Source organism: Cupressus sempervirens, chromosome 9 (genome assembly GCF_028749045.1).
Source record: "Cupressus sempervirens isolate cs-2001-9-10 chromosome 9, ASM2874904v1, whole genome shotgun sequence".
Lineage (NCBI taxonomy): Eukaryota > Viridiplantae > Streptophyta > Pinopsida > Cupressales > Cupressaceae > Cupressus > Cupressus sempervirens.
Window position 1 is genome coordinate 279,789,243 of NC_143126.1, and position 144,179 is coordinate 279,933,421.

General features: G+C 34.1%; 2 protein-coding genes across 2 annotated transcripts; one reads left to right on the forward strand and one right to left on the reverse strand.

Annotated features, from left to right (window-relative positions):
- Positions 1–18,636: 18,636 nt before the first annotated feature.
- Positions 18,637–99,104, reverse strand: LOC149538527 (uncharacterized). The gene is made up of 3 exons (XM_089799849.1): positions 98,027–99,104; positions 95,600–96,322; positions 18,637–20,111 (listed from the first exon to the last, which is right to left on the reverse strand). Exons 1-3 carry the CDS (start codon positions 99,031–99,033, stop codon positions 19,055–19,057), a joined length of 2,787 nt encoding a protein of 928 aa, XP_089655975.1. The 5' UTR covers positions 99,034–99,104; the 3' UTR covers positions 18,637–19,054.
- Positions 35,523–38,320, forward strand: LOC149538528 (uncharacterized). The gene is made up of 4 exons (XM_089799847.1): positions 35,523–36,727; positions 36,866–37,162; positions 37,285–37,683; positions 37,810–38,320. Exons 1-4 carry the CDS (start codon positions 35,594–35,596, stop codon positions 38,194–38,196), a joined length of 2,217 nt encoding a protein of 738 aa, XP_089655973.1. The 5' UTR covers positions 35,523–35,593; the 3' UTR covers positions 38,197–38,320.
- Positions 99,105–144,179: the final 45,075 nt, after the last annotated feature.

The window sequence follows — 144,179 nt, forward strand, 5'->3', positions numbered from 1 at the left end:
ATCTTCTCTGTGGTAGTGAACTCCTTGCTAAGAAATTATACTTTCTTCTATTTAGCCAAAATACATTCTTTACACACAACATTAGTAGGCTTTGTAATCTAGGCAAGTCTCTGACTACAAAAGTGCTACTAACCTTCACAATATTATCAAATTTTATGTGAAAGAATCTTCTATGCCACAACCATCATTCACTTTTGCTACCAAGCATGTCATTTAAGTAGGATTCAACTGAAATACATTACCTTTGGATCTAGTGCCAATTCCAATTAGTTTACCATCTTTGTCTTTGATAATGCAGGTCTTCTTAGTGAATTGCAACTAATAATCCTTGTCCACCAACTATCCAACACTCAACAAGTTATGCTTCAATCCATCAACAAAATAAACATCATCAGTGTTAGTTTTACCATCAAGAGAAATGGATCCAATTCATGTTATATGACAGGCTACATTGTTACCAACTCTAACAATACCTCCATCATTATTCTTGAACTTCACAAACTTATTCATATCAACGGTCATGTGATGTGAACAACCATTGTCTATTATCCAATCAAATATCTTTTCCACCTGGGAAATTAGAGCTCTTTCTTCTCTAATTTCTCTATCAAGATCATCTTCCTTGATAGCCACAAATCCCAATTCATCATCACTTTCACTTTGACCTTTCTCATCAGATTCTTCATCGTAATGTGCATACAAACAATTTCTCTCTCTCTCTTCTAAGCTTAAACTATCCCTTATACTTTTTCTCTCTCTTAGGACATTTAGATGCATAATGACCAAATTCATCACAAGTCCAACATTTAAATATTTTCTTACCATCTTTGTCTCTTCTCACAAGAAAGGTTATTCCTTCCTCAATCTTCTTGTCTTCATCAAGTCTTCTGCTGCCAGCAAAATCTCCACATGTACTTGCACTCCTTGTTAGATTAGGTCAAATGTTCAGGGCAATGAAAGTTGTTTCAACTCTTGCTAGATCTCCAAACTATCTTAGATCTATTTCTGCAGATTATAATCTTCCAAGCAACGTTTCCTTTGTGAAATCTTTAGTGCAAGTCATTACTAGTTGAATCATCTGAGCTACTTGCTTGAATAGTGGTGTCAAACTTTTCAAGATCTTCCATATTACTTCATCTTCTTCCTTGGTTCCACCGTGAGACTAAATTCCTGCAACAATTTCAGGTATGCTACCAATATAACTTCTTAAACATTCATCTTCCATCATCTTAGCATCTTGAAGTGCACATGTCCAATTCTACAATCTCATTCTCTTTGCATGTATCACCTTCAAAAGTAGATTCTAATGCTTTCTAAATTTCATAAGATGTTTCAAGTGACTTTACCTAACTATATTCATTCTTTAGAGGAGCTGATACTAGAGATTCTCTAGCTCTCATGTTACACATGAATAAATTCTCTCATCTTTACTGCATCCTTCAAACTTTTCTTCTTCAACAATTTTCTTCTTACTCTTTGTCAAGATCCAATATCCCAGACCCATGCACAACATATGATTCTTCATCTTCTCCTTCCAACTATCATAGTTGACCCCATCAAATCTAGGACTATCCTTTATAAAAAGATTCACCATCAATCTCCCAAAGCTATTAAGCTTATCGTTTAAGGACCTGATGATTTGGTACCAATTGTTAGAATATATAGTCCATTGATATAGCTGGGGGGGGTGGTGGGGGGTGAATTAGTTATCCAACTATTATCACAATTATCAACCTTAAACAAACTTAACCATATGAGAAATATAAACTGAAACCACAACAAGATACTTATACACAATAACAAAAGATATGTTAACTAGGGAAACCCTTGATCAGAGGTAAAACCTCGATGGGGATGGTACCCACAAGATGATGTACTAATAGAAATGTTCCTTGTTAGAGGATGGACCTTGTTAGGAGTCTATGAATAGATTCAATATATATGAGTCCTTGTTAGGAGACTTTGAATCCCTGCTAGGAGATTCCAACCATGTTAGGAATTGTGTCAACCCTATTAGGAGTTGTGGAAGACAATTTGACCCACTGCGCAAATAGCTTCAAGGCCAAGACCAATGAACCCACTATCCAAATGATCTTTGTATTATTCCTTGCAAAATAATAGAATTGTATTGTATTGATCCTTCCTCTTCCTCTATCATGTCAACCAGACTTCTACTCCTTATGATCTTGTAACCAGTTCACAAATATTGCATCCAATAATCCCTTGGATCACTTACACGCATTCCTCAAGCACTCTACTCCTTTTCGCACTTTACACTTCATACAATGATCACCATACATTACAAACATGGAAAACACATTTCCTTTATATCATATCTTCAAAATAATTCCATGAGTCGTCCTTGAGGCTTTCCCAATTAATTATAATAAGATAATTAATTAATTACAATTACAATAGCAATGTCGGCTCACAATCTATACAAAGCTTTACACGTGAGATAATAAGGCTTGCACACTCAATGACATCACTAACTGACTGTCTTATTCCACTGTCTAGCTACACATCTTCTCAGTGTATCTCAAATGTAAGATAGTGAACAAACATTAGAAATTGCTTTCCCAATACTTTGTCTTTGAACTGCTCTTTTTAAATCAGGTACAACTTTCGTACATCTTTGACTTAGACTCTACACACTCAACCACATCATTAGGTCATAGTTTAGAAGATTTCCATGACTGTGCATCACCAAACAATCAAACCATTGTTCGTCCCACTAAGATCTTTGTGTGTTACTAAGCCAGTGTTTACAGAAACAATGCTATGTTGACATCAATGACAAACATAGTAATGAATGCAACATGTCCATACTCTCAAATGCTCATGATACTCCCCCAAAGTAGTACCATCAGCATTCATGCTAACATTTCCTTGAGGAGATAGTCCCATCTATAGGTTTTGACCTAATTTTCAAAAGTGCTTTGATTAGCAAAAAAATCACCCCATACTTAAGTTGATGGTCTTGAGTCCTTTTTGGGGATTGAGATCAAAATATGATATCATCTTACCGCTCAAAATCATGATTTTAAATTTATGGGACAAACTAATTTGACTACTTGTGTAATCAATCTATAAAATGTGCAATCAAACCAGGAATATCACAAAAGTATCTCAAAATTAATTTTTGAAAATTGTAATGTCAAGTTAATATTGATCAGCCAAGGTCAAACTTCGTCAAAAGGGCCTCAAATCAATGCAAAATGCATTCAAAAACCTATGGAAATCTTCTAGAATTAGATTAATCAATCTTACAACATTTCTAATCATCATTGAATGATTTGCATATGTTACAGTCCTTTAAATCATCCTCATATCTTCTCATATTTTGATTTCGCTCCCAAATGGGCAAGATAATTGCATCATATTTCATATCATCTATCATCAAATCAATCAATCTACTGACCTCATCAAAATTTGAAGATCTTGTGTTAGGTGCATTTCATCACTAGGGGTATCTTGGTTTTATTAAAACCCATATCAAGTAGAGACTCTATGATCTTTTTGTGCTTGTCTCAACTTTACTAAAATACGTATCAAGTTGAGGTTAGTCGATCTCTTTGAATGAGTGGTTTCATCAGGATCCATATCAAATCACTCTGACAGACATCTAAATTTATGGCATCTCAATCAAATCTCTAAGGGCATATCAAGTTCATCGGGACCTATATCAATATAATATTGTCTTATCAATCAAATGATTGGATTCATTAAAATACATATCAAGTCAATTATCCTGATTAGTAACTTGAAGGTAATCAAGCTCATCAGGAACCATATCAATCTTATTAGTCATTCAAATCAAGGTGATGGCATTGATCAATTTCATCAAACCCATATCAAAATGGTTACTTCTTCATCATAGGTGAAGAGATGTTTAGTTTCATTGTAATCCTTATCAAATTGATTTTATTTTGTTTGTTATCAATTGATCTTCACTCAATCAAATTTGGGGTCAATTTCCTTTTCTCAATCAATCTTTGTTTGATCAAATTCGAAGTCACTTTCTTCCTCTCATACATTGGTCTTCATCCAATCAATTTTGTAGTTGATATTCAATTTCATCATAATCCATATCAAACTAAATATTCTACTTATTTACCAATCGATCTTCGTTCAATCATATTTGAGGTTAGTTTTCTCTTCTCAATCAATCTTTGTTCAATCAAGTTTTAAGTCAATTTCTTCCTCTCATCAATTAGTCTTTGTCTAATAAAATTTGGAGTTAGTTTCTTGTTCTCATTCTTTTTAAGGATAGCTTCATTGATCCATAATAAGTTTTCATGTTTTTCAAAATCGAATATTCTTTGAATCAATGCATTGCTCATCAATTCAAAGAGGGGCAAACATAATTACCTAAAATTGGTAATCTAAACCAAGTGCCCCTAATCTGAAATATCGATCAAAAAATCATAAAAATCCTAATCCAAAAGGCACTTCAATTTCTATTGATTCATATAATATAAATATCGAATTGCATAAATCATCAGCCCAAGTTACCCATATTCCAGTTGTGGGCAAGAAGTTTTATAGGGATAGAAATTCTGAGACTCGATTGTGTGTATTTTCTCCACAAGTGATGAGAAGAGAGAGGTTTTAGTGGACATGAATAAAACCTACTACACCCCTAGTTTGACTAAGAAAATTTGGAAAATTTCCTTAGGGCCATAATGTAATATGTTACTCTTGACGGTCATTTCTCCAGGGTGTGTACTTACTACTTTGTTTTGTTGAATCAATTTCATCATAACAAGGTCTCCATTCCCTACTACCTTTTCACCTCTCTAAATGCTAGCATCAACGAAATTCAGATGTAGGAGGTAATTGATCTCCTTGTCCATGATGGTCCAATGATTCTAATCTATGATTACCTAAAAGCCAACATGGTTGAGCCTTCTATATAGCTTCATTCCACTTCAGGATAGGAAATGTAATCTTTTGAGACCTTTCATGACAAAAAAAATTTGGACACTAAGGTGAGTGGTTACTCTGGCTTGGAAGAGGAGGAGGAAGGAAAAAAATATTAAGGAAAAAGGAACCAATAAGGAGGTTGCACCTAAGAAGAAAATTGGGCCTAAAAGAAATAAGAAATCAACGAAGGAGAGAAATAAATTGATGTGTCATTTGATGAAGACTACAATGAAGAGGAGATTGACTTGGACACTAAAAAAGAAGACATAGGGAAGTAGAGTAAGAAGAAGAAGCCTTGAATCCATGATAAGGCCAAGAGCGTAGAGGATATTTCGAGGGACATTTCTCCTCCCTCTCGAAATGTGGTTGATGTTGGGGGTATTGACCCTAAACATGCAGGTAGATATCCTTAATGAGAATACTTGCACAATTAAATTAATGAGGAATTGATGGTTGTAGATACAGACAAACTAAAGATTAGAGTTCCTAAGAAGAAGATGAACTTTGCCACCAATGCCAAGGACAAGGGTAATATTAACTTGGAACATCTTGTTGATCCTTCAACTATGATCATGAGTGATATCAGCAGGGAACGAGACCTAAATGTTTTGTTGGCTACTAGAAATGGTGTACTTGACTTCTACAAGGAAATCAAGTGGTCTTTCCATGAGTTTAAAGATATCAATTTGAAGATTAGGACCATGGAAAGAACACAGGATATCCTTGAGGTAGCAACTGTAGGTAGAGAGTTTGCTGAAGGGATTAATTTGAATGTTGGTGACAATGTGGATCTTATTGGGAAAGGCATGGAGGTTGTTGATCTTTAGGGTATGAATGACAAGATTAGCCAACAAGAAAATGAGTATCCTAGCATGGAGAATGCATTGAAGAATATTGTTGATCAAAGCTACAAGATTCTCAAGGCCTCCAATGATCATTTCAGGCTCCTCTTAGGGAAGTGGAAAGTACTGATAATGATAAGGTCATTATCCAAGTTACTAATGATAAGGACTCTCCAAGGAATACCCAATATGGCCCAAGTAAAAGGACCAAAGCCAATACCAGGAAGGACCTCACTATTGCTAAGGAGCTCCAAGATACCAAGAGGGTGGCAAATGAGATGGAAAGGTTGGAGTTTGAAGTTGTTGAAATTCTAAATTGCCTTAGGTAACTGGTCTTTGTCATTTCCTTGTCTAGTCTGTTATATTTTCTTTTGTTGGACTTGGCCCTTACTATATTTTTGTTTGGTTGGATTATGTATGTTCCCAGTCTGTCTCTTTTAGTTATTCTTTTGGTGTGTACTTCTATAATTTCTAAATCTTTTTTGTGATCTAATGTAAAGGGTTTTAGGATCCCTTCATTACCTGTTGTCAATTAATCAAAAGCATTTGCAATAATCATCAAAAAATAATTAATTTTGAAACATCAACATGAATTGACAATTAAATCATCATAAATCAATTAATTTAATTTAATGTCCTAAAACATTAATTAAAATAAACCCTTTTCCATTTACACATGAAAAAGAATTAATTAAATTAAATTGAGTTAAATCTCTTAAAATATCAATTATTGAATTACATATTTAAAATTTTAAGAAAATCTTATTAAAAGAAATTTAAATTTTCAATCAATCTCCAAAATTGATAAAAATAAGGATAAATACAAGTTTGAATGAAAAGTTGAGTTTGCATAAATAAAAAAATTAAAAGGGAAATAAATCAACTGGCTCAACTATGAATAAATCAAAAAAGAAAGTTAACCAGATGCACAATTCTAAAAAGGGATAAAGTTGTTAACAAAAAATTTATAAATTAGATCTATCGCTTAAATCCCTTATCTTCTAAAAACACTCAAAATCAAATTGGTTAGATGTGCTCTCGCCTCTTAAAGCAATCACTGAACAAGAGGTGCATGATTGATAACTCAACTTGAACTCTTTTTGGAAGAATCTTGACCGTTTATCTCAATCAATCTCAACCGTTGGTTTTCTTGGGATTTTTTTAATAATAATAGGGCTCATTCCCTCATTTCTCATGTGTAATTGAAGAGTAAAATAATTATGTTGACTTTGCTTTAGATATACTGTGCATCACTTTTGAGAATTTGCTTATTGAGATCATTTAGTTTTGAATATCATATAGATTATTCATTGTGTTTTCATTGTTAGATCATCGTTGAAATTCATCTAGATCAATTTATATCATTGCATAGAAAAATATAATAAATAGCTTAGATTGCATACATATTAAATCCTTCATTTCAGTATTGTCTGGTCATTAATAGCTTGGCAATCTGAGAGAAATCACACTCGTATTAAATACGAGGAAATAGTTTGTCTTGTTTAGTTAATCATATTTATCTATTCAAATTATCTGATTGCTTTAACCTTTCATATAATGACTTATTTAGTGTTGTGTCACCACTATAGGTACAATTTTCATACACAAAAGTTCTTCCTGGAAAACTAAACATGTGACAACATATCCTCATGTTTTTCCTATTCACATAGCCAACAATACATAATGAATTAGTTTAGTACCGAGTATAAGGATGTCACTACAAACTTTTGTTGGCATGAAGCACAATGAAGATCAAAGAGTTACAATTGATTAGCCCTTGTCATGGAACTTTCATGTATACATCTTTGGAGTCAAAAGCCTAGCCTTGGAATCATTTGGGTGATGATCCATATTTAGGTCTGGTTCAAACTCAAAAGCATCAAGTGCTTCAATAGACATATTTTCTTCTCACACCTTGTTGTGTAATTCCTTCCAAGGCTTTCCATTGAAACTTCTATTCCTGCATCCATCATTGTCAAGATTGCATCAATCGACTTGTTTTCCTCTTCCCTAACAATGTCTCTCTTCTCTACTAATGGATCCTCTATCATGAGACTTTCTAATAGTAACGAGATCTTCCTTCACTTGCCTCTTGTTGACCTCACTATAATGCCTCAAAAATAGTCTTCATAATAACTTGCATAAAATATTCTAAAAAATAGTTGTAACTTACTCTAGTGTGGATTTCATTTTTTAAAGAAAAAAAATCCAAGAAATTTGTTGATTTGCAACTTGGAGGGGTGAATTTGGTGAAACTACAATTTAATAATTTCTCCCTCAAATACTACATAGTATAATCTCAATACTATTTAGACTTTGATTATGTGAGATTTTCTATAAGGAAGGTAAAAGTGGAGGATGATTCAATGCTCTTTGTTTATGCCATAAGGAAGGACACTTTAAATTGTAACAAATAGAATTTGAGTCAGTTTTTTCTATCTTAGATCATTTGCAATATAGAATGAAACTTTCTATAGAGAGAATAATACTCTTTAAAATTGGCAAATTTTTTGACTGTTATTGAAATACAAGTGTTTAGCTAGCAGAAAAAATTAGATCCAAATTATTTTAATGATGACATCACTCAATAAGGGGAACAAGCTTTTCAAGATAGCAATAAGATAGGTGGTTGCACATGTGAATTGAAGTCAATTTTTCTTTTGGTTGTGTTAGTTGTATCGCTAGTACTTGCATTTTTACATAAAGATGTGATAAGTGGTTTTAAGGAAATGTTGTAGTTTCACATTTACAACCATCTCACATTTGCAATTCTCAAAAGATGGATACTAGAGTAAGGCTAATTGCAAATAAGGGGTAACATTTGTTTCTAGTGGAAATCTCTAATATTCATTTAAGAAATATTTAAAAGATTGTTATGCAAATTATGATTCATTTGACATAGATGAAGTTGGGAGATCCCTTCCTTAGCATAGTGCATAAGATATAGATTCAAAACGAGCATTTCTTCAATATTTCTAGTTGTGTTCTTGAAAGATAAGGAATCAAAATAGGTAATCAAAGTGGTTAGTCATTGATCAAACTTGAATAGGGTTGAGGCCTTAGGTCTATTTTAGCTAATTATGTTATATGTGGTGGGTTTCATCCAACAAAAGGGTTTTAGTAAATTTAAAACTGTATCTGAATTCCTCTTAAGATCCCCTTCATTATCTCGACAATTAAAAGAAATGATGGAATAGAAAAGCATTGATTTATTAGAGTTTTGTGTTCTTCGAGTATCAATTGGACATTTAATGTTAATTATGTCATCAAGAAATGATGAGGATGTTGCCCATCGAGATTAAAAATGGTTTGACAAACTTTGAAATTATGTATATATCTAGTCTACTTATACCTTGAAATGTGGATAAGAAGTTGAAGGATAACAATACACTCACATTTGATCCTTGAAAGGGGATTTTGTCTTAATGACACCCCTATGAATTTATTTTTTTAATATGGCCCTATCAAAGAGAGCAACCAAAAAGTAATATTTTCCTTTGTAGCCAATGAATGGGTATAGCCCCCTAGACCAATTTCACCATGCCAAAAAAAGCCACTTTGAGGGACAAATCTCCAAATGTTACTGATAAGAACACAATTCAAAATATAATTATGATAAACTAACTGCTAGCTTTTATATGTTCCCTACTTATGCCTTAGATGTCAACTACACTCATTTATATATCTAAATCCAAATAAGAATATAAATGTTGTTTATCGAAAAAAAAAATATAATAATAATCATAAAGCTTGATAAAGAGATAATTTAGCCATAAGTTGACCACTCATAACCCTAAGCACACTATAGGGTTAAGGACAATAATTTGTCTCCATGTCATAGAAAATCCCAATGATAGAAATGATGCAGGAGCATCTGAGGTCTTTTCTATTTACCTTGGTAGTCTGATGCAAGGGCATCCTTGGTTTCTTAACTTTCCTACTCTTTTCAAACAATGGTTGTCGAGTAGCAATGCTTACCGAATTACATTACTTACTAAGTGGCTATGTTGGTTGAGTGAAAGACTTGACCGAGTCATAATTCTAGTATTGACCGAGTTTCTGTTCATGTTGAGTTCCTTTGTTGACCAAGTTGTAGTTCTGACCAAGTTCTATGTTAATCGAGTTTCTTTGATGACCGAGCTCTTTCATATATAGTGAGTAGGCCGGTGATTCTTCTAATGGCTTGTCAGGGCTTGGTTTCTTCATTGACCAAGTTGTCTGTGCTCAATTTCTAGTTTGAGATGATCTTTGCATTTAATTTTGTGATAGGTATTTAATATTTGTTGTGAGACAACTTATGGCTTGGATATGCATTTAATGTAAGGGTTTATTTAGTTGGAAATTTGTAACAGGTCGACTTGAGGTCGTGCAAGTATTTAAAGGGGTCTTGGGTAGAGTCTTAGGCATTCTTAGGAAGAGGATGGAGGCATAGTCTTAGCGTGGAGTAGATTGGAGTTGGACTACGCATTTGAGTCTAGAGATTTGTTCTTTTTTGAATGATGTACTCTTCTTTGTAATGATTGTAACTCAGAAGGCCTTACAATCAGGCATGTTGGATGTAAACTTCTTGATTGGAATATATGGAATATTGTCTCTTTGGATCTAAATCTCGTTCCTCCTGTTCATTTTTCATTGTGTGTTTGTTTGTTGAAACCTATATTTGGATTTCACTACATCAAGGAGGATTAAAATTTGTCTCAGGCATGTTTGGAATAAAAATTCAAAAAGATATTTAAGTCAAAAGGTGTGCTAAAAGGTTGTAATAGTGATTTTGAGCAAACAACTTACACACCATAAGGGCAATAAGGACCAGTGAGTGCATTTAAATTTTCTTCTTGCCCAAGCTAAAAGGTGATTAGCATTGTGCAAAGGTCAAGGAGAGTATAGGAGAGATGTTTATTTTTCTTGGATGTGTTGGTCAAGCTCAATGAGATTGGAGGTGCAACAAAATGTTGTTCATTGGTTGAAATGGAATTAATATACATCTCATGAATTTAAGTGTATTGATTGTAATGGAACATGTTTGATAGTTGGAAACCTTTTGTAAAGATATCAATTAAGGCATCTCTATAGTCAAATAATAGAGGGACACTAGACAACACTAGACATTGACAATGGTTTCATATTAGCAATGAGAATGGTAAACAATGAGGGATCTATGAATAGCAAGAGTTTACAAAAGCATCAAGTTTGTAGGGCTGGAGAAGTGGTATGATCTCAAATTCTACCAATTTGGCTAGTGAATATATTATGCACTAGAGTTCCCTCAATGACTAATAATCAGTGTCAATATTTTCCTCACAATGCATTAATGGAGAGCTAAAGAGTGCCAAAATTAGAATATATATGTCCATCTTGTTTTTGGTACCAATTTTGGTGTTGTTTATAGTTTTGTCGATAAAGGGATTTATGGCTTAGTCCATAATTTGAAATAGAACAATGTTATGGTCTATTTAGTTTGTGTTTTGTATTTGGCCTTGTTGGTATGTTAAGGTATGTTGTTAGTAGTGATCGCATGTTTGGTTTCTGTTCTTGTTTACCTTAAAATGGTTGGTAGGAGTCAGGACTATTACTCTTCTTTATGAATTTGTAGCTGCATTATCAGCATGTTTATTGTAGCTCTCTTGATATGGCTATATCTGGGGTAAGGACCCAATAGAACCCTTTCAATCTTAATCTGAAAAAATCCTAATAGATGGGCAGTTTCTGCAATAACATATTTAACCATACTTTTCTTTATCTAAAGAATACTCCCATCTTATTTGCAATCGCACCTAAAAATATTGTGTCAAGTAGTTTCCTTCTCAAATTATCCTACCATGGTTTTCCTAATTGGTTAATTGGGATTATTTAATGCGTTCATGACATTCCTATACTACTTTCCAAGAAGAGGTTACTCTCTTGTTCTATTGTCTTTACTACCTATTAAAACTGTAGCTTCAATCGGATTGATTCGATCTCATATACATTATTGTTATTGGTAATCATAATTTCCTATATATACTTATCCATGTTAATAATATATATTATTGTATATAATACATATATTATATTAAATATATTGTTATACATATTATTATTCATGTTAATATAATATTAAATGATGATTACACCATAGAAACATGTCTCTTCATGAGACATGTCTCCTCTCATAGTTATATGAGATCCAAATCTACATTTGGATATCATCAATAACAATGACTATGATTCTACATTTGCAAAAACAATCCTAAAATTAGCATGGTATTATAGCACTAGGCTGCAAATGTAATGATAGATGAATAGAGGCACAAAATGGAAGGAAGACATCGACACATCATGGCATAGTTTATATCAGAATGCTTAATATCCAATGTCTTGTTGGAGGCTGGTAGAAATTTGCGGCACTGGAAATGTACACCCAATAATATTGAGTATGTCCAAAAATATTAATATGTGCACCTGTATTCATCAAACATGTGCACACCCCTCACACATGCTTGGCAATAACAATAATAGACCAGACGATTGCATATCCTTAGTGCAATAAGTATGGACTGGCTGCCCTGATGAGAATATTCACACAATTGGCTTCCTCAACTCCCCACAGCAATACTTGTAATGGTTTGGTCAATCATATTATAGTCTCTGAAAGATTTGATCAATCATATCTGTTGTAAATGATACGTTTGAATCACTTAGTTTCCACAGCAGGGACCCAAGAAATTTAAAAAAAAATCTGGTGTACTGCTCAGTGTTGCAGGAATTCAATTTTTTGTATATGATAAGTGAATGCATAAGAGTGAATAAGATATGCAATCGTCTAGTCCATCAAAAGAGAAGGTGCTGACAAGGGACAACGTACACATGTCAACAAGAAGTGACTGTGCAAAGTTAGTGGATAAGATTATAAAGATATGAGGGTATATAGTGAATGTTGCCAGCAAGGAAGTGACAAGGGAGGCGAGTAAAGATAAGTGTGCACATCGAGAGCACCCAATCCATGTCACACACGTATTAAGGAAGAGTATTTATGTGGATTTAAAAAAGCATTTCCCAGGTGAAGAAGGCATATTTGACTTGGCACAGGCAATATAATCTGTCAACAAACAGCGGCAAAGACAAGTGAATATCTTTCTGCATCATCGAGGGAAGGAGATTATGTATCAGAGAGTGCACTTAACCCTTGAAGCGACAGATATATACACTTATCGCTGACAGTCTATTAAATAGAAGATAGAGAATGACAAAGTGTAAGAAGATTGGGTAATCGATAAGAAACATATATCTAGCAGAGGCATATATCATCTCAGCAAAAGTTATATTTGGCATTCATGAACAACGTGGAATATCAAGTCATTATTCAATATTGACAGTAGAGCATAAAGAGAATGATTACCACATAAGTATTAAGCGCAGATGCAAAAGTCACACACCAAAGATAATAACGATGACAATGATCAATGACAAGTTTTTGACAAAGGTATGAACCCCCAGAATAGGAAAGAAGGTAAGTGGTGTTACTAAATGAAATATTATCACCACCATATTTGTTGTGATTGTGTTTTATTCTAAATATGGATATTGTACTATTAGTAAGAGCAATATACTTTCGAATCACGACAAATATTTAATATTCATGTTTATAGTATATGTCATCTAGGGAATATGGTAATTCCTAACTTAATATGATCATTTTATTATTGTTATTGTCATTGTTATGAATGACTATCAGAAGACTAATATAATCAATTCAATTAATGGTTTGCGGATAAGTCCATATCGTATTAGCTACATAATGGATAGAGAGAGTATACAAGGGGTGAAGTAAATTGTTCATGTTGGGGAAAGAGAACTCCACATAAAGCATGTTCAAACTCGAGTAGCTATAAATCTACCATTCATTACGTGATCTGATATATAGGGAATATAGATGTGATCTAGTTTTAGTATAGAGTTTAGTGAATGATACTTACAAGATTGATTAAAGTTCATACCATGAACTAACCCCCACGTTAGTGGAGATGAAAGAAATATATGTAAGATCATTTAAACTTATTTGGAGACTATATTAAAGAGATCCTGGACACATACAAACCTACCATCAAACGCTAATAATGAGGATAGGCATAGAAGACGTTGCCCAATTGAAATTAAGATAACAAGATGAATGAAGTGAAGTTTATGAATGAACATGATTTGCAAAGAATGAGATATTGATTTCTATCTTCAAAGCTAAGTTTGGCTCTTGGTCCCGGTCAAAGTGAGAAGTGAGCCCCCACCACCATTTAGACATTGGTGATGGAGCCACCTTTTAAGGAGTGATTAGAATATTGAGAAATGAGATTGGTAAGGTAATCAAGGTATGATATATATTTAAATTTCTTGTTTCTATTTGAAGATATTGTAGTGTAGTATAGTGTGTATATATACACACACACACACTTCAGATAGGGATTAATTTAAAGTCATCAATGATTAATAATTAATAAGATTATGGGACTAATTTAAAGTCATCAATAATTAATAATTAATAAGATTATTTCTCATTATGGTTACACATTTTTTTTAGGATAATTAGTGTAATCAAAGGAAAATTTAGAATGATTATAAAAAAGATGATTTTAATAATCTATTTGAATGGAATATATGTATATATGTTCAAAGTATAGATTTTATCTATATTTTATTGGAAAGAGCTTATTTTGAGAATTATATTAATCTCTCTCTTACTTGCATTTCAATATATAGTATAAGAGTTATATGCCTTGATCTTTTTCCTTTGAGAATGCTATTGCAAGAAAATGAAGATTGAGATTTAGAGGGAGCCTGACATGTTATTAGAGGCAACCTTGAAAGAAAGGAAGAAGACTAGGGATGTTATTCAATTAACCTTTCGTGATCTCGGTCTTATTGATTTAGAGGGAGTATCCATCTCCTTTCGTGATCTCGGTCTTATTGATTTAGAGGGAGTATCCATTTTGAGATGGATACTCCAGTAAATTCAAGCAATCAAGAGGATTGTAATTCAAGAATATATCTTATGACTATGTGATTTAATGGGCCTACCCACTGTGTGAATCATGAGGAAGTGACAACTTCTAAATGATGTCACTTGTATTTGCAGAAGTTACTATAAGGAAATTTGAGGTTTTTTTTTTTTTTTTTTTTTTAATATAAGACTATAGGAATCGGGTGCAGCACGGCCCCCACTATAAACTACAGTGTGTCGGGTAAACTTTTTAACGTGACCGGTAGCGCTGGCGTGACATGCCCACCAGTACCACAGGAGACTAGAACCCGTGACAAACCCCCTGCAACATGGAAGATTTAGCCAACCGAGCTAGGGCCCCCGCCCCAGTAAGGAAATTTGAGTTGTTGGGAGATGTTAATGAAGTTTTTTGAGAATTCATTTGAACCATCTACGAGTCTCTCCTTGATGAATGAAACTTGATGTATGAGTTGTAGAGTCATTCATGTGGCACAATCATACTTAATCAAGATATTGGCATATTGTGGACGAGTTTGATAAAATGGAAGGACATGTTCACTTCTACTGTTAAACTAAATGAATGTTTGGACCTTCAATGGACGAAAAGAGAAAGTTGGAATTTAGAAAGAAGTTGTCATATTTGATACAAAATAGTTCAACAATATAAGAATGAGTGGAAATTCTACATTGTGGAGGGAATAATAGTCAATGTTCCATTCCCACTTGAACCTTATTTAGAGGGGAGGTGTTCTATTCTCAAATAATCTAAAAAGACAATTTATGAATCTTCATATGCAGACAAGTATTGTTATCCTGTACAGTTATCTACTCTTTATAGTCTCTCTCTTATTTGTAATTATATACAAACTATAAGGGTTATTTGTCTTGATCTTTTCCTTTATGTTTGAGGATATTCTTACAAGAAAAGAAGGTTGGTACTAATTTACATATGTGACCAAATAATGGGCAGACTCAATTGAATGATAATAGCTCCAAAGACCCTGATGGTCAAGATGGATAAAGTGAGGCTCTTGAAGCAAACATCTTTGATGATTGAGATTATGAGATTCTTTTACATTAAGAGGGAGTATGACATTTCTTCTAAGGTAGCATAGAAGCTTAGAAGATTGATACTCCAGGAGAGTCTAGAAATACATGTATGTAATTGCATGATTTTAATAGTCCCACTCATGAGGAAGTGATGCCTTATCACCAAAAAATTATATATCAGATTTAGAGTGAGTCTAACAAGAATCCTTGGGGAAGAGAGTCTCTAAGGGAGTAACTACTAGACCTGACTTCCCAAGATCATTGTTCAAGGCAAGAATTTTTGAGGTGCAATCCTTTGTGGATGATATATTGTCTATGAGGAGAAAATCTATGTGAAACTCCTTGTAATGCATTCTTCTCTCTGAGAGAAAATTAAGGTGAAAGCCTTTGTAACACCTTCTGACTGGGTTCATGGTGGTCACTATTTCACATATGATATGTAATGAAAGGTGAAGATATTTCATTGACATATATAAATAGAAGGTAATCATTGTAAGATGACAATCTTATAAATGGTAGACCTATTATCATAACAGACTTCATTAAATTGTTGTCCTAGAGTGCTAGAAGTCATGATAACGAACAATCAGAAGGTAACCATTGTAAGGTGGCAATCTTATAAATGGTAGACCTGTTATCATGGATTTCGCCAGACACTATGATAACCAACTCATCATGGTTCTTTGAGCCAGATTTTTCCAGACACCATGATAACAAACTTGTTATGGTTCTTTGGGCCGGATCTTGTCAGACACCATGACATAGTTAGTATTATAGACCACACTTAAGGTGGTGTTTAAGCTTATATTAAAATTATGGAATTTAGTTAAATTGTGTGTTCTATATCAGTCCTCCCTAACTAAGAGGGTGCGTTAAAGTTGCAGCTTCAGTCGGATTGATTCGATCTGATATACATTATTGTTATTGGTAATCATCATTTCCTATATATACTTATCTATATAAATTTTATATATATATATATATATATATATATTATTGTTATTCATGTTAATATAATATTAAATGATGATTACACCATTGAGATCCAAATCTGCATTTAGACATCAGCAATAACAATTATAATTAATAAACTGAACCTCTATTATCACTACTTACTCCCATCTTCAAATTGCAGTGCATTTCTGGCACGAAACAACCATCAAAAGGCCACACCTCCCTTATACTACCTTAACTTTTATCGGTTCAAAGGGGTCAGTGACATATTTTTTTATATACACTTGATCTATTGCTATTGCCCATTAACTTTGTCACTTCCAAAGTTGTATGCAAGAAAATATCATATTAACAAGATGTAAGTTGCCTTAAAGGAGACATAATGCAGCTATTCTGATTTAATTATTCCAATCACACTGTTTGTTGGGATAGGCACCAAAAATATTGGTCCTTGGACTGTAATAGAATGTTACAAAAGTCAAGACACCATGTTTTCCATTCCTTTCAACCGATAACAAGTTTGAATATCACAGGTTTTTACCTCAGTGTTATACATCAAAAACATTCTAAGAAAAAACTTTTAACCCTTAGCATCCCTTTTTAACAATCCAGATCATTGTACGTATCCCCCTTGCCAAACTTTCCCTTCATATTGTCCATATATTAAGTTTCCAAATAATGAGGATTTCCTGCTGTGGTTCTTGTTAAAAATTGTTCTAGCTAACACGGGTACAATAATTTTTTGCTTATTTATTTTAGCTTATTCATCATCATGTTTTTATAGGCAGCAGAAATTTCATACAAGGAGGAAACACAGTAGCTGTTTGTTAGATAATGGATAATTTGACTACTCAGTTTGACCAAAGGGATATTACCTGGCCTTTATCTACCGCAGAACTGGATTGCTTCACCTCTGAGTGTGTTCCAAGCTGCTTTGCTCATAATTTTTTGGCCTCCCTTAGAATCAGCTCCACCATTCTTGTAGATCTCTAACTTTTAAATCCTGGGGACTTCCTTTATTTTGTTTGTACTGCAAACAGTAGTGAACAGTCAAGAGCATTAGGTTTGAGTGCAATTGAAAAAACAATTTCCAAAGGAGTCAAAAAGACAGTCCACATTGGCCACTTTCAGAGTGGGAAAAAGAAAGAGACCAACCTTCTCAGGATAGCTTAAAAACACCTTGGACTTCAGCTTTTTATTATTAGCTTTGGAATTCGATCAGAATCCTTTGAGGCAGTCTGAACATGATATAGACTCAACATGTACCAATATCAATGCATAGAACAGGAAACACTGAATAAATCATATATGAAGAAAGGAAATCATGCAAAGGAACAATGAAGGAAGATATGGTGTTATGGTCAAAGATTAGCTTGCAATTGAAGCATACGAATGTCAATCATAGCTACAAGCAAATGCACAGTTTATCCTAGATCTTAAACTGAATATAACGGTAGTCTACTGCCTTTAGCCAGTAGAAAGAAACCAATAGTGTTTGTTCAAACCTCAATTCCATCACCTTATAAAACAAGGGCTAGCGAACTGTGACAACATTGAAAAGGAATCAATTCTTAAAATGTTCGGCATTTTTTAATGTGTGAGATCACAGAATTGGTGCACTGTTGCATGGGAAAACAGAAGAGTGACATAAATGGAAAGCACAAAGAAAAAGAATCGATCATAGAGGAGCTCATTGTAGAAACAACTGCAGAGTGGATGAATGCAAAAAGATACAAGTCATTAATACAAAGCAGAATTCACATTCACCTTCAAAATGAAGAGACATATTGGTTAAAGGCCACAATAGTTTAAATTCACATTAACAGGTAACATACAGTCAGAAAAGGTAAGTGTGTCGTGAATCCATGCCAAAAAAAAAAAACAGCTCTGACCTTTCAAAAAGACTCATAAGACATTATACTTCTTTGGGGGTTGAAGAAACTGACATAAATTAATCCAGGAATACAAGGGATTTTACCATCCGTTTCCAGTCTTATATCTGCTCCAATCCTAATACAAAGAGCATATATATATTTTCAAACTTTCCCCATGATCAGCCTATCCATAACAATTTACCCCTTGTCCATTAATACTTTGGGTTAAGCATCTAAGAGGACTAGTTGGTGAAGATTATATACACATAACAGTAAATGCCCTGAGATAAGTCCATGTAGGTTCAAAGAGGAACCCAACTCTGCCATCGAAATTCGGGAACAGAAATATATACATGTCAAGAAAAGTTTAGTCTGGCCATATTCAACATAAAATTTGTTTCTGATGCACATATAAAGCCATGTTAAGGTCCTTATAACTATATCCATCCATGATCAAGAGCTACACGATCAAAAGCTTCATGGGCTTCTGTTTCATCATATTCCTTGTCAGATACAAGAGCATTTCTGTCCAACCTCCCTCCACCCTCTATAATTGCATTCTGTACTTGCACAAGAAGACTTTCAATCGAACAAGCAGGGCTCCAGCCACTTCTAGTCAGCAGCTCCATGCAGATAGAACCACCAACTGTAATGTGTCCAGTATAGCGGCTAAACCTTGGTCGAATGATCCGGACAAATGGAGGAGCAAAAGGATAATCAGCAGGGAAGGTAATCTCTAACAAAATGCATGATTGGCTTACATTCTTTTGCCTTGCATACTCAACAAGGTCCTTGTATATAGGATGGTCCTTGAACAAATTCTGACTCAATGAAACATGCCACCTGCAAATATCATTTTCATCTGGAAGTTTCAGTACTACTCCAACCAAACCAGTATTGTTAGTTTGTCCATGCTCTAATACCTTTGCTAGATTATGGTATTCTTTCATTATAGTCTTCATGGATGAATTAGTCTTTAAATTGTTGTCCCTTTCTAGGTCAGGAACAAAAGGCCTAGGATTTGTTGAAGTGCTGCCACTAACAGCTTCATTGCAACTACCACAATTTGTGTTTACTACTCTCCTGTCAAAAACAGCTTTGCGGTGCTGTTTATAAATTAAACTTTGACTTGACACCTTACTTTTGTAATCCTCTCTCACATGCTTATAATGTAAATGCAAGTCAACCTTTCCTGACAGAATGTGTCCCTCTACAAGATTTGTGTTGTTGTGTCCATTGGGGTCCTTGAAAATAATTATGTAACGCAATGAAACATCTTTGTCCTCCAGAGAAACCATCTTTCTTGTGCTATCTATAAAGCTTTCAGCTCTGGAGAACACTTCACAGATAGAAGCAAGACAAAATCCATTTGCCAGTGCTCCACTCTCCCAATCAATGTCTGCTTTGGTCGAATAGCCAAGTGCATCAGACAACTGACAAGATAAATTCATAGATGACATATGTGCTGTTCTGCCCAAATATCTCCCATCATTCCTGACACAAATTTAAAACTTCTTTAGTAATTTGCATATTTGAATCTGGCTGTGCAATCTACATCATTATCACACAAATAAAAGAAAGCAATGGAAACTAGACTCATCTGTGTTGTAGTTCAGACAGACAGTACTCAGTAAGTAAAGAAATCACCTAAGTTCCTAACAATGATCCAAGATGCAAAAGAGGGTCATTTTCAAGAGATTGAAATTAGGCAACGACATGACCATAAGACATACTCAGCCTTTCATCTACAAATTTAACAGAGGGTGGAGAGGAGATGTGTATAGGAACCATCAAAAATATCTTGGCACTAAGAGCTTTCAGTAAGACTACTGTTTATTTTACATTAAGATATTTGGTAAGCCCACACATAACCAACAGGGTGTTCCAAGTAGTACACAAGAACTTTGATTTTAGAAAATAAGACATGGTATGTATAGGAAAAAGTATAATATTCCATATTATTGATTCTTTGATTTATTGTTTTTGACCCATTCCAATGTAGATTGGAAATGGAGGTTTCACTTGTTCGACAATTATTATTTATGTGATCAATAATGTATAGATTCAATGATTATATGCTTTATTTGTTATGTATGTTTGATGTCTGATGAATATTTGATAGATTATTTTTATTTCATTGAGCATGATTCTATTATGTGACACAGATACTATTGAAAATATGGTTCTTGTTTGATGATGTTTCAAGGAAATATATTGGAGGCAGTTAGAAGCAAATTTGGTTTAAGAAGTGGCAAATGCTTGGTCCTGATTCATGAAGTAATATTTCTAAAACACCCAATTTAATTAACTCAAATTGTCTTTGAATATTCCAAACATTAAATCAAATAAGCGAAAAAAATCTCATCTATACCCATTTTTATGGCAAATCCTTCCTGCAGATGATTTTCCCCCAAAAAACCCTGTATTTTTTAAAACTTTGTTGACTACAAATCACATAAAAATCACATTTAAATTGCATCTTAAACCTTAATCAATCTCTTGCCAACTTGTGAAACCGTCAAAACCTTCAACATTGTAAAATATTTTATTAATATTGCAAATGTACAATATTTTTATGGCATTAAAACAAACGTGAGCAGGTCGGGACATACATAGAAGGCACAACTAGTTGCAATTTGCAAGGAGTTGCGAAAAGGTGCATTTGAGTCAAAGGCTGTAATGTCCCCGTCTTTTTAGCAACTCAGTGGAGTTCCTAGCCTTTACATTCTCCGAAGGCTAAGTGAAGAAATAAGGAGAAATTGATTAAATTAATTTCTTATAAAGTCATTAAAAAAAATTAATTAAAATTAAAAGGTGACTTTATATTTAATTAATTTAATTTTCTAGAAGCATAATTAACTATTGTATTGCAAGGGAGAAGCTTCTAGAGAGTGAATTTTCTAAAAATACAATTAAATATTGTATTGAAAAGGTGGAAGCTTCAAGAAAATGCAATTAAATAATATTTTATCTCCTTCTAGAAGGGTGAAGGAAAAGAATAAATGGAGGTGAGAGCTTCATTGTTAATCATCCGATTATTGTGAATTGCATTTGATATAAACTTGGGGGAAAAAACTAAGGAATCTGATTTTAGTCAGCCATTGGAGAACGTCGACTCTTCAGTGTTGCAACCATTTGAGGTAGTGAAATATCCACTAAATTTGGTATTCATGAGAGCTTCAATTCAGGAGTTATGTTTGTGCTTAAATTGGAGAATACAATTATCGTTGGCTACTGCAGTACACAAGAACGATATCGCGCTACAGTACTTATGCTTGATTCATCTCCATCCTTGGGCATCACTATTATCAGGGTCCTCTTCCAACTATGAGTAGTTAGCATTGTAATTTTTAGGCATATGATTTTGCTGTGATTATTTAGAATCAGATTTTGGAATTACTGTAGTCATTATTGTAAGCCCATTTGTATTGGCAAACTCATAGCAACATTGTACATGAGACTGAATTCAATAGAGGAGATACATGTTGCATACCATTTGTTTGACAAAATGTCCATCTAATAGCATATATGATCAGCATAATAGTTGTTTGTCAATTGTTTGTCAAAATGTCAGTTGGCTATAGGTATGCATTCCATATCTAGTTTCCATGTATATGAATTGAAAGTACCAAAAGAATTGCACTTGCATATTAGTTCATTGTAAGATGCATTGTAATATCATTTGCAAATTTCTTAGCATTAAAAGGCAGCATACAAGTGTTTGACAATATTCCTTGAGCTAAAATCAGTCAATTTGGGCAAGGGATATTACAAAGGCAGACAATTCTTTGTCGTAACAGTGCTGCAAATGTATTATATAACTTCATGCCATATAATTAATATTTACATTCAACCAGCACATTCAAATAGATGAATAAGTCATTATATAAAATTTTCGATTTGCACATCAAAATAATCTTTCAATTTATATTTAAACAAGATAAAAAACATTAAATCTATTTTATTTTGGTTTGACTTCCATCCAAAGATGAGTATTGTAATGTTATGACAAGTGAATGGCCTATTTTGCAAGGTTTTATCTCTTCCTGGTGTCCAGATTGTAAAGTTTTATTATGCTGTGATCTTGATTGGTGTAAATCTCAATTTTATGAGTCTTGATAATGCAGATTTTAAGATACTGTTATTTAATTCTGGATGTTTATTGATGATTTAAATAATTTATTGAAACAGAATATATCCCTGATTTTTATTTATTATGATCTGCAAGTGTGAGAGTACGATTTCCACTGTTATTGATCTACTTCACACTGCAGATCATAATATATATATGTACGGGCGTATAGATGAGAAGACGTGATGAAAGGTCACATAGCAATAACCCAATGGTTATGAGTCGGGTCACGATGGTTGGCAATCAAAAGCAACATTACTTAGTATTCCTTGTTTACGCTTCCGCTCACGGTGGTAAGCAAACACCACGTAATGTAATCTGCCAACTATTACATGATTATAATTTGTATTATTTGCTGTTGGCAGTATAAAGGTCTACGTGTGCATTAAGTTATCGGCAGAATATAATAAACATGTGCCATTGGCAGTATTAAAATAATCATGTGCTATCAAAAGTATAAACTAATTACATTACATTATATTAATGCTTAATCTAAACTTGAGTATATATATGTATATATAATATTATATATATATATATATATATATATATATATATATATATATATATATAATAGTAATAATGAGACATATATATATATAATATTATATGTATATATATATATATACAATTACAGTAATCAGTTATGCAAAATTTATTTGAGGATAGTCATAAAAAATACAGATTCAATTTCATAGAAGCTAACATTTTTAACACCCTCTTTAGCAAGGGAAATTGAAATAAGTTTAACAAAAAAATGTAATCATCATGTGTTTTAAACTAAGAGAGAGACAGAAGGAAAACATAATGGATTTTCATGGTGTCTGGCTATCGCCCAAAAGACCCATGAAAGTTATTAATGGGTCCGGCAAAATCCGGCCCAAAGAACAAGGATAACCCAAACTTCCAAAACAATGGGTTTTCATGGTGTCCGGCTATTGCCCAAAAGACCCATGAAGGTTATCAATGTGTCCGACAAAATCCAGCCTGAAAGATAACAACAATTTCAACCATTGTTTGAAAACAAATCAACTAAAATAAAGTCGTCACTTTATCATAGGATTAGAACACACGAAAGGTCGTCACTTTTCACAATACAAGCGTGCAAGCAAAAGGAAGAAAAATAATTTGTATTCATGAATATTAGATAATAAATGTATTTACAATAATATCATACCAAGTTTTTCTCGAAAGTACACAATTTTCAACTTCGCAAGAGTTTTCCTGAAAATATTAGCATTCTGTTCATTTGTATTGATATAACTTAATTTAATGATATCTCTACCGACCATGTCTCTTATGTAGTGATAGGGAGTCTCAATATGCTTTGATCGATTGTGGAAAACTGGATTTTCTGACAACTTGATACAACTTTGATTATCACAATGAATCACAGTTGGTTTTAGAGGTTTTCCAAATAGCCCAAATAGAAGTTTTCTTAACCAAACTGCTTCACGTGCTCTCATGGAAACAGCTACATACTCGGTTTCGGTAGAACTCAAGGCAACAACTAGTTGTTTTCTACTGAACCAAGATATCATTGCTGACCCAAGACTAAAACAACAACCTGTAGTGCTCTTGTGATTAGAGGAACATCCTGACCAATTTGAGTCAATATATCCTTCCAAATTTATCTCAACTTTTTCATACTTTAATCCAAAACCAATAGATCCTCGTAAATATCTTAATATATGTTTTGCAGCCATAAGGTGGATCTTCTTAGGTCTACACATAAAATGACTAAGGACATTTGTAGCATAGCATATGTCAGATCTAGAATTCACAAGATGCATAAGGGATCCAATTATTTGTCTGAAGAGAGTAGGATCAATGTCCTCAAATTTTGATGCTTCTTCTTTCAGCTTGTGTAAATTTGTTTCCATCGGAGTAGATAAGAGCTTACTATCCATCATTCCTAATCTATCATTCCTAATCTGGTCAGAATATCTTGAGTGTACTTTCCTTGATGTAAGAAAATGTAGTCTTTCTTTTGATCAACTTCTAATCCCAAGTAGTGTAGTAACCCTAAATCTTTCATTTCAAATTCAGCTATCAAATCTTGTTTACATTTTTCAATTAATTTATCGTCACCTGTTATTAGCAAGTCGTCAACATATAGAACAAGTATTACCATACCATCATCTGTGGCTTTGAGGTATATGTTAGAGTCGGCTTCATTTTTTGAGTATCCAAGTTTGGAAAGGTAGTTATCTATCCTTTCATACCAAGCTCGAGGAGCCTGTTTGAGAGCATAGAGTGCTTTCTTGAATTTACATACATAATTTTTTATCTTTTATGGTGAACCCATCAAGTTGTTCTATGTAGACTTCTTCATTAATGACCCCATTTAGGAAAGCAGTTTTTACATCCATTTGATGAATCTTCCATCCTTTTGATGCTGCAATTGCAATAATTGTTTTTACAGAAGTGTAACAAGCTACTGGTGGAAAGGTTTCTTCATAGTCAATGCCAATTTTCTGGGAGAATCCTCGAGCAACAAATCTAGCTTTGTGTTTTTCAATACTTCCATCAGCGGCATATTTGATTTTGTATAACCATTTTGAAGATACAACTATCTTGTCTTTAGGCCTAGGTACAATATCCCAAACATCATTCTAAATTATGGAATTGTATTCTTCTACCATGGCATCTTTCCACTCTTGTGACTTTAGGGCTTCTTCAGCTGTAGATGGTTCGATTTTGTTTATATAAGTTATAAGAGCAGTACAACATGATTGATTTCAAGTTCTCTTGTTTTCTTTTGAGATCTCATCTGGTTCCACATTGTTTTCTCCAAGCATCTTCCTTGCCCATAATGGTCTTTGCTTCCCATTAGTTATCTCTGGTTCTCTCTTCAGGTGTATGCTCCCTCTGATTTTCAGTTTGTCTGATTTTCTCATCATCTGAGATTGGTTCATCTTCTATGCCGGTTGAAAGTTTTAAGGCAGAATCCTCTTCAAAAATTACATCTCTACTTATTTCAACTGATCTTTGTCCAGGAATGTAAATTCTATAACCCTTGGAATTTTCACAATATCCTATAAATATACCTCTCTTCCCAGAAGGTTCAAGTTCAGTCCTCTTTTCTTTGGTTATGTGAATGTATACTAGACATTTGAATATTCTAAGATGACTTAGATATGGTTTGGTCCCTGAGAAGACTTCTTCAGGTGTGGTATTCTATAGAAATCAATGTGGACATCTGTTTTGAATGTATACTGCAGTCTTAGAAGCTTTTGCCCAAAATGAGGCATGCATATTTTGATCATGTAACATAGCTTTTGCAGCTTCAATGATGGTTCTGTTTTCCCTTTTTGCAACACCATTTTGTTGAGGATTATAAGGTACTATATACTCCCTCTTAATCCCAACAGAATTACAAAAACTTTTGAAGATATCTGATTTATATTCTCCTCCATTGTCTGATCTTAATGTTTTAATCCTTTTACTTGTCTAATTTTCTACTAATGCTCTGAAGGTTTTGAATTTTGATAGAACTTCATTTGATTCTTTGACTTTCAAGAAATAGATCCAAGTCTTCCTAGAAAAATCATCTATGAAGGATATGTAATAAAGGAAACCTCGTAGAGAAGGTGTGCGCATGGGTCCACAAAGGTCTAAATGGACTAGTTCCAAAACTGATTTTGACTTATGTTCACTAGAGGGAAAAGGTTTTTTTATGATTTTCTCTAGAGCACACCCTTTGCAAGTTCTTTTATGAGATGAGTATAGTTTAGGAGTACCAAAAGTTATCTTATCTAAATTAGGAAGTGAACTAAACCCAATGTGCCCAAGTCATCTATGCCATAATTCATTAACATTGGATGTTTCAAGACTAAGAGCTTGAGTTTGAATATTGCTTAATCTATATAATGTTCCAAATCTGGACACTATGGTAATAGCATTTTTCATATTTGAGTTATTAGGCCAATATAGTACTTTGTCTTTGTTGAAGGTGACATGATATCCATCATCGGTTAGGCTTGAGATAGAAATTAGGTTCCTTTTTATGCTTGGTACAAATAAGACATCTTTAAGATTAAGTGTAGTTACATCTTTTAATTTCATAGAACATGTCCCAATACCTTTTACAGGATAGGTAGAATTGTCTCCAATTGTAACTCCTTCAGTGATATAAGCTCCAAATGTATCAAACATATCTCTGAATCCAGAGATGTGACGGGATGCACCACTGTCTACGATCCAAGTTTCTATATTTGAATTTACTTCACTTGAAAGTGCGGAATAGTATAGTTGATTTTCATCTTCCTTTGTTTCAGCAAGGGAGGCTAGAATTTTCTCTCTATCTGGATAGTTTTTGAAGGTGTGTCCTATTTTCTCACACTTAAAACACTTAACATGAGTATGATCTTTATTAAACTTCTTTTTATTATTATTATTAAATTTCCTTTTATTGAATTTCCTCTTTCTTTTGTTTGAGACAGTGTAAAGAGCCTGATTTTCTCCCTCTTGATTTGAAGTGATCCCTCTAGAGATTAGCCTTGATTCTTCTGCTATGCATTCATTTTTTCAATTGATCAAAAGTAGGAATTGAAGGTCTGCTTACAACTTGTATGAAAGTATCGCAAGACATTGGAAGCCCTCTTAGAGCTATTAATGAGAGTTCTTGATCTTCGATTTTGTTTCCAATGGAAGATAATTGTTTTTTTGTTTTAGAAATTTTTTCAAAGTAAGAGTGAATAGAATCTCCTTTTTCCATTTTAGTATTCAGTAATTGGGATTTTAAGGTGATTAGTCTACTTGAGTTATTTATCTCAAATGTACTCTTTATTGTCTTGAATACTTCATATGCACTTTTGATCTCTGATATGGAAAGAAGGATGTGATCTTTAACTAAATCAACAATGATTTTTCTTGCTTTATTATTACGTCTTTTCCAGGTGATTTTTTCGGTTTCATCTTGAGGTATTGGGATATCTTTTTCAATGTATTCTTCAAGTTCCAATTCTTCCAGAATCGTAATGATACGAGTTTTCCAAGAGAAGAAATTTGATGCACCTTCAAGTCTGTCTTCCACCCTAATGTTATTTGCCATTATTTCTTCCTTCAAAAATTGAGATTTCTCTACCAATTTGGCTCTAATACCATGTAAAGTTTTATTATGTTGTGATCTTGATTGGTGTAAATCTCAATTTTATGAGTCTTCATAATGCAGACGTTAAGATACTGTTATTTAATTTTGGATGTTTATTGATGATTTAAATAATTTATTGAAACAGAATATATCCCTGATTTTTATGTATTATGATCTGCAAGTGTGAGAGTACGATTTCCACTGTTATTGATCTACTTCACACTGCAGATCATTATATATATATATATATATATATATATATATATACAGGCATATAGATGAGAAGACGTGATGAAAGGTCACGTACCAATAACCCAATGGTTATGAGTCGGGTCACGATGGTTGGCAATCAAAAGCAACATTACTTAGTATTCCTTGTTTACGCTTCCACTCACGGTGGTAAGCAAACACCACGTAATGTAATCTGCCAACTATTACGTGAGTATAATTTGTATTATTTGCTGTCAGCAGTATAAGGTCTACGTGTGCATTAAGTTATCGGAAGAATATAATAAACATGTGCCATCGGCAGTATTAAAATAATCATGTGCTATCAGAGGTATAAACTGATTACATTACATTATATTAATGCTTAATCTAAACTTGAGTATATATATGTATATATAATATTTTATATATATATATATACAATTACAGTAATCAATTATACAAAATTTATTTGAGGATAGTCATAAAAAATACAGATTCAATTTCACACAAGCTAACATTTTTAACACAGATTTCATACTTTGTGTCTATTTTATCATGGTTTAGTTTTACTATTTTCAGAGGCTAGGATTTTTGTCAGGACAATTGATATATTGTCATGCATAACAATTTTGCATCTACTACTTATTGGCATTGAATGTTAAATTAAAATTTCAATTAACAAGATTAAAAACATTAAAAATCTATTTAAGCTATAGGCTATAGCTAAGAAAAATTTGAATGGGTCTGGAGAGCAGTAAAGCTGGCAATGGCATACCTCGTGCTTCTACTGCCCTTGGGGCTAGAGGTCCGCTAGATTCCACGTAGGATGATGGGGATTATATGTACTCTTCGAAGAAGGTGTTAGTTTCTTCCTCTGGGGTCTCATGTAGGGGAAAAAACAACTGTGACCCAGGTGGAGGTGGGGGCACCCTCTTTGGGTTTCCTCTACAGGGCAAGAGGGATGTAGACTCTAATTGGAATGTTCCTCAGAATCCCAGGTTGTTGTCATCTTTGTTTGGTGTCAAACCAAGTAGAAAGTCAGCTTTTCCAAATGTAAATAATATCTCGGGTCCATCTAAGGGCATGTCTGCTATTTTCAATCATGATTCAATTATAGATCACTTGGTTTCTTCAAAGGCCTTGGCTCCTATTGGAAAAATTTTGGGGCTGAAACCTAACATTGATAATGTTAGAACATTTTTTAAAAAGGAATGGCCTTTGAAGGGTCATCTCAAAGTCGTTGCAATGTCGAAAGGCTTCTTTTCTTTCAACTTCTCCAATAAAGAGGATCTTTCTTCTGTCTTTTGTGGACCATGGATGTTCGAGTGATATTCTTTAGCTCTTCCAAAATGGTCGCCTAATCCAGACCTTAATGACAATCTTTTTGAGATAACCCCTATCTAGGTTAGGCTACCTGGTATGCCCGTTGAGTACTAGAATGAAGATGTTTTCAAGGGAATTGTAAGTGCGCTTGGGGAGTTTTGTCCATGCATCCGATGACGGTGGCCAGAACAAGACTAATATATGCAAGGATTTGTGTTAATATAAGCCAACACTTTGACCTCCCTCAAACCATTTAGCTTGAATCTAAGCTAGGTAAGTGGCCTCAACACATTGAGTTTGAGTCTATTCCCTTTGCTTGCTTTGCTTGTAAGAGTCAAGTTGTTGGGCTAAACAGTGCTTGATGAAGATTGAAAAGAAGAAAAAAGGGATAAAGCCCAGCCTCAGAAAATATGGAAAGCTAAGTTGAAAACTGCTAGCCAAACTAACCAAGTTGATTCCTTGCCTAAGGAAGATAAAGAAGATGCGTCAACCCAACCTTTTGTTGAAGTTGACCCTCAAAAGTAGAATGGGCAAAATGAAAACACTGGAGAAATGGTTTCCCATTTTGTGGAAGTTTGTGAACCCAAAGAAAACAATGAGGAAGATAAAAATAAAGTCCTAGAAGAAGGGGAAAAAGATGAAAGTGTGTGTGTTGAAGGAGTCTTCACATCACAAGGATTCCTCATTGGCAATGGGAGTCATTATCATACCACTATTGGTTAAAGCTTCTCAAAGTAAGACTTAAGAAACCGAGGAGAATAACTTGTTTGAAGATGCCTAACATTGTAACATCCTTGGAGAGGCATATCCTTTTTCTCTTGAGGATCTCTCTCAGGAGGAAGACATAATTGTTGATCCTGAAATGATCCATTTTGGTTCTAGTTGGGGGGATGAAACTTCCAATAAGGAGGTGGAAGGAAACAGTGCTGATCAAGAGGAAGGGGCTTCTTGGTCGAAGATGGGAAGGAGAGGAAGGAGGAAGAAAATCGATTCCCAATTAGTTTCTTCTACAAGCAAATAGGGAGTTGCCCAAAGCAGTATGAAAACAGACATTGACACCCTTAAAAGGGACGTGGCCAAAACTCTATCAAAGAGCTTGAAAGAAGACAAAATATAGCGGATGGAAGGCAACTCACCATCTAGGAAATTTGTACCTTTGCTAAAAAATGAAGATCATCTCTTGGAACATAAGGGAACTAAATGCACCCCATTAGCAAGATGTCCTTAGGAACTTGGAAAGAGATCATAAGCCAAATATCATTTTTATCTAGGAAACTAAAATGTCTAAAGACAAAGCTGAGAAGATCAAGTTTTTCAAAAATTGTGGTGTGGTTCGGAGAAGTTTTGATCGTGCCTTGGGGGAACTATTGTTTTTTGAAACTAGAATGTCATTCGAGGAGAATTTTTGTTCTCTAGTTCTAATTTGGTGAATATAAAATTCCACCATTTAAGAGAAGTTTTTTCTTGTATGTTATCCAATATTTATGCCCCCAACACTAAGTTTGCTTCAGCTAAGTTTCAAAACAAATTGGCTAATTACAAAAAACTATTCTTGGATCATGAATGGATTGTCATGGGAGATTTTAACTCTCCCCTTAGGGATAATGAAAAGTTTGGGAGATCCCAGTCGCATCTTGATGAGAGACTGGTCCTAATGGAATTTATAAACCAATATGCTCTTATGGATGTTGATCTCCAGGGATGCACCTTCACCTAGACAAATAGAAAGGTTGGCAATAAGCTTTTTCAATTCCGCCTTGATAGAGCCTTAATCTCTTGTAATTGGCTTAATGTTAGAGTTGGTTTTGATCATTTCCCTATCTCAATGGTTGTGGATCCTATTCTGGTCAAGGAAAAACTTGTCATTTCGTTTTGAAAAAATGTGGCTTTCTCATCCTCAATTGAAGACAGAATTAAGGAGTGGTGGAATGTGAATGTTGAGGGATCTGCTATGTCAACACTAAGTCTGGTCATGCTAAGTTTCACAAGAAGTTAGTTGATTAAAGAAAACTATTCTTGGATCGTAAATGGATTGTCATGGGAGATTTTAATTCTCCCCTTATGGATAATGAGAAGTTTGGGGGATCCCAATTGCATCTTGATGGGACACTGGACCTAATAGAATTTATAAACCAACACGCTCTTCTAGATGTTAATCTCCAAGGATGCACCTTCACCTGGACAAATAGAAGGGTTGGCAATGAGCTTATTCAATTTTGACTCGATAGAGCCTTAATCTCTTGTAATTAATTTAACAAGTATTTTTGCTCCCTCTCTTCTATTATTAGAGTTGGTTCTGATCATTTCCCTATTTCAATGGTTGTGGCTCCTATTTTGGTTAGGACAAACTTCCCATTTCATTTTGAAAAAATGTGGCTTTCTCATCCTCAATTTGAAGACAGAATTAGGGAGTGTTGGAATGCCAATATTGAGGGCTAAGAATTATAAAGGACAAGATAAATATTTGGAATAAGGAAGTTTTTGGTGATATATTCCAGAAGAAAGATCTTATTAAGCAAGACCTTCAACACATCCAAGAGTGTATCCAACAGCAGGGCTATTCTCAAGAATTGATTTCTAGATAAAATGATATCTTGTTCAAGTATTGTGATATTATTTCCGAGGAAGAAATGTTTTGGAGGTAAAGATCTAGGTTTCTTTGGCTTTGTGAAGGAAACACAAATTCTAGGCTTTTCTACATGTTAGTTTTGAAGTATCACACTGCCAGCAGAATTTCTGATATACAAACTAATAAAGGAAGGCTAAACAATGAAAAAGATATCAGAGATGATATGGTTAGGTACTCCTCCTCTCTTCTCTCGTCTTATCAGAACCTTGATTCGCCAAAGCAAGAGAGCCTTTTGGATTCCACCCCTTCTATCTTGACAGAGGAGAAAAACAAGTTTCTGACTGCCTTCCCTTCTTTAAAAGAAATTTAAAAAGATGTCTTCTCTTTTGAAGGGGACAAATCTTCAGGTCATGATGGTTTTCCAATGTTTTCTTCCATAAATTCTGGCACATTATGGAAAAAAGACATCCCTCACATAGTTAAAGAGTTCTTTGGATCAAGAACTCTGCTTAAGGAACTCAATGCTACCTTTCTAGTTCTAATCCGGAAAATACCAGGAGCTGATACTGTGGACTGCTTTAGACCTATTAGGCTTGTAACCTAGTCTATAAGATCTTTTCCAAAGTGCTCACTTCAAGACTCTTGGTTATTCTTCCTTTAATCATTTCTCCTCGGCAATATGGCTTTGTGCTTGGAAAGAAAATATTGGATTCTATTATCAAGGTTCATGAAGCTATTCATTCTTTGGCTCTCTCTAAAACCAAGGCTTTCTCCTCAAGTTAGACCTATCCATAGCCTATGACAAGGTGGTTGGAAGTTTTTTTGTAGGGTGAGCAAAGCTTTTAGGTTTGGTGATAGGTTTACCCGACTCATCATGCAATTAGGCTCTACCTCTTCAGCTTCAATTATTGTCAATAGGGCCTCATCTCAATTCTTCAAACCTTCAAGATGTTTGAGGCGGGGTGACCCTATTTCCCCTATTCTTTTTGCTATAATGGCGGGGAGTTTGGTAAGATTTTTTCAAAAATTTATTGTTACGGGTGCTATCTAAGGCATCAAGTTGTCGTCTGCGGATCTTACTTGTTATCATGTGCAATTCGTTGATGATACCATCCTCATGGGTTCCTCCTCTCTTAAGGAGGCCAGGAATATTAAGGATGCTCTTAACTTGCACACTCGGGCCACTGGGCAATCGATTAACTAGAACAAATGTTTCTTATTTTTTATCAATACTCCTATAGAAAGGCAAAGAAAGATCAATTTAATTATTGGGTGCTCAATTGGGCAACTCCCTCTTGGTTTGTTCTTATTGACAAATTTAATAGAAAACTAGTTTGACGGAAGGGTGCTCTATTCAAACAAGCTAGTAAAGTGCAACTTTTGAAATCAACTCTTCAAAATCTTCTCATTTATGCTTTGAGCCTCTTTGAAATCCCCTCAAAATTTGTGGATTCCATTGAGAGGATTCAAAAGCATTTCCTTTAAAAACACGTAGAGGAAAATAAGAGGTTGGCATCGGTTGCCTGAGAAATTACCTGCAAACCAAAGCAGTGGGGACGATTGGGTATTAAGCCTATTAAATCTTTCAATAAAGCCTTGTCGGCCAAACAAGTGTAGAGAATTTCTGGAGAAGAAGAGGAGTGGAATAATATCTGGAAGATCAAACACCCCTCTATAATTCTATTGCCAATCTCTTTAAAATGGATAACATCATTACAGGTTCTTTCATCTGGATTTGTGTTGCGCAAGCTAAAGACTTGGCTGGCAAGGGTAGTATGATAGATTTTGGGGAATGGCAATCATATTCGTTTTTGGGAGGATAACTGGATTATGGATAGGCCTTTGGGCATTTTTATCCCTCTTAGCCAATTTGTAGAAAGATGCAAACAGTCTTTTGTTAAACATGATCAGATTGAACCCTCTCTTGCCCTTATTATGATCTCTCTCCAGGCTTGGACTATTAGGACAAGCTCTAAAGATTCTCTTGTTTAAGCGGCTTCCCCTCAGGAAAGTATTTCGTTTCTACTATTTTTTCCCTCTTGAATTACGTCATTGAAAGACCTCCTTTTCAGGGCCGGTCTTAGATCAAGCATTTTCTTAGGGTTAGGAAGAAAAAAATTAATTTAAAAACTCACTTTCTACTCTGAGAAAAAGCTAGAAGAATTTTATCAAGCATCTTGTTCTTCTAGCTTTTTCTCCAAAATAAAATTCTTACTATGCATAATCTCTCTAAAAGAGATTTTGTAGTGCCCAGTAGATGTTATCTCTCCAAAGGCAACAAGGAATCAACTCAATATCTCTTGCTCGATTTCTCTTTCTCTCAGGAGGTTTGGATGAAGCTTCTCTAGAAGTGCAAACTTTGCTTGTTTTTTCCTAGCTTTGAGCAAGATTTTTTAATCAGTGGATGTATGCTAACTCTTTTGTGGATGATTCTTTCTAGGTCCTCATTGCTCCCCATGTAATTTGGAATATTTCAAAGGTTTAAAAGAAAATTACTTGAGCTTTTTGAAATCTAAGTCTACTTTGGCCCCGGACATGAATCACAATTTATCTAATAGTTGGCTTTCTAAATGCTTGAAATCTTTAACTAAGGCTATAAGAGAAGGTAATATCTGGTTTTTAAATAAGTCAGTTTTGATGGTGTGGCCAAGGGGAATCCGGGTCAAGCCGGTTGTGGTGGCATTATGCAAGATCACTATTGCAATTGTCTCGAGGCCTTTGCTTGTCCTCTAAGGATTCAAATTAACCATTTTGCAGAGACTATGGGAGCTCTCCACCGTCTTAAATTGCTTGTGGACCTCCAATGTAAGAACATGTGGATTGAAAGAAACTTGAATAATGTAATTAAATGTTTATGGGGTGAATTCAAGACTTTGTGGTCTATAAACCTTATTATTACGGAAGCCACCACCATTATCAATTCTTTTGATAAATGTTAACTCCAGAACTTTGCACCCTAACCTAAGCACCTAAATAATTAGAATTTTTGGAGGACATGGGATCAATCAGAGGTTGTGGGTATCCTATGACCTGATTGAACCTAAGTTACCGGATTCGCACCCTGGAGCTCGGGTCCGGGTCCGGATTCATTCGGGTCCGGATCCGAGCCCGGGTCCGCGACCGGTCCGGGCAGGGTCCGCATTTTGGCCTGCGGGTCCTCCCGGGTCCGTGCAAGCACGGACCCGGGAGGACCCGCAGGCCAAAATGCGGACCCTGCCCGGACCGGTCGCGGACCCGGGCGAATCCGGGCGGACCCGCGGCAGGTGGGGCCAAAAAGTGGCCCAAAAAAGCAATAAAATAATGTTTTTTTCATTATTTTTTTTGCCAAACCCTAAAGTAAGGCCTATTAGATGCATTTCATTCATCTAATCTCTCATTTGCTTTGTCATTTTGCTCTCTCATTTTGGTGTGGCCATTTTGCAAGTTTGAAGAGAAGGTTGTAGAGATTATTTGTGGAGTTTCAAATCCTTCAAATAATCAGTGTTGAGTGTTCCAGGTATGCATTTGATCCTTCCTTTTGCTTCTTTCATAGTTTGTTTTTAGTTTTTTAAATTTTTTATATTTATTGTTCTAAATTTTTATCAAGTTTTGTATAAGTTTTGAAATATTTTTTTAAATTTGTTTTTATAGATTGCAAGAATCCAAGAATGAGTAGTCAGGGTTCAGTGGGTGGGGTGGGATCCCAAAGATTTAAAATTGATAAAGGCTCTCCTTTGTGGAAGTATACAACAAGAATTGAGCAATGTGCTGGTGGGGGAGGGTATATATGGAAATGCAATTTTTGCCAAAACCAATATAGAAGCTCCTATTTCCGGGTTAAACATCATTTGATAGGTCCACCAGGTCAAGGGATTTCCATGTGTGAGGGGCCCCCAGAGGGAGGTAAAAAAGGGTTGTCAGCTCCTCAAATAGCAGGCATGTTAAAAGAACAAGAAGAGGCTGATAGGTTAGTGTCAAAGGTAAAAAAAGATAAGTCAAAGCAAATACCACCAACACCACCCTCTCAAACAATTAGTAAACCACATCCCTTCCTACCTACCCCATCTATGGATGAAGATGAAATAGAAACACCCGCATCCCGCAAGAGAGGCCCATTAGATACGGCATTTGAAAATGACAAGAGAGAAATTGCTGATATAAAGGTTGGGCGTTGCCTCATTACAAATGGTGTTTCATTCAATCTAGTGAGATCCCCTTATTGGAGAGAGATGGTGAAAGCAATAAATGATGCACCTCATGGTTACCAATCCCCTGGATATGAAAAGTTGAGAACCACCATATTGCATAAGGAGAGAAAGAATGTAGAAAACCTCCTCAAACCAATAAGAGATTCTTGGATCCAAACGGGGGTGAGCATTGTCTCTGATGGATGGAAAGATTGCAAAAACCGTCCTTTAATAAATGTGATTGCTGTTTGCCCCAAGGGGGCAATGTTTTTGAAGGCGGTTGATTGTGAAGGGCAAGTAAAGGATGCAAATTTTATTGCCCAACTTCTCATTGAATCCATAGAGTCCGTGGGAGTTGACAATGTTGTCCAAGTAATAACGGACAATGCTAAAGTTTGTAAGGCTGCAGGTGCTTTGGTAGAAGCACGATATGAGCATATCTTTTGGACACCATGCACTGTCCACACCTTGAACTTGGTGATGAAAACAATGGGCAGCCAAATTGAATGGATGAAAAATGTGTATGAGGAGGGTGAGCAGATCCAAATGTTTGTGACAAACCACCATATGTCACAAGCAATTTTCAGAACTTTCTCCCGCTTGGAATTATTGAAGGTAAATTTTAAACTTTATTTAGCTTCATTTATCATATTAATTTTTGTGTCATACTTTACAAAATTTAATACATATTCTTAAATTTTTGTGTTATCAACTTATCATATTAACTTACAATTTGAATTAACATGGTAATAGGTTGCTGAAACAAGGTTTGCTTCACACACAATCGTCCTTAGACGACTTGTGAGGGTGAAAGAGGCATTGGGTCAAATGGTTATTAGCAACAAATGGGGTGGATGGAAGCAAGCTGATACAGAAAAGGCCAAAACTGTAAAGGATTTGATCTTGAGTGATAATTTTTGGAATAGGGTGGAATATGCATTAGAACTCACCGAGCCCATCATGTCTATGCTTCGGTATGCCGACACGGATGAGCCTTGTTTGGGAAACATATATGATGCCATGGACTCTATGCTAGAAAGAATGAAATCAGTAAGTTTAAATTTTTATACAATACTTTATCCTTGTTTATTGAGAGATTTTGATTTTTGATTTTAATTAAGTTATTAACACTACATCAAGATAACTTACATGTACATCATTTGACATCCCAGGTCATTCAGAGGAGAGAGCAGGATCCTGATACCTTGTACACTAAGGTGGAGAAAATTGTTCTACATCGTTGGAACAAGATGACTACACCTTTGCACCTCTTGGCATATGCACTTTCTCCTAGATATTATAGCAGTGAGATACTTGCGATTCCTGGTAGAGTGGCACCATATAGAGATCCTGAAGTTGCTGCTGGGTATAAGAGGGCACTTAACAGGCTCTTTAGTGATCCTGATGTGGCATCAAATGTTAGGAGAGAGTTTGTTGATTTTGTCTCAAGCAAAAATGCAGAGCCTGATGCAATCAATGACCAAAGTAAATTGGATGCCATTGGATGGTGGTACTTACATGGGGAAAGTTACCTGTACCTCCAACCTCTTGCCATTAAGATCTTGTCACAAGTATGTATTTAAGTTTTTTTTCCTTTTCTTATGGCTACTTAGCTTGTCGAATTAGCACTCTTAAATTCCTATTGTATTGTAAAATTACTTAGCTAATTTTTTAAAATTTGTTGGTTGTCTCTCTAGGTTGCAAGCTCTTCTGCTGCTGAGCGGAATTGGAGTACATACTCCTTTATCCACTCAGTGAAGCGTAACCGGTTGGGTTCAAAGAAAGCAGAGGACTTGGTATTTATTCACAACAACTGGCGCCTCTTATCACGCAAGGATCCAGGATATAAGAAGGGACCAGAGAAGTTGTGGGATGTACTACCTGAGACTTCTAACTTGGATATGACTGTCCAAGATATATCTAGAATTGCCTTGCTAGATGTTGAGGAGGACGAGGAGGAGGATGTGGCTGCATCTGGGGCTAGTGGAACCGGTTTGGGTTCCAATGATGTGGAAAATGTCAATGATATAGATGAGGATGAAGCCATTGATCCCTCATATTTTGATGACCCATTTGACCCTTGAAGGGCATTTGCATCTTTGATAAACTATGTTTAAACATTTGTCATTGACTCATTGAGTCATTTATGATTTATCACTATGTTTCACAGTTTCAAACTTTATTAAGTCATAATTTATTATCTATCAATCTGATGAAGTAGTCTATGTTTTGAAATTCCATTTTGCATTTTAGTAATTCAATGTATGATTTTATTTACAACATTAGCATAGATTAATGAGTGAGTATTTAATGTTTATCTTTGACATTTGGCATTGATCAATAATCAAGTAACATTGATATATTCATACTATGGAATGACTTAGTTTTACTTTTACAACTATATGAGTTTATATTTTTTTTGCATATATATATATATATATACACACTAACGAACCCACCCACGAACCCAAATGGGGAAAAAAAAATTGCCCGAACCCACGAACCGAACCCCGAACCCGAACCCGTCCCCGAACCCGAATCGGCAACTTAGGATTGAACCTCTGGATTCTAGGCCAGTTCCCATTTGATTTTATATAATGAATAACCTAACTAATTAAAACTAGGAAAACTTGTGAGGGAAAGAGATAGAGAAGTACTATGAATCAAAAAACTAAATAACAAACAAAGGTTATACACCAATAGAATATAAATGAAAGTAAGATTTTCTTAAGCACAACCTGTTAGCTTTTACACCCTGAACATGGATATGGTTTCTAACTTCATACTCTACACAAGTATTTCAAAAGAAGACTTATAATCTGAATAGATATTAAAGGAATAAATCACTATAACATCTTCAAACTATTTATAGTAATATATACATGCATATATATACATCAGGAGGATATGAGGTTGAGATAAATCATAATCCTCTGAATTATGCACGTATATAGATATGCGTATTTTTAATAGGTATGACCTTGGACATAATAATAGTATGATGATTTTGAAAATTTTATATATATATATATATATATATGGATTTCCTTCTTTTAATAACTCTTCAAAAGAGTCCGTTGATATTTGTTTTAAAATTATAAATCTCTATGAGAGATGTTGAGTACATTTTGCGCCTCTTCCTTTTTCAGTAAATTCAAGAAAAACCGAGGATCTTGTTCTGTAAAACTGCTGCCTTGGGCCACGGCTTATATTTAAAACTTCTCACATTGCCGAGAATGGCATTCAGCCTTTTCTTCCCTCTCGGCCTTCCTCACATTAAAAGATCGAGCTCAATCTATCTCACGAGATTTTACATACCAAACTTTTAGCATTTTTCTCTACAATTCAGACGGCTTCAGCAACTCGATCAAGACCTCCTGAGTCTCACTAATCAACGATTAAGTTATATTTACTTCCATTCTTCTTATTCACAAATCACTGCTAGTAATTATCTTGATAAATCTAGACCTGTCATTGTTGCTCAATCTTTTTATGTTTCAATATTACAAGTGAAGTATAAGTACTCGTCTCATGTCTGCTAGCCCTTTTGGTTCTTTCTTCATGATTAAATACCAATTGTTTGGCATCTAAAATGAGTCAGAATGCACAAGCATGACTCTCCTAAAGAACAGTTCTATGTACGTCTATGAAACATCTTATTTTATGATTTATGATTCATCAAAAAGGCTTACTGCCAGAGTTGTTTTATCTCATGTTTTCAGTTGAGTGTCAGCAATATACTGCTAATGTAGGAATTTCATGCTTCGCAGCATAATCAATCACCAAGGATTCACCTTAGTCAGAAGGACCAATGAAAGAGGGTGAAAAGGTCGAGGAAATCCCTACAAAAGGAAGAACAGAAATCAGAACTATCAAACAAGATAAAATATATAAATAAACTCTAAGAACGTCCAAGTAAGCTCATGTTGTCCAATTCATATACTTTGTTGTCAAGTCGAGAGGTGGTGATCATGTGTCATAAGACCCATCTAAATCCTTGGCCAAGGTCGTTAAAGCCATGCTTGTCATCTATAGATCACATGATGCCAGGGGCACCAGTTGATCAGGCATGTTCATCTATTAACTGAGCGGACATTCTAAACACTGATATTGCTCGGATGGCTGGACTAATAGTGCCCCAAGCCTAACCTCGGGGTAGGGAGGGTCTTTCTTGTCAAATGATTGTGTGAGGATTAAAAAGGTCCATGGTTGGGAGGTTAGGCCTAAGTGAATGCTTCTCCTCTTTCCTAAAAGTTGAGGCTTGCACAACATCAACAAATACCTCAACCAGAATTGTATGTTCTTTTCAATTCTTTATCATGCAATATATTTCTTTCTTTCTCCTAATTAATTCATGAAAAGAAGGGAAATGATTTAGTTTATGTTGTATAAAATAGTTAGTTAGTTCAGTTTTTCAGTTATTTTTCACATGAAATGGATTGTAAGGTGTTATGAATGTTTATTTCGGTAATATGATTACGTATGCTTCTTTCATTGCTTCAATATTTAGTAATTTATTTCAGCCCAGAAAATTTGTATGTTACAATAGGTGGCATAAAAAGAATAAAATATAAAACAATTGTCATTTCATTTATTGAGGTGTGTAGGTGGCATTTTACGAGTTTGTGGAAAGTTCCTTAAATCATGCATTTAATATTTATTGTAGCCCAAAAAGGCAATGCAATTTTCTAATTGGACCACATGGTAGTGCTTAGTTGTAATTGGGTAGGAATTTAAAATTTGTTGTAAGGTAGTTGCAATTTTACCGTTTCTCCCACATTGGTTGTGTTTTTAATATCTTGGGTGGTAAGTGCCTATATAAGCACGGCATATGAGCATTTGTAATCAAGATCTCAAGGTGTAATCTCTTTGTGTGAAAGCTCTTCAAGTATAAGCTCTTTTTATGTATGCATTTTGGGTGTAACCTCTTTAGGTGAAAGATCTTAGTGTGTAAGATCTGAGTCGGAAGCTCTTGGTGCAAGTTCTTGTCTAAAAGCTCTCGGTGTGCAAGCTAGTTAGAAGCTCTTAGTTTGTAAGCTCACATATTGGAAGCTCTCTCATATTGTAAGAAGTTGGAATTCTCTCATCTTGGTGAATTTGTAAGGATTTCAAGTACTAATGGATGCTTTGTAAAGCATTTGATCTTCTCTTTGTCTCCATATTGTTATGTTTTTGGTTGTGAGTTGGTAAGGGTGGTGTGGCCCTTCGTCAATGGTATCAAAGTAGGAGTTCCTGAGTGTGTAGACAGATCACCGACTGTGAGACAATTTGCACCAAGACTTTTGTAATTGGATGGATTCTTAGAATTCCTAGGCTTGAGAAAATTAGAGAGTTGTATTGTTGGATTTGCAAAAGCAGATAAATGAAATAGAAGCAGAATTGCAAAAGAGAAGTGATTCGTCAACAAAGAGATGACTATATTTCTTTGGATGCAGAAAAGATAAAATCATAAAAGATATCATGGAGTGTCAAACATGCGGTACAAAAGAAGAGAAAGAGCATGAAGATGAAAAGATTCATGAACCTCTAATTGAAGAAGATAATTTGTTAATGAAGATTGCAGCAGTAGAGGAAGAGAGGAATGCCTTGGTTGGAGGACAAAGAAGAGAAGTTGTTACATGCCTTGATGAAGACACAAGAGAAGAAATCAAAGATGAAGGTGTGGAAGAGGTAAATTTTTTATGAATTGTGGCATGCGGAACTTGAGACGAATATGAAAGACAATGATGATAGTTTATATGAGGACCTTGCAAGTGATGCTTGGTATGCAAAAGAGGATTTGTATGGTATTACAAATTTTATTACATGTGCATTATGTTGGGTGGATATTTTGCAGTCGACAGTTTTGTGAAAATCTAGTTGCAAAATAGGTAGACCAGCCATAGCGTATGAGACCAAGTCTCTCCTACAATAAAGTGAAGGCTCCCTCTTCTCACCATTCCTTGGATCAACTCAAGGTAAGCAAGAAGTTAAGAGATTTATGAAGGGTGTTACCAATATTCTTTCCTCTTAGCTTTCAAGAAAGAGTTCACTTACTCGCGAAGCGAGTAATGGGCAAGATGAAATCTCTAACTACACTTCTATCTAATAGTTGGAAACAATGATGCCAATAAGCTCACACCAACTCAAAGGCTGATTGAAAGCGTACCAGTTTGACTCTAAGTCTTGTTTTAACCTAATCTATAAGAAAAGCCTCTACCATTGGGGCACAAAGACTTCCAGAAGTAGGGGAATTCTAATTATTTATCATCAATTTGAGATGGTAACACAAGCTAAAATCAAAGCTTCTAGTCTATGTATTACCACAACTGCTCCCAATCAAAGTTTTAGCTCTGGTTGCTTCTTAACTCACTATGCTCTATAATTGAAAACACAATAATAACATGAATCAAAGACAATAGGCACAAACCACAATCAAAGCTTCTAATTTGCTCTATCACAATTGCTTCCAATCAAAGCTTTGAATTCAATTGGTTCTTTTATTCACTTTTCTCCCAAATTTGTACTACACAATCAAAATTATGTTTGCACAAGTTTGGCAGAGCTTTCTTGCATATAAAAAGATGAATTTTACAATGGGCGGCGCTCCTTTATTTAGGCAAAGGAGTTGAGAAAAAGGAGGAAAAAGTGGGAGCAACTCAACCAACTTCGACCCAATTTAACTATCACGAGAAATTATTGGATTACATGTCATGAAGACATGCAATTGAATTACATGCGATTACATCCATTTGAGTTACATGCAATTGCATTACGTGTTTGAGTTACATGTGATTGGATTACATGCAACAACATCTTCTACATCTACAAAGTTGGTAAACACTTGAAGAAAATGTTGATTCTGAATTGATCAATCCTATAGACTATCAACAAAAACCTTGTACTTCGTGATGATGCAAACCCTAATGATCACAGGATCAGGAGTTCCTGTATTTTGTGTCATTGCATTCACCTTGATAATCATGGTGTTGCATCTTTTGATAGCCTCTAACTCTATTTGATGAATTTCCCGTAATCATTTGAAAACTTGACATGACCAAAGTTTTTTCTCGTCCGAGTTGTTGTGAATTCTCCTTTGTAGATCAGCACAAACTGGAGTCTCTTATACTTTGAAAACCTTATCGGTGGTGTCCGGGTGTAAACTCAGAACTTTCCACCAACACCTTTAACTTTTTTTTCTTTTTTAAAGAAAAGTGCTTAGTGCATTCCCACACGAACTCAAGTTCTCAGACAACCATTGGGAAAATGGAGACCAAATGAATTACTGCTTCTTTGATTCGAAGCACGCCTTCTTTACTAGATGTCATCATTCTTTATAGAAATTTTGGCATATCTTGACTTGCTGCAACATGAAAGTTTCATTGGGATTGAATCCATCATTGGAAGATATGGATTCTGACACCATGAGAATATTGGCAAAATTGAACTCTGAGAATGGTATATTCAGAGTATTGATTAGATACTCATGGAACATATGCAATGAATTGGATGTGATATGGAAGTACATGTGGAGGGCTAAAATGGGACTTAGGAAGATGGATGGCATGTAAATGTGTAAGGGAAAAGGATGGGTTCTTATAAAGATGCCTTGAGGAATGAAGGCTAGGCACATGGGAATGTGTGCAAATGATAACTTTTGACTTAAAAAGTGTGACCTTAAGTCAAAAACGAGTTCTCAAGATGCAATTACATGTAAAGTGAATTACATGTAAAAGGAACATGCATTTAGGTTTAGAAGATGGAAATGCGTGTAAATGGGAACAAAGGATGAGATTGCATGTAAATGCGGATGGAAGGTGAGTTTACATGTAATCGCATATGGAGAATGAGATGCGATGTGCTACGACATGTAATGATGAAAGTGGATTGAAATGATGCACTTGCATGAAATGTGCATCAAATGATTAAGTGGTGAAGTGTAGTGAAACGTGCTCAAGTCCTTGCAAAAGAACTTGCAACTTCTTCCAAAAGAAGAAAAACGAGAAAGCAAGCAAACAAACAACGAAAACAAACACAAAGAAAACACATACCTTTGGTTCTAAACTCAAACATGTCAACATGCAAGTTGCTTTCAAGTGCAAATACAAATTTGGAGTTTGGGGAAATCCAAAAGTGTGATCATCATATTTAAAAGCAAAATGCACTTTTCATGGCATATTTATGGACAAGTGTGAAAGTTCAAGCTAAAATATGCATGGAAATAGCAAGATAAGTATGAATTAATGAGCCAGTTTGAAAATGTCCACTTACTTGGAGATGAAAGAGCCAAAATAGCAAGAATCGTAGACTTTGATGACCAATTCTCCTCTGAATCCAGATTCTCAAACAATAATTTGACTTCATCCACACTTGCATTCAACAAATATTAATGAGCAATGAAGGGTCAAACTTGGCATGAGGATGCCAAAAACACGGTCAAAGATCACTTGTGCATGCCACGTTTTTGTGAAAAACCAAGTGCTACAACATTTTTTGCAAAAATGTGGTCTCTTGCTACCATGAAACAAGTTGTTTTTGCTATGGGAATGCAAAAATATGTTCATAGACGGCATACATATGGATTCAAACCCCAAAATGATCCATCTTTGCTCAAAAACGTGATTCATGACTCTCAAAATTGATTCATAGAGAGCATGAAATGAAGCATTTTTGACATCTAAAAGCAAAAATGTGTTAACCAACAGCAATGGCATGGATTGAAATGCCAAAACAATTCCTCTTTGACGAAAGACATGACCAAAAATGCCCCAAATCTGGACTTTTTCACTAAAACGTGGCTCCAAAATGCGATGAAATGAACCATTTTTTGCATGAGATTCAACGCCTATGGCTTTATAATGCCAAGAGATGCAAAAACGACCCTCTTCTTGGAGATTTCAAGCCATATCATGGGCAGATCTGGGCATTTTAGATGAAAAATGTGTTCTTGGAGGAAAAAAAAATCAAGTTTTTTACCCTTGAATCTTCAATTTCGGGTTTACCATTTGCAAATGCATAAAACTTATGCAAAACGCATTCTCCAAGAGGGATTACATGTTTTAAAATATTTGTAGTTGATATTTTCATGCAAAACGCATTCTAGAAGTGCCATTACATATTTTAAAAACATGAATATGCATTGCTCATGCAAAACGCACTCTAGAAGTGCAATGACATGTTTTAAAAACATGTTTTTTGCTCCTAAGATGCAAAACGCACTCTAGGAGGGTGATTGCATCACAAAATAAAAAGGGGCATAATAATAATAAAATTATAAAAAAAAATTTAAATGAAGAAAATGGAAGGAAAAACAAATTAAAAAGGAAAAAATAAGAGGAAAAAAGGTTATTTCATTTTTCAAAGTGCATAGGAAGCATAAAAAGAAAAAAAAAAAAAAAAAAATTGTCATTTTATTTATTGAGGTGTGTAGGTGGCATTTTAGAAGTTTGTGGAAAAATTTTTAAATCATGCATTTAATATTCGTTGTAGCCCACAAAGGCAATGTAATTTTCTAATTGGGTCACATGGTGGTGCTTAGTTGTAATTGGGAGGGAGTTTAATATTTGTTGTAAGGTAGTTGCATTTACTTTTTATCCCAAATTGGTTGTGTTTGTAATATCTTGAGTGGTAATTGCCAATATAAGCAAGGCATATGAGCATTTGTAATCAAGCTCTCAAGGTGTAATCTCTGTGTGTGGAAGCTCTTCAAGTATAAGCTCTTCTTATGTAAGCTTTTTAGTTTTGCAAGCTCTTTAAGTGAAAGATATTAAAGCATGTAAGATCCTAGTTCGAAGCTCTTGGTGCAAGTTATTGTGTAAAAGCTCTTGGTGTGCAAGCTAGTTAGAAGCTCTTAGTTTGTAAGCTCACATATTGGAAGCTCTCTCATATTGTAAGAAGTTGGAGTTCTCTCATCTTGGAGAAATTGAAGGATTTCAGGAATTAAGCAATGCTTTGTAAAGCATTTTGTCCTATCTTTGTCTCCATATTGTTATGTTTTTTGTTGTGAGTTGGTAAGGGTGGTGTGGTCCTTCATCAGATCCCTTCATCATGTTGCATGGTTCCCTCAATCTTTCACTTGGAGAAGCTTTGTTTTCATGTTGAAGTAGTTTAGTTGAATGGAAGTTGTTGTGGATGTTTATTTGCTTGACTCAAACAAATCCAAGCCACTAGCCTCTTGTTGATGATAGGAGTGCCGAGGTAAGTCGATGATTGAATGCACTTAACTTCAATTGATGTTGAATTTTTAGTTTGCATCCATTTGATGGGATCCAAGAGGAGATATTGATTTGAAAACCATTCGAGTGTTCCTTAGAAGCTTGCACTAGGTGGGTGATCGCTAGTGAGATTACATCTAGCAGAGTCCAAGTCATCTTGGGAGTAAAAGTTAGACAATTTAAGTTTGAGTTGAAGTGAAAAGGTTTGAAGGTCAAAACTATATTTTTATGACACATTGTAAAACCAAATCTGTAAGAGATAGAGTTGATATCCATTGAATGAAGAGTGTAAGTCCCTTTGTGATAACTAGCATATTACATCATAAATTGATTGAAGCCCACAATTAGGAAGTAACCTTGAAGGTATTTCATGATCTTACTTTGCGAGCTTAGCATGAGAGATGACCTTATACCAAGAAAGAATTGAGTGTTTGGTGTTTCTCCTCGAAGCATTAAGTATTTGATTATGCACGTAGTAGTGGAGCAAAACTCACATCAATAGCACCAATGACCTTGTCCATGGACATGAACTTTTCTAATTTATCTTCTCATGATTCCACTATGTCAAAGATTTATCAAGCTTTCTTAGTGACAATTTCAACTTCAACTCTCACAATTTTTTTCTTTGACCTTTAGATGTTCTATGATTTCTTCTCTTATTTTCTTGGCTTCTTTAATCTAAACTTGCAAATCATCTATCATCCTTTCTACTTCGCCAAGATCTTGAGATGTTTTGGTTTTCGCTTCATTCTCTTCTTTTGGCAACAACTTCAAGTTATGATTTTTCTTTCTAAATCTCGAGTTCAATTAAAGCACTTGTTCAAAATCTACTTCTTCATCACTATAATCTTCATGTTCTTGATCTTCGTCATGTACTTGGATTCTCGATATGTTTTCACAAGTTCCATCTCTGGCAAGCCACATAAGATTTGTTACATCCCTATTTTTGCTTAGTTATAAAAGATTCATTATATTTGTTGTGACTTCTTGCGAAGCTGAGTTGATTGGTTAAATTAGTTAATTGTTATGGATTCGTGTGAAATGGAAGTGTTCGTTATTCGTTATAATTTCATGGAACTTGGAATAGTGGCTAACCGTTATGATGTTATATGAATTGGAAATGGAGAGCTAATATGATTACTTGTTATAGTAATTTTGATTTTATTAAATGGTGGGAAATATGTTATTACAATTGTAAATTTCTTTTGTAGGAGCGTAACGAAGGGGAGGAAGCATTGCCAAAGAGGGGATTAGGCATAAAGGCAGCACTTACCACTGATTTAACAAGTACAAGTCCAAAACCGCCATGGTCAAGGGAAAACTGGACGAGGCAAGCCAGGGTACACCAAGAGATCACCATGAGCAAACCGGGTCAACAAACTTATTAAATAATAAAAATGAATAAATTGAGAACAATTGTTACCTAAAGGGAGTTAGTCAATCCTTCTTGCATATCAAACATGTTCTAGTATAATGATACCCATGGTACTTACATACATTCATACATATTCATACATATACATATATATACGTATGCATATATTCAAATATGATGCACATGTTAGAATATGTAAACTTAAAATATAACGTATACACAAGATATGCATAATTGGAATAATGGGTATATGTGTATGTGTACATACACATGTGAATATATGTAAATATAACAGATACCATTATAATAAATCATGAAGAGTCAAGTTATTAATATTATTCCATTTTATGACATGCTTTATTATATTTTTCCAACGACCTATATTTCTAAATCTTCCATCAGGCCTTTTTATTTTTCCAGTGGTCTATATGTTATTGCTTCATCGGCCATGTGTTAATATCAGCCTTCTTGTTGTGACTCTTGAACATAACTCTCATTTTCACCACCTTTTCTCTATTCTTGCTCATAACTCCCTTCGGGAGAACATATGTTTATACCATGCAAGTGTTTGAGCGGAAGCTTTCTTATCATACCTAAAAATTGCATTCATAGGAGTGAACACTTTCATTTCTGCAATTTCATTCATTTTAGCCATTATTCATATCAGTGATTTGCATTCACAGTGTCCTTAACCCATACCTGTAGCTGCATTCATTTTAGCCAGTGTTCATATCGGTGATTACATCTACAATTGCCTACATTGGTGATTATTTTCCTACCTGCATTTTTGTTGATTGTTATCACACCTGTGAATTGCTAGAGGCTTGATATTCTACAGTCAAGGAGCCATGCCAAGCATTACCAATTCTTACCAGTATTTGAGGGTGAGCAAACCTCTGTTTGCAAGCTAGGTTGGGCATTCTTTCTGCACATCTCTTTTCTTTATTTCTGATTATAGGCTCTAAGTTTTAGAGTTTTAGAATGTAGCATAAATCAATGTTAAAGTCATGAATAGAGTCAGATGGACTTGGGTCCAAAGTTGGCTGCTATGACTGCATAGTTGATTGTTAAAGTCCATGAAAACAATCTGAATTCTTCTGCTGTATATGATTCTTATTTTTTTCAGAATTTTAAATTAAAAAAGGAACAATTCAATACTGTACAACTCTTATATGAAGGCATAATCCATATGTCTCTGAGATAAGGAGAGGCACCCTCGGAGAGAGTTAAAGATAGAAAATTATTTATTGCCAATGAACCTTTCTTTATATATATGTTATAAGCCTAGGTGGAGCAAAGAAAAACTTGTCTGTAGTAATCAGAGTTTAATGGACAGGCACATTGAGATTCATCAAGGATGACCAACAAGGTTGAGATGGTGGGTGTGGGCAAATAACAAATGATTATGTGAATATAACCTGCAAGATAAAAGGTGGATAATTAGTACTAAAGTAAACCTAAAATGAAAATAAGCAAGCAAACCAAACCAAGTTAGCTCATGGTGGTTCAAAGATATAATTCTTGTTGTCAAGTCGAGCGGTGGGTGATCAAGCACAGTGTCCATGGAAATCCCTGACCAAGGTAGGTTTAGTGGCTTATTATACTGCTACAATCACTACAGGTCAAGATAGCTTGCAATCAGATGGATAGGTTGATGAAAGGTATTCACAGCCTAGCCCGTTGTGAGTTGACTCTCTAAAACTAGGATGCTTAGTGGCAGGACAGGGATGTCCCGTGCTTAACCCCAAGCAAGCAAGGCCTTTCTCAATAGAGATTGTGTGGGGATACTTAGGGTCCACAGTTGGGAAGTTAAGCCTCTGAGAATGCTTCTCCTCTTCACCTAATGCCAAGACTTTCTCAACACAAAGGGATCCGCATTCATGTCATCGTCTTTTACTAGGTATTTTACTTATGTATTTATTTTTCAAAGTATAGCTAAAGTATGATTAGTTAGTTATCGTTATGATCTTATTTTCCAAATGGTTAATTAAGTAATTGAATTAAACCATCTTTCATTCCAACAATACGAGTACTTAACTAGAATACAGTTAATTTCTATTGTAACCATTAATCTTTTCACATGATTATGTAAAGTAGTCGTTGTAACTATCTTTCATGCATATAAAATTATGGAAGTGGCGTATTTTCATTTAAATTAAATTGTTGGGAAATTAGCATGTTATATATGGTATCAGAGCTCTAGGTTCGACACTGAACATTGGGCTCATCATTGTCTTTTCAAGTGAACTGAAAATATAGTGTTAAATGGAACAGGATGAAAACCCGAATTACTCCTCAAAAGGAACTCTTTCATCTTGTATTCTTCTTTCTAATTAAGAACATGCCAAAATTTGATTATTCCTATTGTATTGTACCTAAAGATAAGGAAACTCTAGCCCATGCTTTGCTTCGGATCAAGGAGAGAGTTGGGTGGACTCCTGCTAGAAAGGCAATTATGAGAAACAAACTTATTCAAACATGGAATGCAAACAAGAAAATCCACTTATGATCTATCATGTACTTTGTATGGTTGCAGTTGCAACAGGGAAAAGATCTCTATTTTGTTTATCGAAAATAATGAGAAAAAATGGCATTTTGTATTTAATTCATTTTTGAACAAGCAATTGTACCTTCTCTCTTTCAGATGATAAACACGTGTATGTAACAATATTACTGATAAAGAAACCAACTGTTTATTTTAGGAAAACAAAACAAACACTATGGCAAACAACAGAAACAATTTAGAGAATGAGGTGTCCGATGGGACCAACCTTCAAAATTTCATTCCTCAGAATTTCGTAGACTTGCTAATCGAAGTCTTGCGAGACACTCAAGTTAGGATGGAAAATATGGAGATACTAATGAATGAAATGACAGCCCAATTTGGGCAAGGATGAGAGGATATTCAATCCTCCCCTCCTAGAACTGAGCAAGAGTTATCTGCTCATAGTGCACACAAAGTCAGACATCCTTTAAGACCATCTGAAAAGCAAAAGAAATAGGAAATAGTCAGTGACTTGTCCATTGACATCAAGAAGACTATACCCCCTAGATTTTCAAGATTTGAATCAGGCGAAGCCGTTGGGACTTGGTTAATAGAAATGGAACAATACTTTGAGATTAGAAGTTTCTCTGAATCCTCCAAGGCAGTTCGGAGAATATACTACATTTTTAGGGAAGCCACTACTTGGCGGGGAAACACAAACATTAAACTAATCATTAAGACTACAAATATCACATATGATAGCGTTGTGACTATCTTAAACAATCGATGGCTACCACAAACTTTTTATGATCAGAAGTTGTTATACTTCCAAAACCTTGAACACAAGAATCTAACAGTGCATGGGTACTGGGAAAAATTTACCCAACTTTTGAAATATGTTCCTACCTATCACCAAGATAGGAATCTAAAGGTGAGGAAATTTGTCATGGGGTTAAATAACAGGTTTTGGGGAGCAGTGGATGTACTAGCTCCACAAACTATGGAGGAAGCTCTTGAAAGTGCCATCTGTCAGGAACATAAGGTAAAAAAAGATGATTCCATATAAGATAATAAAAGAAAGGTCAACTGGAATGCCCTCGGTCCTAAATCAAGAGCTCACAAAAAGAGCTTTAAAAACTTCAAGTATAACAAACCTGAGTCCAAAGAGAATAATGGTAAAGAAACGAAGGGAAATTTCAGCGGTAACAATGGCAACAAACAAAATGAGAGGAAAGGACCAGCCAAGGGTTGTTTTACTTGTGACGGAGACCACTACGCCAATCAATGTACCTCCAACTAGAAAACACGACTTCCTTTGCCTCCTCAACAGGTTGTTTTCCAATAGAAGATTCATGCAACCTTGGATAACCTACAAGTACAGCAGCAATTGGGCCCCATAGAAACTCCAGGTAAGATTTATGGATACTCCATTTCTATATTCATTGATATTGGAGCCACGAAATGTTTTATATCTCCAAAATTATTGAGTAGATTTCCAAAAAGGACTAGATTTATGACAAATCCTTGGACTATTGAATACGAAAACCAGTGAAAGGCTCGAGTAGATCAAGTGTAGACTTCCCAAATTTCTCTAATGAGGTTAATTTGTATATAGAACCTCTAGGCTCCTATGACATTATCATGGGAATAAATTGTCTTTGAAAGCATAAGGCGAAGGTAGATTGTCTTGCAAAGACCTTGGAATGCCTAGATGACTGAAGAAATCTGATGAACATTCAAGGAATAATGCATGAACTAAAATCACATTAAATTTCAGCTATGCAACTGAAGAGATGTGAGATCTTTGTCATTAAAGTTGAGGATCTAAGGGAAACCACATATTAGGATGATTACATTTTAGAAGATGGAGAGATTAGAGGGAGAATGAAAGAATCCTTCAAAGAAAGATACCCTTATCTTAGGAATTATCAAAATGTGTTTCCAAATGAATTACCTAGCTTACCACCTTCTAGGGTATTTGATTTTACCATAGATTTGATACCTAGAGCGGAACCTATATCAAGAGTTCCATACAGCATGACCACTACAAAACTAATGGAATTGCAACAATAGTTACAAGAATTATTGGATAAGAAGTTCATCTAACCTAGCGTTTTGCCATGGAGAGCTCCAATGCTATTTGTTTAGAAAAAGGATGGAACTATGAGACTGTGTATAGGTTATAGAATGCTTAACAAAGTTACCATCAAGAACAAATATCCACTCTCCCGAATTGACGATCTATTTGATCAAATGAGAGGAGCAACAATGTTTTCAAAAATTGATCTCAGATCAGGTTACCATCAACTTCGAATTAAGGAGAAAGACATTTATAAAACTACTTTTAGAACCTACTATGGTCATTATGAGTTCACAGTCCTACCCTTCAAACTGGCTAACACCCCCTGTAGTCTTTATGAATCTCATGAATAGTGTATCTCAGGATTCTTTGGACAAGTTTGTGTTGGTTTTCATTGATGATACTCTCATCTACTCTCACAATGAAGAGGAGCATTAGAAACACCTCAAAATAGTTTTATAGAGACTGTGTAAGCATAAGTTGTATGGAAAGTTGTCTAAGTGTTCCTTTTATCATAAGGAAATCTAATAGCGAGGGCATATTATTTCAGCTAAAGGAATAGAAGTAGACCCCGCCAAGATCAAGGCAATCAAAGAGTGGTCGATACCTAGGATTGTGTCAGAGGTCAAAAGCTTAATGGGTTTAGCTAGTACTTACAGGGAATTTGTTAGAGACTTCTCTTGGATAGCACATCCCATTACTACATTACAAAGAACAGAGAAGATGTTTATCTGGTTTGAAAAATGTCAAACAGCATTTGAGTACTTAAAGGAGAAGCTAACTACCGTACCAATACTTAGAGTACCACACCATGAGGGTCACTTTGTGGTCATTACAGATGTGTTGGGAGAAGGATTAAGGGGTGTTTTGATGCAAGAAGATCAAGTCATTGCATGTGAGTCTAGCAAATTGAAGAATTATGAGCAAAATTATGCACCACATGAGTTAGTGGCCATCATTCATGCTTCACTCAACCCAATCTTAATGCTCCACAAAGGTGGTTAGAGTTTTTAGTAGATTACAATTTTGAGATTAGTTATATCACGGGCAAAGAAACCTGAGTAGCTGACGCCTTGTGGAGGCAAAAGACGTATTTCGGCTATGGTAGCAATAAATACAGGGATTAGAGAGCAAGTAGTTCAGTGTCTACCAAGAGATGGGTTTTATAATGAAGTGTAACAAGCACTCCAAAGGGATCCTCAAGTTCCTACATTCAAAGGATTGTTAGAAAGTAAAGTCCAGCAAGATAACTAAGAAGGGGAGGGGGGTGAATCAATTATCAGATTAAAACATTTCTCAATATCCTTATTAAATCCAAAACATGTAAACAGTGGATGCAACAACCACAAAAGGATAACCATACACAATAACACCATATTTTGTTAACTAGGGAAACCCTTGATCAGAGGGAAAGCCCTAGTGGGGATGCTACTATTAAGTTTGTAACAATGATAATCTATAGGTCTGAGAGTCCAGACCGCACCTAATCTTCTCCTTCTTAAGTATCATATGAATCGCATTAAATATATTCCAATACACCTCTTGTGATAGGTGGCGACTTCTAAAGATTGTTTGATATTTAATGCTGACTTAACACATTGTGTTAGTTGTTGATTAATTGTTAAACCGTTCTTGCAAATTGCCAATTTTTGGGAGAGGGTTTGTGCCGACTTAGGAAGGGACATGTCCCTTTGAGGGACATGTCCTTTAGTCATGATATTTAGGAAGGGCATTATTGTAGTTTGAGGACACACAAATACATCAAGTCTGCTCCCTCAAGCAATAATACCCAGCTGATTTATTGTAGAGATAAAAACAACTTTCAGTTCAAGATAAAAGCAAAGAACTCCTTCATAATTCAGTTTATTAAGAAGTTCATTTTCAGCAATCAAGGATAGATTACAAGTTTGATCAAATGTATAGAATTTGCAGAAGCTTTACTTGGTATCAGACCTCTGGTAGTCAAACCTAGGCTCTGCAAAATTCAGTAATAAAACTTTACATATATCTAGCAACTATCTCCTATCTTCAATGGCATACACAATCAAACCTGAGGACAGGTTTGATGGGAAAGAACACTTTGATACCTGGAAATTCAGAATCATGATGATTCTTGAAGAAAATGATGTAAAACAATTTGTTGATAAACCATCCAAACAACCTCCAGTTGAACCTCATAAATCTATTTAGAGCAAAGGAAATAGGAAAGCCATTCAAATCATATTAGATTTAGTAAAAAATGATATCGTACCCATGCTTACAAAACATCAAACAACATTTGATATGATGAATGCATTACTAAATGCATACGAGGTCAACAATGCAACTAGAGTTCTTGCACTGAAAAGGCAACTAAATCACATACAGATAAAGAAAGGAGAATCAATGAATTCTTACTTCCTAAGGGTTTCCGGCATTAGAGATGAACTGTCAAGTATAGGAACCATTGTTGGTGACATAGAATTAACACTAATGGCTATAGATGGATTGTCAGATTCGTGGAAAACTTTTGCACAAGGAATAAGTGCCAGAGATAAACTCCCTGACTTCAATAGAAGATGAAGAACTTCATGTTCTTAATACAAACTCCTATAAGGGCAAGAAGAAGCATTTCAAGAAGAAAAAGGGAAATCAAAAGAATGGGAAACCCAAGAAAGATCTATCCAGGATAAAATGTTTCAGATGTGAAAAGTTTGAACACTACAGATCTAATTGTCCTAAGAATTCTAAATAGCAAGCGAACTGTACAAATGTTACTAGGGAAGAAGATAACTATGATCCCGAGAATCATGTATTGTATTCATCGCTATCAAATGAAATCTCAAATAAAGCATGGGTAATTGATAGTGGATCTTCTAGACATATAACAGGATACAAAGAAGCACTAGACTCTATTTCAGAAAAAGTTAATGGCGAAGTTACCATTGGTGATAATTCAGCACATTCCGTTGAAGGAATTGGAAACTGCACCTTGAAACTAAAATCAGGAAACTCTCTTCTTCTCAAAGGTGTACTCTATGTACCACGAATAAAAAAAAAATCTAATCTCAATTACAGCACTTGAAGATGATGGGTATAACGTTGCATTCATAGAGGGTAAAGTAATAACCTGGGCAAAGAACTCCTCAATCAAGAAAGCAAAGTTGATTAGTCAGAGAAAATGATATTTGTATGAATTGAATTCAAAATCAAGTCGACCTATTCAAGCCTTAATTCATGAAACTACAGACATAAATGAAATATGGTACAGAAAACTAGGGCATCTAAATTTCAAAACCTTATCAACTATGGAGAAGATGGTTACTAGTCTACCTAAACTAAATAAAGACCAATCAAGCATATGCAAAGGGTGTGCATTGGGTAAGAACACGAAAAGTCCATTTCATGATAGCACTAGGAAAACAAGTAATGTTTTGGAATTAATTCATTCAGATTTATGTGGACCTATGTCTGTTCTTTCTCTTGGAGAATTCTAATACTATATTTTGTTGATAGAGGACTTCTCTAAGAAAAAATGGATTTACTTCTTAAAGTGCAAAGAATCAGAAGAAATCCCAAAGAGATTAAAAGAATTCAATACATTAACTGAAAACTTATACATAAAATTAAAACTCTTGGAACTGATAATGGAGGAGAATACACCTCAGATTTGTTTAAAAAGTTTTGTAAAGAAACAGGAATTAAGAGGGAGTACACCGTTCCTTATAATCCAGAACATAAATGGGGTAGCAGAAAGAAAGAATAGAACAAAATTTATAGAAGCTGCTAGAGCTATGATATTTGATCAAAATCTTGAATACTATCTTTGGGAAGAAGCCTCTTGTATTACTGTCTATATTCAAAATCGAAGCACTCACTCTTACCTTAGAGATAAAACTCCTGAAGAAGTCTTTACTAAATTTAACCCAATATAAGTCATCTTAGAATTTTTGGGTGCCTCGTATTTATCCATATTCCAAAAGAAAAGAGAACTAAGTTAGAACCCTTGGGAGGAAAGGTATTTTTGTAGGGTATAGTGAAACACCTAAGGCATATAGGATTTTCATACCTGGACAGAAAAGTATTGAACTTAGTAGGGATGTAATTTTTGAAGAAGATCTAGCATTCAAAAGAGCCCTAAGTTCTAAACAACCTTCTCCTTTACCTAGTTCCGAAAGAAATAGTGAGTCTAAGTCTCAGAGGGAGAACATTGAAGAAATTGAAGACGAAATTAAAAATCTAAATCTTGAAGAAACTCAAAATTCAAGGAAAAGACCACTTTGGGCCATTAAAACAATCGAGGAAGCTCAAGACTTTGTTGCACCTTCTGGAACAGTCAAAGAAAGCAAAAGACTTAAAAGATTTTCTAGTTATACAGTAAATATGAATGATTTGTCCAAAACAGACCCTACCAATCCTTCACATGCTATTAAACATTCAGTCTGGAGAGAAGCTATGATAGAAGAATACCAATCTATTATGAAGAATGATGCTTGAGAAATTGTTCCAAGACCTAAAGGAAAATCTGTTGTTTCTTCCAAGTAGATATTTAAAATAAAGCATGATGTTGACAATAGCATCGAGAAATATAAAGCTAGATTTGTAGCTAGAGGATTCTCTCAAAAAGAAAGGATTGATTATGAAGAAACTTTTGCTCCTATCGCCAGATATACCTCTGTAAGAGAAGTTCTAGCAATTGCAGCATCGAAGGGATAGAAAGTACATCAGATGGATGTAAAAATAGCATTCCTAAATGGAAAGATTGCAAATGAAGTATATTTGGAGCAACCTGAAGGATTTGAAACTCATGATCCTAACATTTTTGTTTGCAGGCTCAAGAAAGCTCTCTATGGGCTTAAGCAAGCTCCAAGGGCTTGGTATGAAAAAATTGATAAGTATCTCACCGGCTTATGATTTTCCAAGAATGAAGCCAATTCAAATTTATATTATAAAAGAGATAAAGATGATATCGTAATTCTGATATTATATGTTGATGATTTACTAATAACAGATGATGATCATCTTATAGATCAATGCAAGAAAGATCTAATTAGAGAATTCAAGATGAAAGACTTGGGACTCCATTACTTCCTAGGACCGAAAGTACGGCAGAATTCTGATAGTATTATACTTAATCAAGGGAAGTATACATCAAACATTTTGAAGAGATTTGGAATGTGGAATTGCAAGTATATGTCTTCTCCAATGGAGACTAATCTACATAAACTTAAAGAAGTAGCAGTAGAATCACCTTCCGTAGATTCTACTCTCTACAGACAGATGATTGGGTCCCTTATTTACTTAGTAAATACAAGACCTGATATTTGCTATGTTGTTAATGCCTTAAGCTAATTTATGTGTGAGCCAAAGGAAATTCACCTAGTTGCAATTAAACACATTATGAGATACTTAGAAGGCACTCTTAAGTTTGGACTCAAATATGAGAAGGTTGGCTTAGATTTACATAAATTCACTGACTCAGATTGGGGTGGAAGTGTTAAAGACAGGAAAAGTACTTCAGGATGTTTCAATTAATATCAGCAATGATATCTTGGATATGCAGAAAGCAGTCTTCGAAAGCTCAAAGCTCCACAGAAGCTGAATACATTGCTGCAACAATGGCCTCTTAAGAAGCAGTTTGGCTAAGTAAGTTACTTGTGGAATTTTATTTGGGCAAGCCATGAATCCTACGATTATTCATTGTGATAATCAGAGTTCCATCAAGCTTTTGGTGAATCTAGTTTTTCATGACAGGTCCAAGCATATTGAAATTTCTTACCATTATGTAAGAGATATGGTAGACAGGAACTCTGTAAAATTAGAATACATTTGTACTACAGATTAGACAGCAGACATACTCACCAAACCTCTATCTAGAGTAAAGATAGACCACTTTAGAAGAGGACTTGGTATGGTTGAATTGTAATCCAGTTGTATTCTTTAAATTATTAATAAAATAATTTTATTTGTCAGGCTATTGGCTATTATGGCTCCACCATTTGTATTCATTATTTAAGAGGTGACAATTTCTGAGAGAATGAACACTTGTATAAAAGACATTATGAGAGATGATGATCTCTTAGATAATGTGCTAAACAGTAGAGTTCTACTATAAGATCTAGATGAGTTCAAAATCATCTTGTGATGTAGACATTGCTATGTCTATAAGTCACAATTTGGATAAAGGAAGAATTTTATTATTCTCTGGAGTTTATCCTGTGTTTTGGTAGATCTTAACTCAGGATCATGTTGTGATATAAGAATACCAGTATCTATGAGTCACAACTTGGATAAATGAAGAAATTAAATTATTCTTCAGATTTATCCTGTAATGAACACTTGTATAAAAGACATTATGAGAGATGATGATCTCTTAGATAATGTGCTAAACAGTAGAGTTCTACTATAAGATCTAGATGAGTTCAAAATCATCTTGTGATGTAGACATTGCTATGTCTATAAGTCACAATTTGGATAAAGGAAGAATTTTATTATTCTCTAGGGTTTATCCTGTGTTTTGGTAGATCTTAATTCAGGATCATGTTGTGATATAAGAATACCAGTATCTATGAGTCACAACTTGGATAAATGAAGAAATTAAATTATTCTTCAGATTTATCCTGTATATTATCACTAGTAGCAGTGATTTGTCATATCACAGGTTCAGTAATATGACATTGTATCATGTGTTCTATGATACCACATGCTAAGAAGATTCAGATAGATATAGAGTATCAATTCTTGCTTGTTCATCTTTAATGATGTTGCTAGATATGATATCTCTCTATATGATTATCAAGTTAAGAGGGAGTGTTAAGTTTGTAACAATGATAATCTATAGGTCTGAGTGTCCAGATCGCACCTAATCTTCTCCTTCTTAAGTATCATATGAATGGCATTAAATATATTCCAATACACCTCTTGTGATAGGCGGTGACTTCTAAAGATTGATATTTAATGCTAACTTAACACATTGTGTTAGTTGTTGATTAATTGTTAAACCATTCTTGCAAATTGCTGATTCCTGGGAGAGGGTTTGTGCCAACTTAGGAAGGGACATGTCCCTTTAAGGGACATGCCCTTTAGTCATGATATTTAGGAAGGGTATTATTGTAGTTTGAGGACACACAAATACATCAAGTCTACTCCCTCGAGCAATAATACCCAGTCGATTTATTGCAGAGATAAAACAACTTTCAGTTCAAGATAAAAGCAAACAACTCCTTCATAATTCAATTTATTAAGAAGTTCATTTTCAGCAATCAAGGATAGATTACAAGTCTAACCAAAGGTACAGAATTTGTAGAAACTTTACAACTACCCACAAAATGATGTACTAAAATATAAGTTCCTTGTAAGAGGATGGACCCTATTAGGAGTCAATGAAATACATTTAGTACATATCAGTCCCTATTTGGAGACTTTGAATCCCTGTTAGGAGTTGTGAAAGACAAAACCCACTGTCCAAACAACTTTAGGAGCAAGACCACCAAACTCATTGTCCAACTGGCCTTGTTCTCAAAATAATACAAATAAACAACTATTCACAGCAACTTCCAAATATGGTCCCTTTGTTAGATCAATGTGCCTCAACTGCACCAAATACTTCTCTGATCAAAAGATATGTAGTATCAAGTTCACTGGATCTCACATACAAGTTCGTATATTCGTATTACACAATCTCATTACTTAAATCACACTCTACCACAAGGAAATAATCTTTCCTTTATACCAAGTCCTAGAACAAGTAATTGAGTTGGCCTTGGGGCTTTCTCAATTTACAATAATTATAGGACCATTTTAAGATATTGCATTATACGTTACATTACAATAATACATCTTTTCACAATTACAACCAAACTGTCAACTCAGTCTTCATAACTCTTCACATGTGTAACCTCTGACTTTGCTCACTTAAAGAGATCAAATTTCCACAATCCATAGCAAAAATAAACTAATATATTTCTAGATTCGATTGTGTAAAAATTTTTTACCATCAATGTTTCGAATCACACCAAGTGATTCATCATCAGGATGAAGAGAGCAAGAGATGTCAAACAAAATCTCTTGCTTGACATCTCTTGCTCTCTTCATCCTGATGATGGATCACTTGGTGTGATTCGAAACGTTGATGGTAAAAAATCTTTACACAATCGAATCCAGAAATATATCAGTTTATTTTTGCTCACTTAACCATGTCATCTTCAGCTTGTCTTTTACCTCTGTACAACTTCACTTAACCAGATTCTATATCTGTTAGAAGATATAATCAAAACATCGGCACCTGCTACACGGAAACTCTGTCTGAACGCTATCTTCCAAAAATCTTGAATAACTGTCTATTGTCTTGATGTTTATGCGCATGCTCTTCACCACATCATTAGGACACTCTGTAGAGCATGTCCTCAACTGCGCATAGCCTCATCTTCAATCCTCAAACTGCGCGACTTCAATCTTTGTCTGTTGCACTGCCAATCTCACAGAATACCATGTATGTTGACATCAATGACAAACAATGCCATGAATGCAACATGTGACCACTATATCATCTCTCCAACAATGCTAGGATACTCCCCCATAGGAATATCAGCAGCATTCATGCTAACAATCTCCCCCTTTTGCATTGATGGCAACATAAATGAAAAGCATCTAAGTTCCATGAATACCAAATGTCTTTGTTGCATCTACTCCCCATTCAGGCTAACCATGAATGCCCACTGTATTGTAGTCATCATCTTTTCAAATCCTCTTCATCAATCAAATCTCTCTCTTACAAGAACATCAATGTCCCCCATAGATATTCTTCGCCATTGACATCAATATATATAAAGAAATTTCATCTATTACTCTCCCCATAAGATATTTGCTACTCGCCCCCAAACATTTATACACAAAGGATATTTTTAATGTGCTACTCTACCTCATTGACATCAATGACAAAGGCATCATTATGTCAATGAAAATACATAAGATATGCAATAAGCTCAGGTGTCCAAAGACATTGTTAAATAGTTACCAAGAGTCCATGACTCAGCTCAAGCACAGACTCCCCCATAGAGGAAGCATCAAGCATCTAGTCCACATAAAGAATAGTGCTTTGTTACCACTGGACCGATGCACTTTGCATAACTACTCAAAAGTAGGCAAGGGCATAACCCCAAGCATACCTCTCAAGTATTCAAAATTATCCTTTTGCAAAGGCTTTGTAAATATGTCTGTTAGCTGCCCCTTTCTACTTAACATACTCCAATCTAATTTCCTTCTGTGCAACTTTCTCTCTCAAAAAGTGATACTTAATAGATATATGCTTTGTCTTTAATTGTAAAATAAGATTCTTAGACATACTCATTGTACTTGTGTTATCACAATGTATGATAACTGGATCTGTAAACTCAATTACAATGTCCTTCAACATTTGTTTCATCCAAATTATCTAATTACAATTGTTTGTTGTTCCTACAGACTCTGCTTCTGTCATGCTCTGTGAAATATAGTCATGATTCTTGCTTAGCCAAGAAACCATTCTTCCTCTCAAGAAGAATGCTCCACCACTTGTACTTTTTAAGTCATCCATATTACTTGCCCAATCTGCATCAATGTATGCACATTAGGTAAAGTCATTTGATATATCCTACCATAATCCAAAATCAAGTGTTCACTATTTTTATGCCATTTCCGCGCCTTGTATAGATAGTTACGGCCTGGAAACCCTATCTAAGTTATATATTTGGATAGTAGGATGACTTATCTTTGTTCTCCTTTTGGTTTGGATTAATTTCCCTCAGTTTTGAAGAAGTTATGCATATTTTAATGAAAGTGTCCGCAAATTTAAGATTCTCTGACAACGGTTATATTGCAACACTTGGTACAGACACATATTAATGAGTTACGACCTCTAAATAGATTCATTCAAAAGATATACGAATAATCTTTCTTCTCCTTTTGGTTTGGGTCGCTTTTATGCAGATTTATGGAAGTTATGAATCTTTTGGTAGAAACTGGTCTTTTAATATCTTCAATGGAGTTGTGGGCATAAATTTGCATGCATGTAATGATTTATAGATTGGAAGAATGAATTGCTTACATATTTGGAAAATAGACTCATGAAGGATTAATATTAAATTTGTTTGGGATCATTTGGTTTTGGTTTATGAAAGATATTGGATTTGTTATGCAAGGTTACATGTATCCTTTCTGGTTTATGAAAGTAAAAATGGGTCTCGATACAGAGACCATAACATTTAAAGGAATAGTTGGATTGGGCTCAAATTTGGATATGTTTTGGAATGACTAATTTTGAACAATACTTCCAAAGGATTTTGCAGGAAGATGTCGAGAACAAAAGTTATAAATAAAATAATCCGATATAGAAATCAGACTATGTGAATGGAGATAAATTGATAAATTTGTTGAAGCATATTTTGTGTTACTTCATGAGATGTCTCTAAATCATAAATTTATTGAATGGATGTTGAAGGGATCAGAATAGATTCTATTTATTATTGGGTTTTTAATATTTCTACTTGCATCAAATTGGTATCAAAGCTAGAAGCTCCTGAGAGTGTGAAGGATTCACACCAAGACCTTGTTGGAAAGAAGATGGACATTTGATTCTTGTTGTTGAGTTTTGGTTGCAAATGCATGTTCACTCATTGGAAAGAGGTGGACATGGAGGTCTACCTAAAGCGCTATAGGAGATGGTCCATTGTGTGTTGCCAAGAGACTGGGAAGAGAGGCAAGAGAAGACTCCCAGGTGAGGGACAAAAGTGGGTGTTTGTAGCAGCATGGAGGAGTGAACTTCATATGAGAGATGCACCTTGGAGGCAGCTAACATAAACTCCATAGCTAGGAATCACCAAAGTATTTCCATGGGACATGGAAATTTTTCAAACTTGGGAGTATGGTGCAGAAGCACCTAAGAAGACAAAAATATCAGGAGGCCAAAATTAATAATATGATCAATTTAATTTGATTTTGGTCATTCATGATGCATTAAATTAATTTGAGTCAATTTGAATAATAATGTAAGGTTGAAAGACAAAATTGTCAAAGTTGTCAAATATGTAATTAAATATTGTCATAAAATATGACAATATGAAAAATATGATGCAAAAGGAAGATGGAAGGTCATAAGGGAAGTTGGATGGTTTCTAAATTCCTAAAATGTTATAAATAGCTTATATTGGTTGTTTCAAATCAGAATGAGAAGAATGAGAAGAAAGTGAAATATCCCAAACTGGGTATTACTAAATTTCCTCTCCGACAATATATCCAAAACTTATCATAGGTTCATGTATCTCGAAACACCATAGAAACCAAAAGAGTTACCAATGTATATAAATCTGAACTTTCTCAAAATAAGATTCAATATTCAAGCATGTCAAAAGGCGTTACAAATCAACAAAATGAAACCATCAAACTCTCATTAAACTCCTCAAAAAGCACGTTATTGTATTATACAACAGCAATACAATAACCAACATTTAAAATCCAATCCTAAAAACAACGTTACAGTCATATTGGAAAACTAGAATAAAAGACCCTGTAAGTACATGAAAGGCGCCTGATGTGACACCTCTGAGGACAATGGGTTTGCGTCCACTCTCTGTCGGCACAAGGGGCCACGTCCTTATACTAGCTAAAAGCTGAAGCTTTCCAAATACTCTCGCAAGAGAGAACTAAAATCTGAAATAATAAATCCAGCATCCCCAGGAATAAGCCTCTTTCCCTTTTTAAAACACAAACTAAGACTCTTTGACTTTGCTCTATCTTCTCGTCTTTTTCCTCCTTGACCTTTTGCCCTCTTTATAACATTAAATTGACCTTATTATAATATGAGTCTACCTTCTCCCAGTTAATTTTTTACATTATATATAAGAAAGAGAACATTACAGAAAGAGAACATTTTGATATTAGTTTGTGCATTCATTACTAGCTATTTTGATTGGTGTTCACTATTTTTATGTCGTTTCAAGGCCTTGTACAGATAGTTACGACCTGTAAACCCTATATAAGTTATATATTTGGATAGTAGGATGACTTATCTTTGTTCTCCTTTTGGTTTGGATTAATTTCCTTCAATTTTGAGGAAGTTATGCATATTTTAGTGAAAGTGTATGTTTGAAGATTTAAGATTCTCTGACAAGAGTCATATTGCAATGCTTGGTACAAACACATATTAATGAGTTATGACCTCTAAATAGGTTTATTCGAAAGATATACGAATAATCTTTCTTTTCCTTTTGGTTTGGGTCGTTTTTATGTAGATTTATGGAAGTTATGAATCTTTTAGTAGAAACTAGTTTTTTTATATCTTCATTGGAGCTGTGGACATAAATTTGCGTACATGTAATGATTTATGGATTGGAAGAATGAATGGCTTACATAGTTGGAAAATAGACTTGTGAAGGATTCATATTAAATTTGTATGGGATCATTTGGTTTTGGTTTATGAAAGATATTGGATTTGTTATGTAGAGTTACATGTATCCTTTCTAGTTTATGAAAGGAAAAATGGGTCTCGGTACAGAGACCATAACATTTAAAGGAATAGTTGGATTGGTCTCAGATTTGGATATGTTTTGGAAGGACTAATTTTGAACAACACTTCCAAAAGATTTTGTAGGAAGATGTCGAGAACAAAAGTTATGAATAAAATAATCCGATATAGAAATCAGACTGTGTGAATGGAGGTATATTGATAAACTTGTTGAAGCATATTTTGTGTTACTTCATGAGATGCCTCTAAATCATAAATTTATTGAATGGATGTTGAAGGGATCAGCATGGATTCTATTTATTATTGGGTTTTTTACATGCTACTTGTATCAAGTTACCATAAGCGTTCCAACAAGTTTGCAGCTTTCTAAACCAAATCTTTTCAAGAAATCTTTCAAATACTTAGTTTGTGATATGAAAATACCATCATTATTCTGAACAATCTGCAAACCCAAAAAATATTTCATCTCACCAATCATGCTCATCTCAAATTCTCTCTTCATTTATGCTACAAATGCTTCACTTGCTTCATAATCACCTCCATCGATTATAACATCCACAGACACTTCAACAATTAGTAAGTCATTTTCAATTTCCTTCAAATACAAATTACTATCTACAGTACCTTAAACAAATCCTAATTTTGCCAAATACTTGTTCATTCTCGCATACCATGCTCTAGGTGCTTGTTTAATCCATACAATGCTCTCTTCAACTTACAAACCATATCTCCTTCTTCAGTCAAAGGAAAACCTTCAGGCTGCTCAATGTAAACTTCTTCAAGTTCTCCATTAAAAAATGTTGATTTGACATCCATTTGATATACTCTGAATTTCTTGTCAGTTGCATATGCCAAAAACACTCTAACTACTTGTATTCTAGCAACAGCTGCAAATGTTTCCTCATAATCAATACCTTCTTGCTATGAATAACCTCTACATACCACTCTTTCTTTGTTTCTTACAACTTACAACTTCATCTTGTTCATTCATCTTATTTCTAAAAATCCACTTAGTTCCAATAACATTCTTATCCTTAGGTCTAAGAACCAATTCCCAAGTATTATTATTTTCAATCTGATCTAGTTCTTCTCGCATACCTTTAATCCAACAGTCATCTTTACTAGCTTCATTAACACTTTTAGGTTCAATTTGTCAAACCAAACACAATTCTTCGTGCACCTTATTTCTTGTCACAACTCCTTTGTCTTTGCTTCCAATAATTTGATCAGTAGGGTGATTCTTTATCAAAATCTTATTAGGTGTCATTGGTTCAGCTTTGACTTCTACTCTAGGTTCAATCCTTAGTTCTTCTCTCTATTCCACAACATGTATCTCATCTTACAAATCAATGTCAGTCTCATAAAAAAACTCAACGTTCTCTTGGTTAGTCCTTGGATTAGTTTCTTCATCAGAATTGTAATCAAGTATTCTTTCCCATGCCTGCCCTAGAACCTGAGTTCGTCTTCAAATGTGCTTGATGTTTCAGCCCAAAGCAAAAACAATCAAGAATACGGATGACAAGGTCATTATCAGTCTAGATCTGAATGTTATTGAACAAATCTTGAGAGTTCCACAGAATCCAGAATGTGTAGATTTGTCTAAAGAGATGTCTCTACAGTTGTGAAATCAAAACAAGTTGGATTATCAAAGGCACACAAATGCATACTGGTTGGATAATAAGAAAACGAACTTTTATAGGTGGTGCAAAACAATACACAAATCTGACTTCAAACCAAAAATTAAGGATTGGATAACTCTCCTTAAAAAAAAATTTTGGCCTCAAGGAACCTAGTGATTTTGAAGCATGGATGTATAAGTTTATCCTTCGAATCTTTGATAACAAGGAGCCCATATACTGGGGAGAACTTGTAAGCATAATGCTATGTGAATAGTTCTTTAATGTGGGAACATCAGCACTTTTCTACATGAATTCATACTTGGTTTACATTGTTATGGCCATGGGAACATTCTCAAGAGTTTTCACCAAGGGGGATCGGACTCTAGTTCCCATCTAGGACTATTATGATCATATTACATTGACACAAAGCAAATATCATTATAGGAGAGTCCAAGATGCATTCTTTGGACATTTTAAGCTTCAATTTGACAAAGAGTTGGTAATTAAAAGAGTATCATATGAGGCGTGGAAGAGGATAAATCAATTCGGCTACATCTTGCAATTTCCAACTTTCACCTATTTGAGAGTTAGTTATTTTGTTGAGACTGAACAGGAAAGAAACCGTCTGGTTAAGATAGGGTGAATTTTCCTTCCTACCTATTGCAATCTCTTGCCATTTCTACTCAAGCCATTCAGCGTGACCCAACTGGGGAACATGTATGGCATGAAGGGCTTATGGTTTTGATCATGAATGTGCTCAAATCTAAAAAAATCCAGAAACCAAGGAATTTTAAAGTGGAAGATCAAGATACTGAAGGGAGTATTCAAGAAAAAGACTCTGACTCTGATACACAATATGAGGCTGAAGGAGGTCTGGCTAGCCCTAAAATTGGTTCTGGTGGCAGCAATAAGAAAAAGAAGAAGAATACTGAGAAGGAGGATTCTGACCGGGAGAGGGAAAGTGATTTTGTTGAAGAAATTGTTCATGAGCACATCAAAAACAGGGGAAGCAGTAAAGGTAAAGGTAAGGGTTGTCTAGATGAGAGAGTGTCTATGCATTCTGATGATGAGCCTTTGGCTCAACGCCTAGAGAGGAAAAGGAAGCCTGTGCGGTGTCAGGTCAATAAAAATGCTAAGAAAGTTAAAGATGATTCTGATGCTGATATTGATGAGCAGGGATCTCAATTTGAAGGGGGTGATGGTGGGTTAGGGTTTTCTAAAGGTATGTTTGGCAACCCGAGCTCTATTCGAAAGGACATTGGCATTTTAAGGCATAAAATGTTTCTACTAAACAAGGAAATGGAACAATTTTCCAAAAAGGCCAGAGGGGAAAGAACCCTAGGACAGCATATTGACAAGCTCTCGGAGGTCATAGGAAATGCTGAAGAAGTTAAAAATTTGATGCATAAGATTCCTGTGTTGGACGCTAAACAAAGGGTTATGGACAAGGATATTAGTAGTGTCCAAGGGAAGGTGTCAAAACTTGAATCCAAACTGGGCAACATGGACAAACAGCTTAAGCAGATGGTGAAAATGTTTCTACCTTCCTGAAGAAGAATGAGGCAGGTAAAGACCAGTATTCTCCCTTGGGGGCTAATTCTCATGGACCAAGTATGCATACCTGGGCCCATTTGAAGAAGATTGAGGAAACCAGTAGGAAAGACAAGGTCAAAGTTGCTTCTGAAACCATGCATTCTCTGGTGGACCAAGCTATGAATCTGATCAATACTCCTTAGCTAGTCGGTTGCTATTCCTTTGCTGGACTTTTGCTGTTTTTTCCAGCACTGTCCTCTGTGACCTCTTTTTGTTGTCTGAGGTCTGTTTCATGCTTGGTCTTGGTTTCTTTTCTCTGTAGTTCTTTTCTTTTGCTTGTTTCCAGAACTCTGTTGTTGTATAGGTTTCGGGTCCTTTAAAACCTGCTTTTACTTAATCAAAACATTTGGACTTTTAAAACAAGTTTATTTGAACATGTAATAAGGCCCAAAATCACGAATTTGCATTAAGTAAGTGGGAACAAGTTATTCTTTAATCAACTACATATGCATTTGAGTCCAAAATCGCCACTTTAGCTTGATGTGGGTGAAGAACTCATTTTAGATTTACTCTTACATGTTATAATGACTGCAAATGTATTTCAAAAGCCCACTTAAATTGTGATTTAAAATACACATGTATTTAATTATTAAAAATGAACTTCTAATACAATAACATATGTAATTGCATTTTAAAAAGCAAACTTTTAACGATGTTGGGACTTTAAATTTATCGGGAGTGGGTTTTTGTGAAGTATTTTGCATGGGTGCATGCAATGTGTAATTAAAATCCCACTTTTATGCATTTAAGTTATCTCATGTATTCATATTTAATATTCAAGAACAGTTTTTAACAAAGTAACATGAAAAATAGGCTATTTTCAGAAAACATAAAAAACTATGGCCAAATCAACTCAAAATGAGTTGAAATTTTAAAATGGACATCAAAATCCTCATTAGATATTAAATATAATTTTATATCATGCAATTGTCAATAAAAAGCCCACTTTTATGAGGTTTTTAATAAAAATATGCAATTCACTTGAAAAACCCCACTTTTTCCTTCATAACTTAAGCTAGACTACTCAAAATCAGACCTAAGTTAGCTCGAATCGAGCGGAATTCCAAGGGTCATTCACCTAAGGCAAAAACAAGACCAAAACTATTTACAACATGAAGAAAAACGAAGAAAAGACGTGAAAGTTCACCAATAATCATGTGTTCGCAATGTGAGAAGGTAAACTCTTACCAACAAACAATTGGGAATAATCTCAATGGAAAACCTTCAAAAGAACACAGAGACAAGCATACACAAAGAACGCACATACAAATCCATGAGAAAATTGCATAGGGTTGCTTCAATTTTGTGATGTCAAAATTTGGGACAGCAAAGTCATGTGTTTGATTCCACAACTTTACTTTCTTATTTTTTGGTTCACCCTCTAGGAGTAGCTATGGTAAATATTGTTATGCTGAGATAACAATTTTTATTGAGAAAAATGTATAATAATATTTTTATTGACATTATTTTTTGTTGCAGCTATGTACACGTGTCATGAGATGACAAATTGAAGATCTCTCTCTTGCTAATAGGGAGTGTTGAATTTCTAATAGCTACAAGATAGATCTCACCTTTTGATGTTCTTTGTTCCTACTTTTGGTTTCCCCTATTGTTGTTCATCATCTTCTTCTCTGCTCATGTTTTATCACTGAGTTGGAGTATTGTGATATGAAAAAGATTCACTTCTTTTGAAGACTTTGGTGCTCATCTCACATTTTTGTTCATGTCCAGCCTCATATGCTGAAGGCATCGTGTCTCGTTGGCATTGTATCTCTTTCATCATATTATTTATGTTCTCTTTCTTCTTACCTGGACCCTACATGGATGATTACCATTTTTTGTTATCGTATATGTGATTTATGGTTGTATTTATGAGACAACTCTACGTGCATTGATGCTTTCATGTCTGTGTCATTTCATATTTTTTGAGACTATTTGTATCCTCAACAACATCCACGGATGCTTCTCTTCCTTTTTTGTGGTGATCGCTCGCATATGGTTTGGATTTCTTGAATGGGCAGTGATTGTCTATTCTCGTATATGTGTGTTTATCGCAAGTATTCAAGGACGTTGTAGTTTTGATTTTCTACCTACACAATTCTGAAGTTAGCTCATTCATTGTATCGTGTTTGTTGTCTTTGTCGGCGCATGAGCAGCTTATATTGTTTTATATCTTTCACGTGTGTGTGTGGAAAAGCTACGTTCAAAGATTTTAGTAACTAGTGTGACATGACTTGCTTGTAGCGATACTTTGTTTTATTAAGAACTTTATTCAGAGTGTGATCATTGAGCATTGAAAGCTTTGATAGAAGCAAAGATTTTGTAATTTGTTTTGAGGATTTCAATAAAGGAACTATCTTTCGGTGGGCTGGATTGTTTCCCTCGGTGAATAGTGTTTTTTTCTAGAATAAATGCGTTATGTGATCCGACTGTTTGAATTTGTGATTTCAATTGATACAATATTTATTTCTTGTTCTTAAATTTAACATGGTATCAGAGCGGGTCTAAGGAAACAATCCAAAACCAAAAGTAGTGTTATACTTTTTCTATTTCTCTATTTTCAACTGATTATTTGCAGCTCTTGACAATGGTGAACAGTTTAAAAATTCAATAGGCTAAGGGCTTATTGCATTTAAACTTGAAGCTAGAGTCAATGGATGTAAAAATCATCATGAAGATGATCATGTACTTGCAGCCCACACCTCAAAAGGAAAAGGAAAGAAGGGTAATTTCAAAAGGTTCTAAGGGAAGGATTTTGAGTCAGGCAATGATTCCAAGAAAAAGGAGGATTTTTCTAAGATCAAGTGCTTCAGATGTGACAAATGTGGAGACTTTGCTAGACTTCAAGCAGCTTTTGCAAATGTTGAGAACTCTTATCATAGAGAATCAAGTGAAAATCTTGAAGGGTTCTTATTCATTTATGCACTCTCTAGCAATGTTTCTACAAACAGTGATACATGGCTAATTGATAGTGCAACATCTCGTCACATTATGGGGTATCATGAGCATCTCTCAAACTTGAAGGAAAAAGATTCTCATCTTCAAGTTACTATTAGTGATAATGCATGTTAGTTTGTGAAGGGTGCTGGTTCTACTTCTTTCTAGTTGGACTCTAGAATTTCTCTTCACTTGAGTGATATTATTTTTGTTCCTGGCATTAAGAGGAATCTTATTTCTATTTCAGCATTAGAAGACAAGGGTTATCATGTAGCTTCTGTTGATGGAAAAAAAATTGCATGGAAGAACGCCAACATTCAATCAGCTTGTGGATTGGTGTTCGTCATGACAGTCTTTAGAAGCTTTCAAATCGTCCTATTCAAGCATTAGCTCATGATTCTTCAAGTTCCAATGAGTTGTGGCATAAAATGTTTGGTCATCTAAATTTCACAAACTTGTCTTCAATGGAGAAAGTGGTCGTTGGTCTTCCAAAGCTGAATCAAAAACATGATGGCGAAGGTGTCTACAAGGGGTGTGCTCTAGGTAAGAACATTAAAAGTACCTTTCATAGTAGTGAGAGTAGAGCAAATGAAATCCTAGAGTTAATGCATTCCGATTTATGTGGTCCTATGTCAATTGCTTCCTATAACATCCCATTTTTCCCAACCCTAGCTAACAATTATCATATCATTGAACACAATTACAATTTCATATTCATGAGCATGAGAAGGAAGTTACAACAGCTATATTACATGTTCATATAAATGAGATTAACGGTTATAACCAAATAACTGGAAAATCTTAACTAACAATTGAAGGAGCATTTTACCAACAAATGCAATATATATAATGGCCATCGTAACTAACTATTACCTAATGGAAAGAGATATCATTTTCTACTAAGTTCAACTGATCAATATTGAAGAAAATATCTACAACAGGCACATGATAATTTCATAATTAACTGAACTAAAATAACATGTAAAGAATAATATCGTTATTCAGGAAGGCTTAAGAATGCAGATCTTGATCCCACTCTGTAACAAGCCATTTTCTCATTCCTCTTAAAACAATTAAATATAATCAAATTACATTTCTTGTTAAATAGTTATAACAACTACTTTACATACTAAAATGAAGGAATCAACAGTTATAACAAATTAATTGAATCCTAGTCAATTGAAAAGAGAGTAACTACTTAAATGCTATTAACCATCTAAACATAAATTCAACTGAAATTGCAAGTACATAAAAGAAAAATACCCATTAAAAGAAAATAACATGAATGCAGTTCATATCTTTGTCTCGTACAAGCCTTGGCATCTGGTGGAGAGGAGAAGCATTGACAAGGGCTTGAAAATTCGAACCATGGACCCTTAAGTACCCCCACACAATCTTCCCTCCCTACCCGAGATTAGGCATGGGACACCCCTATCCCACCACTGAGCATTCTAGTGCTAGAGTGTCAACCCATCGCTCAACTAGACAACAGGAATTGTACCATTGATCACCATGAGATGACTTGATTTTGTTTATATGCTTATGTCCTCTTAGTTTAGTATTGATTATTCATCTTTGTTTTTTTCAGGTTACTTTACATATTCATTGGATTATCAGCCCACACCCCTCATCTCAACCATACTGGTTATTCTTGATGAATCTCTGTGTGGTTCTCCATGGTTCTAGATTAAACTCTGCTATTACAGAAATCAGTTCTCTGCCCAAACTGGGCTTCTCACGGATTCATAACTGAAAGTTCAAGGACATTTCATTATCATATTTAATACCTATCGCAGAGACATATGGATAATGCCACTGTACAAGGATCACACTGAGTGGTATTCCCTCCCAACGATTTAGGATATGGGACATGTAAATATACGTCTGTCAGTTCAACTAATTTCATATAATTAACCAAAACAAGTAGTTGTAACATAAACAAACACGGTTCTTAATCCATGCAGCTCTGTCAAAATATTAGCCATAGTATACATGTAACCAATTTGAAACACCGAGCTTAAATCAAAATATCAAGAAAAGAAGGGTGCAGATAGACACACAACCTGGTCTGTTAGTTGTGGTGTGATCACCCCCATCTACGGGTAATGCCTGGTAAGGCTCCTTGGTTTTAGAATATCAGTCGTAAGTGATGTGGAAGCAATCACAAGGGAAAAAGGTAATGGCAATATAAATTGCAATCATTGGTATAAACAACAGTAGCATGTTTGCAATACCTAATCGGGATACCCGGAAATGTGAATGCAACTCCCCAATATGATCCACAACAAAGTGTATGCAATACTCAAATATGATCAATAGCAAAGGAATGAAATCTCAATTATGGCAAATATGAATACAAACTTAGATATGGTAATATGACTACAACTCTAGTAATATGAATGCAACGTGGGTATGATAGTATTCTCCCTCTGTATATCACAGCCAAATACTTTATGCCCAACCTGGGCTTATGACAAACATTTATAAAGGAAGTTCATTGTATTTCAATAACTGTTTACTTAAATCTATGAGAGTGTCATCTCTTATCTCAGAGACATATGGAAGATGTCCCTATATAAGTATTGCACTGGATTGGATAACCTTCCAGATTAAAACCAAAGTTCTGAAAAGAATATTCAAATAGTATGTCACAAATAATATGCTGCTTGTTATACAATCAGACTTATGTAAATAAGGCAGTCCATTCGAAGCTAGGCTCTATCTATAATATCAATGTTTCTTTCAGATTTCCAAGCTACAAATTCAAAGCCTTAACAAATAACAAAATTGGAATAAACTGTAGAAAGAATGAACGACCTGGTTAAGGTATAATCAGTTCCTTGTACCAGTGGAAAGCGGAGATGCTTGGTACGGCTCCTTGCCTGTAGCTTCTAGCACTCACTAGCATGATTAATCCGCAATTGAGAATGCAAACGCAGCTATTACCCACGGCACTTTAGGTGCAATTGTAGAATGAACAAAAGAATTGGGAAGTGTCATCTTCAGGTAATGACTTATGGCACAGTATGAATGCACCTTCAGGTATTGATTCATGGCACAATATGAATGCAGCTTTAGGCATTGGTTCACGACACACAGATAAGGGCAAGCCGATATGAATGACGATTTCAATATGAATTATGACACTTATAAAACGCAGTTGCAAATGATAAGGGAATTTGCAAAGGAAAATGTGAACGCAATCTTGATATGGAATGCATCTTCAGGTATTGGTCGCCCATAGCAAAAGCAAAGGATAATCCAGTATGCAATGTGATCGCTTGGTAACATATGCAAGTCGCATATAAAGAGCTCATCTCTTTGCTTCCATGCATGTTCAGTTACGAGCAAGATGAGTAAAGGTGGCAACAAAATGAGATACAAGCAAGAGCCAATAAAAGGTTGATTAAACATATGGTAAACTTCATAACATTAAAATAGGCCGCTTGGAAATATAAAGGCCCGATGAAGAATAAAAGAAATATGGCAGCTGAAATTATAAAGGCCGATGACATGAAAAATATTATAACCATGGCCAAAGGGTGGAAATAATAAAATATTGACATAGGGGGGAAATAATAATTTTACTCCTTATATTTTATTTTAATGATACTTTTCATATATTTGCATATTTTACAAATGTTCTTAGTTTGTTCAAGCTCAAGTGAATACTCTTATTATTTTATTTAACATGTTGACCCTGGTTAACTCGTGGTAGTCCCTTGGTATACCCCTGCTTGCCTAGTCGCTTTCCTTTAGCCATGGTGGTCAAGACTCATACCTATTGGCTCGATGGTAGGTGGTGCCTTCATGCCTTCTTCTCTAGCAATGCTTTCCCGCCCTTCACCATGTTTACAAGAAGCTTATCAAGGTAATAACACATTTCCAAATTGTTTAATCAAAATCAAATAATCATATTAGCTAAACCATTTGTCATTCATATAACATCATAATGAAAACCATTATTTCACATTCTCGTGAACTTATAACAAATAAACAACTCTTCCGTTTCACATGAAATCATAATGATTAACTAATTTGACCAAATCAACTTAACTTCACATGAAGTCCCAATGGCTATAAAGAGTGTTTTATAATTAAGCAAAAATAGGGATATAACACTTCCCTTAGTGGTTTTTTGTATTATGTTGCCTTCATTGATAACTTTTCTTCTAAGTGTTGGATTTATTTTCTTAAATCTAAAAAATCTAATGAGGTTATGTCCTATTGTAAAGAATTCAAAGCACTTGCTGAAAATATACCTACCAAGAAGCTTAAGATTATAAGTTTCGATAATGGAGGAGAGTATTTTTCTGGTATTTTCAATAGCTTCTGTGTTGAAGCTGGGATAAAGAGGGAGTTATGTTTCCCTTATAATCCTCAACAAAACAGTGTAGCTGAAAGGAAGAACAGGAAGATTGTTGAGGCAGCAAAAGCTATGAACCATGATCAAAGCCTTCAAACATTTTTAAGGGCAGAGGCTTGCAAGAAAGCAATGTATATTCAGAATCAAAGTCCTCATCAAATTCTAGACAACATGACTCCAAAACAAGTTTTCAGGGATCAAACTAGATATTAGTCACCTCAGAATTTTTGGATGTCCTGTGTACATTCATTATTCAAAAGAGAAAAGAATTTAGAACCTTCAAGAAAGAAAGGCATCTTTGTTTGTTATAGTGAATCTTCAAAAGCATGCAGAATTTACATTTCAGGTCAAAGACAAATTAAAATCAGCGGGGATGTTTTTTTTTGAAGAAAATGTAGCTCACAAGAAATCCAAAGAATCTAACATGGAATCTGAAGACTTTGAGCATCCTCAAGACATAGATATGGCTAATCTGGTCTCACCTTGCAAGATTCAAAAGGAGAATACAGATTTAATAGATTTTGTTGATCATGTTGATCCAGTTGATCCGATAGATACTTCTGCAGTTCCAATTAAATAGTTCGGCTAATAAGACTGAAAAATATGCAGTCACCTGTGGCACTTTTTAGAGAGAGCAGGAGGCTTCACAAGTTTGTAGGTTATGTAGCCTTGATGAGTCACGAGCCTTCTAGTATAGAAGCTTCACATCAACAAGTGTGGAAGGATGCCACGGTGGAGTATCAATCTATCATTAAAATGATGTGTCGGACATTGTTCCAAGGCCCAAAGGTAAATCAGTTGTTTCTTCTAAATGGTAAATGGTTTTTTAATATTAAACATGCAGATGATGGAAGTGTAGAAAAACATAAAGTCAGATTTGTAGCTAGAGGTCTTTCACAAAAAGAAGGCATAGACTATGAGGAGACTTTTGCACCAATAGCTTGTTACACTTCAATCAGAACTATCATAGTTGTTGCAACAGTGGAGGGTTGGAAACTTCATCAAATGGAGGTGGGCTAATTGAAGAGGAAGTATATATAGAGCAGCCAAAGGGCTTTGTGATTCATGATAGGGAGTCGAGTGCAGGCCAAAAATGGGGTTAAATGGTCTTGAGCAAGCTCCCTGCATCACTATCTTTTGAGTTTGGGCTACCAAAAGAATGATGCCGATCCAAATTTATATTTTAAGGTATGAGATGACAAAGTGTTGATTTTAGTACTATATGTTGATTTATTTCTCACTAGTAATGATGATCTCATTGTCAAAAGTAACGAGTTAGCTTCTAAATTTGAAATGAAAGATCTTGGTTTATTGCATTGTTTCCTTAGGCTTGAGGTATGGCAAAGTCCAAATGAAATCATATTGAGTCAAGAAAAATATACTATGATATTTTAAAGAGATTTGGTATGTTAAAGAGTGTCAATCAATGGTGACTCCTATGGAAACAAATCTGATAAGGTTACATGAGGTTGTACCCACTTCAGATTTAGTTGATCCTACTATGTCTGGCAGTTAATTGGCTCCTTAATGTATTCGGTTAATACAAGGCGTAATATTTTTTACATTGTTAATACTTTGAGTCAGTTCGTGTATGAACCAAGATAAATTTACCTTGTGGCAGCCAAACACATATTGAGATATGTTTGTGGTACAATGGGATATGATTTAAAATATTCTTCATGTGTAGAAATGAACTTGCAAGGGTTCTCTAATTCAGAGTGGGTAGGTTGTGTGCCTGAAAGGAAGAGCACATCATTTTGTTGTTTCAGTCTAGGTTCAACAATGATTTCTTGGTGCAACAAGAAACAATCTTGTGTTGCACAAAGTACAATTGAAGAAGAATATGTTGCAGCTTGTGTGCCTGCAAGAGAAGTTATGTGGCTTCGAGAATTGCTTACAGATCTGTTTGGGCAGCCTTTGGAACCTACAGCGATTATGTGCAATAAACGAAGTTGTGATAAGTATTGAGTTAATCCAATTTTTCATGATAGAACCAAACATGTGGAAATTAAATATCATTACTTGAGAGACATGGTTCAAAGGAAAGCAATTGAGCTCAAATAAATTTCTACAAAGGAGCAAATTGTGGACATTCTCACCAAGCCACTTCCAAGAGTTGTTAGTTTTGGGATAAGCCTGGTATTGTGGAGAATAATGCTTTTTTCTGAGAAAGAGTCCTAGCTACAATTATTCTTTGCATATGATTAAGGAGTTATCTATGAGAGAAGTTTGAGGTGAAATCCCTTATTGATGAGTTCTTATCTGCAAGAAAAGTTCAAGGTGAAATCTTTTGTTGATGAGTTGTTCTCTGCGAGAGAAGTTTGAGGTGAAATCCCTTATTAATGAACTTCTGCGAGAAAAGTTCAAGGTGAAATCCCTTTTTCCAACCTCCACCCTCTGGGAGTAGGCACAATGAAAGTCACCCTTTACTTTCTGTTTTTCTCGTTCACCCTCTAAGAGTAGCTATGGTGAATATTGTTATGTTGAGATAATTTTTATTGAGAAAATCTATAATAATATTTTTATTGACGTTATTTTTTGTTGCAGCTATATGCACTTGTCATGAGATGACAAACTGAAGATCTCTCTCTTACTAAGAGGGAGTGTTGAATTTCTAATAGCTGCAAGATAGATCTCACCTTTTGATGGCGTCCATCATCTTCTTCTTTATTCCTACTTTAGGTTTCCCCTCTTGTTCTTGTTCATCATCTTCTTCTTTGCTCCTGTTGTATCGCAGAGATGGAGTATTGTGATATGAAAGAGATTCACTTCTTTTGGAGACTATAGCTGTCTCCTCTAATTTATGTTTGTATGTATCATTTCCAGCCTCAAATGCTAAAGGCATCGTGTCTTGCCGGTGTTGTATCTCTTCCATCATATTATTTATGTTCTCTTTCTTCTTACCTGGACTCTACATGGATGATGACTTGGCATTGCTGCCGCTGGAAGACTTCATTATGACTACCATTTTTTGTTATCACATATGTGATTTATGGTTGTATTTATGAGATGACTCTACGTTGACACTTTATGAATCGGCAGTTTCATGTATGTGTCATTTCATATTTTCTGAGACCTTTTGTATCCTCAACGGCATCGTTGGATGCTTCTCTTCATTTTATGTGGTGATCGTTCGCATATGATTTGGTTTTCTTGAATAGGCAGTGATTGTCTATTCTCATAAAAGTGTGTTTATCACAAGAATTCAAGGTTGCTGTAGTTTTGATTTCTACAGAGATGTATGTGTATTCTACACAATTCCAAAGTTAGCTTATTCATTGTATCGTATTTGCTGTCTCTGTCGTTGTATGAGCAGCTTATATTGTTTTATATATTTCTCATGTGTGTGTGGAAAAGCTACGTTTGCAATTTTAGTAACTGCTGTAACGTGACTTGTTTGTAGCAATACTTTGTCTTATTACGAACTCTGATCAAAGTGTGATCATTGAGCATCAAAGACTTTGTCAAGAGCAGAGATTTTGTAATTTTTTTGAGGATTTCAATAAAGGAACCATCTTTTGGTGGGTTGGGATGTCTCGGTGAGGAGGGTTTTTCCAAGGATAAATGCATTGTATGATCTGATTGTTTGAATTTGTGATCTCAATTGTTGAACTATTTATTTCTGGTTCTTGAAGTTAACAGTCTTTAGTTTGTTGGTTTTCACATTTGGACATACCATTACATGTAATTTTGCAAACAATTATGAACTTATGCTTCTGTTATACATTTTTTATTTTGAAACTATGATGAAATTTCAAATATTGAGTGTTTGGGATTCATATGACATGTAATGTTCCAATTATGGCTCTTATGTTCTCTAAATGCATTAATTTGTTTTATTGTGTTTTGTAAACTATGGTTTTCTTTCTTTCCCAAGTCTTTTCCGAGTCCGAGTCCGAGTCTGCCAAGTCTGAGGCAAGTCTGAGTTATCCAATAATGGTATAACCAGTCTTCATTCTATTCCAAACATCAAAACCTAGAGACATTAGATAGGTACGCATTCAAACAGTCCAAAATGCATAGTTGGAGCCATCAAATAAGGATGCTCTGTTTGTAGCCAGGCTGTCATTACAACCCATGTGTGCAATCATGTACACGATACAGCATAGCTTCAATTAATTTTTACGTTTTTTCCACTTTGTATTTATTCAGTGTCAATTTTTAAATCATCACATGTTCAAGGAATCTTCTAAAAAAATTAATATGAGACTAAGTGTCATGTCCACTAAAGACCATGATTTAAAGCACAAATGTTTCAATTCCTCCCATAATATTAACACAGCTCCGCGTAGTCAAAAACATAACACCCAGACAAGAATAGATTATTCCATCATCCCGTAGAAAATAAGGAGCTGCCGCCAAATAAGAAAACGGTTACTAGAATTTGAAGACCACGTCAATAGCATGAGGCTCAATATAATTTTTTATTTATCCTCAACTCAACAACATTAAACTCCCATAAAAAATTCAATAATGACAAGGCAAAGCCTAGCATGGAAAACAAGTAGACATGTAGGCTGCTTAAGCAGACATCCAACCAGCTCAACTAGACAGCCAGATAGCTCAACCAGACAGCCAACCAGCTCAAGCATGTTAAACAGCTCAAGCACTTCAAACAGCTTAAGCACCTCAACCAAGCAAGTAGCTCAACCAATTTTCTATTAATATTCCTCTGAGATTTAAATGAACTTAATCATCAATCTTTGACATCAATGACAACAAACTCAACACAAACAAGGACTTAGCTTGTTTGTTTATTGTTGTGAATTTCTAATAATCTAATTGGATAGTTGACTAAAGCAAAAAGGGAAAACAAAATAGGAAAAGAAAGCAAATAAACATACACCCATCTAAGGAATAGCACAAACCAGTTATCCATAATGGACCAACAAAGGTAAAATGCAGACCTACATAGCATAACACAACAAAATGAGGTACCAACAGAATCTATATAATGTAAAGGGTTTCTCTATACGTACTTCTGATATTACTTCTGTCGTCCAATGGTGTTATTTAATATCAGCAATATTATTCAAGTTTGCAAACTTCCAGAAAATACCACAAGTATATACATATGTTGGGAATTTGCCCAAAAATAGATAAACAGCAATCACGAATAACTAAAACAGATGCAAAAGACACACAGAAGTATCCTAGGAAAACTCTTCTAGAATAAAGGGAAAATCTCAGCCACACAACAAAAGACCATTTTATTAATAATAGAATTGAAGTGTACAATGCCTTTCGCTTGATGCAATATATATAACAAATAGAGAGACTTCACATTACAACCGAAGGTCTCTTCAATTTTCCAAAACATAATTCTTTATTTTCAAATACAACTCTTTGTATTTCCATGCCTCAACGCATGTCAAATGACACATGACTTCAAATTTAATATTACAATTTAATCACGAGTGTCCTCTTCAGTTGAAGGTGACCATAACGACAATAACATTCATATTTCTAGAAATAAAGATCTCTATCGCAGCTAAAATCTCCAACACTCCCTCTTGGCCAGACAAATATCTTTAGCTGAACAATTACACAAAGCTGCAACCAAAATGTCAATGATAAAATCTAATCACAAGGATCCTATACAATTCGTGGAATCAATCAACATGAAAACCTTGCAAGAAAAATGACTAGCTTTCATCATGATATTGTCATGGAATCTCTCAACATGACATTAAGAAAACAATTTGCTCATTGTTATTAATCATGGAATCACTCAACATGATAGACTAGTAACAATTACTCATAATCATGGAATCACTCAACATGAAAAACCTACAAAAATCACAATCAACTTCCATCGTGGACTCACTCAACATGACAAGTTAGTAAGGTCTACAACCAGCATTTTATCACGGACTCTATCAACATGTCTACCAACTCCCAACATGGAATCTCTCAATGTGATGTCATCATGGACTCTCTCAACATGATGTTCACTCGCAGAGTGAAAGAGTTATCAGGTTGACCTTGTAACTATCATGAATAAAAACTCATAATCAACAAGAAATGCAATCACAATTAGGACTCATTTCCATCAAGAGTCTCAAAAACCTATTATAAATAAAAACATACCTGAAACTCTTTTCCGACAGGAGTTTCAAATTCTACAATACCAAGCATGTATAAAATTGGCAGAGATTTCATTAATACTCCCTCTTAACTATAATCATCACAAGAAGATAACTGATGAGGCCTCCCTCTGAAGCTAAAACATCTCCCTCTTAATCATAAGCTCCCTCTAAACGCAAAAAAAAATAACCCACCTTATTGTAAGCAACATTCTCACGGTATTGCTTCTAGTTGCATTTTGCAACCAAGAGAGACAAAATCAATCTATCCTAAGGAGACGTATAGAGATCAGTGCTAAAAAAAATTTCTTTTCAAAAATATAACAAAACTCATAAAGAACTCATCTCTTTGTATTTGAAGCACATAGCCAAGTGCAATTCCCAACTTTGCAACTGCTTATTTAAGCGGCCTTGTTGGTGTAAATAAGTATTTACTTATTACACTTACTTAAGTTTTACTTAGGTTAATGCATTATTTTATTATTTTGCATTATTTTATTATTATTTTAAGTGAGACACTTAGGAGTTTGTGTACTCTCATTGAGTTACGCAACTCTAATTATGCACATGGTGTCTACAACACAGGAGTATGCATCATTCACTGAGTTGTCATGTTGACAACACAGTTATCCGCACTCCTCATTTAGCACATGTTGTCTACACCACTGATTTGCGTGCTACACCATTGTAGGCTTATGCTCACATCATCGCACTTAATCCCGTGCTCAACGGTGGATAACCCATATCTAGTGGACATGTGCCTGGTTGTATGACATATCATGATGCTGACTTCTATGCATTCTAGAAGCTCTCTTGAGGCCTTTATATTCAGGCACTCCTAGTGTACTCTCAAGCAGTTATTGAATGAATATCGTCATTCTGATCATACTCTATCTATTTTGGTCTACTATGTGCTTGTGTTGAGTTCTTTAGTTCTTGGGTGAATTCTGGCCTAAGCCAAATTCTTACAGGCCTCTTCTTAATTTCTCTCAATCTACCATCAGATTTCATCAATACGAATATTGAGCTAAGTTCCTTTCTCGTTTGCCCAACATAGTATTAGAAGGAAAATCACGTCCAATAAGCTTGTTGCTCATATGGGCCATCACAACCACAACTCATTTATTCAAAACCTCGTTTGCACCATTTAAGTGGTTTTACAGCCTCCAAAAGTTCCCTTTCACAAGATCCTCGCTGATGCACATGGGTGGGTGCTGCTATTGACTCGTCACTATTTACTACAAGTTGAGTGTGAACACCGACAAGATTTGACATATGAGGGCCTTCATTGATGTTAAACACACAAATATTAGACCAAGCTATCCAACCATAGATGCCAATCTTGTCTAGAAACATGCAGAAGAATTTCATCACTTACATATTCCTCCTTAAAACAACAAAGGCACTGAAAATAAAACACATCGTACAATCTTTCATAGATGAGAAGAGTAAAGAAATAGAACGTATATGTTCCATCCGATGATGCAGAAGACAAGCACCATATAAGATAAGTGTCGTTGGCAAATACTGCTTCAAGCTTGACCACTCATAATTCTCAAAGAGGGAAGAGGAGACGACGGTTATGAACAGTAGTTAATAAATAATACTCATCTACCATGAGGAGAAGAAGGAACGGTCAGAGGCAAGGCGCCTATAAACTTCCAGCCACAAAGCATATGCTCCTTGAATAAACAAGAGCTTGTCGTTAAGGAAGCAAACATGGGAACAAAAAGTCTTTGGGTGATACATCGATCGTGAAGGATAAAACATGACATAGTTGATACAAAGATTCGGGAGTTGCATCTGACAATGGGAATCTTTTATTGATGCAAACACCCATCGAATAAGAAAACTTTAAGAACCATAGAAATACGCAAAACTTAAACTTGGAATTGTCACGGGATAATCAAATTCATCGCACGAGACCAAAGACAATAATCTCGATCTTGGAAAAAAAACTTTCAATCTCTTTCAACTGAAGATATACTCAAACACAGCTTTTGGAAATGCTCTCGAGAACTTGAGATCTTGAATTTACAAATGCTCGTCTACCCAAAGATAATTTAAATTTACATCCAACAATCAGGGAGAGCTACGATATTATAAGGATCCACGAAAGAAATCAAAAGAAGCAAAAAATTAAATTGAATTCAATGGCATCATTTGTCCAGCAAATTAGAACAAAATGTCTACGTCGGGACCTTATTCTATACAATGCATGGATACTACACTCACACAGCGTTTCTACACAAAAGCTAACAAAGATGTCAAAAATGCAAAATTCCATAAAGTCTAAGGATCCTAAGCACATACACAGAGCCTAGATAACAAAATGTATCATTCTCTTCTTTGTTGTAATCTAACCCTTGCTCTAATACCATGTTGAAAATTTGCCCAAAAATAGATAAACAACAAATAATTGTAATAGATGTAAGAGAGACACAGAAGTATCCTAGGAAAACCCTTCTAGAATGAAGGGAAAAAAACCTAGCCACACAACAAAATGACCATTTTATTGATAATAGAATTGAAATGTACAATGTCTTTCGCATGATGCAATATATATAATACAGAGAGAAACTTCACATTACAACCAAAGGTCTCTTCAATTTTCCAAAACATAATTCTTTATTTTCAAAGACAACTCTTTGTATTTCCATGCCTAAACGCATGTCAAATGACACACGACTTCAAATTAATATTACAATTTATCATAAGTGTCCTCTTCAGCTGAAGGTGACCATAACGATAATAACGTCCATATTTCTAGAGATAAAGATCTCTATCGCAGGTACAATCTCCAACAACATCAGCATTTAGTTTCATTTGAGTGTTCTATTTGAGCATCATTCTTGTTTCCAGTAATCAGAAAGAAAATTTAACAAATTAAGTATTGCATACAAAACTAGTTCAAGGATATTATATTTTTCCCAAAAAAATTTTGGGGGTGTGATGTAAATGAAGGTGGCAGAATTGATTGTGGAAAGGATGGTGACACTGTGGTGAGAGATAAAGAACATTGAGGTATCACTTATAATGAAGACTCTTCCATGCCCAAGTGACATCTCTTTTTCTTTAGTCTATTGACAGAACCATATGACACACACTCTCAAATATTGTTAACCTCTTGCTATGACCTAGTCGTGGATCTGATCCCAAAAGGGTGGTTGACTCAAGATAGTACTTGGTAAATGGTGTTTGATATATGATTTTTTGGTTATGTGCTCCAACATGCACCTCTCTGTTGATGGACATATTCTAGTTTTGTAAACTTTTATCCCAATCATACAAAAACTAAATTTAATGGGGATCATTATGAAAAACTCTTGATCAAGAGAAATAGGGTTTGATCTCAATTAGGTGGATCATAACAAAGTAAAAGATACAAAAAAAAAATGGAAGGAGATAAGGCACTAGGGCCGGATGGTTTCCAGGCTTCTTTTTACTAGAAGTTTTGGGAAATGCTTAAGGGAGAGCCGCTGATTGTGGTGGAGGAGTCGAGAAGAGAGGGATTCATCTTGAAAGACTTCAACAACACTTTGATAGCCCTCATCCCGAAGAAAGGACAGCCATCAAGGTATGATGATTTCAAACATATTTCTATTTGTAATATTGTTTATAAAATTATCACAAAGATTGCTGCAAATAGGATGAAAATTCTTTTAGCTTCTATCATCTCGCTGGAACAAAGTGGTTTCACGCCCAATCAGAGTATTGTGGATGGCATCATTGTGGCTCATGAGGTGATCCATTCCGCTTGTAAGAGCAAGGAAAGTAGAATGATGCTCAAATTAGATATCTGCAAAGCCTATGACAGAGTTGATAGGGGTTTTCTGTTGGAGGTGTTGAGGAGACTTGGTTTTGGGGAAAGTTGGCTGAGATGGATCAAAAGCATGATTTTAGATATCAGAACTTCGGTTTTAATTAATGGCAGCCCACAAGGTTTCTTCAGCACAACTCGGGGTATCAGACAAGGAGATCCAATCTCACCCTTTTTATTTATTATTTTGGCGGAGGTCCTGGGCAAATTAATTTCGAAAAAGAGAATTGGTGGAGCTTGGAAAGGCATTCAGATGCAAATGGGATCCCTCATACATCCCATTCTCAATTTGCGGATGATACTTGTTTCTTTGGTGTGGCTGCGATGGCGGAGGCTAAGGCAATGAAAGAGGTGCTCAATGACTATAGCTTAGCATCGGGACAGTCAGTCAACTAGGATAAGTCAGAGATATTCTTTTTCAACACAGAAGTAGGATTGCAAAGGTTTCTTTGTGATGCAGAAGCATCCAGTGGTGTAAGGGCAATCCTGTATCACCCAAAAATATGCTTAGTATTAGTTTCTATTTAAAGTGTTTTCATTTCTAGATACCCATTTGGGTCAAATAAAGATTCCAACTCTCATAGCTCTACTATTGGTTTTCTGGGTTAGAGTTTTTTAGCACCTTGGGATATGTGCCAATGCAAAAAATAGGTTATTTTATAATTGAGCCATAATTATAATGAGTTAGAGGGTGTAAGTTGGAGGGATGATTATACTTGTAATTTAAAGCACTCTAGAAAAAGAATCAAGTCAAACGGCTTTATGGTTTGAAAGTTATTGCAGTTTTAAGTTGCCTAGAGACCTCCTAAGAGCACTTCAAAGTCATATTTGAGGCACTAAATGGCCTTGTACAGGCCCGAAAAATGGGGATTGGCAAAGCTCATCCATAGAGCTATAGAGCGCTTGGAGAGCTTTTCGAAAATGTAAACGGTTCGTCAATCGGAGTCCCAGATCAAAAGTTATGCCTCCCAGAAGTTGGACTACCATTTCTGGATTCTTCTAATTTTACACCAACTTCTGACGTGTTTTCTAGAACCTTCTATTTTGGCGGTGGATGCCAAATGGCATATTCTAAAATGTATTCCTAATCCTAAACCTAATTGGGTTTACTTAAGGACATTTATGCCATTGTAAAGGCAGTTTTTGGTGGAGTTTGGGTGAAGGTACTGTGAGAAGGGTTCTCTCTAGAATTTGATAACATTGTAAGCCCATAGGGCATGTCATGGAGTCTATTTTTATTGTACTGAATGTAATAGCATATCACTTCTGATAATAATATTCCCCTTTTCCTGTTGCGTTCATTTTTGTCTTGGGTCGTATCCTCATCAGGTGGTATCAGAGCAGGTTTTCCTGAGTGTGTAGACAAAGCGCCAACTGTGAGGCAGTTTGCACCAAGATTGTGTGGTTGTGGGTTTTGATACAAGAAGATGCCTCCACGAAGGGAGTCTGGTGGAAGGGTCAGAGTTATTACTCCTGAGGTTAGAGCCCTCGAGAGACAAGTCCAAGCATTGCAAGAGGAGATCTGTAGAGGGATGAATGTTGCCATAGGCAACGAAAGTGAGGAAGAAAATGAAGGAAATATTGGGCAGGAAGGGGAAGGAGACGGAGAAGTCCTAAACCAGGCAAAGGAGAAGCTTTTTAGGGCCATTTCCAAGCTTGGAGAAAGACCTAAAATTGAAGTTGGCATGTTTTCGAGAAATCTAAACCCGGATGAGTTGATCAATTGGATCAATGAGTTGGAGGAATATTTTGAGTATGAGGATATCGGGGACCCTCATAGGATTAAGTTTGTGAAGGCTAAAATGAAAGGCCATGCCAAAATCTCGTGGCAAGAGATTCAGTTGGAAAGAAATAGAAGAGGAAAGGAGAAAATCACAACATGGGATTGCATGGTGGACAAACTAAAAAAGCAGTTCATTCCTATTGATTACGAGCTTGATTTATTCAAAAGATGCAAGGGTTAAAGCAAGCAAGAAAATCTGTCCAAGAATACACAGAGGAATTTTACCGAGTCCTTATTAGGGCGGGGCATGCAAAAGCAAACAAGGAGAAGGTTACCCGTTACCCTAGTGGGTTAAAACCTAGCATTCAAGAGGAGTTAAGTCTGGTTAGAATGACTAGCATTGAAGAGGCATATCGGTTTGCCTTGCGAGTTGAGGAGAAGCTAAACAAAAAGTTTAATGGAAGGCAAAGAGGGCGCAGTCAAGGAGGAAGGGGTGGTGGCAAGTTATTTGGAGGCCGAAATGAGAACCAGAAGAAAAATGAAGATGTGGGTACTAGCCAAAATCAGAGGAGCAAGGGCTTCAACCACTCCCGTGATCAAAACTTTGGAGATCAGAGAGGAAGAGGTAGAGGACGTGGACAAGGTTCAGGAAGAGGAGGCTTCCATGGTACCTATTTTCATTGCAATAAAGAAGGTCATCGTGCCTTTGAATGCCCTCAACGCCAAGGAAGGACAGATTGGAGAGCTGATGGTCAAGCAAGGGTTGCTCATGTGGATGATGATGCACAGTCATCACATTCAGAGGATGCAGAAAGAGGAGAGGTTCTACTTAATGAAAGGGTCTTACTGAGCGGTGAGACTGAACCTGGACAAAGGAGGAGTTTGTTTCGTACCAGGTGCAAGTGCGAGGGTAAATGATGTGATGTGATTGTTGATGGTGGAAGCACTAACAACTTGGTGTCAGAGGAGATGGTCTCAAAGCTAAAGCTCAAGAGGGAGAAACACTCCCAACCTTATCGGATTGCTTGGGTGCAGGATGATCATAAGGTCCTAGTTAGTGAGCAATGTTTGGTAAAGTTCAAGATTGGGAGTTACCATGACGAGGCTCTCTATGACATCATTCCAATGGATGTCTGCCATTTATTGTTGGGAAGGCCATGGCAGTTTCATAGGCACACTATACATGATGGTCATGCAACTACATACTCTCTGACAAAGGATGGAGTTCGCTACAAATTAAAGCCCTTAATAAAGGTGGGTGAAAAGGTGTGTAGTAGTGCTAGGGTATGTCTTGTTGATGGAAGAAAAATTTTGGATGGCATGAAACATCAGCATATGTGCTATGCTCTAATTCTTAGAAAAGATAAGGAAGGTAGTAGTGAAATTCCACTTGAAGTTTCAGATCTATTAAGTGAGTATGAAGATGTCATCTCTGATAATGTTCCAAAAGGGTTGCCGCCAATAAGGCGAATCTGTCATCAAATAGATTTAGTCCCTGGAGCTAATTTGCCTAATAAGGCTGCTCATAGGATGACTCCTAATGAGACTGAGGAGCTAAATAGACAAGTTCAAGAGCTGTTGAAGAAAGGTTTGCCTCGAGAGAGCCTAAGTCCATGTGCAGTACCTGTAGTACTGGCACCAAAGAAGGATGGAGAGTGGAGAATGTGTACAGACTCTCGCGCTATAAATAGAATAACCATCAAGTACCAGTTTCCTTTGCCAAGAATGGATGATCTTATAGACTGTTTGAGTGGAGCTCAGTACTTCAAATAGATCTCAAGAGTGGTTATCACTAGATACGGATACGAGAGGGAGATGAGTGGAAGACTGCATTCAAGACCCAGGAGGATCTATATGAGTGGTTAGTCATGCCCTTTGGACTAACCAATGCGCCAAGCACCTTCATGCAACTTATGAATGAGGTATTAAAAAAAAATTTGGGAAAATTTGTTATAGTCTATCTGGATGATATTTTAATTTTTAGTAAGTCTTTGGATGAACATTTATTGCACATTCGTAGTGTTCTTGAAAGTTTGAGGGAAAAGAAATTGTTGATTAATTTGAAGAAGTGTAGCTTTGTCAAAAAGGAGTTAGTCTATTTGGGGTGTGTTGTATCAGCTGAGGGTCTCAAAATGGACCTAGAGAAGGTGAAGGTCATCTTGGAATGGCCTACTCCAAGGTCTGCCACTGTGGTGAGGTCATTCTATGGTCTGGCTAGTTTTTACAGGAAATTCATTAGGAATTTCAGTAGTATATGTGCACACCTAACTGAAACAATGAGGGGAGATAGAAAAGAGTTCAAGTGGACTACAGGAGCTGCCAGGAGTTTTGAATTGCTGAAGAAGAAGGTGACAGAGCAACCTGTATTGGCACTTCTTGACTTCAACAAAGTGTTCTGAATGGATTGTGATGCTAGTGGCAGTGCTATTGGGGCTGTGTTGAGCCAAGAAGGTAAGCCTATTGCCTATTTCAGTGAAAATTGAACGATGCAAAGAAGAAGCATTTTGTTTATGATCAGAAGTTCTATGCAATAGTTCAGGCCTTCAAGAAATGGAGGCATTATTTGTTGCCAAAAGAATTTGTCTTGTATATTGATCACCAAGCATTGCAATACCTAAATAGCCAAGGTAAATTGGATCAGAGACATTTAAAATGGATAGAGGTCATGCAAAGCTATACATTTGTATTAAAACATAGAAGCGGAAGGTCTAATAGGGTTGCAGATGCATTAAGTAGGAGATAGTTGTTGCTGACAGTAATGCAGGTTGAAGTGGTTGGGTTTGATGAACTCAATAATCTATACCCTGGGGATCCTGACTTTGCAGACACTTGGAAGGCTTGTAAATGACCTGTTACTCTAGACAGGACCAAGTGGCTACATTACATGATTCAGGATGGTATGTTGTTCAAGGGAAGTCAATTGTGTATTCCAAGGAGTTCCATGAGGGAGAACTTGATCGAGGAGAAGCACAATGGCGGGATGGCAAGACACTTTGGTTGAGATAAGACCTTTGTCATTATTAGAGAACATTATTTTTGGCCTCAATTGTTACAGGATGTGAAGAAGTTTGTGCAGAGTTGTCAAGTATGTCAAACAGCCAAAGGATTTAGTCAAAATACTGGACTCTATCAGCCATTGCCTGTTCCATCGAAGCCTTGGGAGAACATAAGTATGGATTTTGTTCTTGGATTGCCAAGGATACAAAGGGGTAATGACTCAGTATTTGTGGTGGTTGATAGTTTCTCCAAGATGGCACATTTCATTCCATGCCACAAGACTCATGATGCAGTGCATATTGCAGATTTGTTTTTCAGAAAGGTGGTGAGGCTACATGGTCTCCCCAAGAGTATTGTTTCTGACAAAGCTACTAAATTTGTTGGGTACTTCTGGAGGACTTTGTGGAAGAAGTTGAAGACAGAATTGAAGTTTAGTTCTGCACATCATCCGCAGACTGATGGACAAAGAGAAGTAGTGAATAGGAGTCTGGGCATTTTGCTGAGGTTTTTAGTAGGAGATAAACCCAAGTTATGCGATTTGATTTTACCACAAGCAGAATTTGCTTACAATAATTTTGTAAATAGGAGTACTGGTAGATCAACATTCCAAATTGTGTATTGGAGTAGTCCAAGGACTGCACCAGAGCTGAGGAGGATGGAGTAAGGGGAGAGGACAAGTGCTGAGGCAGAAGACTTTGTTGAACATGTCAAGAACCTACATGAGGAGGTGCGAGCACATATTACCAAGATGAACCTACAGTATAAGGCTAGGGCAGATCAAAAAAGGAGACACAAGGAGTTCCAAATTGGAGATCAAGTTATGGTATATTTGAGGAAGGAACAATTTCTAGTGGGTACCTACAACAAGATGAAGATGAAGAAATTTGGCCCCTACAAAATTTTGAAGAAACATGATTTAGGGAATGCATATGAGGTGAAGTTACTAGATGGGATTCACATTTCTGAGTTTCTCCGATTTTCAATATTCCAAACTTAACAGAATATCATGATGATGGTGCAGATGAGGAGTTGATGCTGGAGCCATGTCTAATTCCTACTTCTGCGAAGGAAGAGATTGAAGAAATTCTGGCTAGAGTACCAAAAACAGGCAGTATGAAGAATACCTGGTGAGGTGGAAAGGACGACCAATAGACGACTCAACTTGGATATCCGCAACGGAGGTTGCCCATTTGGGTTTTCCTCTACCAGCTATAAAGTGACAGGGTCACTTTTCAATCTACCCTAGGTGTCTGATGGAGGAGCATCTAATGGTGTAAGAGCAATCCTGTATCACCCAAAAATATGCTTAGTGTTAGTTTCTGTTTAAAGTGTTTTCATTTCTGGATACCCATTTGGGTCAAATAAAGATTCCAACTCTCATAACTCCACTATTGGTTTTTTGGGTTAAAATTTTTGAGCACCTCGAGATACATGCCAATGTAGAAAATAGGTATTTTGTAATTGAGTCATAATTATAATGAGTTAGAGGGAGTAAGTTGGAGGGATGATTATACTTGTAATTTAAAGAACTCTAGAAAAAGAATCAGGTCAAAAGGCTTTACGGTTTGAAAGTTATTGCATTTTTAAGTTGCCTAGAGACCTCCTAAGAGCACTTCAAAGCCAGATTTGAAGCAATAAATAGCCTCGTACAGGCCCGAAAAATGGGGGATGAACAAAGCTGGTCCATAAGGCTATAGAGCGCTTGGAGAGCTTTCCAAAAATGTAAACAGTTTGTCAATCGGAGTCCCGGAAAAAGTTGTGCCTCCTGGAAGTTAGACTACCATTTCTAGATCCATGTAATTTTACACCGACTTCTAACGTGTTTTCTAGAACCTTCTGTTTTGGCGGTGGATGCCAAATGGCATATTCTAAAATGTATTCTTAACCCTAAACCTAATTTGGTTTATTTAAGGACATTTCTGGCATTGTAAAGGCAGTTTTTGGTGGAGTTTGGGTGAAGGTATTGTGAGAAGTGTTCTCTCCAAAATCTGATAACATTGTAAGCCCATAGGGCATGTCGTGGAGTCTATTTTTGTTGTACTGAATGTAATAGCATATCACTTCTAATAATAATATTCCCTTTTTCCTATTGTGTTCATTTTTGTCTTGGGTTGTATCCTCATCACTTTGGAGTGAGGATTGGGAGACTCCCAGGGAGATTTCTTGGTACCCCTCTTTTTGGAGGAGTAGGTAGAGGACCAATCTGGAAAGAGTGGGTGGATGAGCGTAGGAAAGAATGGATAGTTGGAAAGGATAGTGGCTAATGCTGGCTAGCAGGATCACTATGCTTCGGGCTGTTATTTCGGCGATGCCAATATACTCTATGGCATGCTTTAGAATTCCCAAGAAAGAGGTTTTGTTGATTCAGCGATGCATGCAGAAGTTCTTATGGAATAGTTCACAGGAAGGCGATAAGATACCTCTGATGGCATGGTTACAGATGTGCCGACCAAAAGGTGGTGGAGGGGCGGGAGTAAGCGACTCGATGCTTTTCAATACAGCACTAGGGGTTAAACTTGTCTGGCAGATGTTCAATGTTGGAAATCAGCAATGGGTCAAGATCTTAAGAGCAAAATATTTGGATAATAGGGAGGGTGATCGCAGTTTGACTATTGCTAATCCCCTGCAAAAGGTTTGGCCATTTGGAACTTACTTCTCAGTTGCAGAGAGTTAATAACTAATCACTTAACTTAGAAGATCGGAAGTGGAGAGAAAGCAAACTTCTAGCATGATTCTTGGGATGGAGGCCAAAAGCTGGATAGTTTGGGAGTTCCTCAAAGGTTGATTGATACGATGCAGCAGCAATGGGGTGCCCGAGTTAAAGATTACATAGATGCTCAGCCAGCTGACATGGGTTGCCCAAGGAAGTGCAAAGACCCATCTCCTCTAGTGCTCAACAATGAGGATAAGGAACGAATGAAACAGATCTTGTTGGAACGGGAATTAGTTGCCTCTAATTCGGAGAATCAACTTATTTGGTGTGGCTCCAAGAGCAGTAATTATTCAATTAAGATTGGATATCAGCTATTGGAAGGGAATCACAATAAAGTGGATTGGGAGCGAAACCTATGTTGGGGTAGGGAATGTCTATCAAAAGTAGGAGCTTTTACATGGCTAGCAGGCAACAGTAAAATCCTAACAAGTGAGAGACTCAAGAGAATGGGCTTTCAAGGATTGCTTAGATGCCCTCAGTGCAAGGATGCAGAAGAAACTAATGATCACCTCTTGATTCACTAAAGTTTCTCCCAAGAAATGTGGACGATGGTCAGATCCAAACTGGGTTGGGCTTGTCCTTTGACGGAAACTTTAAAAGGATGGCTAGAAGCTTGGCCAGAGAAGAAGAAAGGACATGTTTTTGGAGCAGCTTGGAACGTAATTCCGTCAACAAGGCTGTGGGAGTTGTGGAAGGGAAGGAATAGGAGAATTTTTCAAAGAAAGGAAGAGAATGTTAGTCTATTTGGACAAAGGCTAGAGAGAACCCTAGCAGAAGTTATATCATCCGCAGCATCATCATTAAGCGAGCACAACCCATCCTTTACGAGTTTTGATGCATGTTTGCAAGCTAAGTTTCCAACTATTAAATTTCAGCCTGTTAATGGGCCTTCAAGGGTTAATCCTTGACAAAGGAAGGAAAGGATTTTTTGGCAACCACCAGAGGAAGAATGGATAAAAATAAATTTTCATGGGGCTGCCCAAGGAAATCCGGGCATTTCTAGATGCAGATGTATTGCACAAGATCATGAAGGCAACTCTGTAGCTTTTGTTGCTAAAAGACTAAGGGATGGGACCAACAACATCGCAGAATGTCAAGCAACAAAAGAGGCTATTATGTTAGGAGTCAAGCTGGATATTAGGCGAGTGCATTTGGAAGATTATCATCAATGGGATAAAGAAAGGCAAATTGGAGTCCTAGCATCTCGACAAGCACGTTAACCAGATTTAAATGCCTCTTGACGGAGTTTGAGGACTTCAGGATCTCCCATGTCTATAGGGAGGCAAATGTGGTGGCAGATAAATTGGCCAACCTAGGAGCCAATGCCCCTTTTGGGAACCAGAACGACATTTTTGAAGACTTTAGGCTTCTTAAATTTGATTGAGGATGGTGTGTTTAAAGTGACAATTATGTCCACCCGCCTCCTTTTGAAGGAGTGATTTACAATTATTAACCCTTGATATTAAGGACACTCATGCATAAGCAATACTCTAGGCGTGACAAAGGATCAGCACTCATCAAGATTTTGAAATGTGCGCTTCCAAATCTTCCATGGGAATGTTTTTAAGCAGAGAGGGGCCTCGTTTTTCGCAAGCATTTGAGCGGAGTTTTCAGAAATGGAGACTAACTTTGCATTTATGTCAAACAATCAAACACAGGCTTATGAAGGGAAAATTTCAGTGAGGTCATTGAAGAACATTTTCCTCATTGAAGACCAAGAATTCATGAGCAGCGTTATGGAGATTTTTGGCCCAGAGTATTTGGACTCCTACTGAAGAAGGAGGACCAATCTAAACATTGTTTCCCTCTTTGTCGCTTTGGCACTACTTGTCGCATTAACCAAAGAGGAGATTCAAAGGGTCGTCGCTATGTGTGTTGACCCGCAATGGCTTTTGGGAGTCGATGAGGTCATCAACAGGGCTGGGCTGGGGGAAGGGTTGGATATGGGGCAGGAACCTTGGAGGCAGATTGGAGGTGATGATTCATCTTTGCAACCTCTAGTTGTGTGGTCGTTTGCAACCCCCCGCAAGGTATGCATGCCAAAAGTGGTCGAAGGCTGGCGAAAAGTGGTCAAATTTCTGCAAGAAAAGATATGGGTTTTGGAGGAAGGGAAGCAAGGTTTCATGAAGACAACTCCAAGGAAGAGCGTACAACCACCTGGATAACCATTGAGATACCAGCTGGGCAAGGGAAGACGCAAGGCTGTTGGGGAGTCCATGCGAGTAGGGATGTGGGTTGACGTGTCTCTAACAGGGGAGGCAGAAATGAGTGGCTCTGGAAGGCAGCGACGCTCTGTGGAGGATGACCAATCCATATCGAACTTCACCAAGGGGGAAGCTGCAACCTGGTTTAAGGCTTGAAACGGCAGGGCCTCGCTCTGAATGTCTGGTGGCTCTACCAGTTTTTGTTTTTTCATAATGTAATGGGTTGGGAGTAGTATGAAGGTGTTAATGCCTTTTGTTATTAGTATGCATTAACTTTTGTTAACGGGGGTTATATGAGGACTGTTATGGTATCCTCTTTTCACTATGACACACTATTGTAAGAATCATCGTTTTAATTAATACAATAAAATATGTTACCTATCAAAAAAAAAACTAGCAATGGACCGGCAGCCACCTTCAATTTAGGATTCACATTATTGCATACCCTCTATATGAGTTTCATCTCTGCCTCCTAATAATATCATGGGGTAGCCACTTAGCTTAATTTTCTTATGTTTTTAGATTAAAGAAATGACCAATTTTTGAATATTTGAAGGGACAGAGGATTGAGGGGGGAAGAAGAAGAGGTGGCGAGCTGAAATAAATACAAAGATAAAAGCACACAATTATGCTTGCAGAAAACTACTAATTTCATGGTTTGCACATTCAGTTCCAACGTAGCTTCTCAAACATGAATATTGACTTTGAGAATAAAATCAATTTCAAACCAGAATCTTATTGGTTGAATTATTTCTTAACACCCAACAATTACATTGACATAAAAAGGAACAAAGAGGCTGAGGAAGAAATATAATTACCTCAGAACTGTAAATAAGTTCTCTACAGAAGTTCCATGAAATGCAAACGACGACTGACTTTCTGGACTGTCACAATTGTGAAATATGTCATCTTCTTCCACGGAATCATGAAGTACTGCTAACTGGTATAGTGAATTAGGAATTGGGAGTATGGCATCATGTTCAAGCAGGTGCAGCTTAACTCTACTAGTATATAAGATAAATCTTAGGATATCATATGGAAAGGATATCTTTTCTACAAAATATTGCTTCAAGAGCTGCTGATCACCACTATTGTTGTCTTTACCAAGAACTTCGAACCAAGATTCTTCCAACTTCAATCTTAGTTTGCATTCATCAGCACATTTTTTCATCTCAGCAGTAGGAGGAAATGTTTTTATAATATTCTGCAGAAATTCAATCTTCTCATTTCTAGTCAACACTTCCTTCTTACCATTATTATCAATCGGATATTCCAACCCACTTTGTAAAATATGTTCATTCCGCAAGTTTCTAATGTTAATATGCTCTTTATTGCCTGAAGCATCTCCAGAGATTTGAGGTTTGCCAAATATTCCTATTCCATCATTCTTGGGAAAAAAGGCTTGTAATGGCTCAAACGCATCTGCAGTGGACATCGATGCAGCCAGAAAAAGGGATATCTCAAAATCAACCAGCTCAGGTGAATTCTGAACTTCTTGTAGCACTGTTTTTCCAAGACCCAACTCTTGAAACTGATACAGACTGATAAGAGCATAAAGAAATAGATGTCAGCATTCCATCATCAGACTGGAAGCACTGCAGTTATTAAGGTAACAACTAAACAACTAACATAAAAGAAATATGAGTTCCCTAATATAAAAACAATATTCAACTACCATCAGGTGCAAATCAACCCCCATCTCAGTAGGAGAAAAACAATTAAATTCTATGAGATGAAATTTTTAAGAACTCCTTTTAGTTTTCAAGCTAGTGAGCTCAGCCATCAAATACTAGTACACACCTACTAGAACACCAGGTTCAGAGCTTGGATGCTTATGAATTCTCCTGTGTTTGGAGCCAGGCAATTTTGCTGACCTGGGAATCGCACATTATCGCAAAAGGATAAAGCCCAGTGTTCTCAGTATGCATAAATGTGAAAGGAATTTTTGTCCAATCTGAGTAGCCATGAGCATTAAGAAGTCTAGAATATAGATAACAGAAAATGAGTGTAAATCTTTAACACGTTGAAGATTTCTAGCCCAAGAAAGCAGGGCAATGGAGAATGTCAACTCAAAGTGTCAGTAGCCTTGAAATTCATGCAACATAGATTCAGTGATGAATTTGATTACAAGATAAAATGATCCACCAGGGTTCTCGCTTGGTTATATGTTTGGGTTACTGAAAGGCTGCAAAGGTTTTGGTGGAATACATTTAGAGACGCTATAGGGGTTGGTGCAAGTCTCTACAAAATTTGGCAGATACTCCATTCCATACCTTTGAATTTCAGGGTACAATCCCGTGGAAGAGGCTACTGCACTTATTTCAATTGCATGGGTATTTACATGGAATTTTGAAATTGAATATATTTACAGGAAAGTGATATCTGGAAAACAGAATTGAGCATTTACACTTGCATCAACCAGCTCTGCTGATTCAAAAAGCATTATGCCACTTTGCAATTTGTAGTAGCAATTTTTTTTAAGCGGTAGACTTAGGAACAAATCCCTGCAAAAACTGTAATGTAGAAACTGGTTCTGCAAATCAGATGGCTATCTGCAAATTGCTATTAAAAATCTAAGAAGAAGCTGCTCAAAAAATCATGCAGTCCACTCCATGGAACCACTGTACTCTAGGTGAAAGTGAATTGATAGATTTTGATTTTGTCATTTTCCTATCAAAGTTGAACAAGAGGTCAAAAACCAGGGGTACAAAATTTAACAAAAAGTGTGCTAGCTAATAATACCCTTGAGGGATTCTACAAGGGACTTTTAGAAACCAAATTAATTTCCCGCTTCCTGGTAACCTAAAAAAATGTCTTGACCTTTACGGTCACCTGTACTTGAGGGGCAGGTCTTTCAATCTACCCACAATAGGGTAGGAAAACCCTCTAGTAAGATCTAAGTTTTGATTTTTGTTTTTGGAGCTGATGACAGCTCTGAGTTCAACTACTTGCAGCCATTCGTTAATCATCTGAGCTAGAACCCTACCCACCGCGAAGGCTCTCCCAGCAGCCACCATAGATTGTCATCTGTAGTGAGTGCTCCCAAAGCTACCCAGGGATTTCTCTAAGCGCCCTATAAGATTGGGATATTCGCTGCCATGAAGAACATTCCCCTCCTGTGCACCTCAAAAGCCCAAATTCGTAACTTCTGCCTAACAGCAAAAGGGTTTGCCCTATCTAAATGGACGTTAAAATTTTGAACACAATTGAAATATGATATTCACAAGGGATTAAAAAGGATGTACCAAGAAAGACCATTACAAGTGCACAACCGAGAAGGAAAACCTGGCAGCTCTCTCTGGCAAATAACGCACCAGCTAGGCAACAAGCTAAGGCGCATCCCTACAAATATCAAAAGCTGAACAAACTGGTTCACAGATTCCTTCGCAGTCAATTTCTCAACGCTATCTCCAGTTGCAAAGAAAAGCATTATCAATTCAGGCACCAACACCTCGGGCCCATATAAGTTCCCCATATTATCTTCCTTCGCATTTCGGTCTTTATATGCTCCAAATGTTTTCTGGTTTTGGCATGAACAAGTCACCCTGAAAACTTCAGGCCTTATTTTATCCTTATTCCAAAACTCTTTGCCAAAATGAAGGTTAATTTTCATAGGATTTTCATAACTAAACCCTATGGCTTCGGCCCAGTGGAAGTACCCAATTATTCCAACTAGCTCCATTTGCAGCTGAACAGTACAAGAAGCTGGGTCTGCGCTAACATCACACCAGAAAAGAACTTGCTCTCCAGATTTCGGCTTTCCCTGCAAATTGAAATAATCCAAGCCAGCATTTTTTCGAGCTACTTCACAAATCGTTTGAGCTTCCTTTGCAAGCTCGTAAATAAACCCGCTTTCAATTACATGTTTCTCGTCCGAAACTCCAGCACGAAAATTATTGTCTTGAGAGGTTTTAAGCTTTTTATTGCAGGATTTGAAATTGGCGAAAGAGCTGGCAATGCGGTCAAGCACAGTGCCGAGACAATTGGGAGAAATCTTTACGCGCTCGAGCTTTTCGTTTAATAAAATCAGAGAAGCGTCGAAGTCGAAGTCCGATTCATCATCTAGACGGACCACCATGAAAACTTCGTCCGAGTTACTAATTTTTGTAGCTTGTGAGTGAAATGCAGAAGGTATTATGAGTTGTACGGGCTTGCCGTGGATGTGCATTTGCAGGCAATCGCGAGAAGTCTCACTAACCGTCAGAAAATCATTTAAATTGTTAGATAACCAGGCACTCACCAATTCCTCCATGGCTACATAAAAGGAAACACTCGTGTTTCGAACCTTGGGATCTTGCGACACAAATCAACAGGTTTGGTAGAATCAAAAGAGAGTAATTTATTTATAGTTCTCCAGGTAAGTAAAACAGATACGTTTTCCTGAATATCCCTGAACGGATTTGAATATTTGAATTATTTACATTGATTTGTCATCTAGATAAATTTTAGTTTTAGTCATCTAGATAAGTAATTTATATTGCCTAATTTATAGTGTTAGCCTAAATTAGGATTTGAATATTAAAATAATTTATATTATGTTATGATGTTAAAGATATGTCGATGGCGTTGAGTTTGAATTTGTTTCAATATAAAAAATGGTGATGCTAATGTTATCATAACGCTTGCACTTTTTTTAAGTTGTGAATTTTACCAACCTTTTAATACATGGAAATAATTCAAGGTTGTGAGTGACTTAAAAATGAAGTGAATCTCCACTGTAAATTTGTTCTTCTTAAGTACTTCACCTAAGCTAACACTTATTGTAGAGAAAAGTAAAAAAGAGAACATGTAAAATGAAACCTAACTCCTAAAAAATGGTTACACCAAATAATAATTTTTCTAGACCTCTAGCACAACTTACTTTGAGAACATAATATAACCAACTACTCAAACAAGGCATACACAACTTCATATCATATAATTTTGTATCAATTTTTCATAAACTAGGTTTAGTATTTGAAGGTAATTATTTAGAAGGAAAACTAACACAACCAAGACTTTGACTTCTACTAGTTAAACACGAGTATTGACCTACAAAAATTTCATATTCTTGCAATAAAGTATAGATAATAGCACATAAGTCAAAAGCAAAAAAGATTTACCACATGATTACATACAATATCTTAATATCCACAAAAAATAGTATTAAAAGAAGATAAAATGACTTCTTTTATTAATCAAATGTATTCTTCAAGTAGTTGCTTATAAATCTAAGCAATGAGTTACAAGGTTGTATTATTTTGCAAAAGAACTCCAAAAAGGTCACAATATGCATCAAGTTTAAATCAAGAAATAATTTCAATTATGATTTTTTTGCAATACTTATGCTTTCTAAAAAGAAATTGCATAAGGGCTCATAATCCCAATGGTGAATGTGAACAAAAAGCTTATTTTTTAGCCTCCTCCACAATTCTGAGATGGCATGTGCGAGAAGATAAAGTCCACCCACCTTATTTGCTTCCTAAAAGGTTTTAAAATTGCATTAAAAGGCCTCCAAACTTGGTCAAAACCACTCTTGAATCTCATCCACTTACAAATTGCAATCTCCTATAAACTTAGTCTTCATCATAAATTTTCAGCCTCATCCCTTTGAGAATTAAAGACACTTAACCAATTTTGCATGACTAAATACTATTTGCTAAGTAATTTGAATCATATTACTTACTCAATAATTTACATTAGTGAAAGGATACAAATATAATTTCACTAAAAATAACAACCTTTTTCTATATTTTTTACTATTTAAATAATATGAATAAAAATATTTTATAGTTATATCATTTATTGATATAATTTAGCATCCTAAATCAATGCAAAGAAATAGAAATACAAAAATTACTAAGCGTTGAAACCTGACACTTAACCAAAACTTATAAGTTAAATAATCACAAGGGTATTAGCCAAAGGAATTTTCAATAAAATGAAGGCTCAAAAATGCCACTTTCATGATTTATCTAGGGCTATAAAACCCTAAACTCAATACATTTATTTCATCTTTTTCTATGCTTGTAGCCTCCTATTAGAGTTTTTGGGGAGATCGTTATAAATTTGGTTGAGCATGTCATAGATTCTTGAGGTGTGGTGACATCAATGTTTTGTAATTAATGTCAACATATTATTTTTTGTTGAGGACAGTGATTTGTGTGGTGTTTAGTTTGGTAATTTGGATGGTTCAGTTATTCTATTAAAGATCTATTGTGGTGATTCATTTTGAAGGTTTTGAGATTTTTTAGTTGATGCTTGTCAACTTACAAAGGTTCATATGATTGCTTTTATGAGTTTTGGTTAAGTTGTTGGTTACTAGTATTACAAAGTTACAATGTGCAAAGGTTGAGTATTTGGTTTCATACGAGATGAATTTGATGATTTAGAGGTTTTGATGATTCAAAGGTTGTGATGATGGAATTAGCATTGTGTCCACAATTGCTATTATTCAAGATTCTAAGTTCAGCAAGCTATCCTTTCATATGACAGAGTTCAATAATACAATATTCTTGATGATTGGTGTTGAAGATGTCATGCCCAAAAATACAAGGCAAAAACACACCAAAACTTATTTATTTTTAAAGTGATAATAGGATTAAATGCAATATTTAAGTATTCAAACATAATTACTTAACTTCCTCAAACTCATGTATAATTACTAAATTTAAGTACCAATCAAATGTGAATTTTCTTAACATGTTTTAAACTTAAATTTCATAACTTAATATAAATCATCATTTTATCTAATTAATACTAATCAAATTAATACGATTTTGAACCATATGAATGCCACAAAAGGGTAGCACATCATTGAATCCATATTCTGATAAACACATGCATATAAATTGAATTGCAAGAAATATCATATGAAAGGATCATACTCCATTTTTTTATTTTCTTTCAATCATTTGATTCAAGGAATCCCTCGGGAAAGAACTAGGGAAGAAAACCCAAGATCGTAGTTGTATCCACAATAAGTTTAACAATCACATTTTTACAACAGGATCATTACCCCAAGGAGAAATCTCCCAACAGTTGAATTTAAATAACAACTATGAATTTCCTTCTTGGCTCCACAATAGGGAAACCACTATGAAGTCTGCAACACATTAAGGTGATCATGGAGAGAACGAAAACTGACTAGGAGACAACCAATCATAACATGAAGACAATTTCAAACATTCACTCCCATCCAGGTTTGCACAATAGGTTTGTCATTAAACCAAACTAGGGAGAAGGTGAATTTTTCCAGATAGGAGATGTCGGTCACAACACCATAACATATGCCCTTTCGGGGCTAAAATCTCAAGAACTTTTGTTCTTCCATAGATGCCCTTTCAACGTTGATATCACAAGGACTTTCGTTCTTTCACTTCTCAAATTCTAAAACTCAAAACATCATTTGTGCTAACGAGTAGGGGCCCATAACACCCTACTCTTTTCCTCTCCTCACAATGAGGAGAGACTCTACACTGTTGGAGTCCAATTAAAGCCCTCCTCTCGAACATGGCTACTGTTGCCCTATCCAAGGGTGAGTAATGCTAATACAACCCATACAATCCCTTCAAAAATCAAATGTAAAATACCAAGAAAAAACATTTTAAGAAAACCCATTTCAATCCCTCCCAAACATATTCAACAAACACATGAACATACAAATGCAAACAAAATGACTTAAGCATGAAACATAGTGTAAACAACATGAGTTGAGGGATTCCTACCTTCAAAATAAGGTTATGACAACTGAACAATTTGAGATGAGCTTCCCTTCCTTCTCCTTCTCCTTCAATCTTGAATTGCTCTCTAAAACTAGAGGTTGGGTGAACACTCTTCCTCCCTCAAATTTGCCTCTAAATAGGATATTAACTCAACCACCTCCAAAATGCAATAACTCTCCCACTTGCCTAAAGGTTCTAGAGTCTTCTAACTCAACTTGTCATAAGGCTGACCTCAAGGTGGAGTTTAACTTATCCAACTCATGGTGAAACATTCAATTTTCGCAGTAAAGCAAAATTGGAATATTTGAGTGACCATAAAAGTCAACAAAAGGGGCTAGAGGGGTGGAAAATGCCCCCAACCCATACCCATACCCCTTAGGTACTTAGTTTTTTGATTTTTGATCTCTAGGACTAATTAGGGACCTAACAAAATCTTAAAAAAATTTGGACTTCCTAACAACTCTCAGAAATGCAAATTAATCACTAATCTTGATTAGGGTAATTAATCTCAATTACTAACTGATTAGCAAAAAGGTAACTAGCCTAGTCCAACTTAGATATTTAGGTTACTTGGTTAACCCTAACTATCAAGCTGAAATGCATATACGAGTCACGAGTGTCAAGTGACACTATAAAATCACTGTTACAAAATATTAACACTTAATGATTATAGAATGATACATTCATTCAACTCACGATACAAATAAAATATGAACAACGGGGTCTGGATCTTTTATTAGACTCAACCCTAGTTTCCACACATGCTACATAGGATTGAATTATGTTTCTCCATTATATTTCTCGGCTAATAGATCCTGCACACTCATTTTACACATCAGTAGCTCGAGAAAATCACATGCATATATTTAAAACTTATTTGGATAGTCACATAAATCAAAACATGAATATTTCATATAATTAACTATTTAATTCATTTCTACTCACATTTAATCATTAGAAATCACATAATCAATATAACATAACTTATTCATTAATTCATATTAAAGTAGTAGAATAATCATTGTTAGGCATACATATACCTAACATCATAAACATCACCAATTAAGGAATACTGAACTATCTAAAAGCATAAAACCTAATTATTGAGGTACAAAAATCAATACCCTCATCATCAGGTGAAAATGCCTTGTATCATCATCAGTAAAATTTTAATGTTTAAACAGTCGAGACAATGTAATAGCTCTCAAATCACTGAGTATCAATGTATCATTTGATCTCAATTTTCATTAGGACATCTAAAACATACAACATTACTTCATATCCATCCAACTCTCATATACAAATTTAAAAGAGAAATTCATATTTAATAAGTACATGTAAGGAGGGACCTTACATCCTCCCCCACTAGCTTTTAACTTCCTCCTGGAAGTCGCACAACTAAAATGTTCGTCTTCTGCTAGACCTTGTCTAGACTTATGCCCAAATTTACTCTTGTAAAAATAATGATCAATAGTTCATAGACATACTCAAGGGCGATAACATATATACCTAATTATTCTTACTAAAAGTGAAGTTCAATCCATAGCTCTGAAATGGTTACATTTTCTAGGGTCAAATACTCCTTAAAACATATTGGGCACATATAAACAACATTCAAATCTAGTATAACATACTTATAAAGTCTCTAATAACAATAATATTATAGATATTCCATATTCTACACACCCACTCATCGGGGTAACATCTGTACGAGACTCCCTCAAATGAGGTTTTCATATTAAGCAACCTTGGCTTTTTATTAAGGTTAAACACTTTTACTTTAGAGTTTCCACGATGTACTGATTCATATATAGGCCACAAAACAAGTCCATCACTACACATGCACGTTTTGCATCTAAAAATCCATTAGGTTAACTCACAACCTTATCTAGTTGTATGCTTGGGTGCCATTTCATTACTCATAACAGTCAACGAATATTCACTGGTCCTATTCTCGAAGTCCTAGGAGAGGGTGGGGCACGAATAATATTACTAATAACCCCATACCCTAGTGTTATACATCCACTTAATTGTCAGGAATCCCTCTGGTAGGCCCATCATATGTCACTTTGCCAACAAAATTTAAAAGGAAGTGCCTCAAAATTTAAATTCAACATCAAAGATGAAACATCCAACACAAAATTCTGAAACAAAAGAAATAAATAATGGCCACAATAGAAAAAATTTAATGAAGTAAAAACATAACCTAGAGGCAAATAGAATCATCAATAATACAATTTGGCTAAATAGCCCCACATCACATTGCTAGCAAAAAGGAAAAAATATCAAAATACCAACATCTAAAATCAGACAAATAAAGAAATAAATCCAATTACTCACAAAATTTAAATTATTAATATAATGTGGTCGTACTAGGGTCACTGAGGAATTGAGGAATCTTAGGTCTTCCAATTACATTGAAGGGATCTTGAATTAATTTTAGATGGTAGTCTAATGACCATGTCGCTCAACCTATGATTGATCCCACATATTAAGGACGTAGCTCACTTTATCAACATCGCCCTACAACTAGGGTTTTACCATACTAAGGGGCTTGGCTTAATCCAAACTCACTCAAAAGTGCAAATGCAAGGGTAGTAATATAAGTCCCCTTCAATCCTCTTATTGTTACATTGGTTTCTTTTCGAAGAATCTTAACACGTGGGGACATTAGTATCAGTAGAGTTGTACTCTGAGTTGCAGTTACAATATAAAATATCTTATCCTTAATTCACTAAAATTTATATAATAGGGCTCCTATCCATAATCTTTCTTAGGTCAAAATTTACCACAATATACCAGCTAAAGTTGTGTTATCATTCTCACCAAAATTGGTATGACCTTGTATGTATGTATGTATATATATATATATATATGTGTGTGTGTGTGTGTGTGTGTGTGTGTGTGTGTGTGTAGTATATATATATATATATATATATATATATATATATATATATATATATATATATCTGTGTGTGTGTGTGTGTGTGTGTGTGTGTGTGTGTGTGTGTGTGTGTGGGCTAACTGAAAATTTCTCTTTTTGAACTGAAGAGAGTTTTGTTAAGATATTTAATTTAATAAAATGAGATATGCTCTCATAATTACTTTTTTTATTTAATTAAGTAATCTTTAATTAATTAGAGACACTTTTCTTATTTAATTAAATAACTTCATTTAATTAATTAGGAATGGCTTCTCATTTAATTAAATATCTTTGTTTAATTAATTAGAAGTAAGTACTCCATTTAATTAAATAATTTTGTTTAATTATTTCAAAAAAAAATTTGAAACTAGTCAACTCAAGTCAACCGTGGTTAAATCTGGTCAACCTTTGGTCAAATTTGATCTTTGCGTATGTGAATATGAGCAAATGCAAATATGAATTCCAGCAGCAATTTGATGCAAATTCTCATTCAACTTTTAAAAATGAAGAGATGAGGGTCTCTTAAATAGACTTTCCTGGAATTCATCAATGGTTGAGATCGATTTCAATCAGCGGTCAGGATTAAAGGTGAAGTTCAGTCATAAAGGGAGATTTATAAATTAAAGGGAGTTAATAGATTTAATTTGAGTAAAATAAGGAGTTAACTGATTCAATTTGAGTAGAAAAAAGAGTTAACTGATTTAACTCATTTTTGATCAATAGTGAACTGAAAATTGCCCTTTTTGAACTGAAAAGAGATTTTGTTGAGATATTTAATTTAATAAAATGAGATAAGCTCTCATAATTACTTTTTCTATTTAATTAAGTAATCTTTAATTAATTAGAGACACTTTTCTTATTTAAGTAAATAACTTCATTTAATTAATTAGGAATGGCTTTTCATTTAATTAAATAACTTTGTTTAATTAATTAGAAGTAAGTACTCCATTTAATTAAATAATTTCGTTTAATTATTTCAAAATTCTTTTCGAAACTAGTCAACTCAAGTCAACCGTGGTTAAATCTGGTCAACTTTTGGTCAAATTTGATCTTTGCGTATGTGAATATGAGAAAATGTGAGTATGAATTCCAGCAACAATTCGATGCAAATTATCATTCAACCTTTCAAAATGAAGAGATGAGGGTCTCTTAAATAGACTTTTTTTGAATTCGTCAACGGTTGAGATCGATTTCAATCAACGGTCAAGATTAAAGGTGAAGTTCAGTCATAAAGGAAGATTTTCAAATTAAAGGGAGTTAATAGATTTAATTTGAGTAAAATAAGGAGTTAACTGATTCAATTAGAGAAGAAAAAGGAGTTAACTGATTTCACTCATTTTTGATCAATAGTGAACTAAAAATGTTCCTTTTTGAACTGAAGAGAGGTTTTGTTGAGATATTTAATTTGATAAAATGAGATATGCTCTCATAATTACTTTTTCTATTTAATTAAATAATCTTTAATTAATTAGAGACACTTTTCTTATTTAATTAAATAACTTCATTTAATTAATTAGGAAGGGCTTCTCATTTAATTAAATAACTTTGTTTAATTATTTAGAAGTAAGTACTCCATTTAATTAAATAATTTTATTTAATTATTTAAAAAAAAAAATTCGAAAGTAGTCAACTCATGTCAACTGTGGTTAAATCTGGTCACCTTCTGGTCAAACTTGATCTTTGTGTATGTGAATATGAACAAATGTGAGTATGAATTCCAGCAACAATTCGATGCAAATTCTCATTCGACTTTTCAAAATGAAGAGATGAGGGTCTCTTAAATAGACTTTCCTAGAATTCATCAACGGTTGAGATCGATTTCAATCAACGGTCAGGATTAAAGGTGAAGTTTAGCCATAAAGGGAGATTTCCAAATTAAAGGGAATTAACATATTTAATTTGAGTAAAATAAAGAGTTAACTGATTCAATTTAAGTAGAAAAAGGAGTTAACTGATTTAACTCATTTTTTATCAATAGTGAACTAGAAATTTCCCTTTTTGAACTGAAGAGAGATTTTTTTGAGATATTTAATTTAATAAAATGAGATATGCTCTCATAATTACTTTTTCTATTTAATTAAGTAATCTTTAATTAATTAGAGACACTTTTCTTATTTAATTAAATAACTTCATTTAATTAATTAGGAATGGCTTCTCATTTAATTAAATAACTTTGTTTAATTAATTAGAAGTAAGTACTCCATTTAATTAAATAATTTTGTTTAATTATTTCAAAATTCTTTTCGAAACTAGTCAACTCATGTCAACCGTGGTTAAATCTAGTCAACTTTTGGTGAAACTTGATATTTGCGTATGTGAATATGAGCAAATATGAATATGAATTCCAGCAACAATTCGATGCAAATTCTCATTCAACTTTTAAAAATGAAGAGATGAGGGTCTCTTAAATAAACTTTCCTAGAATTCATCAACGGTTGAGATCGATTTCAATCAGTGGTCAGGATTAATGGTGAAGTTCGGTCATAAAGGGAGATTTATAAATTAAAGGGAGTTAACAGATTTAATTTGAGTAAAATAAGGAGTTAACTGCTTCAATTTGAGTAGAAAAAGGAGTTAACTGATTTAACTCATTTTTCATCAATAGTGAACTGAAAATTGCCCTTTTTGAATTGAAGAGAGATTTTGTTGAGATATTTAATTTAATAAAATGAGATAAGCTCTCATAATTACTTTTTCTATTTAATTAAGTAATCTTTTAATAATTAGAGACACTTTTCTTATTTAAGTAAATAACTTCATTTAATTAATTAGGAATGGCTTCTCATTTAATTAAATAACTTTGTTTAATTAATTAGAAGTAAGTACTCCATTTAATTAAATAATTTTGTTTAATTATTTCAAAATTCTTTTCGAAACTATTCAACTCAATTCAACCGTGGTTAAATCTGGTCAACTTTTGGTCAAACTTGATCTTTGCGTATGTGAATATGAGCAAATGTGAATATGAATTCCAGCAACAATTCGATGCAAATTCTCATTCAACCTTTCAAAATGAAGAGATGAGGGTCTCTTAAATAGACTTTCTTAGAATTCATCAACGGTTGAGATCGATTTCAATTAGCGGTCAGGATTAAAGGTGAAGTTCAGTCATAAAGGGAGATTTCAAAATTAAAGGGAGTTAACAGATTTAATTTGAATAAAATAAGGAGTTAACTGATTCAATTTGAGTAGAAAAAAGAATTAACTGATTTAACTCATTTTTTATCAGTAGTGAACTGGAAATTTCCCTTTTTGAACTGAAGAGAGATTTTGTTGAGATATTTAATTTAATAAAATGAGATATGCTCTCATAATTACTTTTTCTATTTAATTAAGTAATCTTTAATTAATTAGAGACACATTTCTTATTTAAGTAAATAACTTCATTTAATTAATTAGGAATGACTTCTCATTTGATTAAATAACTTTGTTTAATTAATTAGAAGTGTAATGCCCTGCCAAGGGATTCAAAGAATTTTACTAAGTTTGTCAAAAAAAAAAAAAAATTTAACATGAAAGATAAAACCATTCATAACATTTGCGAAAGCAATAACAACAAGTCGAATAAAAGTAAACATAACATACATAACAAGTTACATTCTTTAAAGATCCCTTAATGTTGAATCACATCTAAATTAACTATTCATCTAACATCTCATCCTTATGAAATAACAATGATACATCTAATGTACTTAAACAATATACAAGTGTCCTTTTGTAATTATATTTTAGTTTAGCTCAATCATCCACTATACATATCACAAGGTATGAAAAAGCTTAAAAGAATAAATTTTCATGTAAATATAGTACATCATCATCTAATATTAATCCATGATGCAATTAAAGTAAATGAAACCACATATCATACATGATACATCATCATCATAAAGATATAAACATCCATCACAAAAGATAACTATATATCACAAACATAAATAACTAAGTGCACGGTTCCTCCCAACTACTAATAGCATCATTAGACCATCGTGGATCCTAGCCATCCCTCCGTGCATAACATTCTAAAGCACCAAAAAGATCATCGATATTAACATAGTAGGAATGTCACTCCTAAAACATCCTACTAACATGCAAAGTAAAGCATAATAAATCATCAACTAACATATGCAAAGTAAAGCAAATCATCAATATAAGAAACATACTAGTAAATACATCCATCATAAAGTATATTATTTATCATAATGCTCCAAGAACATAATGAAGAATAAATACCAACCAAGGATACTCCAGCCACGGTGTCTCAGATGGATCTCAAATGATAAGAGTAAAAATACACTACCACCCGACCGCGTGGAACCTAAGTGGTCCACTCCCACCGTGCTAAGGAGATAATCTCAAGTCTCAAACAGGATATCAATTCACGAAGCACAAATCTCTATAAGTCCAAGAATCCTAAAAGTATACTAACTCAAAGGTTTCATCACACAAAACCAACATCTAATTCCCAGAGGCACACAAAGACATGTAGGAAACCTACTATGCAAGCGAGAAAGTGTCATCACATTTATCACGTACAAGTTACCCTGTCAGTTAGCTAAACTCCATAGGTCCATACTGATCTCATGCGGCAACTAGTATCCTCTCATACTGACGAGGCATACTATGGAATGCACGGTCGCAACCATGCATTCTCACTACTTCCATCCTAGCCTGTACAAGCACTCAAGGCATGAGAGAGAACATCAAAAATTATCTTTTTAGGTTCATTTAATCCCCATTTAGTGTGTGAATGTTATCACTTATTAACCAAACTTACAATGAGTTACCTTGGTAGCCACTTAGGGCCCCAACCCCCATTGCAAGCCACTTTCCGACACTACAAGTAGATTACCTACCCTAAGCTCATGGAATCATAAATCTCAAAATTATAAAAGATAATCCATAATAAAATCATCAAATATGCATAAAAGCATCAAATATCCATAATAAGAATCATCAAATCTCCAAGATAAGAATCATCAAATCTCCATGAGCATCTGAAAAAGCATCCATAGAAAATCATGACCACATTAGTTCTCTATTGGCAACTGAAGGCATCACTGATAATCATAAGTATCAATTGGTTCTCAATAACCAAAATATATCTCAAGATAAATGATTCTCAACGAGCAACCAAGAATATCTCAAAATCATACTGATCGAAGACTCCAAAATGGTTGAGTCAAACATGTCACAACATGACATCATCAAGAAATAAATCCACATTTTAGTCCCATCATGGCAACTAGAAAGTAATCCAAGGATAACTGATCGATGACTCAAAAATATGGTTAGCTCAAGTGTCTCAGATACATATACATCTCAGCTTCATGCATGAAGACTGATGAACAATAACAATCAGTAAATACAAACATCTCATAGAGCATACAATCACATAACCATGGTTGGGCTTATAAAGATCGAGACCAAATAAGATCAACATACCATCACATCTCATAACCTCCGAGCCCCTGGTAACAACTTAGGACTGGTCAACACTAGTCAACCCAAAATCCAAAACAAGAAGCATATAGAATACACGATGCAAACACATGTTTTGGTTTACTAAATTCACATAGTTGAATAATGTGTGGGGGTTTCCAGTTTTCTGTTTGCAAGTATACTTCAAGTGTTTTAAGTTTCATCATTTGACCTACAAGTCAACCCAATTGTTCCCCGATAGCATTACCCTTCCATTATTAAGAATTACATTCTAAGAATAACTTAAGGATAAATATTCACTAAACTGATCATCATTGACCTTAATTAAATTGTCCTTTATATTTAACCATGATCCATATTCTAATTGACTATATTCGTCATCTTTCAAAGAATACCAACATTTCCTTAACAAATTCATATTATTATTAATCTTTTCAAATAAGACTCTATCGCACAACTTAATTATTAATATCATAGTTATAATATCAACTCAATGAATATTAATTGATTAAAAATCAATTATAATCCAACTCCAAAAATTATTATCTTTTACCAAACTTCAATCAATAAATAATCTCAACTAAATTAACTCTAATCAAATTTGTTGATATCTATTTAAACCATTATTTATTAATAGTTTGCTAGTTTTTAAAAACATTAATAAATAATAAACTCCTCAAATTATACATACTCGATCTATAGAATCCTTTCATAAACTCATTAGTTAATATTTGGCTAACTCTTAACTCCATTAAGGTATTCAAACGTATTAACCAATAACATAATAATTCAGTCTTAATCAACATAATATAAATTATCATCTTACAATTTAAAATCAACTATTAGACTCCATTTTTATTTGTTCTAATAATGTTTTGTCTATATAAACGTTGTTTGAAAGAGATCCCTATCACAAACCAATAAGACTCATTGTAGATTTTAACATGAATAATTTCCAAATTCTTAACATTATCATCTTTATTAAACAACTCCAAAATTGTTTAATATATATTAAATAGTATTCAATATACATTATAAAAAGTTCACTATATAAACTATATTAAAATATCTTTTCTTTTAATTTTCTCTCATCCATTTACTTAGATCGACTAGTAATTAATTACACTTCTTTTATTATTAATTAATCTTAATTAAATTTGATTTATTTAAATTAGATAATAAGCCATATAAAACTAATGCATATTAATAAGATTCTAATAAGGGAAGATTTCAATAATATCTTAATTCATTCGATGCTTTGATATATTATTATTGTGAAGTTTAAGCATAAAGAACTTTTGATTATGGGAAATTGAGAAATATCTATTTTTGAATAAAAAAAGTCTCAGTACGACGGCCATATCTCCCTAATGAACCGTCAGATCGGGCTGAAATTGAAATATGTTGGAGAGGGCCAAGTTGCGCCAATTCTGACTGGAGCGATCAAATAAATTTGATCCCGATAAAAAGTTATGAATAACTGAGTTCGGGTCTATCCAAGGGGCAGCGACAGGACAATCTGTGATGAATTAAGAATTTTCTCTTAAAATATAACTGTTCTCTAAATTTACCCATTCATCCATCTAATAGGTTTGTCCATACGCATCTGAAAATATAACTTGATAGAAAGATTACATCTAATCATACGCATTTTCAACTTAGAATTTCTATTTTAATTTCAAATCTTGTCTATCTAATTTCACAATATAAATTCGAACCCAAACTCGATTAAGATCTAATTATTTCTCCTTAATTGGATCTAGAATTTTTCAATTGTTTTCTTCTCATCCAAATAAAATATCTAGATTCCAATTTCAAATACAGAGAGTATTCAGATACATAAAACAGATATGATGAAGACAGGAAGAGAAAGAGTGCAAAGGGAATATGAGAATATCACTAGTGCACCTGGACACTGATGCTAATTTGTCATGCCTCAAAAGTCTATAGAAAATCCCTTCCTTCTCCATCATTCATAATTCTTCCAAGAATCCAAGCCGATCGAATCCTTCAAGTGATTAGAAGAGTTAGAAGAAGCATAGAAGCAAGTAAAAAATATATGAGCATATGAATCTTCTCCCATGTATATAAGCTTTGAAGTTTCTATTTTATTTTTAGCTTGTAGCTCGAGGCTTTTATTAAGCTTGTAGCTTCCATTAAGCTTTTCATTTAAGCTTCTATGAATGCCTGAATATCAAGAGCTCTCAAAAAATCTTTGGATTGCTTTTTGAAACCGCTGAAAGGTGTCACCAACTAAGCATGGGTCTTTTCCAATTCTTTTTGATGAGTCATAGAGTTGTAGACACCTTGTGCTTAATTGATGCACTACCCCTGTGTTGTTGACATATGTTAATTCTCATGCAAGCTTATAACTCCAATTTACTTTTTAAATAATCTCTATTTAAATTTTATAACTTTCATTTTAATTTTTATAACTTTTATTATTATTATTATTTTATTTATTACTTTATTATTATTTTATAATTATTATTAATTTTAATTTCTAATTTTTTTTTATTTAATTTTTTTTTTCAATAATTCACATTTAATTAATTACAATCAAAATATCAAAGATCATGATATTTTATTAATTTTTTCAAATAAATAATTTATTAATTAAATCTATTTATTAAGACTTAATTAATGGAAAATTCACCATAGACCTCCAAGATAAAGTATGAAAACCCATCATAGAACAAATCATACAAAATAAATTTAAAGGGTTAAAAATCACGAAATATGTCATCCGACACATTCGATGGGTATTCAACTTAGATACTTGTCCTAATTTTCCAATTAGGACAAATGACTCAAAGGGTTGGGATTTGAACTTGAGAATTTATCTCCCCTCTCTTATCATTGAGATAATGTGATAAGGTACGCTTATCCTGGTAATTCAGAGAAGTCGATACCCGATACCTGTAACCTGCATAAAAACCATGCATGTACAAACACAATATATACTAAACTAAATAGACAATGGTAGGAAGTGGTGCATCGTGTAGATCTCGACTACAAGGTGACTACGACTCCTTTTCTTAATGAAATTAGACACGTCATATAAAAGAAAACATGCAAGGCAAACACACACACCATACACATGCAAGTATGGGGTAAGTATCCATAAGAAATCACATATGATAATAAATCATCTTACTAATCATCATTAATAATTGAAAGCAATGTAATAATCATCATCAATAATTGTGAACACTACAAATAATCATCATACATACATGAAATGTAGAGTCTAAATAATCGCATCACATAATAAACTGAATCCATAGCACAATATCTGATAATCTCAAAAGAATGCTGCTAACCAACAACATAAAACTAGCTCTAAAAGAGTTCAACAATGATAACAAAATGCGAACTAAGGGCAGGCACTACAAGAAGTAAGTACTCCATTTAATTAAATAATTTCGTTTAATTATTTCAAAATTCTTTCAGAAACTAGTCAACTCAAGTCAATTGTGGTTAAATCTAGGCAACTTTTAGTCAAACTTGATCTTTGCATATGTCAATATGAGCAAATGTGAGTATGAATTCTAGCAACAATTCAATGCAAATTCTCATTCAACCTTTCAATATGAAGAGATGAGGGTCTCTTAAATAGACTTTCCTGGAATTCATCAACAGTTGAGATCGATTTCAATCAACAGTCAGGATTAAAAGTGAAGTTCAGTCATTAAGGGAGATTTCCAAATTAAAGGGAGTTAAAAGATTTAATTTGAGTAAAATAAGAAGTTAACTAATTCAATTTGAGTAGAAAAAGAAGTTAACTAATTTAACTCATTTTTGATCAATAGTGAACTAGAAATTTTCCTTTCTGAACTGAAGAGAGATTTTGTTGAGATATTTAATTTAATAAAATGAAATATGCCCTCATAATTACTTTTTCTATTTAATTAAGTAATCTTTAATTAATTAGAGACACTTTTCTTATTTAATTAAATAACTTCATTTAATTAATTAGGAACGACTTCTCATTTAATTAAATAACTTTGTTTAATTAATTAGAAGTAAGTACTCCATTTAATTAAATAATTTTATTTAATTATTTCAATTTTTTTTGAAACTAGTCAACTTAAGTCAACCGTGGTTAAATCTAGTCAACTTTTGGTCAAACTTGATCTTTGTGTATGTGAAAATGAGCAAATGTGAGTATGAATTCCAGCAACAATTCGATGCAAACTCTCATTCAACCTTTCAAAATGAAGAGATGAGGGTCTCTTAAATAGACTTTTCTGAAATTCATCAACAGTTGAGATTGATTTCAATCAGCAGTCAAGATTAAAGGTGAAGTTCAGTCATAAAGGGAGATTTTCAAATTAAAGGGAGTTAACAGATTTAATTTGAGTAAAATAAGGAGTTCACTGATTCAATTTGAGTAGAAAAAGGAGTTAACAGATTTAACTCATTTTAGATCAATAGTGAACTGAAATTTTTTCTTTTTGAACTGAAGAGAGATTTTGTTGAGATATTTAATTTAATAAAATGAGATATGCTCTCATAATTACTTTTTCTATTTAATTAAGTAATCTTTAATTAATTAGAGACACTTTTATTATTTAATTAAATAACTTCATTTAAATAATTAGGAATGACTTCTCATTTAATTAAATAACTTTGTTTAATTAATTAGAAGTAAGTACTTTATTTAATTAAATAATTTTGTTTAATTATTTCAAAATTCTTTTCGAAACTAGTCAACTTAAGTCAATTATGATTAAATTTGGTCAACTTTTGGTCAAACTTGATTTTTGCGTATGTGAAAATGAGCAAATGTGAGTATGAATTCTAGCAACAATTCAATGCAAATTCTCATTCAACCTTTCAAAATAAAGAGATGAGGGTCTCTTAAATAGACTTTCCTAGAATTCATCAACGGTTGAGATCGATTTCAATCAGCGGTCAGGATTAAAGGTGAAGTTCAGTCATAAAGAGAGATTTTCAAATTAAAGGGAGTTAACATATTTAATTTGAGTAAAATAAGGAGTTAACTGATTCAATTTGAGTAGAAAAAGGAGTTAACTGATTTAACTCATTTTTTATCAATAGTGAACTGGAAATTTCCCTTTTTGAACTGAAGAGAGATTTTGTTGAGATATTTTAGTTAATAAAATGAGATATGCTCTCATAATTACTTTTTCTATTTAATTAAGTAATCTTTAATTAATTAGAGACACTTTTCTTATTTAATTAAATAACTTCATTTAATTAATTAGGAATGGCTTCTCATTCAATTAAATAAATTTGTTTAACTAATTAGAAGTAAGTACTCCATTTAATTAAATAATTTCATTTAATTATTTCAAAATTCTTTTCGAAACTAGTCAACTCAACTCAACCGTGGTTAAATTTGGTCGACTTTTGGTCAAACTTGATCTTTGTGTATGTGAATATAAGCAAATGTGGGTATGAATTTCAGCAACAATTCGATGCAAATTCTCATTCAACCTTCCAAAACGAAGAGATGAGGGTCTCTTAAATAGACTTTCCTAGAATTCATCAACGGTTGAGATCGATTTCAATTAGCGGTCAGGATTAAAGGTGAAGTTCAGTTATAGAGGGAGATTTCCAAATTAAAGGGAGTTAACAGATTTAATTTGAGTAAAATAAGGAGTTAAATGATTCAATTTGAGTAGAAAAATGAGTTAACTGATTTAACTCATTTTTTATCAATAGTGAACTGAAAATTTTCCTTTTTGAACTGAAGAGAGATTTTGTTGAGATATTTAATTTAATAAAATGAGATATGCTCTCATAATTATTTTTGCTATTTAATTAAGTAATCTTTAATTAATTAGAGACACTTTTCTTATTTAATTAAATAACTCTATTTAATTAATTAGGAATGGCTTCTCATTTAATTAAATAACTTTGTTTAATTAATTAGAAGTAAGTACTCTATTTAATTAAATAATTTCATTTAATTATTTCAAAATTCTTTTTGAAATTAGTCAACTCAAGTCAACCGTGGTTAAATCTAGTCAACTTTTGATCAAACTTGATCTTTGCATATGTGAAAATGAGCAAATGTGAGTATGAATTCCAGCAACAATTCGATGCAAATTCTCATTCAACCTTTCAAAATGAAGAGATGAGGGTCTCTTAAATAGACTTTCTTTGAATTCATCAACGGTTGAGATCGATTTCAATCAGCGATCAGGATTAAAGATGAAGTTCAGTCATAAAGGAAGATTTCTAAATTAAAGGGAGTTAACATATTTAATTTGAGCCAAATAAAGAGTTAATTGATTCAATTTGAGTAGAAAATGGAGTTAACTGATTTAAATCATTTTTTATCAATAGTGAACTAGAAATTTTTCTTTTTGAACTGAAGACAGATTTTGTTCAGATATTTAATTTAATAAAATGAGATATGCTCTCATAATTACTTTTTCTATTTAATTAAGTAATCTTTAAATAATTAGAGACACTTTTCTTATTTAATTAAATAACTTTATTTAATTAATTAGGAATGGCTTCTCATTTAATTAAATAACTTTTTTAATTAATTAGAAGTAAGTACTCTGTTTAATTAAATAATTTCGTTTAATTATTTTAAATTTTTTTTGATACTAGTCAACTCAAGTCAACTGTGGTTAAATCTGGTCAACTTTTGGTCAAACTTGATATTTGCGTATGTGAATATGAGCAAATGTGAATATGAATTTCAGCAACAATTCGATGCAAATTCTCATTCAACCTTTCATAATGAAGAGATGAGGGTCTCTTAAATAGACTTTCTTGGAATTCATCAACGGTTGAGATCGATTTCAATCAGCGGTCAGGATTAAAGGTGAAGTTCAGTCATAAAGGGAGATTTCTAAATTAAAGGGAGTTAATAGATTTAATTTGAGTAAAATAAAGAGTTAACTGATTCAATTTGAGAAGAAAAAGGAGTTAACTGATTTGACTCATTTTTTATCAATAGTGAATTGGAAATTTCCCTTTTTGAATTGAAGAGAGATTTTGTTGAGATATTTAATTTAATAAAATGAGATATGCTCTCATAATTACTTTTTCTATTTAATTAAGTAATCTTTAATTAATTAGAGACACTTTTCTTATTTAATTAAATAACTTCATTTAATTAATTAGGAATGACTTCTCATTTAATTAAATAACTTTGTTTAATTAATTAGAAGTAAGTACTCTATTTAATTAAATAATTTCGTTTAATTGTTTCAAAATTCTTTTCGAAACTAGTCAACTCAAGTCAACCGTGGTTAAATCTAGTCAACTTTTGGACAAACTTGATATTTGTGTATGTGAATATGAGCAAATGTGAGTATGAATTCGAGCAACAATTCGACGCAAATTCTCGTTCAACCTTTCAAAATGAAGAGATGAGGGTCTCTTAAATAGACTTTCATGGAATTCATCAACGATTGAGATCGATTTCAATCAACGGTTAGGATTAAAGGTGAAGTTCAGTCATAAATGAAGATTTTCAAATTAAAGGGAGTTAACAAATTTAATTTGAGTAAAATAAGGAGTTAACTGATTCAATTTGAGTAGAAAAAGGAGTTAACTGATTTAACTCATTTTTTTATCAATAGTGAACTAGAAATTTCCCTTTTTGAACTGAAGAGAGATTTTGTTGAGATATTTAATTTAATAAAATGAGATATGATCTCATAATTACTTTTTCTATTTAATTAAGTAATCTTTAATTAATTAGAAACACTTTTCTTATTTAATTAAATAACTTCATTTAATTAATTAGCAATGGCTTCTCATTTAATTAAATAACTTTGTTTAATTAATTAAAAGTAAGTACTCTATTTAATTAAATAATTTTATTTAATTATTTCAAAATTCTTTTTGAAACTAGTCAACTCAAGTCAACCGTAGTTAAATCTGGTCAACTTTTAGTCAAACTTGATCTTTGTGTATGTGAATATGAGCAAATGTGTGTATGAATTCCAGCAACAATTCGATGCAAGTTCTCTGTGAGGCCTCACCCCGACCCATCGTAGCATAGCGATGTATTACTATTTTTTTTTTTTGATATTCACGACTCGAGATGTCGAGACATTATCTGATGCTTAGAACATATTTTATTATTTCATGTTGTGTGATGTTATTTTCAGATATATTTGATGATTGTCATTTAATGTTTCATGTATATGTATGTTGATGAAATCAGTAAATGTAGGATTGAGACTTTGATTTAAGATATTTTAAATGATTAAGAATTATGTAGGATGAAGAAACCTTTATTGATGTATGTTTTAATTTAAGTAAATTTTTGATACGTATACATTTATGTACATGTGATTTTACGGGACTACTGATGTGTGCAATGAGTGTGCAGATATTTAGCCGAGAAACCCCACGGAGGAATAGAACTAATCTCTATGTGCTAATTTTGGAAACCTTGTTGTTTGTAATTCACATATTTGTAGTATGGGATGTATGTATGCATCTCTTTGTTTAGTGAATGTTAATGTTCGTAATTATGTTCTTTTAGTGTCGCTTGACACTCGTAAAATGTTTATGTGCTTCAGTGTGCTTTTTAGGGTTAATTGTTTAACCTTTGGACCAAGTTGCTTTAAGATAGTGTCAGTTTGCTAAATGGATTCTTAATCGGGGTTAGTCATCCCTAATCCGGATTAGTGCTTGATTTGCAAGTTAGAGTAGTGAGTTGGACCTATTTTATTCCTAGATTTTTTTTTACTCTAAACCTCTTTCCTAAGGCTTTTAATCATGTTATTATTATACCCAAAGGGTATGGGTATGGGTTAGGGGTCTTTTCCAACCCCTAAGCCCCTTTTTTTGACTTTTGAGGTCACTCAAAAAGTCCCTTTTTGCCTTTGTGCGAAAATTGATGATGGTTATCTTGAGTTACCTCACCTCATCTCCACTTAGGGTTTAACTATGGTGTAGGTTGAGTTAGGAGTTTCTAAATTTGTTAGTAGGTGGAGATAGTTATTGCTCCTTTTGGGTGGTTGAGTTGGAGGCTTATTTAGAGTCCTTCCTTGGACTAGTTGGTTGTTACCCAATCTCTACATTTAGAGAGGAATGCTTGAAGGTTGAAGAAAGGAAAGGGGATACTCTACTCAAATTTGTTCATTGCCATTACCTCTTTGAGAAGGTAGGAAATTCTCATCTCCCTTATTCAGTTTTTATGTTTTGTTCCATGTTCATGCTACCTTGTTGTTGTTTCACTATTTGTATGGTTGTGGGTATGTTGGAAAAATTTGAAAACTATGTTATTTTGGATGTTTTCCTTTCATGTTTATGTTTGCAATTTTGAGTTTTTCTTGCATGGGTGTTTTGGTATTACTAACCTTGGAGAGGGCAGAAGTGACCAATTTAGGGAGAGGTCTATTTAGTTGGACTCCAACTAGTGTAGAGTCTCTTCTAAAGATGAGAAGAGGGATAAAGGGTAGGGTGTTATTGGTCCTTACCCGTCAGCACAAACCTGGTATGAATATGGCATGTTTAAATAGAAGAACTGAAGTTCTTAGTTATTAGCCCTGATTGGGCATCTGAATTGGTGTTGTGCTTGACTTCTCCTGTTGGAAGAATCCACCTTTCCCTAGTCTTGATTCATTGTGAATCCTATTGTGTAAACCATGTATGATTATGCATGTTTGAATTTCTTTTGGTTCTGCTTAGTTTTCACCCGATCAGATATTGGTTTCCTCCATGGTTCTTGAAATGAGATTCAGAAAACATTACAAATTCCTTGATTTTGATCATGAGGAAAAATTTGATTTAATTGTTGAAATTTGGGATTGAGATCCTATTGTAAATTGTATTTTAAACCTTATTGTAAATGCCAACGAAGTCGGGTTTTCTTCCTGATTCTTTCCCGGCTGAGCCTTTGAATCAGGTTTACCAATAAAATTGGTGTTGAGCATATTTGGTTATCATGTGATTTAAATTGTGTATTAAATTTAATATGGTTGCACATAAAAAAATAAAAAAATAAGAATAACGGATAAGGTTATGAATTATGATTTTTTCAAGTTTTTAAATTGTTAGGGAAGAACAATTTGATAGAATGAATTTCCAAGTTGATGTATAAGTATCAGATGAATCAGGATTCCTACCTTGAGAACTCAATTATCTCTTCTTTGTTAAATTTCCTTATGAACGAATCAATTGGACTAAGAGATCTTGTATCTCCTTAAATTTTTAAAGCATAAATCAGTTAGTTATCTTTAACCTTGCCATGGATTGCTTATCGGCTGCATTAAGTTTTATGTTGATTGTTATATGAATTATCATCCTAAACCATACGTAGTCCAATGAGTAACTCACACTACCATTGTAATATCTTATCATGCGTAACTTAGACTACTGGGGTCGGAAACCAAGTAGGAAGGAATTGATGATGTTAAAGTTGGCAAAATTCCAAGCTTTCATATATGTTGAAAACGAAAAATTATGATCATGCATGCAATTTCATTTTTAGATCCTAATGATAAAGCATTGCATTATTGAATGAAACGAATAATTCAAACTCTTGATAGGATATGGTTGTATCAAGTCATTATAGATTTGCCTATAAAGGAAATTAATAATGAATTTAGTCCTTGAATCAATCTATTTAGATGTGATAGAAATTGCATTGAATCCTACTTTAATCATCTAATAGATTTAAAAGAAGCATTATTAATTTTGTAAGCCATAAGAAACTTTAAAAAAAAAAATTAATACTTGGGATAACATTGTCAATATGTTAGTATTTCAATTTTTGATCAAAAAAAAGAAGAGTAAAATAACTTTTCATACCATCCTTAAGAGAAATTTCCAAAACATCCACCTACAGGATGCTGGAAATTGTATGGAGAAAGAATTTATTCTCTTAATGAGACAGAGAATATTCCTTTTGATCTCTTTGAAAAAAATAAAAATATAAAATATATTCTAATTTAAATAATATTTAAATTTGTTATGAGCAATTTTTGAATATACTAAATATCCTAACTACCTAATAAACTTTATTGTCTTTACTACATTTATCCTTCCCCCTTGCACGTCAACTCTGAAAAGTATTTTAATAAAGTTTTAGTTAAAAAGTTTTTGCTATCATCATTTAACATGGGGGGGGTGACGTCACCCTGGCCACCCCCATGTCCCATCCCCCTTATGGTTTGGAGCGCTTACCTTTTTGTGTTTGGGCCTTTATCATTTTGGCAAGACTTTTATGTATGCCTTCCTTGCTGGTCGATTCACCTTTTGGTGAGGTCTGCGCAGGGTATTTGGGGCAGAGCGTTGTCCCAAGGACAGCGCTTGGGAAGCGCTGCCCAATGTTGAGGTGGCAAGGGAAGATGTGACGTGAGTCACATATGGTTTAAGGGCTTTTGAGAGTAGGGTGTAGGTGGCTTAGGGTAGGTTAGGTTAGTATTTAGGTCAGGTTTAGATTTAAGTTTATTTTTTTATCTATTTTATTTTTTAATATAGATTAGTATGTTTAAATAAGTTAGTATAGATGTTAGTTTAGAATAAGTTGAATTAGTTAGTCTAGTTAATTATTTAGTTGTTTAGTATATTTTAGTAATGGTTATTAAAGTTAGATTAAAATGTAATTAAGTTTAGAATTATGATTAGTTGGTTATATTAAATTTAATTAGTTTTGTTCTTAGATTAATTTAGTTGTTTTTATATTAATGTTAATTTATTTAGTTTTGTAATATTTTTAGTATCGATTTAGATATATGTAAAACTGAATATGGTATTTAATTAAGTTAAATTTTGGTTAGATTTAAGTTAAATCTTAGATTTTAGAGATGTTCGTATTAAATTGAATCTTGTTAATTTGGTTTTTTAATAAATTGATTTATTAAAATTAACTTTGTAGAAGATAGTTAGTATTAGATGTAAATATTAATGGGTTTAATTTAGATGGTTAATCCCATGTATCATATTTTAGTAGACTAATTAACAATCTGTTTTAAATTAATGATCATTATCAATCTTATCACAATCATTTCAAACTTAGAACTTTCTAATTATAAATTATTATTCAAAAAAAAAAAAAATTGTGTGTGTGTGTTTTTTTTTGCCCTCGTAGTTTGGGCATGACATTTTGGTATCAGAGCCCGTGTTTCAATGCTAGGAACCTTAACCATTGTGCTTCCTAAACTTAACTCAAACTTTTAATTGTGTAGATGCCGCCTGTTACTCGTAACCGGCGAGGCAGAGGTCGTAGGACTAGGGGTGGTAGAGCGGGACAGGAGGATGGACCACCACCACCTCCACCACCACCACCTCCACCTCCACCACCACCGAACCCAAACCAGGACATTATAGATGCACTTCAGACTTTGATCGGTGTAGTTCAGCAGAGAGTGGTACCTGTAGTTCAGCCAGTTCAGCAGATTCCAGTAGTGGAAGCAGAGGGACCCGGAGGAGGCGGGCCCAGAGTCAGAGAGAGGACTAGGAGTCCCCCACCGAGATAGATAGAGGGTCAGGGTAAACACGAGGAAGAGTCCATACACCAGAGAGGACCCCCTTTTGACAGACCTCCTAGACATATAGGAGATGACATCAGGGAATTGATTTGACTTGGACCACCATTGTTTACTGGTACCACTGAGGGTTCAGTAGCAGAGGCATGGTTGCAGAGCTTACAGCGGTGCTTTGGGTTACGCCCTTATGGGAGTAATCTAAAAGCATGCCTAGCAGTTCATCAGTTGAGAGGGGATGCCTCTAAGTGGTGGTATCAGGAGGAGATCATTGGTGGAGTGAGGATGGACACCCTCACATGGGAATCTTTTCTAGAAAGATTCTGAGAGAGGTACTTGTCAGAGCATTTTCGGCAGAAACAGATAGAGGAGTTCCATTCTCTTTATCAGAGAGGCCTTACAGTGGCTCAGTACGAGAGTAGGTTTCTCCAGCTCCTTCCTTATGTGGAATATATGAAGGACAAGAAACTACAGGTGCATCGCTTTATCATGGGTCTGAATTTATCTCTTCAGGGCCCAGTTAGGATGGCCTTCCCTACCACCTTCAGATAGGCAGTGGAGATAGCACTAGTTGCTGAGGATACTCGAGGTAGGTAGGAGTCACGGGATCGGTCTCAGAACCAAAATTCCTCCCAGCAAAAACCCCCTTGGAAAGGGAATAAGAACTATACAGCAGGGTCCTCTAGGGGCCAGCAGTCTTAGCAGCAAAAACCCCAACAGCAGCAGCAGAAACCTTCTCAGGGTTATCAGGGCTCCAAGCCCAAGTAGTGGCAGTCACAGGGTCCTAGGTAGGATCAGAAAGTACAGGCCCCGCAGTCACAGTCAGTGAAGACTCAGCAGTCTTCTAGGGGAGGATTCAGCGGATCTAGCAGGTCAGGAGGCCCATTGCAGTCTGGGTCACAGGGTGCACGATCTTATACTCGCAGACCATGCTACACTTGTGGTGGCATGGGACATATAGCTAGGGAGTGTCCGCAGGGACAGACATCTAGTGGTCAGAGCAGGGCTTTTTCAGAGCTGACAGTTGGTGACATGGGTAGATCTCATAGAGTTTTTGCAGTGGTTGACAATCGCCAGGCTGAGCATTAGGCCACAGTTATTGAGGCTACAGGTATTATACAGGGCCGTATGGTTGTAGTTTTATTTGATTTCGAGGCTACTGACTCTTTTATATCTCCATTAGTGGTGGAGCGTTGCGGGCTAGTGGCAGTTAGACAGGATGTTAGTTGAGAGGTAGAGTTAGCCTCAAGAGCCAGAGTGTCGGTTAGTTCCATGGTGCGGAGTTGTTCGATACAGATTGGAGACATGTCCACTAGGACTGATCTACGCATTACCCCTCTAGGTTCTTATGATGTTGTTCTTGACATGGATTGGCTTTATGCCCACAACACCAAGATGGATTGTCGACAGAAGAGGGTGGAATGTGTGGATGATGATGGTATCTATAGGGAGATCTTTGGAGTGAAGAGGCCAGTGTCCCTTTGTATGATTTTCGCTATGCAGCTTAGACGGTGCATGCGAAAGGGTTGTCAGTTGTTTGCTGTCACTATTAGTGACAGAGAGGAAGATTTAGAAAGGGAACCATCCCTTGATGATTTTCTAATCCTTCAGGAGTTTACAGATGTGTTTCCTTCAGAGCTTCCTGGTATGCCTCCACCTCGAGCAGTGGATTTTCATATAGACCTAGTGCCAGGAGCCGAGCCAGTTTCGAGAGCACCATACAGGATGACTACTCATGAGCTTAGTGAGCTAAAGGCTCAGTTGGAAGAACTCTTGGAGAAGGGGCATATTCGACCTAGTGTGTCACCTTGGGGTGCACCGGTGATCTTTGTCAAGAAGAAGGATGGATCTCTTAAGTTGTGTATCGATTATCGACAATTGAACAAAATGACCATCAAGAACCGACATCCTCTTCCCAGAATCGATGATCTCTTTGATCAGTTGCAGGGTGCCTAAGTATTTTCAAAGATTGTCCTAAAGTCGGGTTACCATCAGTTGAAGATTATGGATAGTGATATCCCCAAAATAGCTTTTTGTACTAGGTATGGCCACTACGAGTTCACCGTGGTAACTTTTGGCCTTACGAATGCTCCAGCTGTATTCATGAGCCTCATGAATGGAGTATTTCATACATTTTTAGATAAGTTTGTGGTTGTGTTTCTTGATGACATTCTGATTTATTCTCATGATGAGAGAGAGCATGAAGAGCACCTGAGACAAGTATTGCAGAGGCTGAGAGAGAATCAGTTGTTTGGCAGCTTGTCGAAATGTATGGTATGGTGTATGGTATACTTGCATGTGTATGGTGTGCATGTTTGCTTTGTGTGTTTGCTTTTGTATGGCATGTCTGATGTGGTTAAGGAAGGGAGTCGTAGTCACCTGCTAGTCGGGATCTACATGATGCACCACTTCCTACCATTGTCTGTTTAGTTTAGTATATATTGTGTTTGTACATGCATGGTTTTTTATGTAGGTTGCAAGTACCGGGTATCGACTTTTTTGAATTGTCAAGATGAGTGTACCCTATCACATTATCTCAATAATAAGAGAGGTGAGATAAATTCTCAAGTCCAAATCTCAACCCTTTGAGCCATTTGTCCTAATTGGAAAATGAGGAGAAGTATCTGAGTTGAATACCCACCGAATGTGTCGGATGACATATTTCATGATTTTTAACCCTTTAGATTTATTTTGTATGATTTGTTTTATGATGGATTTTCATATTTTATCTTGGAGGTCTATGGTGAATTTTTCATTAATTAAGTCTTAATAAATAGATTTAATTAATAAATTATTTATTTGAAAAAATTAATAAAATATCATGATCTTTGATATTTTGATTGTAATTAATTAAATGCGAATTATTGGGGAAAATGAATTAAATAAAAAAAAATTAGAAATTAAAATTAATAATAATTATAAAATAATAATAAAGTAATAAATAAAATATTAATAATAAAAGTTATAAAAATTAAAATGAAAGTTATAAAATTTAAATAAAAATTATTTAAAAAGTAAATTGGAGTTATAAGCTTGCATGGGAATTAACATGTGTCAATAACACGGGGGTTAGTGCATCAATTAAGCACAAGGTGTCTACAATTCTATGACTCATCAAAAAGAATTGGAAAAGACCCATGCTTAGTTGGTGACACCTTTCAGCGGTTTCAAGAAGCATTCCAAAGGTTTCTTGAGAGCTCTTGATATTTAAGCATTCATAGAAGCTTAAATGAAAAGTTTAATGGAAGCTACAAGCTTAATAGAAGCTACAAACTTAATGGAAGCCTCGAGCTACAAGCTAAAAAAAAAAAGAAACTTCAAAGCTTACATGCATGGGAGAAGATTCATATGCTCATATATTTTCTACTTGCTTCTATGCTCCTTCTAGCTCTTCTAATCACTTGGAGGATTCGATCGACTTGGATTCTTGGAAGAATTGTGAATGATGGAGAAGGAAGGGATTTTCTACGGACTTCTGAGGCATGGCAAATTAGCATCAGTGTCCAGGTGCACTCATGATATTCTCATATTCCCTTTGCACTCTTTCTCTTCCTGTCTTCATCATATATGTTTTATGTGTCTGAATACTCTCTGTATTTGAAATTGGAATCTAGATATTTTATTTGAATGAGAAGAAAACAATAGAAAAATCCTAAATCCAATTAAGGAGAAATAATTAGAGCTTAATCGGGTTTGGGTTTGAATTTATATTGTGAAATTAGATAGATAAGATTTGAAATTAAAATAGAAATTCTAAGTTGAAAATTTGTATGATTAGATGTAATCTTTCTATCAAATTATATTTTCAGATGCGTATGGACAAACCTATCAGATGGATGAATAGGTAAATTTAGAGAACAATTACATTTTAAGAAGAAATTTTTAATTGTCCTGTCACTGCCTCTTGGATAGACCCGAACTCAGTTATTCGTAACTTTTTAACGGGATCGAATTTATTCGATCACTCCGGTTAGAATTTGCGCAACTTGGCCCTCTCCAACATATTTAAATTTCAGCCTGATCCAACGGTTCATTAGGGAGATATGACTGTCGTACTGAGACTATTTTATTCAAGGATAGATATTTCTCCATTTCTCATAATCAAGAGTTTTTTATGCTTAAACTTCACAAAAATAATATATATCAAGCATGGAATGAATTAAAGATATTATTGAAATCTTTTCTTATTAGAATCTTATTAATATGCATTAGTTTTATATGGTTTATTATTTAATCTAATTAAATGAAATTTAATTAAGATTAATTAATAGTAGAAGTGTAATTAATTATTAGTCAATCTAAGTAAATGGATGAGAGAAAATTAAAAGAAAAGAGATTTTAATATAGTTTATATAGTGGACTTTTTATGATGTATATTGAATACTATTTAATATATATTAAACAATTTTAGAGTTGTTTAATGAAGATGATAATGTTAAGAATTTGGAGATTATTCATGTTAAAATTTACAATGAGTCTTATTGGTTTGTGATAGGGATCTCTTTCAAACAACGTTTATATAGACAAAATATTATTAGAACAATTAGAAAATGGAGTCTAATGGTTGATTTTAATATTGATTAAATAATTATAAGATGATAATTTATATTATGTTGATTTAAATTGAAAAACTCTGAATGATATTGGATTAAGACTGAATTATTATGTTATTGGTTAATACATTTGATATACTTTAATGGTATTAAGAGTTAACTAATGAAGCTTATGTAAAGTTCTCTAGATCGATTAATAATAGTTTTGATGAGTTTATTATTTATTAATGTTTGTTGGGACTAAAAAACTACTAGTAAATAATAGTATAAATAATTTAAATAGTTATCAATTAATACAATCAGAGTTAATCTAGAGGAGATTAGTTAATGATTGAAGTATTGTAAAAGATATTAATCGAATTGAATTGGTTAATAATTTGGAGTATTAATTAATTGAATTATCGTACATAGGAGAAACTTATTTGAGATAATAATACTTGGTATTGGGGATTTATTATAACTTGTTATTATTAAAATAAAATGGGAACATTGTTGAAAGAATGACAAATGTGGTCATTATAGATTTATTAATAAGATTTCCAATATAGCTTGTTATTAGATATTAACAAGTTATTATTATTGAACTATGAATACGAATATTTGTGTACTAAATTATAGATGACTTTTAACTTACAAAATTATAGTTAGTTATTAGTCAACTGATATTAATTCGAATGTTGCCTTGGATATGTAATTATTAATTAAATTAATTAGAGTTAATTAGATTTAATTAATAATCAAGTTATGTAATAGTGTTTTAATTGATATGCTAATATCGATTCCTCTAGCAAAGTTGTGAAGTATTTACATCGAAGTTGATAAATCGTACTCTCATGACTTGAATAACGACTTTAGGTATTTTAATGGTGAGACTTAGTATTATTGAATTGGAAACTATTAGATGTTAATAGGTCATGGATGGTGTACCTATGTTAATTAATGGATTTAATTGATCATTTTAATAAAGTTATAATCTCTAATTCGAAGAATGATAATTGGTCTTCTTATAATATAACGAATAATGATCCTAAAGAAATTGAAAGGTTAATCAATTAGAATATGGATCATGGTTAAATATAAAAGACAATCTAATTAAGGTCAATGATGATCAGTTTAGTGAATATTTATCCTTAAGTTATTCTTAGAATAATGCTATCGGGAACAAATGGGTTGACTTGTAGGTCAAATGATAACTTTATACACTTGAAGTATACTTGCAAACTGAAAACTGAAAACCCTTACACATTATTCAACTATGTGAATTTAGTAAACCAAAACATGTGTTTGTATCATGTATTCTATATGCTTCTTGTTTTGAGTTTTGGGTTGACTAGTGTTGACCAGTCCTAGGATGTTACCAGAGGTTTGGAGGTTATGAGATGTGATGGCACGTTGATCTTATTTGGTCTTGATCTTTATAAGCCCAACCATGGTTATATGATTGTATGCTCTATGAAATGTTTATATTTGTTCTTCAGCCTTCATGTGTGAAGCTGAGATGTATATATATCTGAGACACTTGAGCTAATCATTTTTGAGTCATCGATCAATTATCCTTAGATTACTTTCTAGTCGCCATGATGGGATTGAAATGTGGATTTATTTCTTGATGATGTTATGTTGTGACATGTTTGACTCAACCATTTTAGAGTCTTCGATCAGTATGATTTTGAGATATTCTTGGTTGCTTGTTGAGAACCATTTATCTTGAGATATATTTTGGTTATTGAGAACCAATTGATACTTATGATTATTAATGATGCCTTCAGTTGCCAATAGAAAACTATTGTAATCATGATTTTCTATGGATACTTTTTCAGATGCTCATGGAGATTTGATGATTCTTATTATGGATATTTGATGCTTTTATGCATATTTGATAATTTTATTATGGATTATCTTTTATGATTTTGAGATTTATGATTCCATGAGCTTAGGGTAGGTAATCTACTTATAGTGTCAGGAAGTGGCTTGCAATGGGGGTCGGGGCCCTAAGTGGCTGCTAGGGTAACTCATTGTAAGTTTGGTTAATAAGTGATAACATTTACACACTAAATGGGGATTAAATGAACTTAAAAAGATAATTGTTTTGGTTCTCGCCTATGCCTTAAGTGCTTGTATAGGCTAGGATGGGAGTAGTGAGAACGCATGGTTGCGATCGTGCATTCCGTAGTATGCCTCGTCAGTATGAGAGGATACTAGTGGTCGCATGAGATCAGTATGGACCCGTGGAGTTTAGCTAACTGCCAGGGTAACTTGTACGTGATAAATACGATGACACTTTCCTGCTTGCAGATTAGGTTTCCTACATGTCATTGTGTGCTTTTGGGAATTAGATGTCGATTTTGTTTGATGAAACTTTTGAGTTAGTATACTTTTAGGATTCCTAGACTTATAGAGATTTGTGCTTCGTGAATTGATATCTTGTTTGAGACTTGAGATTATGTCCTCAGCACGGTGGGAGTGGACCACTTAGGTTCAACGCGGTTGGGTGGTAGTGTATTTTCACTCTTATCATTTGAGATTCGTCTGAGACACCGTGGTTGGAGTATCCTTGGTATTTATTCTTCGTTATGTTCTTGGAGCATTATGATAGATAATATACCTTATGGTGGATGTATTTACTAGTATGTTTCTTATATTGATGATTTGCTTTACTTTGCATATGTTAGTTGATGATTTATTATGCTTTACTTTACATGTTAGTAGGATGTTTTAGGAGTGACATTCCTACTATATTAATACCGATGATCTCTTCGGTGCTTTGGAATGTTATGCACAGAGGGATGGCTAGAGTCCACGATGGTCTAATGATGCTATTTATGGTTGAGAGGAACCATGCACTTAGTTATTTATGTTTGTGATATATGGTTATCTTTTGTGATGAATGTTTATATCTTTTGTGATGATGTATCATGTATGATATGTGGTTTCATTTATGTTATTGCATCATATATTAATATTAGATGATGATGATGTACTTTATTTACTTGAATGTTTATTCTTTTAAGCTTTACATACCCTGTGATATGTACAGTGGATGATTGAGCTAAACTAAAATATATTACAAAAGGACACTTGTATATTGTTTAAGTACATTGGATGTATCATTGTTATTTCATAAAGATGGGATGTTAGATGAATAGTTAATTTAAATGTGACACAACGTTAAGGGATTTTTAAAGAATGTAGCTTGTTTTATATATATATATATATATATATATATATATATATATATATATATATATATATATATATATATATATATATATATATATATATATATATATATATATATATATATATAATGTTTATTTTCATTTGAATTGTTGCTTTTGCTTTCGCAAATGTTATGAATGGTTTTATTTTTCATGTTTAAAAAAAAAATTGTTTGGCAAACTTAGTAAAATTCTTTGGATCCCTTCGCGGGGCATTACATTTGGTATCAGAGCCCGAGTTTCAACATTGGGAGCTCTGGGTATATTGGAATGCTACTAGTTATTAACTAGTTGAATAAAACAAAAACTTAAAACTATCATGTGTATATTTTTCAAACTGAAAACTTGAAACTAGGTGAACTGAAACATAGCTTAAAACTGTTACTTGCATATTTTTTATATTTCAACACTTAGCTTTCAAAACTAAAAATTTTACTGAAAATCTAAACGAAGGCAAAACTAAAAATTGAAACTCATTCTAGCTGCAAAATATGTATCTTTTATCTATGTTGTAAGGTAGTAAACCTCTATTTATCTTTACAATCATTAAGTTGCTCTTGTTTAGAATGAATTAAGGAATCTATTTTAGTAGTTGTTAAAAGAATGAATGTTGGATCGATATGATTTTCAGTTTACCATTAAACCAGAATCATATTGCTCTAAGGGTGTTGTAATATCCTCAGTGGAAACATGTTTCCCTACAGAGGGAAAGGGTTCAATGGGACCCACATAGTGAGTATCTTAATTTTTCATTCCTGTAAGCTTTCAGGATTAAGCCTAATCCTAGGGGAGGTGGATGTAGTGCCTACCCCTGGTTCACATTTTGTTATCGTTGCTAAACTCTTTTAAAACTAGTTTTATGTTGTTGGTTAGCATCATTCTTTTGAGATTATCAGATATTGTGCTATCGATTCAGTTTATTATGTGATGAGATTATTTAGACTCTACATTTCATGTATGTATGATGATTATTTTTAGTGTTCACAATTATTGATGATGATTATTACATTGCTTTCAATTATTAATGATGATTAGTAAGATGATTTATTATCATATGTGTTTTTTTATGGATACTTACCCGATACTTGCATGTGTATGGTGTGCATGTTTGCCTTGCGTGTTTGCTTTTGTATAGCGTGTCTGATGTGGTTAAGGAAGGGAGTTGTAGTCACCTGCTAGTCGGGATCTACACGATGCACCACTTCCTACCATTGTCTGTTTAGTTTAGTATATATTGTGTTTGTACATGCATGATTTTTTATGCAGGTTGCAGGTACCGAGTATCGACTTCCCTGAATTGCCAGGATGAGCGTACCCTATCACATTATCTCAATAATAAACGAGGGGAGATAAATTCTCAAGTCTAAATTCCAACTCTTTGAGCCATTTGTCCTAATTGGAAAATTAGGACAAGTATCTGAGTTGAATACCCACCGAATGTGTCGGATGACATATTTCGTGATTTTTAACCCTTTAGATTTATTTTGTATGATTTGTTTTATGATGGGTTTTCATATTTTATCTTGGAGGTCTATGGTGAATTTTCCATTAATTAAGTCTTAATAAATAGATTTAATTAATAAATTATTTATTTGAAAAAATTAATAAAATATCACGATTTTTGATATTTTGATTGTAATTAATTAAATGTGAATTATTGAAGAAAAAGAATTAAATAAAAGAAAACTAGAAATTAAAATTAATAATAATTATAAAATAATAATAAAGTAATAAATAAAATAATAATAATAAAAGTTATAAAAATTAAAATGAAAGTTATAAAATTTAAATAAAAATTATTTAAAAAGTAAATTGGAGTTATAAGCTTGCATGGGAATTAACATATGTTAACAACATGGGAGTTAGTGCATCAATTAAGCACAAGATGTCTACAATTCTATGACTCATCAAAAAGAATTGGAAAAGACTCATGCTTAGTTGGTGACACCTTTCAGCGGTTTCAAGAAGCATTCTAAAAGTTTCTTGAGAGCTCTTGATATTTAGGCATTCATAGAAGCTTAAATGAAAAGCTTAATGGAAGCCTCGAGCTACAAGCTAAAAAAAAAAAGAAACTTCAAAGCTTACATGCATGGGAGAAGATTCATATGCTCATATATTTTCTACTTGTTTCTATGCTCCTTCTAGCTCTTCTAATCACTTGGAAGATTCGATCGGCTTGGATTCTTGGAAGAATTCTGAATGATGGAGAAGGAAGAGATTTTCTATGGACTTCTGAAGCATGGCAAATTAACAAATTAAGATTTTCTATGAACTGGAAATTTTCCTTTTTGAACTGAAGAAAGATTTTGTTGAGATATTTAATTTAATAAAATGAGATATGCTCTCATAATTACTTTTTCTATTTAATTAAATAATCTTTAATTAATTAGAGAAACTTTTCTTATTTAATTAAATAACTTCATTTAATTAATTAGGAATGGCTTCTCATTTAATTAAATAACTTTGTTTAATTAATTAGAAGTAAGTACTCCATTTAATTAAATAATTTCGTTTAATTATTTCAAAATTCTTTTCAAAATTAGTCAACTCAAGTCAACCGTGGTTAAATCTAGTCAACTTTTGGTCAAACTCGATCTTTGCGTATGTGAATATGAGCCAATGTGAGTATGAATTCCAGCAACAATTCGATGCAAATTCTCATTCAACCTTTCAAAATGAAGAGATGAGGGTCTCTTAAATAGACTTTCTTGGAATTCATCAACAGTTGAGATCGATTTCAATCAACGGTCAGAATTAAAGGTGAAGTTCAGTCATAAAGGGAGATTTTTAAATTAAAGGGAGTTAACAGATTTAATTTGAGTAAAATAAGGAGTTAACTGATTCAATTTGAGTAGAAAATAGAGTTAACTGATTTAACTCATTTTTTATCAATAGTGAACTGAAAATTTTTCTTTTTGAACTGAAGAGAGATTTTGTTGAGATATTTAATTTAATAAAATGAGATATTCTCTCATAATTACTTTTTCTATTTAACTAAATAATCTTTAATTAATTAGAGACACTTTTCTTATTTAATTAAATAATTTCATTTAATTAATTAGGAATGACTTCTCATTTAATTAAATAACTTTGTTTAATTAATTAGAAGTAAGTACTCCATTTAATTAAATAATTTCTTTTAATTATTTTAATTATTTTTTGAAACTATTCAAATCAAGCCAACCATGGTTAAATTTGGTCAACTTTTGGTCAAACTTGATCTTTACGTATGTGAATATGAGCAAATGTGAGTATGAATTTCAGCAACAATTCGATGCAAATTCTCGTTCAACCTTTGAAAATGAAGAGATGAGGGTCTCTTAAATAGACTTTCCTAGAATTCATCAACGGTTGAGATCAATTTCAATCAACAGTCAAGATTAAATGTGAAGTTCAATAATAAAGGGAGATTTCCAAATTAAAGGGAGTTAACAGATTTAATTTCAGTACAATAAGGAGTTAACTGATTCAATTTGAGTAGAAAAAAGAGTTAACTCATTTAACTCATTTTTTATCAATAGTGAATTGAAAATTTCCCTTTTTGAACTGAAAAGAGATTTTGTTGAGATATTTAATTTAATAAAATAATATATGCTCTCATAATTACTCTTTCTATTTAATTAAATAATTTTTAATTAATTAGAGACACTTTTCTTATTTAATTAAATAACTTCATTTAATTAATTAAGAATGGTTTCTCATTTAATTAAATATCTTTGTTTAATTAATTAGAAGTAAGTACTCCATTTAATTAAATAATTTCGTTTAATTATTTCAAAATTCTTTTCGAAACTAGTCAACTCAAGTCAACCGTAGTTAAATCTAGTCAACTTTTGGTCAAACTTGATCTTTGCGTATGTGAATATGAGCAAATGTGAGTATGAATTTCAGTAACAATTCGATGCAAATTCTCATTCAACATTTCAAAATAAAGAGATGAGGGTCTCTTAAATAGATTTTCTTGGAATTCATCAATAGTTGAGATCGATTTCAATCAACGGTAAGGATTAAAGGTGAAGTTCAGTCATAAAGGGAGATTTTCAAATTAAAAGGAGTTAACAGATTTAATTTGAGTAAAATAAGGAGTTAACTGATTCAATTTGAGTAGAAAAAGGAGTTAACTGATTTAACTCATTTTTGATCAATAGTGAACTGAAAATTTCCCTTTTTGAACTAAAGAGAGATTTTGTTGAGATATTTAATTTAATAAAATGAGATATGCTCTCATAATTACTTTTTCTATTTAATTAAATAATCTTTAATTAATTAGAGACACTTTTCTTATTTAATTAAATAACTTCATTTAATTAATTAGGAATGGCTTCTCATTTAATTAAATAACTTTGTTTAATTAATTAGAAGTAAGTACTTTATTTAATTAAATAATTTCGTTTAATTATTTCAAAATTCTTTTTGAAACTAGTAAACTCAAGTCAATCGTGGTTAAATCTGGTCAACTTTTGGTCAAACTTGAGCTTTGCGTATGTGAATATGAGCAAATATGAGTATGAATTCCAGCAACAATTCGATGCAAATTCTCATTCAACCTTTCAAAATGAAGAGATGAGGGTCTCTTAAATAGACTTTCTAGGAATTCATCAACGGTTGAGATCGATTTCAATCAATGGTCAGGATTAAAGGTGAAGTTTAGTCATAAAGGGAGATTTTCAAATTAAAGGGCGTTAACAGATTTAATTTGAGTAAAATAAAGAGTTAACTGATTCAATTTGAGTAGAAAAAGGAGTTAACTGATTTAACTCATGTAATGCTCCGCCAAGGGATCCAAAGAACTTCACTAAGTTTGCCAAACAATTTTTTTTTAAATATGAAAGATAAACCATTCACATGATAACAGAAGGAATAGCAACATTTCAAGTTAAAATAAACATAACATACATAACAGATTACATTCTTTAAAGATCTCTTAACATTGAATCACATCTAAATTAACTATTCATCTAACATCACATCCTTATGAAATAACAATGATACATCCAATATTCATAAATTACATTTTTAGATTGCTCAATCATCCACTATACATGTCACAGGATATGAAAAAGCTTAAAAGAATATACATCTATGTAAATAAAGTACATCATCATACTAACACTAATCCATGATGCAATAACATAAATGAAACCACATGTCACATCATCATAAAGGATATAGACATCCATCAGAAAAGATAATCATATATCACATACATAATTAACTAAGTGCATAATTCCTCCCAACCGTAAATAGCATCATTAGACCATCATGGATCCTAACCATCCCTCCATGCGTAAGATTCCAAAGCACTGAAGAGATCATCGGTATTATCATAGTAGGAATGTCACTCCTAACATATACAACATCATATGTAAAAAGCAATCTAACATGCAAATATAAGCATAAGATAACATCATCTAACATATGCTAATCATCAATATAAGAAACATACCAATAAATACATCAATCAATCATCTATCATAATGCTCTAAGAACAGAATCAAAATAAATACCAACCAAAAAAGCATCAGCCACGGTGTCTCAAACGGATCTCAAATGATAAGAGTGAAAATACACTACCACCCGACCGCGTAGTACCTAAGTGGTCCACTCCCACCGTGCTAAGGAGATAATCTCAAGTCCCAAACAGGCTATCAAAATCACATAACAAAAATCTTCTACAAGTCCAGGAATCCTAAAAGTATACTAACTCAAGGGTACCATCACACAAAATTGACATCTAATTCTTAGAGGCACAACAATGACATGTAGAAAACTTACTATGCAAGCGGGAAAGTGTCATTGCAATTATCACGTACAAGTTATCCTGGCAGTTAGCTAAACTGTAGTGTCTGTCGCTAGATCGCATTTCTGTATCATTGTCAAATTCTTTTAGGTTATTTTATGCTTTGATTAGTTTTAGAGATGCTAGATTTGTAATATTATGATATTATTTCATGACTTTGATTACAAATGTATCAGTTATTATTGCTTAGTTGATTTCATTCATGTGTTGTTAATGATATTTTGATGATCCTAGTTAGTAAATGTGGTTTCTTTCATAAAAATGTTAACATGATGTCTTTAATGATGATTATATTGTATTGATAGAGATGCATTATTATATGTACGCATTTGATGTTAGACTTGTGATTTTTACGATACTTACCCCATACTTGCATGTGTATGGTGCACGTGTTTATTTTATCTTTCTGTCTGACGTGTTTGATGTGGTTAAAGGAGGGAGTCGTAGTCACCTGCTAGTCGGGATCTACATGATGAACCACTATTTGTCATTGTTTGTTTAGTTTAGATATATTATATACATGTACATGCTTGTCTTTTATGCAGGATGCAGGTACCGGGCATCGACTTCCCTGAATTGCCAGGATGAGCGTGCCCTATTACGAATACTCAAATGGTGAGAATGGGAAGATAATGATTAGGTCCAATCCTAGCCATAAGCCTATAATACTTGTCCTGCAAGGAGGACTCGTAACAGATTGTCTACCTTTTTAAAACTCGTGAGTATTTTGTGCGTATGTTGTTTTGTGAGTCTTTGATGAATTTTTTGTTAATTAAGTCTAATTAAAAGATTAAATTAATAACTTAATTTAATGGAAATTATTATGACATTTTGAATATTTAATTATATTTAATTAATTGAGAAATTAATTAAATATAAAGAATTGAATTTGAAGATAAAAGTTTTAAGAATAAATTTAGAACGTGATAATATTTATTTAATTTAATAATAATATATTTAGAGTTCATTTTTAAATAAATGCTAAATATTATTGTTATTTAAGTTAATAAATATTTATCAAATTAAACGTTCAAAAATAAATTAAAAAAAGTGAAAAGATATTAATTTATGAAAAAGATTTAAGTTCGCATGAATGCGTTTAAAATATAGAAAATTAATTAAAAAGATAAAAACATGTGAACTTGAATAAAGATATTTTAATAATGTGTACATTAGATTTAAAAAGTTAATAAACTAATTTTAAAAGTGAAGTCAAGTGGATAGTTAAATAAAGCAATTTAATGATTCACTTAACGTGCATGAAAGGAATGATAAAAGAATATCTTAATTAAAAAGAGAAATTAATTGTGCATGAAAGAATTAATTAAATTAAATAATTGTAATTTTAGAGTTATGGAGATAGAAACCCTAAAAGGTAATTAGATTCTATATTAGAAATTTTATGGTCATTATTGCACACACAGGTTTTAGGGAACACACTTTTGGAAGGGAAACAAAGAAATCTTTGAAAAGCTTTGAAGGGCTTGAATTAGCAAGGGTTTCACCAGATTGTTAGCATCAGATCAAGGTAGGGTTTGTGAACCATTGTAGAAATACTTTTGGATGTCTGTCTTCTTTGTGCTTGTTGGAAATTGTTTCTCAAATTTTGCTATCTGAATCTTGCCATCCTTCGTTCTTGATCTTTTACTATTTGATTTCATCTGTGAATCCCGGGTTGAAACAACTATTTAAAAAACCTTGTTTCTACAATTGAAAGAAATTAGTATTAAATCGAAATTTGGATTTGAATTAAATTTGGAAGCTAGAAATTTAATCTGGGGAGGATTTGGGATTTTAAAAAAGAAAAAAAGAAAAAAAAAAGAAGGTTTTGGAATTAGAGAATTTGCATGATTAAACTTAGTTTCCATATCAGGTTAATAATGGAAAGATTATATATATAAATTATGGAATTTGTTGAAATGAATATAATAGATTTTAACAAATAAAAATTATAATATTATAAAACAATTCTTATCTTCATATTTAATAATTTTAAATTTGTTTTAATAAAATTCGTATTAAATTTTAAATGAAAAATAAAAATAAAAATAAAATCAAATATGCTTACCCCCGTACCTATTGTTGGCATTATTGGCTACGACAGCCGGTACCGCTGTTGCCGGCATTAATGGCCGCGATAGCCGGTACCGCTACTGCGCGCAACAGGGTACCCTGCTGTCGCAGGTACCAGGTCGGCAGGCCTTTAAACACGCCTAAATATATATTTATATTTTGTTTTTAATAAATTTTAATACGTTTTAAAATTTATTTAATTTAAATTGTAATAAATTTATATTATAATTTAATAACATTTTGTATTATTATTTATTAATTATTTTACTATTAATTCATATAAATGTTTTGTAATTAAATAAGTTTAAATAGTTTTATTAATTATTAATTAACCTAATTAAAATTAATTTAATTAGGATCTATTAACGATAAGAGTTAATTAATGAAGTTATTAATTTATCGTATTTAATAATATTGATTTTTAATAAAATTATGGTTATTTTATTTAAAATCAATGAACTATTATTTTCTTTTTATAACCTAAATGGAATAAAACGATTATTTCAAGATTATTATACTAGGAAATAACTTTTATTATGATGGTAATTTTACATATTTAAGTCAAATAAGTGAATGGGTTGCTAGATGGAATAAATTGAGAATCTTATAACTTGAAACACACATTAAAACGTAAACTAAAAACTTTACTTGTAACCCAATTGTGTATTCTCAAATCAAATGCAAACTATGAAATTGTACGGTTTTCTTGTACTGTCTATGCCTTTCAATTTTGAGGTTGTTTAGATCTTGACCAGTCTAGGACGTACACCAGAAGTTTTTGCAAAATTTCTTTGATACTATTTTATGTGACTAGATGTCATGATATATCTTGTGATTCATATTGGAGATTATATTTATGAGGTTTATTTTGTGGAGCATTTATGTGTACTTGGATGGAAGAACCATCTTATTATTAGGTTGCCTGTTAAGGAACCGAGTTTGATTTTTATGGGTGTTGTAGTATGGGACACAACTGTGGATTTATGTGCTTAGGAGAGGTTGTCTAGGTACATAACTTTGGGAGTGGCTTGCATAGGGGTCCAGGACCCAAAGTGGCCAGCACCAGGGTAACCTAATGCAAGTTATGTAATAGGTGATAATCTAGTAATTAAAACTTTTGGGAGGAAAACACACTAAAAAGATAAGTTAGAGATTTTTGATCTACCCATGCCTTGAGTGCTTGTATAGACTAAGGATGGGAATGAGATGAGTGCCTCGTCTTCTGAGAGGGCTTTCTGATTTGAGGGTCCGAGGTTCAGAGTAACCAGTCTAGGGTAACTCAACGCTTGAGGGTCCGAGGTCTACTAAGAGATCAGTCCAGGGTAACTCAAGCAGCCATGTGATGACACTCCCTAGTATGTAGCCTGAGTCTCCTCTGTAGATCTTTGTGAATTTTGTGTGCCTCTGGTGGTGTACTTATTGTTGGATGTGTTTATAATGGATATTTATTTTCATTGATGAGGATTGATGATTCATGATGTTGTACTTTTGATGTGTGGTTTATGACTTGAGGTGATTATCTTTCGTTGACTTTATCTTATGATCTTGGTATTGGTTTATACTTGGTTTGTATATGTTGTTTGGTTTTGTGGTGTCGATATTGGATTGAGTGGTCTTACTTTTGGATTATTTTATCTTCTTGAGTAGTATGTGTTACCTTTGAGGTAGTTTTGGCTATTAGGGGTACCTTGCCTAGGAATGTTGTATGTTTGACAACCATATGTGGATCGTTCATTATCTTCCCTGCACGGTGGGAGTGGAAGCTTGACTAGGTAACCACACGGTTGGGAGGTAGTGTTTTCTTACCATTTGGGTTCCCCTTCACATTGCCAGCTGTTGGATGTTCATTGCAGAAGATGTACCTTTATCATTCTGATTTCTTATCTTAGAGACTTCATTTCAAATGATGTATATATGTTATCATGTATTCTAATGTATTGTATCTTTTCTCACATACCCTGCGACATGTGCAGTGGATGTTATTGATTGGATGTACTTTCATTATATTTTTTATACTTATGCATTTGCTTATGTGATTATGTATCTGTTATTTCTTTATGATCTTGAGACATTGTACTTGAAACTTAAACTAATTAATTTAAAATTATTAAATGTGACTCAACGTAGAGGAATCCTTGAGAAATTAAAATTGTATCTGTAATTGCAAATATGTATTTGATATGTATGTTCTTATTGCTTCCGCATTAATGTTATCTTGATGTTGTTTAATTTTTTTTTTTAAAAATAGTTCAGTAAACATTGTAACATATTAGGTTTATTTCTCTTGGGTTCCCGAGCGGGGCGTGACATAAACTCCACGGGTCCATACTGATCTCATGCGGCCACTAGTATCCTCTCATACTGACGAGGCATACTACGGAATGCATGGTCGCAACCATGCATTCTCACTACTCCCATCCTAGCTTGTACAAGCACTCAAGGCATGGGCGAAAACCAGAACAATTATCTTTTTAGGTTCATTTAATCCTCATTTAGTGTGTAAATTTTATCACTTATTAACCAAACTTACAATGAGTTACCCTGGCAGCCACTTAGGGCCCTGGCCCCCATTGCAAGCCACTTCCCGACACTACAAGTAGATTACCTACCCTAAACTCATGAAATCATAAATCACCACAATCTTGTACAAGCGACTGCAAAGAAAATCCAAAAGAATCATCAAATATCCATGATAAAAGCATTAAATATCCATAATAAGAATCATCAAATCACCAAGATAAGAATAATCAAATCTCCATGAGCATCTGGAAAAGCATCCATAGAAAATCATGACCACAACAGTTCTCTATTGGCAACTAAAGGCATCACTGATAATCATAAGTTTCCATTGGTTCTCAGTAACCAAAATATATCTCAAAATAAATCACAATATGCATTGGTTCTCAACAAGCAACCAAGAATATCTCAAAATCATACTGATCGAAGACTCCAAAATGGTTGAGTCAAACATGTCACAACATGACATCATCGATAAATAAATTAACATTTCAATCCCATCATAGTGACTACAAAGTAATCCAAGGATAACTGATCGATGACTCAAAAATGATTAGCTCAAGTGTCTCATACACATACATCTCAGCTTCATACATGAAAACTGATAAACAAATACAAATATTTCATAGAGCATACGATCACATTACCATGGTTGGGCTTATAAAGATCGAGATCAAATAAGATCAACATGCCATCATATCTCATAACACTCGAGCCTCTGGTAACAACCTAAGACTGGTCAACACTAGTCAACCCAAAACCCAAAACAAGAAGCATATAGAATACACGATGCAAACACATGTTTTGGTTTACTAAATTCACATAGTTGAATAATGTGTAGGGGTTTCCAGTATTTTGTTTACAAGTATACTTTCAAGTGTCTAAGTTTCATCATTTGACGTACAAGTCAACCCATTTGTTCCCCGATAGTATTATCCTTCCATTATTAAAAATTACATTCTAAGAATAACTTAAGGATAAATATTTACTCATTAAATCATTTGCTTTATTTTCTAAGATCCATAGTACTAATTGGACAACTCTTCCTTAATGTTACTTCTACATTTCAACATAATCAAGGAATCATTATTCATTCATAAAAGAACCAATTATCAATCTTCGAATAAGAAGATTATAACTTAATTAAAATGATCAATTTAATCCACCAATTAACTTAGGTGCACAATTCCATGATCTATTAAAATTTTAATGGTTAAAACTCAATTAAGTATCTCTAACACTTAAGCCTCTTAATTATAATCATTATTAAATTGTCATTAATAACCGTTAAAATATCTAAGTCATTATTCAAGTCATTAAAATAAGACTCATCAACTTCAATGTAGATACTACACAACTTTACTAAAAGAATCAATATATCATATTGATTAAAAATTTGTTACATAACTTAATTATTAATTAATTCTAATTAACTCTAGTTAATTCAATTAATAATTACAAATCCAGTTGACTAATAACCAACAAAAGCTTGTACGTAAAAAGTCATCTACAATCCAAATATTCATATTAATAGTTCAATAACTTGTTAATAACAAGCTATGTTGGAAATCTTATTAATAAATCTATAATGACCACCTTCGCCATTCTATCAATGAAAACTAACCTTTCTTTGACAAACCCGTATTATTGATAATCATTTAGTTAAACCTCATTTGATTCAACTAATTATCAATCAATTATATTCCATTTCATTAATATTAGGATTAGTAATAGTTTAATCACTAATAACAAGTTAAAATAAATCTACGATAACGGATTCTTTATTATTTTTGCTAACAATGATGTCACTAGTAAATTAAATATAACTTCCTTAAGAATTGTTCTCCGGATAAGATTTACCAATAATCAATAGGTAATTATTTGTCCAAAATAATCTTTGATGATTCTAAGTATAATGATCACCAACTTCATTAATCACAATTTCATTCATGATAACATGAATTCATTTCCATTATATTTTTCCCCTCTTAATTTGATCTCAACTAAATTATTAATACTATACTTCAATTATTAACTAATCTCAATTAGATTGAACTTAATTGAATCAATTAATAATTATATAAACTTATCTATACTATCTTTCATTAATAATTTGTTAAACTTAACAATTATTAATAAATAATAACTCACTAATAATTTCAATATTCAATTATAATGATTGATATTCGAACCAATCAATAAATAACAACTAAATCATTAGTATCTCTTTTCTTTTAATTTTTTCTAACTTAAAAATCCATTTACTTAAATTGAATAATAATTAATTACACTTCTTCTACTATTAACTAATCTTAATTAAATTTGATTTAATTAAATTAGATAATAAACCTTATAAAACTAATGCATATTAATAAGATTCTAATAAGGGAAGATTGCAATAATATCTTTAATTCATTCCATGCTTTGATATATTATTTTTGTGAAATTTAAGCATAAAGAACTCTTGGTTATGGGAAAGGGAGAAATATCTGTCTTTGAATAAAATAGTCTCAGTACAATGGCTATATCTCCCTACTGAACCGTTGGATCGGGCTGAAATTGAAATATGTTGGAGAGGGTCAAGTTGCGCCGATTATGACTGGAGTGATCGAATAAATACGATCACGATAAAAAGTTATGAATGACTGAGTTCGGGTCTATCCAAGGGGCAGTGACAGGGCAGTTTGTGATGAATTAAGAATTTTTCCTAAAAGGTAATTATTCTCTAATTTTACCCA

Excerpts from the sequence above, each read along its gene's own strand:
- LOC149538528 (XM_089799847.1), top strand. The coding sequence starts at position 35,594 with ATGAGTAGTCAGGGTTCAGTGGGTGGGGTGGGATCCCAAAGATTTAAA. Across the intron at positions 36,728-36,865 it reads CCCGCTTGGAATTATTGAAG|GTTGCTGAAACAAGGTTTGC; the intron begins GTAAATTTTAAA and ends ACATGGTAATAG. Across the intron at positions 37,684-37,809 it reads CCATTAAGATCTTGTCACAA|GTTGCAAGCTCTTCTGCTGC; the intron begins GTATGTATTTAA and ends TTGTCTCTCTAG.
- LOC149538527 (XM_089799849.1), bottom strand. The coding sequence starts at position 99,033 with ATGGAGGAATTGGTGAGTGCCTGGTTATCTAACAATTTAAATGATTTT. Across the intron at positions 96,323-98,026 it reads ACTTGTAATGGTCTTTCTTG|TCTGTATCAGTTTCAAGAGT; the intron begins GTACATCCTTTT and ends TGCTCTTATCAG. Across the intron at positions 20,112-95,599 it reads AACTTATTTACAGTTCTGAG|GAATGATGGGAGATATTTGG; the intron begins GTAATTATATTT and ends AATTTGTGTCAG.